This window comes from Phyllostomus hastatus, unplaced genomic scaffold (genome assembly GCF_019186645.2).
Source record: "Phyllostomus hastatus isolate PE091 unplaced genomic scaffold, TTU_PhHast_1.1 phas_scaffold_345, whole genome shotgun sequence".
NCBI lineage: Eukaryota > Metazoa > Chordata > Mammalia > Chiroptera > Phyllostomidae > Phyllostomus > Phyllostomus hastatus.
In genome coordinates, this window is record NW_025334024.1 from 4,105,452 (window position 1) to 4,240,866 (window position 135,415).

Below are 135,415 nucleotides of genomic sequence, written 5' to 3' on the forward strand. Positions count from 1 at the left end.
CACACACACGGTGATCAAAACTGAGCCGGGTTTCTGAAGCCCCGCCCCCCAGCTCTTCGGGCTGGTGACATTTCACAGCACACGCTCAGACTGCGCCACGTCTCACAGCACCTCTCTGACGATCATCCAGACGTGCGTTCAGTGGCTCAACCAACAGCTGCTCTTCTCTGGAACATTCCAGGGAGGCAACCCACTAGGGAACCCCTTTGAGCACTGGCTGGGTAAGTGCCTGCCAGGCACGTACTTGCTGTGCCCGGGGAGACGGCAATGGAATGTGATTTCGAGTCGGAGGAGGCAGTAGGGAACACAGGACGGGAGGACAGAGAGAGAGCCTATGAGCCCATTTCAAGGTCAGTGCCCCAGAGCGACGGCCGGGAGGCAGAGGGAGCCAGGCTGGAATATTTACATGCGGGAGCCAGCATGCTGAATGCTTGCAGGTCAGACGTTAGCCTCCTTGGGCTGGTCTGCTGTGCCTGACTCAAACTCAGGGAGAAGAGCCGTGCTTCCCAGGCACCGGACTGAGATCGGGGGGGGATCGGCAGAGTCTGCAGGAAAGAGCTCCAAAGGGCTTGGGCTGCAGAGGACAAAGGCGCCCCCCAGTGGCTGCTGGGGGTGGAGGGCCCCACGTCCCGAAGCCGCTCCACTACAGGGCCGCGCACAGCTGCAGCCAGGAGCAGCCTGTGCCCCTCTGTCGGGAAAACTAGCTCGGATTTTCCTGTCCTTTCTGAAATAAAGAGCGGCACTGTTTGCTTTTAGAAAGGGCAGTTGTCTCACAGCTACTGAAGAAACCTCTTTTCCGAGCTGTTTCCTGGGGCAGACAGCCTGACGCTGCTCCCAGGGAGCGAGGGGCAGGACTTCCTCTGCGGCGGAAAGAGGCGGTGGTGGACCAGGATCTTCTCAGCGGGTGTGACAGGGACAGCTCAGGGCTCTCCCACAGGGTGCGCACAGCACTGCCTGTGGCCAGGCCCTCTCCCGCCCTGAATCAGGAGGCGTCTCCCTCCTCCCCAGGGTTCTCGTGACCCTGGATCCTGTCACATGGGGTGGGCAGCCAGGGAAAAGCCAGCCCTAGCGAGGATGCACACCGAGAGGGCTGCTGACGCTCCGCCCTGCAGGAGCCCGGACTGCGGGAGTCCGCCCCGTCCCAGGCCTGAAGCGGTGGGTCCCAGATCATCATCCGTGATGTCCCGTGTCACGGGCGTGTGGTGGCTCACGGCTGCCCTTATCTGCGCTCCCACGTGCACCTCGCCCTCGAGCTCCTGCAGGGGGCTATGGGCAGACACTGCCCCGCGCCCGCCCTGGCCTCCTTCCTCTTCCTTCAGGTCCTGATGCTCAGGAGTATGGACGGCCGCCTTGTTCTAGCCACCTCATCTCATCCCGGCGACACTTTGGCATGTGAAAGGGGGAGCAGACATAGGCGGAGGGAAGGTGGGGAGGACGGGCAACCGGAGTCTTCTAACCACTAGTTCTGGGGCAGCGCAGGGCGGCTCTGGGTGCTGCCGATGTCATGCAGGGTCATCGGGTGGGGTGGCAGCCAGTCGCTGGCCCAGGAGAGCGGTGTGGACCCTCAGTCCTCCTGCGGAATGCCTTGGGAGACCTCCCGTGGCCTACTCGGTGGCCATCTGCTCGATGTGGTCACTCAGCAGCTTGTATTGCTCTGGAAGAGAGACGGATGTCACTTTGGAGGAGAAAGACGGTGGTGCGGACGGGCAGGTCCTGCTCTTTGCACTGGGCAGGGACAAGCCAGGACCGCATCAGGGCAGTTGGCGAGGGGCTTGGGAGGTGCACGGAGACCCAGAGCCCCCGGCCCTGCATGCTGCACGTCAGGCATGAGCGTGAGCCTGGAAGTGGGCTCTGTGGGAAGGGGGAGCCCCTGCCTATGGAAACGGTAACACAGAGCGCGGCCCCGCAGGCCCTCCCAGAAGCGGGCGGAAGGCCCTGTGCGGGCAGATCAGCTGTGTCCCAGGAGCCGGACCTGGGTCCTGGAGATGGCATGGGGGCTGCGTGGTGGGGGAGGGGACAGTGTCTTGAAGTTTGCTGGTGTGGTGGGCGCTCCACCACTCTCCCGCCTCCTGAGGCCACTCTTTTGTAGCTCCTTCGCTTCAATGCCAGATGAAGTTTTTTTTTTTTTTTTTTTTTAAATATTGGTCAACCCAAATATACACTTAAGTGAAAGTCAGGGGACCTTGAAGAGATGCTGTTCGTAGAAGGTGGGGCGATGCACGAAGGTGGACCCCTTGTAGGTTAGGGGGCTCACATCAGCAACATGTCCCCTTTTGTTAGAGAAGCCAGAAACTCTGTAAACCTCAAAACCCCCTTTCCGCCCGCCCCACCCCCCACCCTGTCACAGTGGTGCGGTTGAAGAAACAAAGGGGGAACGTGGTGGCCATTTGGAAGGAGGGGCAACTCCTGGGGAGTTTGACCATTTTCAAGTTCAGCGTCAGAGCTCCAAGTTCCATCTTTACTTTTGTCCCTGACTATCGACCCTGAGCTGGCAAACTCCCCCGACCCCTGGCAAGTCCTTCCTGGCAGAAATGGATTTCCAAACAGTGGGAGAAGCATCTTGTGCCTTTAAGTAGACAGAATCAGAGGAGGAGTGACTTAACCCAATGGCTTCGTGTCCTATTTCTCACTAGAACAGGGCCGGCCCTTGGAGCAGAGGGGAGGCTCTGGCCCGCAGGGCGTTGATCCCTATCCCGCCAGCCCGGCCCGCCCCTGGCCTCAGCTCACCTTCGTCCAGGTTGCCGATCACAGCCTGCTTCTTCAGGAAGTCATTGCACAGCTTCCTGCTCAGCCCGAAGGCCAGCATGTTGTGCGTGAACGTGCTGGGGGGAAAAACACCCATGAGCCAGCGCCCCTCCTGCCTCCCCGGGGAGAGGGGAACTGGGCCTCGGGCCCTTCTGTCCTGGAGGCGCGATGTGCAGCCTGCCTGGGATGCACGTCAGACGGGAGCTGAAAATAGACTGTCGCTTGGTCAGGCAGCCCACACTGCTCACTGTGAACCTGCCCGCTGCCAGGTGTGGGCACAGGAGGCGCGAGAATTAGGAACTGGAATCCAGGCCAAATGCAGTGACTCATATGCTTGAGCTGTTTCAGACTTTACAGTTGTAGCGACACCGTGTCACGGATGTGTGACATCGTGAGGTAGGAGTGTCCTCACCGGGTCTGGGTGTCGGTGTCAGCGCCTCTGCCCTGCTTTCTCTTTCTGGGGGTGACTTGGTAGCAGGACGACATGGGTTCGGCCCCCCACCTCGTCCTCTGGGTCATGAGGGGTGGGGCTTCGGCCCCCAGTGCTCTCACCCCAGCTGCCCGAACGTGATGTTCTCGTTGAAGCGGAGGCTGTCGTCACGCTCCTCCTGGGTCATGTGGCACCACTTCTCCCTGCAAGCACAGGTGACAGGACAGGGCGTTCAGAGTGCCGCTGCGTCCCCAGCCACGCGCCCCACCCTGCTCTGACCTACAGGTGTCAGCGGCCCCCGAGCACGGCCTTCCTCCCGCAGGAGCGTTTGCTGGCTCTTACACGAAGCCCGCCAGAGCTCCGACACTCTGCCCGGGGGGCCCCCACACACCCTTGTTTTCGAGCCCTCCCTAGGGTAAGGAGATCCGGGAGCTCACACGCTTTCTACCACTGGAGAGGACGTGTGCTTAGTGGTTGCTAGGGCATTCTCTAGGAGATGAGGATCCCATGCCCTTCTCTACAGCTCGAGGTCACGGCCCCATGTTATGGGCAGAGAGGCGTGCGAAGAAAAGGACTCTGTGTGCCGCCCATGGGGGTGGACGTCCAGATCACCACGGGGAGGCTCTCGGGCACGGGCTGTGTCCCCAAGCCCCTCTGGTTTGGGCAGTCCTGGCTTGCTGGAGGGGGAATGGCCCACTGCAGACGACAGCCACGGGGAGCACTCAAGGGGGAAGGGCCCTTTGCCCACGCCGTCCGGCCAGGCAGCCTGGGCCATCACTTTCTCCCCCTGGCTTTCCCACCGCCAACGCTGACTCTCCACACCCCTCCCAGGGCGCGGGGACCAAAGTCACGTTCTCCCGCAGGCCCCGGTGAACCGTGACCTGTGCCCACCAAGAAGATGGCACAAAGCCTCCTGCACAGGTGTGAAGGCCCCACGAGAAAGGGACACAGTCAATGTGGCCTTGTGGGCGGGACCGAGAACAGAGCCGCCTGCCTGCTTTCCGTGGGCAAACACTATCGAGCAAGCGCAGGACCTGGGGAGGGGAGGGTGTTCTCCGGGGTGACATCAACTCTGTGTTCCTGCATGGAGGCTGGCCCCGTCGGCTCACTGCGGCGGGCTGTCTCCCCTCTCCTTGTCCCCGGCGGGCGGGGTACCGTCCCAGCCTGCACTCCTTCGTCCCCCATGCCCCTTGTGCCTTTCCGAGACGTGTGCTACTTGCAGGGGATGCAGATGGCGAGGAAAAGTCATTTTAGCCTCTCTCTCTTACAAACAAAGTGCTGCCTGATGAACCCGACTAACACAAGGTCAGGAGAAAGATCGGAGAAGAGGGAGAGAGGAGGCAGGATGAGGGACGAGGGGTTGGGATAATGGAGAAGCCAGAGGAAGAGAAACAGAACCGAGAACACCAGCACCTCCCCTGCCCTCCCTCCTGGCCCAGGGACCCCCGGCTGCGGCTGCAGCTTAGTGGGAGGGCGCAGGACGTCAGGGGCACGACAGAGGAGAGGAGAAGGGCAGCTTCTCGTCTGCTCCTGCTGACGACAGGACACCCATGGAGATACCCAGAAATGCCCCCAGCTCCTACACTAATCCCACCTTTCCCCAGTGGCCACTCTTAGGGTTGCCCTGGCACAGAGGCCCCCACACTACACCCAGGCCCACTGGGCCTGGGTGTACATGCTGCACCCAGCACAGCCCAGACCCCTTGGAGCCACGCGGCGCAGAGGCCCTGACTGCACCGCTCCTGGCCCGGGTGAGAGGGCGGTGCTTCTCGCTGTGACCAGGGGTCAAACAGGGACCTTTAATCTAACCTCTGAAGAAAGAGGTGGAAGGTTATTAGCAGTCAGTCGATCAGGTGGTGCCCACAGTCAAATCAACCCCTTTACATGGAGTCCACCACCCAATACCAGTCAAGGTCAAAACCCACAGATGGTGGAACGTGTGTCTAGACTGCTGCAGTGGGTATCGGGATGTGACCTACAGCCCGAAGGGTGGGAAGCCTGTCCAGGCCGGGTGGCTCAGCTGGTTGGAGCGTTGTCCCGTGCACCGAAAGGGTGTGGGTTCAATCCCTGGTCAGGGCCTGTGCAAGAGGCAACCAGTCAACGTGTCTCCCTCCCCGCCACTGCCCCCTCCCTAAAGTCAATAAAACACACCCTCGGGTGAGGATAAAGAGGAACAGGCAGGCTTCTGGAATGGAGATGTCTCCACCCCCGAGTGCACAGAGGACACAGATGGCACCGCCAGCGGGTTACCGCTGGGGAAAAATGACACTGGCAGCGTGAAGCTGCCGCGCAGTCACAGCCGACCCCCTGCCCCCAGTCGTGGAGCAGCACCTGCCGCTCTTCCGGGTGGGACCCGGGGCAGGTCCGAGATGTGCTCGGTCAGACCACATCTGCTCCGGGGAGAAGACCCGTGAGGCCCAGAGGCTGGACTCCACTCTCGGGCTCAGCCCTGACCAGCGGGAGGCCACAGAGCTGGGGCACTGGCGGTGACGCTAAGAAGACTCACTCCAGGAAGGCTGGTTAATCAATCACCTTCCCCTGAGAGACTGTAGGAACTCAGGGGGCTTCTACGGAAGGAGGTATTGCTTATGCCTAAATGCTCCTTTTAGAGCCATAGTAAGACCGCATAAGAAATCAGGTTTCTGCCCTAGCTGGTGTGGCTCAGTGTACTGAGCGCTGGCCTGCAAACCAAAAGGTCGCTGGTTCAATTCCAAGTCAGGGCACATGCCTGGGTTGCATGCCAGGTCCCCAGTAGGAGGCACACACGAGGCAAGCACACACTGATGTTTCTTTCCCTCTCTTTCTCTCTCCCTTCCAGTCTCTCTAAAAATAAATAAATAAAATCTTAAAAAATAACCCCAAGATTTCCCATAAAACAATAAGCACTAAAAAGACATCACTGATTAATGGAAGCATGTCTTAGGAAATTTTCACGGGGTGGGGGGAAATCATTGTATCAGAAACGATATTTTGAATAGGCAGGATTTTAACTCTAAAAACATATTACAAAAGCTGTCAAACAAATACAAAATTCAAACAGTGAGGGTCAGACCCCACTGCCAGGAAATAGCCTGGGTCTAGGCCTTTCTTTTCGGGGACCCCCTCACTCACACAGGCTCCCCATTAGGCTGGGAGAGAGCAGCGGCCCGCTCTCTGTGCCCCCCAAACCTGCCGCGGTGGGCAAGGGCCTGGTGGACCCCCGCACACCTCTGGGCGTGCGGCTGCAGAGAGGCGGGTCATCTGAGCCAGGCCTCCAGGGTGACAAGCGAAGCGGCGGGCGGTTTCAACGTCCGCCTGGAAGGGGCCCGAGGGGCCCGGGAGAGCTTGATTTGCTCAAAATCAAAACTGACTTTCTGGACTTCTCTGCTTTCTCCTCTCTGAACTCCCACTGGGCCCTCTGGGAGATCTGGGTGCCTTATTTGTTCCCTGTTTTGGGGTGCTCTGTCCTTAGAGAGGTCTCACCCATCACCAGCCTGTCCCAGCACTGAGCTTGCTTCCCAGGGACACCCTCACCGCTGGCCGCCAGCACGGAGTGGCACCTGGGTCTCTGGGTCTCTGGCCCCCCGCCCGCCCTGAGGTGGCCCTGGAGGGGACCCCCAGCACTGTAACATGAACAAAGTCACGTGGACACACACCTCTTCTTCTCCTCCTCTCCAGCATCCCCTCTGGAGCGGCAGCAGAAACAGGTCAACAGAGGAACATGTCAAAGTCATGCAAGATATGTGGATGGAAAAAGAGAACAAGCGAAAGAAGGAGGGTTATTACAGGCAGAAACGGAGGAGGACAGAGCGAGGCAGGGTACCGAGGCAGATCTGCTTCCTAGGAGCTGGAGAGCTGAGCCACAAGAGGAACCCCATTCGCCCACGGGCACCTGAGCGCGTCCTTCTGTGTCCTTTCCCGGCAGAGCCTGGCGTTCTCTCTAGAGTCCGTGGGGAGGGGTCAGCGCTCCCTCCCTGCACGTGCTCCCTCTGCCTGGCTGGAACCCCGTCACAGCCGACGGCTGGGGCTACAGGCAGGCCACCTCACTTGGCTCCCCTTGGGGGTGGTTGCCACCCAGGCAGGAGGATTTCATCTGAGGCTCCCCTCGTGCTAGTGGACCGCAGACTTAAACAGCAGGATCTGCTCTCTCTCTTGCCAGGGACGGAGGCTAAGAGGTCTCCCAGTGCTAGGGACCAGGGACGAGGGAGTTCATTTTGTCACTGAGGACAGGTTCAGAGGTTTCAAAGTCCCAGAACTGGGGGGCCCCTAAGGGTGCCCCGGGTCGGGAGGGCTGCTCCCCTCCTGCCCAGTGCTGCGCGCAGTGGGTGGCAACCTCAGCCCACTGGGACCAGGGAGAGCTGAGCAGCGGCCCCACGGCATCGGCACCAGCCCCTCACTGCCGCCATGTGCTTTGTGCAACGGGTCATCTGAGGGGTCTTCTGAAGTGGCAAGACCACGCACAGGGAGGCTGGGAAGGGCTGCAAACCAGAGGAGTTGAAAGCGGCAACTGCATTTCTCCAGATGTTAAAGCGAAGTCTGGGGATGGCGGCCAGCCCACACCCCCGGATCCTGCAGCAGTGGTTCGTGAGCAGGATTCAGACTTCTCACAGAGAAGGAATAGGCAGAGTGGCCCTGGGGGTCCTGATGGTCTCATTCAGCGGGAGTCTGCATTTCTCAGGAGGGTCAGGCCAGGTCATGCCAGAGCCCCAGCACAGGAAGCGCTCATGCAAGCCCAGTACCCCGCCGCCCATACAGCTCTGCACCCCGGACACTGCAGGCAGCTTGCAGGGCCCAAGGCCAGACGGGGTTGAAGGAGAAACACAGACGCATGGACTCAGCCGTTTCTTCGCTCTCCTCTTCAGAACAGGAAAAGAAAGCTCTCCCAGGTCCTCTTCCCTGAGGAAAGCCGGCCCAGACTTTGCTCCTACCTGGTCGTGGGGGACCGCTTTCTCCTCTCACAGTGGACAGCGTCGAAAAAGGCCGCGTTCCAGAACCTCAGCGTGTGCCTGTGAGACAGAGATGCATGTCACTTCTCCCCAAGCAAGGAGGGAAGGGCAGCTCTCGGCCCACTTGAGGGATGAGGGGGTGGGGTTTCCCACCACATCTGCGTGATCTGAAGGTTGCAGGGAGATGGGGCTGAGAAAATGAGCGTGGGCCTCTGCTCTACATCAGGTGCCTCCCTGGGGCTCCGGGCCGAGCACCGTGAGAGCGCCTGCACGTCTCTCCCAGGTGACACCACAGTGTGGGGGCAGGTGGGGTGGAGCTGGGGAGCCCCGGGTTCTTCAGGCCAAAGCTGAAGTTGCCACAGACAGGGTACAGACGGGGCCCCTTCCTGCTTCTCCCGTCTTCCGTCGAGGCTCCCAGGACAATGCAGGGGGTTCGGAGAGACCAGCTTTTCCAGAACAGGCAGCAGTAATGTGAACAGGAACCTGGCAGAGACGTGCTGAGAGCAAACGCGTTTACAGGGACACAGAGTGAGAAGCATTCCTCTTAGGGAAGGCCAGGGGTCGGCAAACCACCGATGGGGTAGGTGGGCCAAATCCGGCTGCTGCCTGCTTGTGTCAATCAGTGTTCACAGGAACTCACTTACAGATGGTCTAACAGCACAGTTGAGTGGTTGCCCGCAAAGCCCAAAATATTCATCACCTGGCCCTTCAGGGCTGTTGTCCTGTTGCAGCTAATAAGACAGCTCCTAAGTCAAGGCCCAGAGGTGCTGAGCTAAAATCGCTGGACAGGTGTGATGGGGCTGGCCAGTTCCCACTTCTCCCTGCTTCTTCTTGAGCCCTGCCCAGCTCAGGGGGCGCCTCCCCGTGGAGGCTTCTGGCCGGCTCCAGCCCAGCCCTCTGGCCAGCTTCCTCACTGGTCCTCGTCCCGCAGCGAGACTGTGATCTTTGAGGAAGGTGCACGTCTGATACCCTCTGGGGTCCAGGTGCCCACACACTGCCAACGGTGTGTAACCAGAATGTGGCAGTGGAGAGGCTGCAGAGGGGTCAGAGCCGCACAGGCGATCGTCCACAGAGCAAGACAGAGGGCGAGACCTGCCCCACCAGTCTCTCACTTCAACCTCAACCTTTTATATATAAAATATCTTCACTGGGATACCACTCACACACCAGAAAACTCACTCTTTGGAAGCATGCAGCCCGGTAGTTTCCAGTACATTCACAGAGCTGCGCAGCCGTCACCACTCTCTACTCCCAAAACGCAAGTGCTCTTGTCAGCCCGTAAAGAGACCCCAGACCCATTCGTAGTCGCTCCTCACTCCCCACTCCCCTCAGCCCCTGGTGGCCCCCAATCTACTTTGTCTCCAGGGATCTGGCCGTGTGGAACATTTTATATAAATGAAATCGCACTACGTAGTCTTTTGGTCTGGCTTCTTTCTCGTAGCAAAGCGTGTTCCCAGTCCCTCCATGCTGTGGCGGTGCCAGCGCCTCATTCTCTCACACGGCTGGAGGACACTCCGTGGCAGGGAAGTGTCACGTTTTGTGTGTCCGCACATCAAATGCCCGTGAAGATGAACATCAGAGTGTTCCCACCGTTTGGCTACTATGCATAGTGCTACTATGAACATGCATGCACTAGCTTTTGTTTGAGTACGTGTTTTAAAATTCCTCTGAGCACATCCTTAGGAGTGCCGTCCCTGGGTCACAGGGGAGCTCTATGTGTAACCTTCTGAGGACCTGCCAGACTATCTTCCACAGTGACTGACCCATGTGACGATCCCACCAGCAGCGCACGAGGGTCTCAATTTCTCTACATTCTCATCAGCCCTCGCTACTGCCCATCCCCGCTACTTGGCTGTCCTCACGGGCGTGTGTGACCCTCACTTCTGACGAAGACAAAGGCTCAGCGGCTGCTGCCCCGCAGGTAAGGGGGTGGGGGGCATACCAGATGGGCTGCTGCTTCAGGTGCGTGTACAGGTAGATCTTCTCCCCCTTCCTCTCCTCCTCTGGGCTGCTTACGGTCACTGCGGGAGGGGGAGAGAGACTGAGTGTGGCTCTGGCTGCACCCCCATGTTGGCAACCCCATGGCAATGCTGTGGAGGCCCCTGCTCCTCCCCAAGGGCCACAGAAACGCACGGTTAAAATTGCACGACAGCTTTTCTGCTGCCTGTGGGCAGTAATGACACTCCTCATCCCTGGCAAGGACCCTTTCTAAGGCAGGGGTCCCTGGAAGGCTCCTGCGGCCCCAGTCATACTTCCCTCAGCTTCCCTGGGATAAAGAGTTTAGTTCCCACTTCCCCTCCCCAGAGAAGTGGCTTTTCTCAAAAGTCCAGTGAGCAAACGGACAGCAGCTGAGGGTGACTGGGGAGTCCCCTCCGGCAGCACCTTGTGTGTGAGGTAGCAGAGCCCCGGGACGGTCAGGAACCTGCTGGTTGGTGCTGCCAGGGAGGGCGGGGTGGGTAGAGACTTCCTCGGGGACGGGGTCACGGGGACGGTAGCTGGGAGGCACTCACCAGTTTTCTGAGGCTTGTCCTTGGGCTTGCTCTCGTCCTCGCTGGGGGAGAGAAACCACAGACAGCAGTGACCCTATGACCCCCACACTCTCTCAGAGAAACATTTTACGTCGCTGAAACGGGATTTGGTGTCATAACCAATGTGCACATTTAATGTTTTTTTCTCTCAAAAAACTTCTATTCAATCAATGCTACATTGATCAATTGCCAGTCTTAGAATTTAGGCTTCTTTGTGCTGTTTTCTCAAATTTAAAGCATGTGGACCAGAAAAGGAATAAAGCCATGTCGCCTCATTGTAACCAAGCCGCTGGAGGTGACGGCAGGGACCCCAGGGTGCCCAGCACTGGCCCCGGGTCCAGAGCTCTCTTGCTGACGTGCTCCTTTCTGCAGAAGCTTTAGTGTCTACACTCCTGTTACCAGCATCCTGAGTTCCTGAGGGAGGGCTGCTGTCCTGGGGATGGTGGTGTCTCCTGAGCCTGCCTCCTTCCTTGTCACAAGCTCTCGCCACAGTTAGAGGGGGCGGCGGGGGCGGGAGGCTGTACCTTCCCTCCTACCAATTCCCATATGCTTCCCATCCGTCCTAGAAAACACCGACCCACAGGGGACATCCCTGCATGTCAACAAACAGAAGAGCGTTTGGAAACGCTACAAAAATCGGATGGGGTAGGGGCAGGGAGTCAAGCTGGGCTGGCAGCTGTGCCTCTCGGGAGCGGCTCTAGGCCCTGAAGATTCTTCCGCCAAAGGCGAACGGATTCTTCCGCTACTAGGCCAGGGCCTTCTCGGCCCCTCGAGCTTAATTTGACCTCTGCTGTTTGTCTCACCTGCATGCCCGCCCCTCCCCGCCGTCAGACAGGGACGCACACCAGGCCACACTTACTCATTTTTCCTGACCAGGGGTCCCTTCAGCTTGGTCTCCAGCCCCCCGAAGAAGCCCTTGACATTCTCCGTCTTGGCCGACGTGTTCTTCAGCAGCCTCTCGGCAATGTCCTTCTTCTCCGCTAACCAGCTGTTGGCCGACTTCAAGTAGGAGTCGATGCTCCCTGCGGGCTTCTCCTTGGACTCGGAGGGAAGCAGGTGCGGTTTGCCTGGAGACAGAGGGGGAGTAAGAATCACACTGTGCAGCAGCTACGTCAGACGGTGGAAGGGAACTCCTGTTAGCTGCTAGAGCTGCTCTGGTGTGGCCCGGAGACCTGCTTCCACAATGGCGGGGGCATGGCAGCAGGGGGAAGAGGCTCAGAGGCGCCCCGGAGAAGGCGTGAGCCTGGGCACCTCCTCTCTCAGGTCGGTCACTAAGCACTGACCGTACAAGGGACCAGCCCAGGGCCGCAGGGGCTGCAGGAGAAACAGGCAAGCATCCAGCCCTGAAGCAGCACGCAGACCGGAAAGGAGGTGAGCACTGCGCACACACAGTGAGAGCCCAAGGAAAAAAGCAGTGACGTGGCAGTGAGGCCCGGGGCTGGAGGACGTGTGGGGAAGAGTGTTTCCTCGTGGTGGGAGGAGGAGTGCCGTTATTCCAGACAGGCTTGAGGGCACCCGGGTGGGGCCTGAAGCCGCTGAGGGAGACGGCAGGAGGAGGGTATTCTGGGAGAAGGAACAGGGTGAGTGGAGGCAGCACGAGAAAGGGCCCTTTCTAAGGGCAGTATGTGGACCTTCAGGTCAAGACGCTCCTTGGACAGGCCAAGGCACTCCCCACAGGTCAAAGGGCCTCCTACAAACCAAAGTGCCCCCTTCAGACCAAGGCGTTCCTATAGGACAAGGCGCCCTTTACAGGTCAAAGGGCCCTCTACAGGTCAAGGCACTGAGTACCTCCTACTAACTGAAGCTGCTCTGTGTACAGGTCTGACTCAGAGCAGCAGCATCTAGCTGTTCTGCGAGAAGGAGGAGCCACAGGCTGGATGAGAGGTGCCCATCTGATCCAGAGACAGCCGATGAGGGGCCCAGAACCAAAAGCCTGCCCAGTGGTGGTCTGGCTGAGCTCAGGCCTTCGGAGCAGCTGCGAGGGGGATGGAGGGGGTGGCTGCTGGGCGCGAGGAGGGGAGGAAGCCAAGCTGTAGCGGACAGGGATGCACCACAAGGGCGAACCTGTGGGTCATGAAGGCAGGGTGCCCTGAACTGGCTCTAGTCCCCATGCAGGTGCCCAGCAACCTCCTCCTTCCGGTGGCCTGAATGAGACTCTGTTGTGGCAGCTTAAGACAGAAAGCCCTCTGTCTCCAATGTACCAGAAAGTTCCAATGGAATGAGCTAGAAGAGCTGTCAGAGCCTCAGCATCAAGTGCACACTCCTTATGAAGGCATCTCTAGCCCACATCTGGGACCCTCGGATCCCAGGCTGCCCCTCCACCTTCCTTCAGCAGCCAGCCCCGTGTTGTGTTTGCTAAAACCTAAAACTGACATCCTCACATGCAACAGTGTCTGCCATGAAGTGTCCTGCTGAACATGTTCATTCCCTCATCCCTACCAGAGGGTGGTTTCCTTCGTCCTGTGGGTGGTCCATCACCCGGCCCCCAACACAGACCACATCTCCGGCTTTGGGAATCTCACTCCTGGCTCATTCCCTCCCTAACATCAGCTTTTGCCATTTTCTGGAAGCCTGACAGCTTCGCCTTTAATTAGGAAGAAACCCTCATTTGGTGCCATGTTGGAAGTCGACAAGTCCCGGGTTTCCAGGTGTGCCCTCCATGGGAGCCACGCCCCCACAGCTCACCGATGTGGTAGTAGGTGAAGCACATGGTCATGAGGTTCTTGGCGGGCCCGAAGTCATCCATCTGATGGCACCTGAAAGGAGAAGCAAGGCTGACTGGCCACATAGTCATTCCTCTCAATTTTCTTACTGGAAATTCATGAAACAAGACCAAAATAGTTTGCAAACATGCTAAATGAATAGCTCACTCCCCAAATGCTACTTAGAGAAGCAACAGAAAAATCCCTCTTGGCCCGATTAGGTGAGTTACCCGCAGGCACAGAGCGGGAACTGGCTCTGACTCTGGGCCTGACCTCTGCATTGTCAAGCTGGAACAGCCAAGGCCCAGAAGCTCGACCCTACGTACAGGAGCACGCCAGCGCTGGAAACCAGGCCTCAGGTCTCAGGTCAAAGCGGGCCCTCCAGCTCCTGCTTCGTGGGAACTGGCAGTGACTTAGAGGACACACTCTAGTCAACGGTTCTCAGACGGACACAGCATAAGAATCACCTTGAAGGCACGGGAAGCTGTGGGTTGCTGAGCCTCCAAAAAGTGTGTGGTTTACAGGTCTGGGGTAGGTCCCGAGAAAGCGGATTTCTCACAAACTGTCTTGTGCAGCTGATGTTCCGAGGCTCCTGGCGCAGGGATGGCGCGTGAGGACCACCGGGAATACACAGGCTTCCCTATTCTACGTCACTTACTGATAGTCAAATTATCATGTGCCAGAACCTTTTATGTACTAAAGAATGTTCTACAAATATGAAGAATTATACTGACTATATTATATTATGCTTACTATATTAAACTTTATAGGATACACAGAGATCTACTCAACTTAGCAAACAATAAAGGGAGAAACTTCATGAAGAGGGCCTGTCTGCCACTAGGACTTTGCACTGTGACAGGTGCTGACGCTGCAGTGATGTCCCCTGAGGCAGTGGGAGTTAGAGAAGAAATGAAGAGGGATAAGCTCAATGCCGTTGACAGTGCTTGTGTTGAATAAGTTACGCTGCAGTGACATATTACAATACTCCATAGCCACTGCAGGTGCAAAACTGTAGGTAAATGCAATGCCTTTTTGAAAAAAAAATTGCTGCTATGTGCATCATTATGAGAGGTTTTTGTTGGGAGGTGGATCTAAAGTGAGAGAAAAGGGAGTGAAAGAGGATTTCCTTTTCTTTTTAATAAAGATTCTATTTATTTAATTTTAGACAGAGGGGAAGGTAGGAAAAAGGAGAGGGAGGGAAACATCAGTGTGTGATTGCCTCTTGCACGCCCCCTGCTAGGGACCTGGCCCACAACCCAGGCATGTGCCCTGACTGGGAATTGAACCTGCAACCCTTTGTTTTTCAGGCCGGTGCTCAATCCACTGAGCCACACCAGCAAGGGCGAGGCTTTCTTTCTCATCCCAGGCTTCTGTGTACCTTTGCATACTATTTCCCTTTGCATTTTTGTTTCCTGTTTAGTTTTTAACCTTGGACAAGCAATACTTCAAAACAAAAAGTCAACCAGAATGATCCAGACAGTGGGTTTGGGCCATTTTTGTCAATCTTTTAATATAAAAATAACTTAATAAATTTAGAGAACTGAACTACTAGTAAAACCATAAGAGGTTAAATAAAAGTATAAAAACTAAAGATACTAATAAATTTAACATTATATAAGTCATATTTTAAAAAATAATAAACATTTCAAAATATGAAGTTTTATATTATTTTGTTTGCAACCATACAAAGAATAAAATATATATGCTCACAAAGTAATGAAAAGATGTTGTGTTTTGGCAGGGTTGAAACTTGAATTGAATTTTTTCCCCCAAAGAAAACTACAAAGGACGTTGAGAATCAAATAGGTACGTGACCAGGTGAGTGAGGCAAATGTACACAAACTATGGGTCCATGACAATCCCTACGGATGCCCATGCCTGGAAGTTGAAATGTCTTCAGCACCTGAGCACATGCTGCACACAAGGCAACCTCGGGGCTGCTTTGCGTGAGCTCCCCGTGCGCCCCCAGCCGAGGCGGGCACACCCGGGCTCCCCCCACCAGGACTGCATCCTGCACGTGGGACACTCTGAGCAAGTGCAGGAAACACACTGATCCTCGGCTTTCTTGGTCACTTTCCTGCAGGCCACGCATGCCCCAGGTTCATGGCAGGACAGGTGAGGTGACACCAAGACACAGGGACATTAAGATCAAAGAGAAGAGCTACATTTCTGTTGTGAGAAGGAAGGGAAGGACAAAATGAACACGGGGACACAGGGAGGTGGCCATGGTATAAGCCATGGGACAAGGACCTGCTTTGAGGCCATGCTGAGGTGACGGGGGCGAAGGGGAACACAAGTGATTGTCAGAGCAGCCCCTTCCTCTCCCACCCACAACCTGTCCTGTCTACTGGATCATTAAAACCACTGCTTGGCTTCCCCAGGCTTAAATGGGTCCCTTAGATTCATCATGTGGAGGACACGTCACCCACTCTGACGCAGTCCTAGAGCCATGGGGCCTCAGGAGGAGAGCCCCCTGAGTCCCGGGCGTGCCCCCCACAGCTCACAGAGGCGGAGGGGCCCTGCCCACCACCCCACACTGGCTGAACGCCTTTGTGAGGAAAGGTTCCAGCAGTGCCAAATTCCTGCTCGGAGCAGGCTAGGGCATCCAATCATACCATTAAGTGGGTGGTTACCGAGTGTGAAGTACTTCACAACAGGAAATCAAGAAAATTCCAGATCTCTGACGGAGGAGGGTAAGGCCAACCATGTGTAATCACAGCCTGTCCTGAGGACCTGAGTGGAGGAATTTACTCACACCCAGCTGTGGCCCTCTAATCTCTGCTGTCAGGTAAGGGTTCTTACTAGCTCCCTCCCACGAGATGCCGGTCACGACTTCCCCTTGTAGCTGATGCTGGGTGTATCCCAGCAACTTCGAGCTGGTGGCTTGTGTGGCTGTTACTCACAGCTGGGTCATTATCATTACAGAGCAGGGCAGGGAGGGAGGTACAATAGCGTTACTTACTCGAACAGGACCACTGCAAAAGACTGCACCAGGCGGTAGAAGGTTGCCTCTGAGACACACTTGGAATTGCAGCGCTGTCAGGAAGAGGGCAGACACGTCACCGGGGCAGCCAGGTGGCAGATGTGCACAGCAGCTCAGAGAGGCTACAAGCTTACCATGCTGAGCACCCCGCAAGGCAGCTGGAATGAGAGCCCGGGACCATAGCAGCCACCCCTGATCTGCGCAAACCAGGACCCCAGCACATGACCGTAGCTCACTGGGGCTCGGGCAGATGTCTTCCTGTGCTTCCTCCTCATGGGATTCTAAAAACTAGGAACTTCACACACTCACCAACACACGAAAAAGTATGGAGGGACGAGACCCTTGGTGACAACACTGGCTACTTCTGGACTGTAGACTTATGAGTAGGTTTTCTAATGTTGCTTACAAGCATTTCTAATTCTTTGAAGAATAAATTATTTGTGATAAAAATACTTCAAAAACTAAAAACTTAGGCCACTTTACAGAAAAAGAACCTATTGGATATTTACAAAACAATTCTTTTTGGACTTACAGGCTGTCAGTGTCTTGAATATATCTCTAGAAAAACTGATTTTTTTGTGGGTTATTTAATACAAATACCTATGGATGTAACCCACATGCGTGCCGTTGAAAGCCTGACTGCTCTGGAATGTCATGTGGCGGACAGGCCGGTTTGCTCGCCCACCCCTTCCAGGGAGACACACGAGTGCGCTGCCTCCCTCTTCCCACCGTTCTGGACAGGCCTTTTCAGAACACCGTGAGGTAAGAGTCCCCATTTTTCCCTGCTGGGTCATTTCCCTTGCCTGTTTTCTCCTGAGTGGAGGAATTAAAAAGAGAGAGAGGATGCTACACACCACCAGCCCCCTCCCCAGCACCTCCCCTTTACCTAGGCACTCCCCCCGGCACCTGCCCTTACCTGGGCGCTTACGAATCGAGCAAACCACTCCCGGCCTTTTCCATTTTCACTGCTGCAGTACTCCCCAAACTTGGCTTTCTCCTCCTGGTCCAAGTCCTCCCTGGAAAAAAAGAGCAGAGGGAGAAAAAACAACTTTAAATCCTCTGAAATTAAAAAAAAAGGTAGCAATAGGGGGAAGAGGAAAGAAAGGAACAAACAGGTGTCCCACCCAGCTGAGTCCGGCTGCCTGACCCACACCCGTTCATCTCGCCCTCTGGGTCACCCCTTGAGGGAACGGTGCCATTTCTGCTGCGCAGGTGAGGAGACTGGCCTGGAGGGTCCGACACAGCTGTGACTCCGTCCAGACTTCCTGGCTCCGAAGCCCCTGTTCGTCCTCCCTTGTCCTCCTGCCTCCAGTTAGGTGGTCTGGGCACCAACAAGGGTGACATCCCCCTCCTCTGAGGACTTGGTTCTGTCGTGTGGCTCACTAGTCTTCGGTGCTGAAGCCAGCCAGCATGGATCCGCCCACTGAACTGCAGAATGCCGCAGTCTCAGTAGGACACCTGTCTCCAGTGCCACCTCCCACCAATCAGAGGGAGGGCGTGGTGGCTGATTCCTTGAAGCTTTTGACTAGTCAGTCTGCTGACCTCTATCCAGTCTGTGCATGAGGGGTAGAGACTGGGGGACCACAGGGAGTCCCTACCTCCAGAGTGGACAAAGTGCTCACTGGTCCCAAACCACTTCTGATCCCTCTTCATAGGGGGCCAACACTTCACCCAAGTTTAAGGACTACAGATAGGAAGTAGGGGCTGAAGATCAACTGGCTCATGCAATATTTCATTTATTGAAGGTTCTGTAGAAAACATCTTGGTCTCATTTATCCCCAAACACCAGATGAAATACAAGAATTTGCCAGCCATTTGCAGGGCTCTTTGGAAAGCTCTTGAAAATGCATCCGCTCCAGTTGTCCAGGTTCCATGCTGCCGACAGGCTGCCGCAAATACAGACCAGCCTTCCTGGGAAACTGACAAGCTTCTGGGCTTCCTTCCCTTTTCATTAACTGGGTGTGCTCAGAGAAATAGCAGCGCTACTCAAACTAAGTAAGTAGGAGGCCACATCTACTGCTGTCCCAGAATGCATTAAAAATCAAACAGAACACATCTTTGGATAGTCCAAGAATTGGATTATCATTTGAAATTCTCCCTTTTTTAACTGCAAGGGAAATGGAGGCCTACCTGAAAAAGGCAGACACCAGCTTTGCCAGGTATAAACAAGGGACCTAAATCATGATAGAAAAGAATATGTTCTTTGCAGAGAGTCAACAGGCAGAAATTCTTACTGCTTTAATGGAAATGGACAATCTGCCCCTCTTCCAGGGCTCCCCAGATGGTCACGTGTGAGTAGTCTAGCGGCCTCGTTAAAAGGCGGATTAGGACTCAGTGGCGCTAGGTGAAGCCCAAGGCTCTGCTTTTCTAACAAGCTCCCAGTGACGCTGGTGCTTCGGCTCTGCAGGAGGCGGTCTGAGTAGTAAGAACTTCAGCCCTGAACACGCTGCCCTGAATGATGCAGGACTGCTGCTGAGCCCCGGCCACCCACAAATTTGGGCTTGTTTGCCTCCTCTCACCGCTGGCTGAGCTATTAATACACGAGGGCAGGAGAGCTACAGGTCTGTCCACAGACTCCTTGTTCCTCGGTCTGCGTTCCACCTCCCACTCCTGCTTCCTGCTGCTCCAATGGGCAACGCTGCTGACCTGCCCCTTCTGGAACCTCGAAAGAACGGCCAGGAAGAGGTGTGAGGAAGAGTCACCATCCCAGCAGCTGCTTAAGGCTCAGCTGCCCAGGAGCATCACAAGGAGCACGGGGTACTGAAACCTCTTGCCTTCTATTGCCCCTAAATTGAATGTCAGCTAATAACTGCAGCCCCCTAGTCAAGCATGACTCGGACATGGAATGCCAGCAAGAAGTGAACCTGAAAGTGCTCAGATCCTAGGGAAGCAGAGCTAGTGTCCTCTTGGATTCAGCAATGATGAGGAGAGCGACAGTGGAGTGGCCACAGCACTGGGGGGAGGGAAGAAGGGGTGAAACTCCCACAGCTGGTTCTGTCTGCAAGCTGGGGTGGGGTTTTGAAGCACCAGGGAGGCCCATCACCGGCCGGTGAGGGGCTGGCAGCCCTGGCCCTAAGTGATGCTCTTCTCTGGGACAAAGGCAAGAGCAGAAGCCCTGGGGGCTTACCCTCCAGAGAAGATCTTCTCCACATAGCTGCGCATGAACTCCCTGAGCTCCAGGGCCTCCTCATCCTTGGCTGACTCTGTGCTCTGGTTGGAAGAGAAGGACTCGTTGGAGGAGGAGCGGTGGTACTGGTCCCAGGATGGGTGTGAGGGCGACTCGCCCATGTCGTTCTCGCTGTCTGCCGACTCGGTGGTCTCACTCTCTGACCCGCCGTCACCCTGGGAGCTGTCCCCATCCTGCAGCTTTGGTGGCAGTGCCTCCATGGGTGAGGAGGTAGATGGCTCGGTCTCGAAGTCAATCAGTGAGCCCACAGGGACCTCCGGGGCCTCCATGGCTCAAGTGGGCTGCCGAGGAGGGCACCAGGTGGGTAGGCCAGAGGACTGGATTCCCGGAGCGTCAGTGGGAGCTGGAGACCACGTGGGAGCCTGCTGAGCACATGTGAGTTGCTTGGAGACTTCTGGCCACCAGGGATGAGTCCTTCGGGGCAGCTCACGTGGCCCTAAGGCATCTAGAGCGGAAGCACATAAACACAATCAGTGGGAGAGCAGCTCCTGGAGGGAGGGAAATTCAGCACTGGTGTGAGGGGGATCCAGGCTTCAGTGAGTGACTTAGGTCCAATTCCCCATACAGAGAAGAGGCTCCAAACTCCCAGCATCTGGGTCGTCTCTACACTACAGTCATTTTCCCCCTGTCCACTTTGCTGTTAAACACCTGGTGCGTACACTGTAGGCACCGAGTAAGTACTCGTTGAATAAATGAACAAGTAAACACCAACGATCGGGATTTCTCCAAGCCGAGCAGACAGACCACAGGAGGGCTGCATCTGCCGGCCCTCTCCCCACTGCAGTCTTCCACACGGAGGCCCATAAATAAAGGCCTGACCCAAGCTGGAATCAGAGTCACCAGAGACACGCCTGTCATCCACTGGCACTGGGACCAACAGCCATGGAAGACGGGTGGCATCGGCCGGATCAGGAAAAGAGACTTCAGCTAAGCACAGGGGCCCCTCGCCTCCTAGGCCCACGTCTCTTCCTTCCTGGCTCCTTTCCTAACATTCTTTCCTTCGAGACCCGGAACCTTCCCAGGCTTCACATATGTCGCTTCTCATCGTCCCTCTCAAAACCCCCGATGACTTCTAATCGTCTGGATCCAGCCTCTCCTTTCCACGACTTCTCCCTGCACTGCAGCCACCCTGGACGGTGACATGCGCGGTCTGGTGTCTGTCCTTCTGCACCTTGGGCTGGGCGGTCCTCTGCCTTCTCTTCTATCTTCCCCACCCAGAATCCTATCCACCCCTCAAGGCTTGGCATAGTAGCGGCTCTTCTGAGAAGCTTTCCTCAAACCCTATTCAAAATAATTTGCTTACTGAGTCCTCTGTGGGCCCTGGCATTTTATTTACACTCATTTGTAATTCTGCTTGTTTGACAGGTAAGTATTAGTATTTCCGTGAATCCCACTAAAGGATAACCCCTGGAGGGTGGGCTAGGCCTTAGCCACCTGTGTAGTAACCCGAGTGCGCTGCACAGAGTCTTGACTAAATAAGTGTTTCCTGTGTTTGTTGAGTGATGGACAGACCTGACCACGAACATGCTGTAGGATCTGGGGAGTCGACAACACAGGCTGCATGGCGGCAGAGCTGGGGATAGGATCTCTGCTTCTAAACCAGGTCTCCTGACAGCCAGTTCAGGAGTCACCTGCCAGTTCCGGGGCCCACCCTCCCCAGTGGTGAGCGGCAGACAGTGAAGTAGGAAGCACAAGCCCTCTGGCTGCCACAGCTCCTCCAGGCGATAGCACAGCTGAACCGGGGCCACATCCCTCTTCTCCCTTTTTTACAGACCCAAGGATGTAGGACAACATCTGGCAGGCAGGTGGCTGCTGATATTGATGAACTAATGCATCTGAGGGTAATTTAATATCAAAACTGCATCTAATGCCTGTTAAGAGCTTAATATTCATAAATTGATTACGGGTTCCTCTGAATTCCCCAGCCCAGGATATTTTTAAATGCCCTGAGTCAGAAAGATGGACTGGCTGGCTCCTTGTCACGGGAGTGGCAGCCACCACCCTCAGCAGAGTCCTACAAAACTTGCCTTCGTCCAAAAAAGAGATGCGAGGAAGAACTTTCTGGGCCAGGAGAGCCACAGGGGCTCTCAGGAGCTCAGACAGCAGCAGCCCACTACCACACAGAGGGCTGGAGATGAAGGGGTGGCAGGCGGGGCTCCAGCAGCCCTGGCTCCCCGCCCACTGGCGATGTCGGTGCGCCAGGCCTCTGCTCTCTGGGCTGCGTCTGCCCCTGCCCCTCTGAGATGGCAGGGCCTGCTCCGATCTCTGAGGTCCTTCCGGCGGCTGCATTTCCGGGCTCTCCAAAGAGCAGAAGAAGGTCACACACACAGTAACACACCTGATATTAAAGTGGACACTCACACACTAGGAAAATGTTTGCAGCCACTATGATAGGAAAATTGATCCAATCAATTAATGTGATAAATTCACCCAAATCCAACTAAAAAATCTATATTCTAATAAATAAACAAGCTACTCAGACAGGAAAGGCACACAAGAGGAAACACCATTATTAAATGCTTCAACAATTCTTTGACCCAGACTAGTAACCACATACGTAGATAGGTAAATTCAAACAATTAGGTACCATCTTATACTACTAAATTAGCAAAAATTGAAAAATTATAATCCAAATGCTGATGAGGTTATGATAGAATTAATATTCTCAAACAATCCTGATAATAGGGATATATATTTTAGAAAGCAATTTATACAATTCTTATTTTTCTCTCTCTGATCCAGAAATTTAAATGCTTGGAGCTTATCATAAGAAAATAATTCAAAATACTGAAAAACAGTTATTTGAAGAAAAATGCTCACTGCAACAGTATTTCTAATCCTGATAAATTGGTGGTAAAATCTAAATATAGTAAAATGGCAAATAAGTTCTAACAATTTGATGCAACAGTAACCAGTGTTCATGCAATAAGAACACAGTTAGAACATCATTGAATGTTCACTTCATAGTTAAGTAAACAAAATATTTTACAGTCAACAAATAATTACTTAGCCCTACGGCATGCCACCCTCTGTTCCGGGCTCCAAGGCTACTGAGTGAGCGAGCTGTAACTTCACTGTAACCATGATCATGCGCACACATGGACAGTGGCCGGGAAAGGACGGAGTGTGTTACAGGGCGGGCACAGAGGCAATCTCCCCTTTTTAGCGTGTTCTTTACCACAACAATGCAGTCTGCAATAAATAAACATTCAGAGGAAAAAGGGAACAAGTATCTTGCAATAGTTCAAGTGGTCGGAAGGGCTGTGTCTATTTACCAAAGCAGAACCCCCACACGGCACAGGACGTGCCAGATCAGCCCCGATTGTCTCGGCTATTTCTGGGTGAGCCTGAGGCTAGTGAGCAGCTCTCCCAGTGCCTTCCTAGCTAGAAAATTCTGGGAGTGCATGAGTCATTCTTTCCCAGAAGCCTCCTCTGTGGGCTCAGGAAGGAGGGGACAAAGTGAGAAGACAGGCACCAAGAGAGGGCCCAGTCCTGAGCACCATGAGGGCACTGTGGCTGCAGCCTGCGGGCCCTGGGGTCCCATGCACTGTCATCTCACGCCACCGCCCCTGGGCCCCCAGCCCAGGCGTCTGGTGTCTCTTGGGAGACAAGGCAGGGATGCCAAGCCTGTTCATGGAACTAACAGCAGGGTACAGGGGCCCCTTGTGCTAAGGGCCTTGAAGCCATCCCACCCTTTCCTCCAGGAAGGAAATGTGTGTAATCACGGGCCTCTGTGCAGGACAGGGTGACGGTCACTCCGAGCATGCCAGGATCGCACACTTCAAGTGACTACCTGTGCTGGGCCAGCCGGAGGGCACAGAGGAAGAGAGCCCAGCAGGGACTGACCCCATTGGCTATGCTCAGGACCAGCCAGGTGCTGCCATGCAGGGCCGCAGGCCCAGTGGTATCAGACCTAAAGAGTTTTCCAGAGAATGCTGAAACCTACTATGTGAAATCCTCTAGTTCTTCAACCTTGGCCCCTAATTTAAACTTACTTCACAACACATTGTGGGCCAAAGAAACCACATCTGGGGATTGCCTGCCCCCACCCCCCCCCCATCCATTTGCTTGTTTTGCACACAAGGAGGCCCCCAGACCTACTTTGGATCCACATTCTGAGACTCAAGGTTTTAAACTATGGTGGAATCTCAGCAGTTCCAGAGTGTGGATATCAAAAACTCTTTTCTACGGACTGGAAGCAGAACAAACCTTTCCACAACTTGCACTACTACAATTTATTTCCGAAACCTTATGGCACGAGTTCCTACCAACCAAATCAGGCTAAAATTCCAAGTCAACCTGTAACTTCCATTGGCTTTAACCATCTATTCAGTCAACAAATATTTATTGAGCAGCTGTGTGCATCAACCACTGTGCAAGGAGCTGGGAACACAGCCATGAACAAAGCTGTGTGGAGCATCTGCTTGTGTGCGTCTGTGTGCCGGAGGGCGGGGGAGGGAAAAAGACAGTTAATGAAATAAAAACCCAGAGACAGTCTCAAGGTGATGCCCTGAGAGAGCTGGGAGGGGAGGCGTCTTTGGACTGGGGGTCAGGGAGGCAGATGCCTGAGCTAAGATGGAAGATCAGCCGGAAAGACTCGAGGGTCTGCTGAGCAGAGGAGAGTGCTCTGGGCAGAGGGAACGGCCTGCACAGGGGCCCCAGGCAGTGACGACTTTGGAAAGCTCGGGAACTGGTAAGGCTGATGGGGTGGAGAGCAGCTGCTCTCAGAGAAGAGGTTTGCCAGGTGGGCTGAGCCAGAGGTGCAGGGAGGGGGTGCCCGGCACAGTGGGAGCCTGGAATGTGTTCTAAGGATGCAGGGCAGCCGTGAAGGGGACTGAGCACAGGCAATGGTGGAGAACAGGAGAGCAGAGGGGCCAGGATCACATTCTGGCGGAGGTTTCCTGACCTTCAGCCTTCACCTTCCGCCCAGCCGTTTCCCGCCACAGCGGGACCAGCTGCAGAAGGAACTTGGAAGAAGATTGCCTTCTTGTGGCTGCTTAGCCACATCCCCAAGGGGCTTTGCTCAAACTCTGATTTCCCCAACATCCCTGGGCAACCAGAGGTAGGACTTCCTTAACAAGTTGGCCTTGAGCAATCAGAGGAGGTTCCCTGGGGGAGAATCCAGAACTTTCTGTAACTCTGCTCCTGGCCAACAACCTCAGGCACCCCTCTCTCTCTTACTGTTCTGAAGAACTCAGACATGCTGCTTCTCCCACAAAAAGACTTCGAAACCTTTCCGCACCAGCACACGTGACACACACGGGCTCATGTTCACGTGCACCTGGCCTGCCTCTCCTCTCGCATCAGCAAACCAGGGCCTGGAGAGGTGAAGCAGGGGCCCATCTACACCCAGCTCGGACGGGATGGAGCACGGAACCCAAACACAGCAAAGCCCGTGCTCCTGCCCACCATGCTGCCCCTGCGGCTGCTTCCCTGATGCTTCCCCAAGCACACGTTTCTAGAAGTGGAGCTGGTGGCTCAGAGGTTTGTGCCCTGTGGAGGCTATGATGGCACCCCCAGATCACCTCCTGCAAAGTCCGTGCTGTGGGGTAGATACTCGGTGGGTTTCACATGTGCGCCTTCATTTCAACTGTAAGGTCAAAACACCGCCATACCCTGAACTCAGAACCCTGACCGGTTTGTTCCACTCTCAGGTTAAGTGCAGGGCACTGCTCAGGGAAGGGCAGGTTCACTTTGAAGACGACAGAACTGGGACTGGCGAGCCAGAGCACGCCCCCACCCCCAGCGGCTGACTAAGGCATCTGGTTTGATTGCTTTACCTCCTGATTGGCCCACACAAAGGAAAACCAACCTCTTCCCCGAGTTTCAGCTCCACTCTGTCAGGCTGGAAAAATCATTTAAGTCTATTGGTTTCCTATTTTTGGAAAACGTGAATTTGAATTTGCTTGCCCTAATCATTTGGATTATTACCAAGACGGATGAGCTGACACATGGAAGGTCTTAGAAGCAGCACGTGGGGAGCCAGGCCAGCCCCTCCCGGCTCGTGGGGGCGGGCTGCACAAGACCCCCGTGACAATGTGAGATGGCTGAATACAGAAGCTGAGGTTGCTATTATCAGAGCGGTGGATGATATCAGACCATTTGATGCTTTCCAAGGCACAAAGATATGTAAAATTGGTTCATTCTTGACCACTCCATCAAGCTGCTAGGGCAATATTTCATTTTCACTCCCACCTTAGACAGGAGAAGTCGGGCTGGATGGGGGAGGTATGTGGCCATGTGGGGTCTCCTGGCAGGTGGGTGGAGAGCAGAGCCACGTACTGTTCAGGACTAGAGGTCACAGGTCCCTTGCAGATGCTGCCTGAGCTTCTGCTACATTTTGACCTCTCTTCAACCACAACTTGCATGTCATCTTCTGGAGCTAACCTCCCCATAGAAAATCTGTCTTGCTTTACCTAAGTGTGTCAAGGCCCGGAGAACATCATGCAGAACTGCACACCCCGACCGAATGTGGATTACTACACTAAAAGACCCTCTACCCTGAGGCCCCAGTTCACGAGACTTGCGGCCCCACCTGCACCCACGCCAAGGTTCTGTCCAGAGAGAAGGGGAGGGTCTTGGAAAGGCAGCACCCACAGTCACCAGACTCATGATGCTAACACTGGGATTTAACCCTTGAAGGACAGTTACCTCCCTTGATGTGGGCACCCTACTTCATTCAGGCAGCCTTCTTTGACTAATGCAGTGACTGGTCAACTGAATGTCCCCTATGGCTTTTCAGTAAATGTCTTTCAGGAAACATGCCCAGAGAACGCAAGAGAAGTAAGTCTGTTCTCCTTCCGTGGCTGCGATCACAGAGTGCCCTGAGGAGCCTGACTCCGCATGACCTGTGATGGAAGGGAAGGGTCAGTGTGAGCGGCTACGGAGGCCAATGAGCCTTAGCCCATCCAGGAAGGGGGCTGGGGCTCGGCCAGGAGCAGACTTTGGGTCTAATGGCCTCTTCTCAGCTGGACGTGTTAGCTGGACAGTACCCAGGGCTAGAGGAGACAGCCTGGCCAAGGGGGATGCTGTCTCCTTGGCCTCACCACGTGAGGCCCAGCCCAAGGAGCTGAGCGGGGATGCTTTACACCTCGACTGAGGTTCTCAAGCTGGGCCAAGGCACCCGACATACCTGAGCAAAGCCACAGGGGTGCTGTGGGCTGTTTCAATTTTTTGAGGGAAACACGATCATAACTTGACACTTGCTGAACTCAAAGCAAAGTACTAGCTCGAATAGTTTCACCATTAGATCACACTATGTTCCTTTAGATGGTGCCGTATCTGGGTGAGGCTGGGTTTTCGGCAGTGCACCGTGATAAAAAGCAAGTATTGCACAAAAATCAATGTGGGACAGGAGAGCAGCCATGTGCAATCTGATTCCAGGGTTTAGAAGCTGAGCCCAGCAGGTGTACATGTCCCGTTAGTATGTAATTACAGGAGCTTAAGGATGAAAGAAATATTTGTTAAATGGTGTGGTAGGCGGAGGAGTGGCTCTGACAAAAGGATTTTGCAGATATGATTAAGGTCAGGGCCTGGGGATGGAGAGATGACCCCAGATTATCCGGGTGGGCCCGACATAACCTCAAAGGTCCTTATATGAGGGAGGCATGGGGTCAGGGTCAGAGAAAGAGATAGGTGATGCTCTGATGCTGGTTTTGAAGGCGGAGGAAGGCGCACACGCCAAGGAGTGCAGGTGGCCTCTAGGGGCTGACAAAGGCCAAGGAATGAGATCTTCCTCTGGGGCCTCCAGAAGGGACCAGCCCTGCCTGCACCTTGATGCCAGCCCAGTGAGGCTGATTTTGAACTTCTGCCCTTCGGAACTGTAAAATAGCAAATGTGTTGTTGCAAGCCACTAAGTTTATTTTTTAAAGCACTCACAGGAAACAAACACAAACAGCTGGTATGTTGTTAGGACATAAATACTTATTAAGCTGCGTGAACTATTAGGTATTTGTTTCAGCCTAGGGTGCCAGGAGGAAAATGACTGAGACACTAATGTTCTGTGAAAGTTTGGGAACCTCTGGCCCAGGAGGGGGGCCCAGGCCCGTACTTGCAAAGCCCTTCCCTGCCACTGGAGCTTCCAACCCGACTGCAGGCCCACACATAGGTCCCTGTTAAATGGGTCCTTCCCAGCACTCAGTCAAGCTCATGGGGGCCATTTAGTTCTTATTTCCCTGCATTGGAAACAGGCTGTCAGAGGAAGCTTTAGAAATAGGAAAGAGGAAGAGAAGCCTCTTGATCTCACTCTCCCATCTCCATTTCTGTGTATTCCTTTCCAGTCTTTGTCAATAGGAAAACCTTTCTTTCTTTCTTTTTTTTTTCTTTTAACCATTTCAAGGCCGAGAGAAGTCTGAATTTTTGCTCTGCAGCTAGCTGGTGGCAATCCTTCTTGTGACATCTACAAACACGCAGGCACCCACTGAATGCAGTTCTCCGGTCCCTGTAGAATGTTCTATTTCAAGCTGACTCAACAGAGGTCAACAGTCAGTCTGGGTTTGGCTGTAGGACCTCTGGCCTAGATTTCTGGTCTCTGGGGCTGTCTTGAGATAACTGAACTTGATCAATTATTAGATTACTGTCATCTGCTGTTGTTCCGCTATTAAGTGACGTAATAATGAATGATCTCCAAGAAGATCGTGCCTCACCGAAAAAGCTGGAGGAGAGGAGGAGGCGGAGAAGGAAGGGAAACCTTTCCACAAGCTGCTAAATGCAATCACCCCATAAGGGAAGTGCTGTGAATACGATGGATGAAAATGTGAATTGCTTGAGGATCCAGAGAACACTCCTCTGCTCCCCTGCGCACCAGTCTCTGCCCTGGCGGTTTCGGGAATCACGGGGTATGGGAACAACTTCTATATCCCCCTCCCCTTCCCCCCTCCCCAGCCTGCCACAAATAATGAGCCTCAGCTGCAGTGGCAGATGCTCCTCCTGCAGCCCCATGTGCACTTGTTCAACACACTCAACGCTGCCCCGGGTGCCCCAACCCCCCTGCAGTCACTAGTCTGGGAGGGTCCCCAGCTGGCTGCCTGGGCAGGCTGTGGTGAGGACTCCCAGGAGCCCCACAGCCCAGCCAGGCGGCAGCAGCAGCAATGGCAGCGCAAGCCCAGGCTCTTAAAAAAAAAATCGCTTCCTGTTGCTCAAAACCTCTCGAACTCTGAGACCACAACAAAGACTTACGTCTGCCTCTGCCAGCGTCTGAACAGCTCAGCCCTGGTAAAGCTCCTGACAAACAAATCGGCTCATCATTTTCTGGCTGGCTCATAACTGTCTTTGCCTTGGAAACAGAAAGAGACTTTTGGGCATTTGGGGCTATGAAGCAATAGTTGTTCCAATGAATGAATATGTGTCAAATAAGAAGAACTGTCACTGATGTCCTTTTAGATGTCCGTGTGTTCGAGCAGCTGTCAGACACACATTACATCCAGTCACTGTGGATTTAGGGCCACTTACAGGCCAGTGGGATCGAAGCATCCCATTACTGCGGCTGGGCAGAGAGTGTAGTGGCGTTTCCTCCCAGCCAAAGCAAAAATGGGAACCATACTGGGCATGAAATTCTTTTCATTTTGACAAATTCATCTGCAAAGGAACTTTTTCCAGACATGAATTTAAAAATGAGTTTGTCGAGGAAGGTCCTCATATGAAAAGATGCTATTATAATGGAAGTCTCCAACAAGGTCTGTAAAAGATATGGAGATGTTGACATACATTTTTAAATAACACTCCAAAAATCTGAAGGCATCCATTAAATCAATTTGGCACGGGCATTTGTCTGGCCGGAGCATGCTACTAGGCGAAGATAGGATCACCCTGGTGACTCAGTGATGCAGCATCACGCACCTGGAGACGTCACAGTTAATATGCCCAGGAGGGTCCACCTCCCAAGCAAAGTAGAAACGGATTCATAGATACAGAGCAGGCTGACAGCTGTGTGTGTGGGGGGGCGGGCAGAGTGGGGTTAGGGGGCTGGGTAGGGAGGGGTGGATGGATTGAGCAAAACAGGAAAAAAAGAGAGAAAACACTCATGGCCACAGACAACAGTGTGGTGATTGCCAGGGGTGGGGGGGCAGAGGAGAGGGTGTGTGGGGGAGTAAATGGTGATGAGGGGAGACCTGGCTTGTGGTGGTAAACACACAAAGCCGTGTACAGATGGTGTGTTTTGGAATTGTGCACCTGAAACCTGGGTAATTTTGTTAACCAGTGTCACCCCAATAAATTCAATAAAAAGGAAAAAATAGCAGATGTCCCCAAGGGCTTTTGGCAAGCTCCAATCACAGACTGTTCCTGGCCGATTTCTCTGAGAGCACCTGTGGTGCCAACACTCTGATCTGATCATCAAAACAGGATCCATGTGCTGAAGTTCCCAGCAGGAGGGGACTGCCCTTCTGCTATGCACCTGGGAGAGGCTGCTTGTTCCCCGGGATACAACAGCAGCAGCATCTTAGGCAGCTGCAGGGGCTCCTCCTGTGGGGAGCATTGCCCAGTGAGGACAAGGACATGGGCCGCGTGTGGGCACACCTGGCTCCCACACAGGATGGCCTTCCTACCGGCAGCTGGTTTGGAACAGGTAACCCTCTACAAGGGAGCGCAGTGCATCTGCATGGGCATCTGATGGGAGAATTCTTCTCCTAAGTGTTAAGGTCAGTCTCTCACTGGCTGCACTCTTCGTGGTCCAGGATTAATGATCTTAGGACCATGCTCCCCCAGCGAAGTTCCCTGCCAGTCAGCAGCCTCTTCTGTCTTCTTCACAATGGGATTCTGAGGGCCACAACCATACCAGGCACACAAATTGCTCAGTGCATATCTGTTGTTGAAAACTTTCATGTCAGGGTTCAACGGTGACCTGCCACAGGCTGCTTCCTCCACCCCTGCATTCAGTCAGCTGGCCCTGGCCCAGCCAGGCCCTGCCTGGTCTAATCATCACCACGCACTTCCTCCCACTGCCCTTGGTGCTCAGAGAAGGAAGAAAGCAACTTAATTAAGAGAGACAGTTCCACTGAAACACAAATCTGTTTTCTATATAGGTGCTGTGGGCAAAGCACTGTGCGAAGAACAGTAATTTAGACACTCAGCCTTGAAAAACTACATACCTAGTAAGGAGAATAAGACAAGTGTGTAAGTAATTGTGTGACTGGGCATGGGCACCAGCAAAAGAGGCCCAAGGGCTGGAGGACAGGCCCTTGCTCAGAACATGCAAGGCCACAGCCAAAGTCAAGGATACTGTCAGGGAGGACTGCCTGAGCTGCATCTCTCTGAAGTCTGAGTCAATTCCCGCTAAGTAGCGATTCCCGCCAGCAAAGCCCTGACGTTCCCATGGAGTGGGTTCCCACAGCGTGTAGCTCCCTTTGGTTTGTGGAATGTAACGAGCTGCCCCTGCAGTGTGGCCTTGGGAGTAACTTAACTACCTTCTTGTCTTCAACCTGAAGCAGGGACTTCCAAAGCATTCACAAGGTTTCTGATGGCAAAGTGTCAATAAGTGGCTTCCCAGCAATGCTCCTGACCAGAAGGAGCACTGGGTGGGGGGTTTGGGATGGGGTGGCTCGACACTCATGTTCAGGACCCTCATGGCACCCATTGAAATACAACCCCCAGCTCCCTGGGTTCAAGGTGCCCGCTGGGACATTCCTACATGTGGACAGGAGGAACTGGCTGTAGCTCCCCAGACAGCCCAGGCCAGATACGGATTTGGGGACTGTGAACCAGAGCACATGCAAAGCCCAGAACCACTCAGGGGGCAGAGGAGGGTTGAGCTTTGCTGCTGACAATGACAAGCGGTATCAGGAGGTGCGGGAGAGCCACAGAGCTGCTCTCTGGAGAGTAAGCACAGGCTGCCCCAAAGTTTTGCGCACAGCACCAGGCTGGGGGTTTGAGCTGGGGCTGAGTCCACGCTGGCCAAGGAACTGAGCACGTGGGTGGCGAATTATGACTCGTAGCCTTTTCCCAGTAAGTCTCTGAATCACTCTCTCTCATCTCTGAGGAAGCGGAGGTAACAGGTGAGAAGAGGTGAGAGAGGGCAGATGCAAACCTCCTTTCAAAGGGGGAGACGCTGTGAACTAGATGTGGGGAGACAGCCATGGCAGGGGACACCTAGAAAGAGTTTACTTACTAACAGGATGGCTCTGTGGGCACCGTGGAAAGGAAGCGGTGAGGACTGAGGTCAGAACCTCATGTCAAACCAAACTCTGGCACTGCAGTGTGTATGCTCACAGGCCCGTGGACGAGGGGTCCCGTGGAAGGAGTGCCCTGGGTGTGGGCATGGTGCTTGCTTGACAAATACATGACAGCTTTGAGGGCGAGACAGACACTGCGGCCTGCGTATTGTGTAACGGGGTGGGTTTATAAATACTGGATTTCATCATCCTGAGTACACTTTTGGTTTTTGTTTCGTTTTTTGTGTGTTTTAAGATCTCTGAAATCAGGTGTGCCTTATCATTGCTCTTTGCCAGGCCCACAAAATACAGTTGTCATCTGGAGACAAGGAGAGACCCTCTTTTTTTTTAAAGCAATTAAAAAGTAAACCCAAAGAGTACATAAGTCACAACCATGTCACTAAATTCCCTGAAAATGAATATTCCATGTAACCACCACCTGCCTCAGGGAGCAGAACATGCCCCTCCCCCTGAGGCCCCGCCCCCGGGGCTTGGCTCTGCCCCAGACGGAAGTGCAGGGAGCATGCTGATGGCAGAGACAATGGTATTTTACAGAAACCCATGGGCTTCCACGGCTTCAGAATAAGGGGCTTCTCTGAATGTGAAGAAGCTTTAGCAATGCTCTAACCAACTTATTTTGCTAATATTTTCCTCTTTATTACGGACAAGACTAATACTTGATAATAATTTATGACTGTAAGTAATTCTAAGGGAGTTTTTTTCAATACTGAATAAAAATTCTAAGTGAAAAAGAAAGCATTGTAGGATAGTTCAAATGGAAAAGTTTGATCTTTCTTCATCGTGTATAAAATAAAATGGTGACTCTCACAACTGATGATGTCTTAAATTCGACGCAGTGTGGAGGACACGCCGCCTCACCCGCAGTCCACTTGGAAGGACATCCGACGGCTAGTTGCCCGCTGCTAACAGGGAAAGGGCTCCAGCCCAGGCTCCAGCCCACACCCTCACTGATTACTCAGAGCCTGGGGGATAGGAAGCCAAAGGGATAGTTAACTCAGAGAATGACACAATCGGGATGCAAAAAGATTCTGGCAGACTCCACTGGGGGCTGCGTCTCAAAGACGCCTCTTCAAAACCACAGTGAGATATCACCTCGAATCTGCGAGAACGACTGTTATCACGAAGACAAGAGTGAACAAATGCTGGCGAAGATGCTGGTGGGCATGTAACTTGGCGCAGCCACAGTGGAGAAGGGTATGAAGATTCCTCAAAAAGGTAAAAATAGAATCACCGTATGATCCAGCAATTCTACTTCTGGATACTTCTCCAGAGGAAAGGAAATCACTGTTTCGAAGAGCTGTGGGCGCCCCTGCCTTCACTGCGGCACGGTTCACAGCAGCCAAGACATGGAAACGAACCGCGTGTCCGCCGACGGATAAGTGGATGAAGCAAATGCAGTCTACATGTGCAGGGGAATACTATTTGGCTATAAAAAAATAACAAAATCCTGCCACTGGTGACATGGATAAAACTTAAGGTCATTAGGCTAAGTTAAATAAGTTAGACAGAGAAATACAAATACTGTATGATCTCAGTTATATGTAGAATTGAAAAAAAAAAAACCCTCACAGAAACAGCAATTGCATTTGTGGTTGCCAAAGGAAGGGGGTGGGGAACTGGGTGAAGTGGCGACAAGGTACAAACCTCCAGCTATGAGATAAGTAAGTTCTGGGGGCGCAATGCACAGCTGGTGATCACTATGGTTAATGCTACTGTTTCAAATGCAGCAATTCTACATTTGAAAATTGCTGAGACAGTAGATCTTCAAAGTTCTCACCACAAGAAAAAAATTGCCACTGTTAGCTAATGGCTGTTGACTTAATCTGGTACTCGTTTTATAGCATACATACATCAAATCATTATGTGGTACACCTTAAATGTACACAGTGTTATATGTCAATATCTCATATAAGGCTGAAAAAATAAATAAACGACGCCTTTTGATAGCACATGTGTTAATTCCTGGGTGTTTGCTGAGGGCCTTCCATGTGCCAGGCTTAATGTGGGCGCAAAGAGGCGATGACACCATGGTTTCTGCCCTTGAATAGCACATAAATTACCATGTGAGGGTGTCCGACGTTTTGAGCCAAAGTCACGCAAGTCCACTATTGAGAGGCTGCTCCTTAGTTGACCGTACATGTGCTGAGTCTACGCGTTGACGTGAACAACAAAAAACTCTCGTCTGACCTCCAGCTGCACGACAAAAGTATCTGATCCACAGCAGGAGTGACGGCTTCACTCAGGTCTGCCAGGCTGCTCCTGGAACATTCTGTCTAATCCACACCTTGAAAGGAACAATCAAAACAGGAGTGGTGGCTTCGCTCAACTCTGCCTCCACCCGCCAGGGCTGCTCCTGGAACATTACGTCCAGTCTGCACCTTGAAAGGACTGACCAATCTCTCTCACGCAGGACACACCACCAAGAACCCACGGGCATTGTTCTCCTCACGTGTTTGGTCCAAAGCAACCCATTAGGATTCACTGTTTTGAAAAAAGGAAATAAACTTGCAAGAGCATTTTAATTTAATTTTGAGGGTAAAACAAAGATTTTTTTTGATATCGAAGAATTCAGAAAGTCTGTGTCCTTCATACCATCTTTGAAAGACTTCCTGGAGGATACAGTCCAGCGATCCAGGTGAACGAGCACAAACACACACAGGCCTGTCTTCCTCCCACACCAGAATCAACGAGGAGGACGAGAAAATGCCCCGTGTTTCTCCGAGAAGATGGACAGCGAACAGTATGCTTGGGGATGAAGGGAAAGGGAGATTACAGATGTTTCTCTAGATGTTGGTGAAGCTGAAGAGTGTATTAAAAATGTTTAATGCTAACCCTAACTCGTGAGGGAGGGAATCCATCAATGTAACCATAGGCAGGAAAGTCTCAGGGTGGGGGGGTGGGGGGTGGACAGAGGATGAGAAAAGCCTAGGAAAAAACTTAAGGGCATTAGGCTAAGTTAAATAAGTTAGACAGAGAAATACAAATACTGTATGATCTCAGTTATATGTAGAATTGAAAAAAAAACCCTCAAAAGCAATTTAATTTGGTAAGTGCTTTGTAAGACCATTCTTTAAAAAAAAAAATAAAGGAAAAAGGAGAGAGCTATTGAAGTTCTGGAAAGCACACAAAATGAAGGAAGGAAGGAATACAAAAGCCTGCCTGAAAATGGTGTCACATGAGCAATGGTGAGAAAGGCAAGGGCATTTACCGAGGGGTAAGTAACCTGGGAGACAAGGTGGTGGTCTGCACGTGTCTGAAGAGTGACGGAGGGATTGGATTATTTTAGTGGCCCCAGGGGGAAGGGTGAGCCTGACAGTGGAGCCCCCACACGGCAGTGGTCTCCACTCATGAGAACGGCGGCCCCAGAGTCCCCTTCTCAGGGAAGCCAGAAGCGGAAGCAGGAATCTCTGTTAGCAGGTTCGTAGCGGGAGAGGCTGTGGAAGCCCCAGGGCTCCCTGCCATGTCCACTGAGATAACATCTTAGGATGCTCAGTGCCAGCTTCCCTCCAGTGCAGCTGTCACAATGGTTACATCGGACGACGACTCCCATTCTATGACCTCTAGGAAGGAGCAAGCATCTAAAATGTCCACAGTGCACAGGAAAGAGATAATGGACCATCTGCTGGTTCCTCAACACAGTGAGAGAAGAAGACAGCATGATTGTCCACAAAGACCTCCTAAGAAAACCGTGACTCCACTGGGTCAGTGAGTGCTGGGACAGACCGTGGAAGAGACACACTCCCTGCCTCATGGAACATGTACTCTGGTGACCCTGCCTCCCTCGGTTCTGCACCAGTGCGGTAGGCTCTAGTACAAACCACAACTCACCGCGGCGCCAGGCCCAGAAGGGTCCAGGAGTTCAGTTAGTCCCCAGTGGATTAGAGAGGAAGGGAAAGGGATATCTGATTACATACCAATGGCTCCTCCAAAACCTAAGCCTTTGAGATTTCTTAGTTCTTCAAAAGTCATTCTAAGTCTCACTCAAAAGTCACACCTCATACAGTCATTTGGGTATCCATTTTGCACTTTACTAATATTTAGTTCATCCTAGGAAATTCCTCAGCGAATTGGTGAGCCCTCTAGTTTAAAGCAACGAGGAGGGATTTGGTGACAGCTGTTTTCCATTAATTTTTGCTATTAACTTACCGAGTTGGTTCCACTACAACCAAATGTTAGAATTTACTGCAAGGCACAACCCCCCTTAGTGAGCAGCTGTACCTCTTTAATAAAAGAAGGACACAGCTGACAATTTAGGGACAGCTGGATGCAATTTGGATATAGACCCACTTGGCCTTCCATCCTTTTGGGTAATTTGGCACAATGAGTCCACATTGCCCCAACCCCTGGTATGGAAATAGCTGCATTCAATGACTGGGTTGGGACAGGCTCCCGGAAAGATCTGGGACTTGGTCCTTCCCGAAGAACCCAAGGGAGGTCAGGGATGGGATTGAACAAACGTCCATTCTCTTCCCCAGTGGTGCTTTGCTGCCGTTGGCCCAATGAAGGGCCGAAGCAAAGGGCTGCGTGCCTGGGACACCTGTGTCTCTGCGGGAAGGAGGCTCTGGGCAAACCATGCTGGACACAGGGGTCACCTGGCAGGCCGCCGTCAGCCCTCTGCTTAAAAACCACTGGTGTTTGTCACCGCTTAGTAGTCATAACCCCCGTCATGCAGCCCAGTGCTCAAGGCGCTCTGCAATCCGGGGCCAGACAAAGCTGCCCACGCAGCCCTCCGATGGCCATGCCGGAGGGGATGCTGCCACTATGCTAAAGCCACCTTGCATAAGCATCTGGCTGTTGAGTTTTTCGAGACCAAACTTCAGCTTTAATCAGGCTAGTTTCACCTCCCTCCCTCCCTCTTTGCTAATGTTTTCTTCATTTCCCTGCATACGTTACCCACATCCTCCTGGCTAAACCTCTTGGCACATCCAAAACCTGCTCGTCAACATGGAGAAATCTTAAAATTATTATTGTGTTACACTGGTGTTTTCTAAAGGTCACTTTGTACTCTTTTGAAATTTTCCCTAGTGTTGAAATATGTTTAACAATATTTCAAAGGATATTTATTTAATCTACTGTAAGGAAATAACCAAAAATATGACCAAAAAACTATATGCAGCATTATTTATAACATCAAAAACTGAAAATAATCTAAATGCTGAACATTATTTTAATTCTGTTACATGAATTATGGCACATCACTGAAATATTATAGAGAACAATAATGAAAACATGGCACCATGAAAATGCCTATGTTAACTGGGAATGAAATAAAATATGAAAAAACGAACATGTAAAATCATGCTCTCCCAGTTCACAACAATGTAAGAGTAGCACAGGACAATGCCTCGGCCGTCCTGAGCACCCTGCACTGTCATTACAGGGATCAGGTGAGCTAGCAGGCCCCCCCCCCCCCAAAAAAGGCAAATGGCTGAAGAACTACACAGATTCTAAGTGGTATTAACATTAGGCATGTCAGGAACGTTCAGTCCGTGAACCAACAGAGCGATCGAAACTTTAAAGATCACGTCTGCAGCAGGAGCCCTGAAGGAAGTGGCCATTTCAAAAGTCCTGCTTTACAATTTTCACATGGTCTTGTATTCACCTGTGTCAGCGTGTGTAGATGGAGATTCGTGATGGAGAGTGAGCCGTACCAACAGTCATCTTGTTCAGAGAGTCCTTTAACAAAGCAAGAGCTACCCTTGCTTAAATAAAGGCTTCGTTTCATTTGAGTGAATGAGTGACTGAGTGAGAAAAAAAGAGGGAGAGCGAGCCCTGGCTGGTGTGGCCAAGGTCGCCAGTTCAATTCCCAGTCAGGGTACATGCCTGGGTTACAGGCTGATTGATGTGTCTCTCACACATCAATGTTTCTCTCCCTTCCTTTCTCTCTCCCTTGCCCCCTCTCTAAAAATAAATAAATAAAAATCTTTGAGAGAGAGAGAGAGAGAGAGAGAGAGAGAGAGAGAGAGAAATCTACTTTAGGAGATTAACTTGTCTGTCCGGAGACTAGCAACCTTCCCCACGAACGAGGAGCTATGCTGACTGCAGTGGGGCTGCTCCACGTGGCACTGCAGACCCTGGGCCAGACGGTTCTCTGTAGTGAGGCTGTCAGCTGCGGAGAATGTTTAGCAGCCTCCCTGGCCTCTACCACTAGGTGACAGAAGCACCTCCTCCTGGCTGTGACAACCAAAAATGTCTCTAGCTTTTTGCCCCAGTGGAAATCCGTCATCTAGATGAACTCAGACCAGCAATGCTGAAGAATCTCAATCATATTAACCCTTCATTAGTGTCACAGCTGCCTCCAAAATAAACCCAATAAAGGTCATCACGATGGCCCTTTGACAGTACAAGTCCCCACCTTAAATAGCTAACATTTGCAGTCAGAGGGAACCTTGTTCACTGAATTCCTCTAAAACGGCTCCAAACGGCAGTGACCGCTCAGTTGCCTCTGGAGCCGTGGGAAGGTGGTGGTGTGTCCCATGTGTCTGGTCACATGCGTTCAACCACTCAGCAACTGGTCTCGAGCATCTACAGTGTGCCCGGTGTTGGTCCAGGGGAACAAGGCGAGCCAAAGCCCAGCCCTCGGGGAGTTTGTGCTCTAGTCAGAGAACAAGGAGGTACACACACAGTCTCTCAAGGCCTTCAAAAGTGCTGTGAATAAAATAATAGGACGGATAGGTTCGAGTTGCACAGCCCAGTATGGCAGCCGCTTGCCACACGTGACTTTTGAGCCATGAGATGTGGTGCATTCAAACTGAGACGTGCCGACCACACTAGATTTTAGACTCAGCGCAAAAAAGAGAATATAAATCTCGTTAATAATTCTATATTGATTAGATGTAGGTATAATAATAGTTTGGATGTACTGGGTTAAATAAGATCCACTATCAAAATGATCTTGCCTGTTCCCTGTACTTGTTTAGTGAGGCTGCTAGAAACTGAAGGTGCCGCAGGAGGCTCACCCTGTGTTCTGCTGGGCCGTGCTGGGCCTGAGAGACCAGACAGAGGCGGGAGCTCCTTCAGCCTGGGACACTAGGGAGTGTCATTCCACCCTCTGGAACTGGAAGACCAGCATCCCAGCTAGAGGGAAGGCAGAACCACAGGGGCTCTGCGGCAGGACGAACCTGGCCCCTTGGAGCCCCAGCCAGCTGGTGTCGAGTGTGCAGTGGAGAGTGCACAGTGGCGAGTACACAGTGGCGAGTGCAGAGGGAGGGTGGAGAGAGCTGAGGCTGTCTGGGCTGCGGGCCAGACACTAGGCAAGGGCCTGGAGGCCAAGTTTAGGAGTTGGGACTCCATCCTGTGAGCCATGGAAGAGCACTGGATGGTTTGTGTCACGGGAACACCATGACCTGGTCTAGGCTTTGCAAAGATGCTGCACTGGGGTGGCCATGTGGGTAGACGACTAACATGCAAGCCGGAGCAGAAGCAGGGTCACCAGGCAGGTGTGAATCTCCAGGGACCCCTCAGCTTTTGGCTACTCCAGGTGACCTTAGAAGAGGACAGGAAACAAAGCCAGAGATGCTGCTATTAGTCTCCTACAGAATAGCTAGTCTTGTTAATTCTACTTACAGTCAAATTTTGATGATGCAGGATACCTCTTTCCTCACAAGAGTAGAGGGGGGAAGAGCGTATTCCCCCAGTCCAGGTGGGGTTCGGAGGGAGGTCCTGCTGCTCCGGGAAGCTCTGCATGACCTGCCCCCTCAGAGCAGACAGGTCATTGGAGCTGCTGCCCTTTGTTAGCCGTGCTCCCGCTTCCTGCGCTCCACCGCCAGCCCCCAATGAACTTAGAGATTGGGGGAAGGGGGGGCTTAGGTTTGTCGTTTTTAAATTTTTATTTATTAACTTGAGAGAGAGGGAGAGAAAGAGGAAGGGAGGAGAGAGGGAGAAAGGGAGCGGGGTGGGGGGTGGGAGAGAGAGGGAAAGACTGATTTGTTGCCCCACCCACTTATGCGTCCTTCCGGGGACTCTTCCTCGTGCCCTGTCCACAGTCAGATCTGGGACGACCCTCTAGCCCACTGACGACCCTCTAGCCCACTGACGGCTGGGCCAGGGCAGGTTTGTCGGTGTTTCGATCTCATCTAATTCTTTTACTTCATTCTTGCCATTTACAATGAACTCAAAATTTGGTTTTCTTCTCTCATGAGGCTTCCACCTCTTCTTACTGGGCCCCATTTTTGTGTTTTAGCTTCCTGGGTTCACCCCCAAGCTCCCCAACTCAAGGATGCCAGCTGCACAGCAGCCTTCTAGGCTCATTTACTCTGGCATTTTCCATTTGCTCTGCTGTCTCTAGATTCTCATTTCCCCCCAGCACGTTGGTCATTTTTGCCACTGGTGAGTCATTTGCTCTGAGTCATGCTCGGCTGTGAAGCCAAGGCCAGGGAGATGCCTCGGAACACACCTGGTTAGCAACAGGCTGTCCTGGAGGGACAGGGTCCACACGCAAGCACGAGTTTTCCTGGCACATTTGGTAAGTAGGAGAAAAAAATGGCCCTTTTCCTCTTTTTTCCTCCAGAGTTACCATTTCTCTCAGCATCTATGGAAAGAGCCTTAGTCAACTGGTTTCAGAGGCAGGAGGGCATTTCCAGAATGAACCTGGACACCCCAAGGAGGAAGGCAGGTCTTCTTACTAAGGTTCTTTCCTGTCATGCCGGGTGGACCTTCACAGAGAGGCCACTCCGGGACCACACCCACCCCAGCGCAATGAAGGCCCCCAGGCTGTGCACACAACTGAGAAGACGAGACCGGGAGACGACCCTAAATGTGCCCTGGCACCCGGCCCGGATCCTGGAGCAGAAAGCGGCCTGGGTCTGTGTGCCACTCCTGCCCTGCCCAGCTGTGTGCTGGAGGCAAATCACACCGCCTCTCCATGATGCCTCAGCCTCGTCTTCTGTGACACGGGGACAGTAACGGTGGCCGCACCACAGTGTTCTCATGAGGGTTAAAGTGACAACCCTCACGCAGAGTGCCAAGCACATTGCTGGGGGCAGCACAGTCACCCCAGTAAGATGAGCTACAGCCAGCACCACCTCACCCCTCAGGTGTGCAAACTGCCCCTCCCCCCTCTCCCCGTCCCCCTCCCCCCACCAAGAGCTCTGCACTGGTTCATCTCCTTGTCAGGGCTAACCCTGAAGTTTAAGGAACTTGACTCTGAAAATAAAAGATCTTCCCCTGCACTCTTCCCTCAAAGCCTCAGATGTTACCATTACAGACTCATTTCTTCTAAGCACTGTCCTTCCAAGAATAAAACTCTTGGCAGAGGTGTCACCAGCAGTGAGCACGTGGGAACAAACAGCTGACCAGGTCTGCACAGACCAGGTTGGAAAAGGCAGGAGGAAGAATGAAAGCACAGCCCACAGGGAGGGCTGGGGGTGGGCCTTGGGGACATAAAGGACACCAGATCTGTGGAAGGAGACACAAAAGAACGGCAGGATGATGCCACTGGGGACAAGGCTGGGAACCTGGAGGAGTAGGGAAGGCAGAGCCAGAAATGACTTTTCGCTAGACTTTTTTTTTTTTTAGGATTTTATTTATTTAATTTTAGAGAGAGGGGAAGGGAGGGAGAGAATCATCAATGTGCCTGAGACACATTGATCTGTTGTCTCTTGCACACCCCCAACCAGGGACCTGGCCTGCAACCCAGGCCTGTACCCTGACTGGGAATTGAACCCATGACCTTTCCATCTGCAGCACGACGCCCATCCCGCTGAGCCAGTCAGGGCTTTACTGGACTGTTTGTGTCATTTGAACATTGTAGCATCTATATGTATTACCTAATAGAAACTAATTCAATTAAATGAGTTAAATGAGGGAGGAGAGTATTTAGTATTGGGTAACACAGAGCCAGAAATACAAAGGTCTCTGAAGACGAAGGTGTAAGTCATTTTGGAATTTGGCTGGCAGCCTGCCCTGCTCTCGCCCACTCCCCTACCCCCTCACCATCACGTCCAAATGAGAAAAGTTGCGTTATGAAGTCCTGAATGGCCAATTTTTAGAATATCAGCAATACCCTTTCAGGGTCAAAATCTGAGACACTGAAACTCAGAACTCTCAAAACCTTATGAAAAAGCCTTTCAGACTCTCGGTAAACGCTCCACAAGGGAAAGCACAACCACTGATGATGTCACCGCATCAGGGCCACTGTGTAAGGTGCACCACTGGCGCGTCATGTTCAGCTGCATCACTTACTTCACCGTTGGGCATCAATGAGCTATTCCTCTAGCACAGGACCGGACAAAGCAAAAGAAGGAAGTATTAAAGGAAATGATCCCTGAAGGGCCCCTGCAGAGCCATGGAAGAAGCCCCATATCCTACCCTATTGCACCCCAATTAAGATGCACCCACCAGCCGGTGGTGAGGAGGAGGGAGGCCTCGGACTTTGTAATCAAAGTTGGGAGGTTCATCTGGTCCTGTATGACCTTGGGCAAGTCACTCCATTTCCCCAACCTTCACCCTCCTCACCTATGACATACTGAGATCACTGCTTACCTTGCAAGTTGTAAGGAGCATGGAAGCTTTAGCACAAATATCCAAACATTATCATTATCCCTAAAAATAACCCAGCACCTCCTGCCAGTTTTTCCCTTTAAAAATGTCACTGGATCTCGAAGGTGGGAGGTGTTATGCATTGAGTTACATCCCCTAAAAAGATATGTGGAGGTCCTGACCCCCAGAAGCTGTGAACGTGGCCCTATTTGGAAATAGGTCCTTTGCAGATGTAATTAGTTAAATCAAGGTAAAGGCATCATGGAATAGGGTGGGTACCAAATCTAGTCTGACTGGCCTCCTTACAGAAGCAGAAGCAGATGCACACACAGGGAGAAGAAGGCCACATGCCACAGGGGCAGTGATAGGGGGGCGGATGCGGCTGCAGGCACAGGACACCAGGGATCGCTGGGCACCACCAGCGGCTGGGAGAGGCACAAGCAGATTCTCCCTCTGAGTGCCCCAGGTCGCCTGCCAACACCTTGATATTGGATTTCTGGCCCCTGCAACAGTGACAGAATAAATTTCTGTTGTTTTAAGCCACCCACTTTGTGGCACTTAGTTACAGCAGCCCTAGGAGACTAATACAGGAAGTTATCTGGTTTTACTGTCTATTAAATGTGTGAGTTCTTTTCCCCAAGGGCCAGCTACTCAGCTTATGTATGACTGCCTCTAGAAAAAAACAAACAAAACGCCCCCCACCCCCAGCAGTATCTACCAAGGAAGCAATCCCTCCCATCTATGAAAAGGTCTGACTGTCATAAATACCATTCATTCAACCAATGTTTATTGAGCACCTACTAAATGCCAGGTACTGTTTGGAGCACCACTGATACCGTGGTAAATGGGGAGCAGACAGTAAAAGAAAGCATTCTCAAATAAGGTCATTTTTTATATTGTTATGAAAAAAATAAAACAGTATAATTGCATAGACTGAGTGGGTTAGGATCCAAAAGGAATTATCTTGACTGTTAGGGAATGTCCCATTAAAGATGTGATATTGGAGCAGTGACTTCATTCCCAGGGAGCCAGCCATGAGAAAATCTGGCAGAAGGAACCCCCAGTGCAAGGGCCCTGAGGCAGAGCAAGCCAGGCATGCTCGGAGCACAGACAAAGGCGGGACTTCTGTGAGTGAGAGTGTGCTCACTGATGAAGCCGGAGAAACAAGCAAGGTCGGTCAGCAGACTGAGTTTCAGTTTGACCCCGTGAGTACTGGGAAGCTGCGGGGGTGAGGCATGATTTGACTCACAGTGTTTAAAAGGTCACTCCAACACAATCGAGTTCTCGCAGCTGAAGTCTTTCTCACTATAACTTTTGTCCTTTGGTTTTGGGGATCTTGGGCCTGCCCAGAACAAGTCTGATAAATGACAGTCCTGAATCTTCTTTATGCTGGGCCCCAGGATCCTCCTGGCCTACCAGCTCTAAATCACTCCCCACTGCATCAGTTTCCAATGAATATGCTTGATTTCCCCCCTATAGCCATCATTAAGTGTGGTGTCTAGAAAAGAACACAATATTCTAAGGACGGAGCAGACTGGGACTATCACCTTTCTTATTCCAGGTCTATATTTGTATGGATGTGCCCCAATTTTGCCTTGCTTTCAAGTTTGTTTTGTACCACTGACCTGCTGAAACGTTATCTGCACAACCTCCCACTGAAGTCCCTTTTTTGATGCCCAGATCTAGAAAAAGGGGTTAAACCTTGTTCCTCCCTAATGAGAACAGCTGTGCAGTGTGTCTACTTTCTTTTAAGTGTCACCATTACCCAAACAATGCCATATATAAAAACACTGGATAAAATAAACAAAACTACTGGGTCAGTTTCTGAAGTTTCCCAACACGGCAGTTTTCCTCCGGATGGAGGACAAGGAAAACAATTATGGCAAGTTTCCCTACAATTGCTTTGGTCTCTTGCATCACACAGCTGAAGACACGTAGACTATTAGGAAACACTGAGCACTTGAGCAAAAGACACTCCCTGCAATCGTACTTCCTACTAGATTTCTCAAAGACTCATAAACAAATCTGAGCAGATGCAGACTATCTCAAGCATGGGGTGGGGAAAAGTGATGAAGGTGCATGTGTACCAGCAAGCTGAGCTGACATAGTAAGCAGGGCAAACGGTGGGAGAGAAGGACGCTCTGTCAGCAGACGCTGGGAAAGCCCTGCAGCCCTGAGGATGTGCGGACATTCTGACGGGATCCTTCCCACATCCCTTTCCACATCTGGTGTCACGTGGCTGGGCTTAACACGTTGCTTTGCCGCCTGGGACCTAAATGACCTTGAGCAAGTCACTTAGCCTCAGTGTCTTCATCTGTGACACTGGAATGAGGACACCACCTGTCACTCCGAGTTGACTGTGAAGATCAGCTGTGGGTCTGTGTGGGAAAGCCCTTTGTAAAGTACTGCCATGTAAAATCGAGGGGGTTATTATCGGCAAGAGGATTTTTACTCCTCCCTTTGCAGCTCTTTCCTGCAGCCAGTTGCCTTTTCATGACTCTTTTTTATCTTCCAAGGCTGCTTTTGATGTTTCTTTTAACCTGATTATTTTCTTTTTTGAAAGGGGAGGGAGGGAGGCATGGAGCATAACTCATCCCGCTCTAACCCTTTCGTAAAGACTGTCCTAGAGGAAGTCCCTACAGAGCCATTTGGAGTCACCATAAAGCAATTAACCTCTGAAGAACCAAAGTTATTGCCATGAAAAGGGAACCACATCTGGTCTCTGTGAATATTCTCCACTTTCTGGAATTCTGTAGTAAGTTGGTAATTTACTAGTGTCACGGAGTAGCTTTTCATTGTGTTTACTTGTTACATTCCCCAAAAATACAAACTATCTTCGCATTAACTGATGCACGCCATACTAGGGACAAATACTGCAAACAAACAAACAAACAAACAAACAAAAACATGGGAATGAATTCCAGAACCAAACGAGAGGCTTAAGATAATCTACTGATTACTGAGAGTGCCCACGTGTGTACCTTTAGCTATCTTCATTTCTTTAATGGAAAAAGAAAATCTCATGAGTCAACATTTTCATTGTGAGCTGAGCTCAGCAGCCTATGGCCCCACACGTCATACATGTAAGCAGTCCTATACATCTGAACAGAGTGGGAATGAAAATGAGTGACAGCCAAAGGGAAAGACTCTGAACAACGGGGGTATACACTTCCAAACAGAAATAGGAGAAGATGGGAAGGAGCACTCACATGCAATACAATCTAAGTCTCCTTTTTTTCTTTGCTTAATTCAGTGTTTAGCATTTTGGCTGCCCTGGTTTAGGCTTAAGGAGGAAGTGGGTCTAATAAAATGTATCTGAAACATTAGCATCAGGTGACAATGGCTTGGGTGGCAGGCTGGTCAAAGCAGCCTGGTCCTTGACAGATGTCAGCTTGCCTTGAGCACTGACTCACCACAGCTACAACCTCCACGTCAGGGCTCCTCACCTGTGCCAGCTCAGAGGCAAGTTCCTGCTCATGCTGCAGGTCAGCACACTTGCCTAGCACTTAATTAGACTGTCGGAGGAGCTGGCCAGTGCCCAGTGCCAAGTTTTTATCCTCTTCCCGGTTTCCTTCTCCCAAATCCAATCCACATACAACCTACGGAAGCACAAACCCAGTACAAGGGGAGAATGTTCACGGCTCTAGGAAGCCCAGTCCTTCCAAAGACCCTGGGCACTGGTTCAGCCCATCCTGAACCAGCGGTCCGACACTGACTTGTAACACCGCATTTGTACTGCTGTGCCCTCTGCAGACCTCCTCTTTGCTTAATGGCTTGTCGGGAAGAAGGGGAGCCCTGGCAAGGCACAGGCAGAGTTCACAGGGCAGGCACCCAGCGCAGAGCCCTTTCTCCCTTGCCTTCACTCTTCACCCATCTGCCACCTTGGGGCGGAGAGGCAGCAAACTTAAAACTGAACACACACGCACGACTTGGCAAATGCCTTTCCCATCTTGGTCCCAGGCAACCCCTCCCCAGCAAGCCTTTCCGGGAGTCTGGGGGTTCTTCCCCCACCCGACAAGACTAGGGAACCGGCTCCATCCCAAAGCCGCTTGACGACACCATCTGCCACCGGGAGTGGGGACACCTTGTACAGTCCCCGATACCGTGGGCTCTCCTTCCCATTTCTTCACCGCCGCCCCCAGCACGCGCGGACCCTGTAGGAATCCCTTCGGCCCAAGGCCCTCGACCCTGCATCATCCCATGACCCTCACCCCTCCCACCGGACCCCGAAGTAGCCCGAGCTATAGCCCCGGCGCTCCAGCTGTCGCCCTTCCGAGAGATCCCGCGCCGCCCGGGGACCCCGGGACCCGCCTTCCCTCCCACGGACATCGACGGGGCCCCTCTCACCACGACCCGCAAAGACAGGCGAGCGGACAGAGTGAGCCGGCACCAGATGGCTCCGCGGTGCAGCCACTGCACTGGCCCGAGAGCCGGGTCCTTCCGAGGCGCCCGCCCGCTCCAGCTGTCAGTCAGGCGGCCACGTCCGCCCCAGGCTGGGTCTGCGCAGGCGTGTGGGCGGCCGGGGAGCGACGTCACGTGACGGGACGGTGCCGCTGCCCCGTCCCGGCGCTCGTGAAAGTGCGGGGTCTGTCAGGGTCCCTGCTGGCCGGGGCCGCGCCTGGCCGTGGGGTCTGGTCCCCAGCTTGCGGGACCGCGCTCGATGTCCCGCGGGTCGCTGTTACGGAAGGTCCCGGGAACCTCGTTCCCTGGATCTGCGTAGAACTAGGATGTTCTCCTGGGCCACAGCTCCGTGAGCAGGTGGGTGGGCGATTCGGTGATGCCTGGTTCTGGTTGCTTCCCTGACCTGAGTGTCCTCACCCCTAAAATACGATTTGCCGTTTCCTGCCCGCCGCCTGTTCCAGAGTTAGGGTAGAGTGAATGAACGTACTTTAAATAAAAGACAGGGATGCACAGTATAGAAGGGCAGTTTGAGGCCAGTTTGTTCTTTTGAAAGAGGGCAACTTAAAGGCTCTTGGGTTCCATCTTATCCTGCTCCAGAAGTTCTGTCAGGCTGCATCTATTTCAGCAAACACGAACAATAAACACAACTTCCATGGAAGCCTTTTATAGTTCGAGAGGGAGGTAGTGTAGAAGCAGAAACTGACATCTCCCCGGTAAGTTTGGGGTTATGTCAAACTTGGTTCCCACACGTAGCAAAATTAAGTATCTGATTCTGGAGTACGGGCTCCACACCTCAGGCTCCAAAGACATTTCCACGGCCACACTGCAGAGCTATAGTGCCCTTTCTGGAGGCTGCTTATATGAAATAATAAAACCCTGTCTTTAAACAAAGGCAGTGGTATCCGAAATGGGGCTGAACGTTAATTTTAGCAAACCGGGTTCTCTGAAATTTTAGGAGTTGTGCAGGAGGAACTGGTGTCCTGCCACTTATGAGAAAAGATGACACAGATGGACCGTCAGGTAGCTTTCCTGTGCCCCAGGCGTGGAGCTGCTGGTCCCTGGGAAGAGGACCTATTGAACTCAGACTTGCTGGGGAAAGTTTAAGGGAACTATGTGAAGAAAGAAAAGCTGGGAGCTGCGGTTCCACAGGGATTCATGGGGCCTTAAGCGCCATAGTGCTTCTGGTCCTTCCCAGATGTGCTGGAGCAGCTCGGTATGGCCATCATGTATGAGAACCTGGCTCTCTGAGAGTTTCAAGTTTGGTGTGAACTCAGGCAGGGAAGAAGTATAGCCTTCACTTCCTCATGTGGACACCACAGCGAGGTGGACATGCTGTTGGTTCCTGCAAGTTCTGACCTGTGTCCAGCAGAAGAGGAGCCTGTCTTGCATACTTTATGGGAACAGAGGAGGATTACACCTGTGGCTGGAGGAAGTCCTCCTTTGGTTCAGTGAGCGGACCTAGCACAAGACACCACATCGTGCAGCCCTGACCTGGCTGGCGATACCAACTATTCAGGGAAATGGAAAAGAGTGAGCTCATTCAGGGTCAAATTCCATCTGGGGGAAATATCACTTCTCTTTAACAGAGTCATATGGATCTTCTCTCTTCCTATTTCATTAAAGGTCTTCTGACCTTGCCAGAAGGTTGGAGAGAGGCAGATGACCCAGCCATTTTTAAAAAGGAGAAGAAAAGTAAGTTCTGCAAACCACAGACCAGTGAACTTGACATTGGGCCTGGAAAATATTCAGAGCAGATTACTCACAAAAAATATTTGTGTCCCTCAGAAGAGGAAGCACCAATGAAAAGACTGAGTCATGCTAGGTTAACCTTATTTCTGTTGTGAAATGTACAGACTGGTAAATCAAGGAAATATAGTAGAAGTAGTATATCTGGACCTGGGAAGTATGTTTACCAGGATTCTTTCAGTTATAAGTGACAGAATTCAATTCATACTGGTTTTTTGAAGTGAGGGACTGTACTGGCTCCCATAACTGAAAAGTTCTGGGGTTGGTCCAGAAAGACCTAGGGGCTCAAATGATGTTATCAGTCGGAACTTAGGCTCTTTCCCCTCCCCGGCTGGGGCATCCCTCTGGGCTGGCTTCATTCTCAGATTAGTTTCTTTTTATAGAGTGGTCTCTAGTAGCTCAGGCTTATATTCTCTCAACTTAGTAGCCTCAGTAGAAAAAAGGATTCTCTTCAATACTTCCAGCAGAAGTCCCAGGATTTGGAATTAGTGTACCAACATCACTCATGCACTCATCCCTTCAAACTAACCTCTGAGGCTGGGTTGTTGGGATAAGCGGATTGGCCACATCTGGACAGGAGTGAGGATCAGCTACTTGGGTAGAGAACAAGGGAAGGGTGGGTTCCCACAGGAAAATGAGATGCTCTTGTGAGAATGGGGGACAGATTCTGGGCAAGCAAGGGAAAACAGACATTCAGGACAGGGAATTTGCTAAAATACCTCACAATGCTGTATGAAAGACAGGAAGAAAAGGAAAGAGAAATAGTAAATTTGTGGGAGGACTGAATTAATATTAAAAAATACTTTGACCAGAGAATGAGTCCAAAAAACAATTCTACAAGATAAAACTGGTGGTGACTTAGCTTCAGTTCTGTGTTTCCGGCTGCCCACCATGCCGATTTTTCCCTTCCAATATGTAACGTATTGCCACAAACTCAGTGGCTACAATGACACAAATTTATTATCTTACAATTCGGGGGGTCATGTCCTAAAACAGGTATCAGCAGGGATGATTCTTCTTGGAAGCTCTGGGGAGAATCGTTTCCTTGCCTTTTCGTTTCTAGAAGCCTTCTGCTTTCCTTGGCTCAAGGCCCCTTCCTCCATCTTTGAAAGCAAACTCCTTTAATCCAGAACAGTTATCAGCGTTTTCCCCTTCAAGGCACTAACTCGTACTAGGAGTACAGGCCAGTTGTTCTGTGGAATGTCTCTGTTGAGGTTTTTCTGACTGTTCCCTTACAGAGTCAGGGGTGCCGTGTCATGTTGGTGGCAGCGCTGTATAACTGACGTGTGTCCCTCGCAGTGTGTTGTATCGGGAGGCACAAACATCAAGGCGCCTCGTTATTGCTGACCCTATGTTTGACCAATGGTTGAGATGGTGACATATTTATTAATTATAGAGGGGCCTTTTTTCCCTCTGTGATAACTAATAATCTGTGGGGAAGATGCTTTGAGATTTAAATATCCTATTTTCCAGCAGTTTAGCATCCATTAACAATAATATTGGGTTGGCCAAAAAATCTGTTTAGTTTTTTTCTGTAAAATAAAAGATGTATTTTTCATTTTCACCAATAACTTTATGGATTTGGATGTTTTGAGTATGTCGGCTCTCTCCTGTTATTGGCTTCTAGTGGGTAGAGGCCAGGGGTGCTGCTAACATCTTTCAATGCATAAGGCAGCCCCACAGCAAAGAATTGTTTGGCCAAAAATGTCAATAGTGCCCCAAACTTCACAAACCACTTTTGACATGTTTGATCAGTCACAGAGCCTTCTCCATACACTGCACAAATCTTTCTTTGCATTTCAGTTGTGTTTTTCCCTTTCTTAAAATAATAAAGCATAATACACTGAAAATGTTTCCTATCTTCTACCATCTTCAATATTAAAATGGCTGCACAAAAATTCACCAATTTTGGTAAGTTTCTTAAAAATGCACACTGACATGACAGCTGTTACAATACAGTCTAACACAATTGTTTCAAATGAAGTTAAAGACAACTAAGTACTACTAGAGCCATTGTATGAAAAAAAACAAACGAACTTTTCGGCCAACCCAGTACTATGGTGGTTGCAAAACGTCGAGTGTTCTGATTCAACTGCTCCATCAATATTTATTAGCTGACATTTCCCTGCATATATTCTTGCCCTTCTCCAATATGTTCTGTACAAAGCAGCTAGAATGACCTTTAAAAACCACAAATGTGATCAAATCTTCCAGTGGCTTCCCATTGTCCTTCAGATGCGGCTGGAATCCCTTGTCTGGTTGTTAGGGCCTGGCGTGACTTGGCCCTTTCTAAGCTCTCCAGCCTGGACTCTGCCACTCCTTCCTCGCCCTACACACAGGACACAGGGGCCCCTTATAGAATTTCAGACTATGCTGCTTTCCACCGAAAGGCCTCCCCACCAACCCTTTGCTTGGAAGCTTGTTCCTCCACCCCCTGCACCCTTTGCTTGGCAAATACTCAGGTGTCCTTCACATATCACAGCCTAAAGAAAGCCTGCCTCCCATGTGACCCCAGACCAGGCTAGATTCCAAGGTATAGCCTCTTACCACACAATGTTCTTTTACTTTGTAAGAACATAATAGTTTGTACACTTATTTATGTGTTCAATTAGTCTCTGAGTTAATAAACATTACAGGTAGGACATGTATCTGGTTTGGCTCACTTTTGTCTGCAGTACCTAGCATGGTGCCAAGCACAGAGTAAATCATTCAATACTTCCTGAAGGGACCATTATGAGTCTAAGACAAAGATGTGATGAGGGCCGAGGAGGACAAGAAGAGGACTGAGTTATTGAAACCAGAACACAAATGGGCAGGGACTTGCTTCTAGAGGACTTGGTGGACCGAGTCCTGGCAGCAGGAGCAGGGGGTCATGTCACAGGCCAGCCGGCCAGCCCCTGGAGCTCGGGAGAGAGCTGCCCTGGCATAGAGCACGGCCTCGGTTCCTCAGGGAGTGTGAGCCCATCAGTACGAAGAGCAGGACCGTCACAGCCAGGCAGGAAGCCTGCAAGCTACTGTTCTTCCTTTGGGCAATCACGTAGCTTAGTTCCTCAGCTGGACAAAGGGATCCTACAACTTCACAGGGATGCGAGGATGAAATGAGTCTGTGAGGCAATATGACAGCAGCAAAGCACATCTGGGTCTGAATCCTGGCTCTCCATCCTTAGCTGTGTGACCTTGACTGAGCATACTGCCTAACCTCGTGGGCCTGTTTCTTTATCTATGAAAGGGGCCAACCATAGTGTGTTCATTCATTCCATCCATTATTACTGAGTACCTACTTTCTGACAGGCACTGGGGATATAAGAGTGGATGAGACCAACAAAACTCCTTGCCTTTCATGAGGTTGGCATTGCAATGAGGGGTAAACAACAGGATAATTTAGTGAAAGACATTGCAAATTAGCTGAGATGTGACAAGGAGCAAAGCTGGGAGGGGGAAGTGAAATGCTACAGAAATGGAAGGGAGGGAGAAATTTTAGATGGGGATCCAGGGAGAAGATGCCTTCCAAATCAAGTCCCAAAGGGCATAAGAGAGCGAGCTTGGGCTATCCAGGGGACACAGAGTGTCCCAGAGCCTGCACTCAGTAATTGCTTCATACCTGTCCACTAGCCATATACCCCCCTGCCAGCACAGGCTGGAGCCCCTGCAGGCCCTACCCACAGCTCGAGACCCAGTGGCCCAATGAAAAGGAATTTAGGAGCACATCATACCACTTTCTGGGCCTTGTCTAACACCACAGGTTGTGGAGTTCCAGCCTTCTGGCTTCCCTAGCCCGGCTGTTGCATCCAACGCTACAAACAGTGGAAAAAATAAGAACCAACCCAAAGCGTCCTTCTGGAACAACCTTCTGTACTTTTGTCTATCTGTCTTCTGTCTCCCTCCCACTGTGTACTTGAAGTAGAGCAAACAAATGGTAAGTGTACATGGCTGGGTGAAATTTTACCAAATGAGCACCCATACAACCAGCAGCCATATCAAGAAATAGAATATTACTAGCACCCTACCATCCCCCCTTGATGGTAAACACTGCCCTGCCCTGTCTTCTAAGCCTAATATCAGTTTTGCCTGGCTTTGCACTTTTTAATGAGATCAGATAATATGCACTCTTTGCTCAATATATTAGTGAGATCGCTCTGTACTGGTGTGTGTAATATATACTTTTATTCTGTATGGCATTTTACTGTATACTGTATACACCACAATGTATTTATTCATTCTGTTGCTCATTGACTTCAGGCTGTTTCCAGTTTAGGGCTATTGTGGGTATTCCGTGTGAACATTCTGGTGCATGTCTCTTGGTGAACGTAGGTACCGTATGCTCAGCCTCAGCAATACTCCTAACAGTTGCCCAAGACAGCCCGAGTGTCATGCCCACCAGCAGTGTATGAACTTCTAGCCACTCCAGTGCTTGCCAACACTTGGGGGCTTTCATGTTTGATGTATAAACATTATTCCATTGTGGTTTAAGTTTGTATTTCCCTGATAACTAATGAAAATGAACAGTTTTGGAAAGTCTCTTTTGTGAAGTACTGGTCCCAGTGTTCTGCCAATTGTTTTATTGGGTTGTCTCATTTAATTTTAATTACATTTTTGTGTATTTAAAATGAATAAATGGCTAAAAATAAGTTACACACCTGCCTCTTGTATATTTTTCCAGAAATAGTCTATGTACATCAAAATATATATCCTCTGCTCTTTTTTTTACGCAAATGCAGTTTCATACAATAGACTTAATGCACCTGGAAGACCATCCATATTAACACATAAAAATATGCCTCATTCTCTCTCTCTCTTTTTTAATCCTCAGCTGAGGACATGCTCATTGATTTTAGAGAGAGGGAGAGAAACATTGATCGGTTGCCTCCCATATGCAGCACCATCCAGGGACTGAACCTGCAACCTAGGCATGTGCCCTGATGGGAATTAAACCCTCAGCCCTTGTTTACATGACGACACTCCAACCAACTAAGCCATACCGGCTAGGGCTCGTTCCCTTTTTATAATTGCACAGCACAGCATTCCCTTTATGCACAACATAGTTTATTTAAGGTATTGATGGCATATAGGCTGATGCGTTTTTTGCTTCTAAAAAAATGGTACTATAAATACTCAAGTGCAAACATCTTTGTGCACATGGGTGAGTATATCTGCAAGATAAATTCCAAAGAGAGGAATTTCTGGGTCAAAGGGTATATACACTTAAGTGTTTGTGATTCATTTTGCTATCTTGCTCTGTAAAGAGCTGAACGAATTTCCAATTGCACCAATTTGGTCTGCCTTACCAACACAGAGTATACCAAACTTTTATTTCGCTAATCTACCAAATTATAAACAGGATCTCTTTTTACTTTGAATTAGAGTTGAACATCTTTTCACATATTTGAATAGAGCCTCCACTTTATTTTTTTAACAGATCATTTATTTAATTAGGTTTCTTGAAAGAAATTTAGAACTTCACTTTGTGAGGATAAAGTCCATTTGTGAGAGCAAACAGGGAGGAGGTAGTCCTGGAGCTCAGGAACAGCTTTGATTTTTGGCAGAATTTGCGAATCCATGGCTTTCTGATTGACCTTGCGTTGCTCTGTGATCTCATTTCTCCTTCTTGGTGTCAAAGATCTCCCCCTCCTGGTGTCTGGGCTTGTGCAGCTGCTGCTTCTTGAAGTAAGCATCGGTGAGATCTTTGGGGATTTTCACACCACTGATACCAATTTTGGTGGAGGCAGCAATGGCAAATTTCTGGTGTGTTCTGCGAAGAGGAACTCGATGAAGGGCCAGAGGTCCAGTTGCAAGCAGCAAGCCACTGCTCAGCTGCTTCAGGAGGACCACCCTCTTGCCTCTCTGGTGCCCAGTGAGGATGATCAGAATGGTCCCGGGAGTGATGCTGGACCGCAGTTTCTCACGGGCTGACTGAAGGGCTTCCTGCCATGGCCCAACAGCTTTTGAGGCACGTCTTCAGTAGGACAGTATCTAGGCATTTTGGGAAGTTGAACCACTCGGGTACCACCATTTGTGTTGCCACCAACTAGTTTTGTGGCAGTGGCCATAACTTTTTCCTTTTTCTTTTCAATCCTGGATTTAGCTGTTGAATACTTCCTTTTGTACATGCCTTTTGGGAATACACAGCTGACCGGGAATACCTGCCAATTCCTCTGACGAGGACAGGGTTTTGACTGCAGTGGCGCCTACCCTTCTTAGGAGTCTTGGCCTTGAGGTTACCCTTCTTAACCTGGCCATCAGCATCAGCTTCATGGCTTCAGATTTCTTCTCCTTAGCATCTGGCTTCTCAGTTTTTACACCACCATCTTGCAAGATGGAAAAAGAACTGAAGGTTATGGCCTCCAGTCTTATAAGCCGAGCCTCCACTTTAAAAAGGGCTTTTTCCTGGGATGACTGGTTAGCTGGAAACTAGCTCCTGAGGGGAAAATAGAACCAAACTGGAGAATGGGATGTTCCCTTCCCTGCAAAGATCTCCAATTTTAGGAGCTTTTCTTCTTCCAGGACCTCAGTAAAATCAAAGAGAGGCACAACACTCTGTGTTGAAACACCATCTTAAAACAGGAAGAAACTTAGAAATCAAGTCTAATCTCATATTTTAGAGATTTTAAAAAAAGAAAAGAAAAAGCTGAGGCTTGGAGAGGGGAAATGACTTGCAGAAAGACCACTGCTGAGAAAGAGATAAAAACCTTTGATAAGAGTTCAATTGTTTTTTGACAACTGTTGCCATCCTTGTTAAATATTTTAATGAGTGATTTTTATTGTGTTGTTATTTTCTTTAGCAAGGGTGCAATTTTCAAGTTACAGTAAACAAGGTGTACTAGTGATTAAAAACACAAGCAACATAACAAGTGCGGGGACTCAGGAGAATTATGGGGTATGGACCCCCCTTCTTTATTTTTTGGGGACTTCTGAAAGACTTTGAAATGAGTCAAAAAGATTATTGGGTGTCTTCAGGTATTATCTGGAAGAGCCTTCTGGGGTATCTGTCTCCATGAGGTTTTTCCTTTCTATCTATAACTGTATAGGGTGTCGAGAACCGACAGCAATGCAAGTGATTCTCGCCCACAGATAACAGACATACAAGGGCAGACGTTCAACTGACCTCCCGCCCCCACTGTAGAAGGAGCCAGTTTTGCACCCAGTAAGCAAATTCATCTCAGCGTTCCCAACGGCCCACGAATGTGTCTGCCTTTTGGATTCATCTCTCAACCATTTGTATCATCTTGCATACTTCTTCATTAGTTAGTGAGTTAAATTAAACCTTTTACATGTGTTTATACTTGTATGAAAGTCATGATTTAAACTTAAAAAAATGTATTCTTTTAACATTGCTTGCCGCAGGTATATCTCTAGTAAGGTCTGAGTGTTACCAATGATAACCGCCCTTCCAGCCTGTGTGAAAACAATTGACCGCTGATGGAGGCCAACTTCACTTTCCTTCCTGGTGGAAACAAACGTGCCAGGCAACAGGAGGCTCAGTGAGGGGTGGCTGGATGCCTAGCGCCACTCTGAATACAGAGATGCAAGACCTAGTAACACAGTTTTAAACTTTTAAAGCTGGAATTTTGGTGATTGATTTAATGCACCCCTTACTTCCAAAAGTTTGTCTGGAATAAGAGTTTCTGGGGACAAGATCGGTGAGGAGTGAGAAAGCGGCTTGCAGACAGTGGGATTCTGATTCCTCAGCTGTAATCGCTGCTTTTCTCAACCTTACAATTTAGTGAGGACTCACCAGTTTGCAACAAACACTGAGCACTACTTCCCAGCCCTGCGGCAATTGTCCCAAATATTATAGGAAACCCAAATAAGAAACGTGTCTACCTTAAAAAAATTTAGGACTCATCATCTGGGAGGAATCGTTGGGATGCTCTGGTGTCCAGGTCCCTCGCAGAGGGAGACGGGAGCCTCAGCAGACCCCAGGAATCAGGCCTCCGACCCCCAGGCCAGTGCGCTTCCCCTTTTCCCCACGTGCTTCTGCCTCCGTTTTTTCACTCTCGTTTCCATTTCCCCGTTTCTGAGTTCTCATTCTCGCATGCCACACAGGCCACACCTAAAGCTGACCATTCTTTGAGAGGTCGCCACGGGCTCGAATCACCTCAGCAAGAACTCCGGACCTAGTGTGACAGCCTCACGCGTGGCTTGGACCTTGCGCCAGCCCGTAACCCCAATCCTTTCCCTTCCGGATCTCATTTTGAAGGGATCCTTTACTTTAGAGAGGGGAGCTTGTGACTAGAAGCTACCTTCCTCTAGGAACTGACTATCCTTAAAAGCCTCTGTTCCAGAAGGACCCTGGCCACCAAGTCCCGGAAAGTGCCTCACGCACCCCTCTCTGCGATCAGGAGCGGGGACAGCCGGAACTGCGCAAGCGCGACACCGCTGACCCCCTCGGGGTTCACTTCCGGGGGCCGCACAGCCCGGCTCTCCGGGCAGGGTTCTGAGCTCCGGTGTGTGCTCGGCGGCCACCTCCCTCCGATTAGCCCGGTGGGAGCGACCCGAGCCGAGGCACGCGGCCTGCTCCGGCCCGGCCATGAGCGCGGCCGCATGATGCGTCCCTGCTTCGGCCCTTGCAGTCGCCGCCGCCGCCGCCGCCGCAGGCCAGGAGGAGCCGCAGCGCTGGGCGACCCCGCCCGGGCCTCGGGTGAGTGCAGCGGGCTAGGCCGGGCCGGGCCGGTTCGGTTGTTCCCGCCCAGGTCTCCCGGCCACTCTCTACCCCCTGCTCCCTGTCCTCCACCCCGCTGTGATCTGCAGCATTCCTGAATTCCTCAGGGCACTTCTGTGCTTGCACTTGGCTTCTCCAGGCATCTCCGTCTCACTCCTTAGTTGATCTTTCGGGATAGGGCCCTAAATGCAGCCCCAGCTTTTTGCCTGACCTTGGGCGTGACAGTCAGCTCTCGAGCCACAGTTTTCTCCTCTAATAACCGGTTGTTGTTAGGGCTAGAGGAGAGAATGGCTGTAAACCCTTCTGTAAGCTGTAAAGAGTTGTTTATAGGCGTATATTACAATGGGCTTTCTCCCACATCGTGCTTGACTTCTTGAATGCCCTTGTTCTTCCCTCCCTTTTCAGTTTGTAACTTCTCTCTCTCATTCTTTGCACATCTTTCTTATTATCTTTTCTTCCACTGTCAATGATCTTTGGGGGAGAGGGGTTGGTTCCTGACAGGGAATCGGGGACGATCAGGTCAGCCTTAGGGCAATTCCTGCATCTTTTCTTAGTGCAGCCAAGACTCATCTCTCTTGAGGAGTTATTACTGCTGGAACTGAGTCTCTTTTTGCTCTTGGCTGGATACACTTACTGGTTTAAGGGCAACCAGTTTATTATGGTAGTTAAATTGGAGTGTGAGAAGAACTGCTGATACAGCTGCCTTGCAGCTTCTTTTGCTGTCTAGGTTGCCCACAGTGCTTTCCAAACCGATGCTACACTGTTATATTTGCATTCTGCTTAGTGCTTGTGCTTCATGCACATGTATTTGTCTGTTTCACTCTCACTGTCTCAGGTGGTCTAGAAATCTAGTTCAACTTACTTTTCTTCCTAAACTCTTTGCCTCACAAATGAGGAATTTAATTTTTTCATATTGTCTTACAACTTTTCTAAAGTCATCTTTTAAATATTTATTTACTTATTTATTTATTGTGTTTTAGAGAGAGGGGGAAGGGAGGGAGAAAGGGAGAGAAACATCGAAGTGGGAGAGAGACATCAGTTGGTTTTCTCTTGTACATGCCCCAGCCAAGGACTGAACCAGCAACCCAGGCATGTGCCCTAACTGGAAATTGAACTGGCGACCTTTCGTTTTGTGGGACAACACCCAACCAACTGAGCCCTATTGGTCAGGGCTAAAGTCATCTTTTAAAAAGTACCTTGTTAAGTTTGTTTATTAGGAAGTTACAACTTGGTCAAAGTGAACAGCTATTGGGATGTTTGAAAAAGGGAATGGAATACAAATGATAAATTGCATTTCTTGAATGTTATGGAAAATAGAAGGGTTAGATTTATTGAAGTTATTTGGATTGCAAACTTTTTGGAGGTAGGCTAGTAGGTTCACGTAGACTTTTTTAAAAATCCTCATCCAAGGACATTTTTTTTTCATTGCTTTTAGAGATGGAGGAAGGGGGAAGATAGAGAGAGAGAAGGGAAGAAAGAAACATTGATTGGTTGCCTTCTCATACACACCGTGGCCCCAACCTGCGATCTAACCCACAACCTGGGCATGTGCCCTGACCAGGAATTGAACCCTTAAACTTTCGGTCTATGGGACGATGATCTGAGCAACTGAGGCACACTGGCTAGGGTTCACATTGACTTTTGAGTTGAGAGAGGGAGGAGAATAAGACCATCTGAAAAGGTAATTTCCTAAAGAATTCATAAAACAACAATTAGAACTCGATGCAGATGCCTCCCATGAAGGCGAAGTGGGTAAAATGTATACAGAAGTATTCTGTTACCAAAGACTCAGGGCCTGGAACTTGGCAGCCGCAGCCATGCTCATCCGTGCACTGTAAAAGCAGAAATCCCCATCTAGAAATCCTCTTCTCATGGTGCAGATAGGTACCACTTAATAACAGGGATATACTCTGAGCTAGGCAGCATTAGGCGATTATGCTGGGTGTGAACACTGTAGAGTGCACTTACACAAACCTAGACGGCATGTTGTACTGCACACCCAGACCACATGGCAGAGACGGTGCTCCTGGGCTGCAGACCTGACAGGAGCGAGCACAAGAGAAAACGAGGCAGCCAAGAGACGGCAAACAAGATGTGTGAGGCTGCCGCCGCTGTGATGTGGCATACTGTTTTATAAGTGGAAGCTGTACTCTAATGATTAAAAGTATATATAGTAAATTTATTTATTGTCAAATATCAAGTATTACGTACTGTGCATGTTTGTATGTGCAGTACTTTAATATGACCGGCATCGCCACAAATGTGATAAACGTCGCGCTATGACGTGACTAGGCAGTTGTACTTCTGCAGCTCAACTCTGGTCTGAGACGACGGTCCTGCCTGCAGCTTGTTGTTAACGGAAATGTCATTCTGTGGCACGTGATGGTATCAGCGTGAATAGAATGGCTGGAGCTTTATATAAAAACAGTCTTGACTTAGTCAAAAGTATGGACATACTTTTACATTCTTACTAAACTGTTAACTGCAGGCTTGGACTCTTTGGTGATATAAATATAATCTTTGTTAATTTGTGGAAATGGGACTAGGAGTAAGTTCACATACAAAAGTAATGTGTGGGATAAGTTGAGAAGTAGTTTTCCTAATGATTCCAGAACTTCCCTGCTCTGATCCATGCCGAACAGCTCTACCGGGTAATTTTCTTGAAGCAACGTTTTGGGTTTATGTGACTATTAGCTGGAAGGACTCACAGAGTTCACTGAAAGCTGTCATCACAGGGAAAGAATACAGACTAAACTCAGCCAAGGTAAGGCTTACAGGGCAGAGTCCAGGAAAGTATCAGAGGTGGGACTTCTGTTGTCCTTTCTCCATGGGGTCAGAATACGTTACTTTCCTGGCATTGATATGAGGCAGTTTGCAGAGGGTATCGCAAACCAGGGAAGTCCCTGTGGACCTTGGTATTCAGAGTCTTAATTGGGGTTTCATCTGTGATTGATTGATTGCTGACATGGTTGATCTCAGTTTCCAGGTCAGCTGATACTGCAGGACCCCAGGCCCCACCCCACGTTGAATTGTTAGTCTTTCTTGCGTGGCCAGCCACCACTGAAAATCTCATTGTCAGCTGAGGACAACAGACAGACCTCCTTTTGGGCAAGGTTAAATTTTTTACTGCACAGGTGACTCTCCCTTCTAGATCATGGAGAAGACGAAGGCCTCTGGGGGAGTTCTCTCCACCTTGATTCCTTTCTAGGTAAAGTATCTCTGAATAGCCATCACTCTTTGTCTTCCCTTGCCTCTGAGGAAGAGCCAATCCTGCTTTTCCACAGTTGCCCTGTATCTGTCCTGTCGTCTGCCTGTTATGGAACAAGCATTTAGTCATTTACTCTCACTTGCCTTGTTGCTTTTCCTTTTTCACTGGCTTCTTTGCCTCTTTCTACAAACATGTTCTTGTCTCGCTAATCATAGCCTTGCTTATACTTCATTCCGTTCTTGAAAAACCTTCAGTAGAATCCTGTTAATTGTCTTGTAAAATCCAGACTCCTTATGGGGCCAAGATAATTCCTTATATTAGTACAGCACCTTATAGTTTTGAAAACACTTGTGTTATCTTTCAGTGCCTTGCACTGTGGTAGGGTGCTTGGTAAATGTTAGATTAATGACTAATCTGGCCTGGTAGCGAGTGAGAGTCTTCTAGTAGGAGGAAACAGCAGGAGCAGCAGCCGAGCAGTGAAAGGGCACGCGGCTCGGGCAGCCAGCCTGAGCCCTGTGTGGAAGACAGTGGTGGGGACTGAGTCTGGAAAGGCAGGGGGAGCAGGTTCAGTGGAGCCCTGAATGTCGTGGTCCCAAGGTTTGGGACCAGATGGGTTTTGTAACCCGCGCTCTTCGATTTTGGTGGTAACTCCTGCAGCCACAGAGAGGGTGGTTGGAACCTGGAAACCCTCTGAGGTTAGGATTCTGCAGATGTACAGGCCAGAGGGGAGGGTGCCTGAACTTGGGGTGTGGAAAAGGTGGGCAGGGAAGGACTAGAGCTATCAGTGGGAAGTGTCAGCCACATGTAGGATTGAGCAGGGAGGAGGGAAATCTGTGCCCGGAGGTTAAAGGGCCTGATAAACACTGGTCACGTGAGGAGTGTTGCCCATGAATGGAAGGAGGGGCCCGCTGTGGGTTAAGCTGGTGGTTCGGTTCTCTCTGGGAAAGGGTGCAGTCATTTGCAACACCCCGTAAGTAGGGGGCACTCAGAATAGAGAGGCTTCTAGTGTCCTTTGAGATAGGCTTTTACAGCATCATTTCTTTGTTGAAATGTTTTGAATTCTTAGAGTTCCATACTTCCCAGATTCAATTTGTTCATTATAGAATGCATTTTCTAAAACCAAGTGCTTGAGATGGGAACATTGCATTTTAATGGAAGGACATGGGCTTTGGAGTCAAAACAGCCCTGACTTCGCCCTTCTTACACTGGCTGTGAACTTAGCCAAGTTACTTCAGCTCTAAGGCTCAATTGCCTCGTTCCTAAAATGCTAATAATAGCACCCAGCGTTTAGGGTAGTGGGAGGAGGAAATGCAATCATGTATATGAAGCTGACACACAGGTAGGTGCTCACTAACTGGCCTTTCCTTTCACCTTCTAATATTTTACATTGTCATGAACCTGCAACTGAGCTAAATCTACTACTAGTGTGTCAGATGTTCATAGCGTTTTGGATTTGGGTGAGTCTGATGTTATAAAAGTTCACTTTGTATTAAACAAGGAAGCCCTGTTTAGGAAAATGCGGAAGGAGGTGGGGTTCAGCAGCATCAGTCAGGTTCAGGTATTCCCTGGGGCAGGACATTTAAAGAGGTTTGGAATTCTGGGGCTCTTTTTACTTCTGGCTTTAGGATTCTTCATGGTTTACTTACTGTGCTGGGGTTTTTTAAACCACTGCTCCACCTGACATTCAGAGTCAGGCTGTGGCTCTAGTGCAGGGACAAAAGTGAAGCCTTTGGTGTACGCGTGTGAACATGGTTTTGACGCTGCCTCGTCCAGCCTGCGTGCTCCAAACGACACGCCTCCGATCGACACTTCCCCAGAAAACCCCCTTTTGGGGTGGGATTTTCTCTCCTCCCCTTCTCGCTCTGTCCCCTTAACCCTTCCACATTTCTCTCCTACTCCTTCTCTCCAAGGCTCCTGACCTTCTGCGCACCTCCCCGCCCCCTCTCCCCCCGCCCCCACCAGATCTCCCTCTTGGATCCTCTTCCCCTGACATTTCTGTCAGGTTCCCATGGCTTCACTTCAGCTTTTTCGTGTCTTCTCAAGCACGCGCCCTGATGCTCTCGCTCATTCACTCAACGGGTATTTGCAGCATGTGCAGTGTGCCAGGGCCGTGCTGGGGTATTAGGAGGAATGTTCTGCTGAGGGGTCTGACAAAGGAAGCGGCAGCCAACAAGGTGGGTGGGTGAGAGGCGACGTCAGCCGGCCGCTGAATGGGCAGGATTTGATAGGCCACAGGGAGACCTCTGGCTCATATTCTAACCGCAGAGGCAGTCACGGGGTGGTTTTAAGTGAGGGACTACCTCCATCTGATTTCTGTCTGTAAAAATGTCCTCTAGGCGCTGAATGGGAAACAGTGGTTGGCTGAGTAGAGGCAGTGACTGTAGAAACAGCACTGATTAGGAGCCCAGGTGATGGCTCATGTGCCTTGATCTGGCTGGGTGGGGAGGTGGGAGAGAGGGTCAGATTTGGGTGGGTTTTGGAGGGAGAGCCCACAGGACTTGCTGATGGGTAAGATGTGGAGGTCGGGGGAAGAGTTACATGAAAGGTGAGTCCTGTGTTTTGACCTTGGCAAATAGATGGTGGTGCCCTTTATTAAGATGGAAGAGCCCTAGACGTGTAGCTCAGTTGGTTGGAGTGGCCTGATGGGCCATGGTTTCGGGTTCCATCCCTGGTCAGGATGCGTGCAGGAATCGACCAATGAATGCAGGAGTGGGTGGAGCAACAGACCTCTCTCTCTATCAAATCAATAAGTAAAAATTTTAAAAAGATGGGAAGAGTGGGCCATGACAGTTTGTTTTGGGGGGACATGTTTCTGCTGTGACCTGCCTGCAGTGGAGTTGTCGAGGAGCCAGCGGGTACGCTCGGCGATGCGGTGTTAGTTGGGGAGTTTCCCAGATACGTATCTGTAAGTGCACGGGGCTGAGAGCCAGCGAGACCGTTCACTCAGAGAGCATGTACAGGGGAAAACCCAGGGCCGAGCGTGAGCACTCCCCACACTGGGGTGTCTGTGCAGGAGAAGGACCCGGTAAGAGCTTGAGGTGTGGCCCGAGAGAAAGGAGAACAACTCGGTGTTGTCTCCGCCCCTGTCCCCACCCCGCCCCCATTCTCGAGACTGACTTTCCTCTCCTAGTCCCCTGGCTTTCAGTTGGAGTGTTTCCCAGTTTGCCATTCTTTTGATCTGCAGTATCCGTGAGCTATTTTGGAGTGATTAAGTACTTTAGTGTAAAAGACCTTTCTGGAAAGGTTAAATACATTTACTGTTCACAGTGAGATAATGAGACTCGGCTTTAGTGAGCTTACTATTCTGTTGGGTTTTTTCTTCAAAGGTTAATAATCGGTTCTTTAGATTCAGTAATTTGAGGGGGCAAAACAGTGGTTTCATATGGCATACATTACTGGTAGGGTTTGAAAGCACAAACTAAATCTTTCATGATTGTAAGTTGGTGGAAAGAACATTGAAGAACGTAAATGCGGTAAATACACTGGGAGAGTATCTGAGTGCTCCATTCTTGTTCCAAATTCGCTGCGGACTCTGGCTGTCTGTTTAGTGTGACCCACTTAACTCAGGCCCCTCCTGCTTCCCAGTCATTCGGGCAGGCGGCCTGCCTGGGACAGCGTCTGACACTCTCCTCTCACTCCCCATCTCTGCGCCCACCCATTTGCGGGCCACGATTGAGACATTGCCACCCTCCTGAATGGTGTCTCCTGGGAACTCTTTTACGTCCCCCTGCTGACCCAGCCCAGTTCTCCCGGCTCCCCTGTCACTTTCTCCAAACCCAGTTCCCAGTCTCACGAGGACTTCCAGCCCCTTGAGGTTTTCTGTCACCTGGTTTATCAGGCGTCACCCTTCACCCTGCAGTCTGGTTAATCGTTCCGGCCCAAGTCTTGTCTTCGATACCCTGGTTTTCTGTCACCATCTTTGTTAATCTCCAACCTCACGTGAGCCTTTGTAGCGCTGGCCCAGGCCTTTGGGTAAAAGAGCTGGCCATTCCCATCACTGTGTGATACCTGGCCGGTGTCGGCGCTGTATGCACCCGGTGCTGTGGTTCAGCCTTTTCTGGTTCCCCCCGCCCCACTTCTCAGTCTCAGTCCCTCTTCCTAAGCTTTCCCCTGCTTTGGATGCTCACAGCCCACTCCCTTACTCCTGGCTCAGAAAGAGTGTTACAGGGTGTGACCCTCTTCAGGTTCAGTCATCCTGCCCGTAGGCCCCTCCCCTCCTCCAGTCTAGGGAAGAAGGGCCATTCTGTTCTGTCAGCTGTCACCACCCTGAGCCTGCACACCGGGACCCTCATTCTTTAAAGAAAAAAAGTGAGCCTATTTTGCTTTTGTAGTTGCAGGAAAAGTTCAAATAACAAAATGAGAAATAAAAAAGAAACGGGAACAAGCGTGGCTGGACCTCTTAGCTTGTATTCTTAGTCTGTCTAATGGCTTACCTGGGTGTATATACTCTTCATTTTCTTTACATTCGGTAGCTTCTGGGACTGTCCTAGGCTTTTTAAAAGGGTGATGCGGTCAGACCAAGATGCAGCATGGTGGGACTCCCGTGGAGTCTCAGGAACTAACGGTGACTTTGGGTGGGTACTTACATCCCATGGGTCCACGGTGGCTCCTCTGTAAAATGGAGAGGCCAAGTATTTCTTTAAGTTTATTGTGGCTTTAAGTGAGATTATACACAAGAGAAGAAATAATTTTTTTTTCCTCCACTTTTCCTTCTAGCTATCTATGTCCTTCACTTAACCACATTTGTAAAAAATTTTTTCCTTACCTCACCACCCCATCTCCAAGGCTTTGGAGCCTCCTTTGGTGTGTGGACTGCTCCCCGCTTCCTCCCTGGCCTCCATTCCTGGCCCTTCCTACCTCTTCCTCCCCTTTCAGGCCTGCATTCCTCAGGGTTCCGGCCTCACACTTCTGGGGCCTCTTGGGTGAGTGCACCTGTTCCCATCTCACATTCCTCTGTGCTGGCGTCTGTCCTTACCTGTCTCTAGTTTGGGGCTGGAGGAGATCAGATCTTAATTGATTGCTGGTCAGCTCTGCTAGTTATGCTGCAGACACCTCCAATCCATGGAGCCCCAATCTCGGCACTCGGTCCCTAAGTCTGCAGCTCCCATTCCCATGAGAATCTCAGCCAGGGCAGTAATGCCTCTGAGTCCTTTTTATTTTCCTGTACTGTGTCCTGCCCATCCCCTGTGGGTCACCAGGCTTTTTCTTGCTGCGATTGCCTCTCAGACAGCCCTCTTCGGGCCCTCCCTGCTCCCCTCTTGGCCCCGGCCCATCTCTGCGCTGGGTCACAGCAGCAGCCTCTGGGCGCCTGGTCTTTCCCCTTCCACCCTAGTCCCACTTTTGTTGCCAGGTATCTTTTTAAAGCTTCTGTCTGTTTACCTAAATTCCCATGCCTCCTATTCCAGCGGAATGAAGTGCACAGCCAGACTCTTTAGCTTGGCATTTAGAGTGCTTTGTGTTGGACCTCAGTCTGTCCTTGGGTCACACTTCCCTTCCCTCTCCCCCGAGGTCCTTTCCCCTCTGCGTACTCTTCTCTCTTCCTGCGTGGATCTTGCTTGTCCATCAGTGCCCACCGTGCTGTCTTTGCTGACACTTTCTCCGGTCCCTCCAGACAGAATTAGCCTTCGTCCTCTCTCTCCCTCATCACACTTTGCTCCCAATTTGGGGATGACACTTAGCACATTATTTACGCAGCTGACTCCCACCTCTGCTGCCTGTAGATGTGCAGGGGCTGGGCTTGCATAGAGTGTGTGCTTGGAGATGTGCGGGGGGCCCCTGCCCCCCATGCCCAAATTAAATGGATCTCTCACAGCTGGCTTTGCTTCTCATGCTGCTTCTGTATGTGAAGCAGAGATTTGCTTATTTCTGTGTTTTATATAGGTCATCAGTGGGTGTATGAATAGTAAAACAATGGTGAAGTTAAACGGCATTTTAAAGAAACATGAATACCAGACTCACGGGTAGACTTTCTTTTCATTGCCTTAATGAAGTATTTGTAACTTAATTCTTTTTTGTAATAACTGATCACCAAAGCATACTAATGTCTTTTTTTTTACTTATTTTCATCTTGTTTATGAGAAATATACATTTTGTTTATAGCCAAGGAAAAAAGTGAGGGGAAGAGATTAAGAAACTTAACCGAAGATACAGTTAAAAGTAAATCTAAGACAGATCTTGAGTCCTGAATATATTTAAGGTCGTTGGCCATTGCCTCGATATTTTAATACATTTACTATATATAAATACCATATTTTAAAAGTCACTGCCATAAATTTAAGTAGCTTGGCATTTATGGCCACATTTTAAAAATATATTTTATTGATTATGCTATTACAGTTGTCCCATTTTTCCCCCTTTATTCGACTCTACCCTGCACACCCCCTCCCACCCACATTCTCCCCCCGCCCTTTAGTTCATGTCCATGGGTCAAACATATAAGTTCTTTGGCTTCTACATTTCCCATACTTTCTTGCCCTCCCCCTGTCTATTTTCTACCTACCATCTATGCTACTTATTCTCTGTACCTTTTCTCCCTCTCTCCTCCCACTCCCCTGTTGCTAACCCTCCATGTGATCTCCATTTCTGTGGTTCTGTTCCTGTTCTAGTTGTTTGCTTAGTTTGCTTTTTGTTTTTGTTTTAGGTGTGGTTGTTAATAATTGTGAGTTTGCTGTCATTTTACTGTTCATATTTTTTACCTTCTTTTTCTTAGGTAAATCTCTTTAACATTTCATGTAATAAGGGCTTGGTGATGATGAACTCCTTCAACTTGACCTTATCTGAGAAGCACTTTATCTGCCCTTCCATTCTGAATGAAAGCTTTGCTGGATAGAGTAATCTGGGATGTAGGTCCTTGCCTTTCATGATTTGGAATGCTTCCTTCCAGCCCCTTCTTGCCTGCAAGGTTTCTTTTAGAAATCAGCTGACAGTCTGATGAGAACTCCTTTGTAGGTAACTGTCTCCTTTTCTCTGCTGCTTCTAAGATTCTCTCCTTATTTTTAATCTTGGGTAATGTAATTATGATGTGTGCCTTGGTTTGTTTCTCCTTGGGTCCAACTTCTCTGGGACTCTCTGAGCTTCCTGGACTTCCTGGAAGTCTATTTCCTTTGCCAGACTGGGGAAGTTCTCCTTTATTATTTGTTCAAATGTTTTCAATTTTTTGCTCTTCCTGTTCTCCTTTTGGTACCCCTATAATTCGGATGTTGGAATGTTTAAAGATGTCCTGGAGGTTCCTAAGCCTCTCCTCATTTTTTTGAATTCTTGTTTCTTCATTCTTTTCTGGCTGAATGTTTTTTCTTCCTTCTGGTCCACACTGTTGATGTTTGAGTCCCAGTTTCCTTCCCATCCCAGTTTCCATCCCATCACTATTGGTTCCCTGTGCATTTTCTTTTATTTCACTTAGCATAGCCTTCATTTTTTCATCTAATTTGCGACCAAATTCAACCAATTCTGTGAGCATCCTGATTACCAGTGTTTTGAACTGTGCATCTGATAGCTATGTTGGCTATGTCTTTGTTGCTTAGTTGTATTTTTTCTGGAGCTTTGATCTGTTCTTTCATTTGGGCTATTTTTTTTTTGGTCTTAGCGTGCCTGCTATGTAGTGAGGGGCGGAGCCTTAGGTGTTCACTAGAGTGGGACAACCCAGGTCACTGCATTGTGACGCTGTATGTGGGGAAGGAGCCTGGGAGGGAACAATGGCACTTGCTCTGCTCTCTGCTGGATTTCAGTCACTCCCCCACTACCCACAAGCAAATTGGGCCCTTCTGGTGCTGATTCCCGGGCGGGTGGGCTTGTGTACATTATAGGACCCTGTGGGTCTCTCCAACAAACTCTCCTGTGAGGCTGGGAGTTTCTCCCGCTGCTGCCTCAACCACCACTGGTGTTTTCAATCAGTGGTTTCAGGCTTTGTTTCCCCAAGCTGGAACCCCAGATTTCGAGGTCTGTCTCGCTCCCCAGTTGTTTCTCCGGGTTTATCCGAATGTGAATGTGGGACTGCAGGCTCCACCAGCTGCTACCTTGCCAGGTCTGCCTGCTGCTGCCTTGACGGCCACCTGCAGCCTTGCCCGCCCCGGCCCTCCACCGCCACTTTGCCGCCAGTCTTCTCCTCCTGGCCGCCCGACTCCGCCCCTCCCACTGGTCTGGATGAATGTGTCGTCTTTAACTCCTTGGTTGTCGGACTTCCATCCAGTTCAATTTTCTGTCAGTTCTGGTTGTTTTTTATTTTTAAATTGTTGTTGTCCGTCTTTTGGTTGTGCAAGGAGGCACAGTGTGTCTACCTACACCTCCATCTTGGCCAGAAGTTATGGCCACATTTGTTATTGACAAGTTCAGAAGGGCTCAGAGTTGGAACTGTGGTGGGGTGGTGTCGAGGGCGGGGAAGGAGGTTGTCCAGGTAGGTGCCGGGGTGCGGGGGGTGGTGACCTGAGTCCGGAGGAGACTTGCAGTGGGTGGGGAGGGCAGGGGAGGCTGGCGGCGGAGCCTAGCCCACGAGGAGGTGCAGGTGCGGCAGACCTGAGACAGGAAGCGCTGGGCAGCCCCTGGGTTACCAGGCGGAACCCTGGAATCCGTCTGGTAGCAGAGACTGGGGAAACACACCCTCCACGCCTCTTAATCTCTCCCGACTCCTGTCCCTGCACCTTCTTCCATATCAGCCTCCTTGTGTCCAAGTCTGACACCGTGGTTTCAGAAACAGACGCCGTATTTTAATTGGATTATTTCCAGTTAGAAAATGGACAGAGGACCGGAACAGACACTTTTCCCAAGAAGACATAGAGATGGCCAACATGAAAAGATGCTCATCTTCACCAGCTCTAAGGGAAATGCAAATCAAAACCACTGTGAGATGCCACCTCACACCTATTAGAACAGCTGTTGTCAGTAAGACAAGTCATCACAGGTGTCGGAGAGGATGTGGAGAAAGGGGAGCCCTCGCACCCTGCTGGTGGGAGCACAGCCCCTGTGGGAAACTGTGTGAAGGGTTCTCAAGAAATTGAGTAGAACTACCAGATGACCCAGCAGTCCTTCTAGGTATCTAGCCAGACAGTTTGAAAACACTGACTTGTAAAGATACACGTATCCCTGTTATTATTCACAGTAGCCGAGGCATAGAAACAAGCCAGGTGCCCTTTGGGAGATGATTGGATAAAGAAGATGTAGTCCATGTACATAAAGGAATAATCCTCAACTGTAAGAACAAGAGACACTGCCATTTGTGGCAGCATGGATGGACTGTGAAAATATCACTCTAAATGAAATAAGTCAGACAGAAAAGGACTAGAACCATATGATTTCACTCATGTGGGATATAAAATAGAAAGCAGCAAACGAACAAACCAACCAGCCTAGACACAGACAGCAGTGTGGTGGTTCCCAGAGGGGAAGGGGGCAGGGGAAGATGAAGAGAGTAAAGGAGGTCCCGTATGTGGAGACAGCAGGAGACGAGACTCTGGGCGGTGAGCACACAATGCAGTGTGCGTGCAGGCGACGCACTGTAGAACTGCACACCTGAAACTTAAATAATTATTAACCAGTAATACCCCAATAAATTTAATTTTAAAAAGAAAACATCAAAAAAAAAGGTAAAGAAGAAAAGAAAACGGATACCAACTGACGTTTGCTTGAGCAGAAAAATAGTATGTTGGAAGGGTACTGGATAAAACAGAGTGGACAGGCTGCGGGTGCGTGGGCCAGGCAGCCGGTGGAAGCCAGCTGTGCTGCAGAAAGACGCGTGTTCGGCGGCCACCTCTGCCAGCCCTGCTGCAGTTTGGGAGGTGGACCCCTTGGGCTGGTCCTCTGCTCTGACTTTTTTTCCCCAAGGTCTTTCTCTTTGTCCTTTAGTTCTCCTTTCTGGGAGATTTCCCCTTTCTCTCAACCAATCCTGTTTATAAGATTTCAAAATTCTACCATCATATTTTTATTGTTCAATAACTAGGAAGTCCTTACAATGTTCCTCTTTTTGTTTTAAAGATACAATTTCTTACTAAGTTTTTTTCTCTGTGCATCACGTATGCTCTGAATTTTCCCCCCTCCCCCATTTCTTTTTGGGGCTCACTCCTTCATGAGAACTGTTTTGGGCTTTCTTCACAACACCCGACTGTTGGCTGTTTGTTTATATTAAGAAAGAAGTGGGCCAGGCACTTGGCGCCGTGGTAGGATGTCCTCTGACGGTCCTCGTCTGGGGGAATGTGGCAGTGAGTCTGACTTCCTTGTTGGGGTTCCCCCCACCCCATCCTAGTATCTTTAGGCCTTTTCTCTCAGGCTGGATGAGTGCTTCAGGGAGACCGTGTCTACCACCCACTGCCAATGAGCCACGTGGGAGGTGGGGACTGGGGGTCTCTTTATTCAGCAGGTGGCCCTCCCTCCCGTGCACCATGTCCCTTCACATGGCATGCTCCTTCCCTCCAGCACTTCTTACCTCTGGGTCTCGTTCTGCCCCCCTTTTCTGGAACCCCTTGGCTGTGGCTAGTAAAACGAATGCTGACTGTTGAGAGGCAGGTTAGTCGGATTTGGTGTGGGTTATCCTTAGAGTCTTTCTCAGCTTCAGGCTTCGTGCCCAGCACTGTGGCACAACAGCAGGAGAGTAGAAGGGACAGACTTGCAGTACTTAATCTTCAAGGCTGTCAGTCCGTTTTCTCGGTAACGAAGACTTAGGGGAGTCGTGATTCACAGTCAGGGATAGTTCTCAGTAACAGGACTTTATATGTGTAAAATGTTACGTTGGTTATATACACTCCAAGAATTAGTCATACCCTAAGAAGTAGTATACACTCTTCTGTCATAACATAAGTAACTTTTCTAATCAAATGTTATTATCTTTCAGATCCTATCACATAGGACAGTATGTACCTTCAGATCCTGAAGAAAAGGCGCAAAATGTTCAAGTAATGTTTCAGAATAATTTGTGAGGTAAGAATGCGGTTCTTTATTTAGGTGTATAGTCACTGTTTCCTTGCCGATGGCTGGCACTGGTGGCACACTACTGAGAGGCAGTGTGGGTCGTACAAAGGTGAATGGCAATAAGGAAATACTTCTCTCCGCCTGTTGCCATGGTTTGCTTATTGCCACGTGTCCCAGAAGGAGACTGTATCTTAGGGGTGGGGGTGGGGGGCGTCCAGGAAGTGAACCGATAAGTTAGTAGCAATTATTACAAGACGAGGTGAGCATAAATGTACTGGAAAGCTTTTGCTTGTGTGGTTGTCCCTTTAAAGGGTGGAGATCTGCAGCCTGGGAAAGTGGGCTTTGTTTAGCCGAGGACAAGCAGCTCAGGTTCAGGAGCGGACAAAACCCAGTTAAGTCGGCCATAAAAGGAGGAAAGCGATGATGCAACATCTGTTTGACCCTCGGCCAATGCTTAGTGCTTTCAGGTTTCTCCCCAAAACGATCTTTGAGAGTGTTAAATCAGTAGCGATCTGGCATTTAGTGTAGCATAAGAGTGCAGCCTTGTGTAACGAGTGTACATTTTTGTTCTGCATCTCAAATCGCTGTACCACTGCTCTCATGATCCCAGTACTTTAGATTAGTTCAGTGTTAAGGAATTGTTTCTTCATTTCCTCCCCTCCCTTCCTGTTTCACTCATGAAGTGTAAATACAGTGACTCAGCGGAGTGCTCGTGCTGTTTATGACAGACAACTGAGTGCATCCAGCCCCCCCCCCCGCCCCCCGCCCAGTCCATCGATGACTTTCTTGAAAATAAAGTCACTTCTGGGTGTCAGACTGTTTTTCCCTTTGCCTTCTAGTGGGTTTAACGAACCTGGCTCTGAAGCACATAAGCGTTATGCAGCAGCTCTCTAGTACACACTTCTAGGAATGCCCTACCGTGCCAGCGTTCGGTGACTTCGAGGTACCCTTCCTGCCGCCTGCACCCCCGGCCAGGCGGAACGCCACAGGCCTGCGCCCTGTGAGTCTGGCACTTCTCACCAGTGCCTCAACCAGAAGGCGGGGCTGAGCTGGCGCAGCTGTTCAGCATGTGTGCCTTTAGAAGCCACTCAGGCTGCACGGATGACGACAAGAGGCCCGTCAGCCAGCCTCTGGGCGTGTGGCCACGCAGCGAATTGTCTTACTGCGCGGCAAGCCAGCTACCTTTCTCATGGAAAGCCTTCTAGTTGAGGTGTCACCATAAATCAAAGGGATTCTGGTCGGGGGAATTTTTCAGCTTAAAGTCTTGAGGTACAGCTTTGATTCCCTGAGAAACTTTTATGGAAATCACTAGGAGACGATTCGTCTGAGAGAGGTCCCACCTCCCAGTTGTTGCATCTGCCCGTAAGCGGACATGCATGTGCTGACAGCCCGCAGGCTCCGAAAGGCGGCGCAGGGCGAGGGGCCCGGGCCCTCCGTGTGGGGGCTGGCAGTCTGGGGGAGACACAGAGGCCCCCGAGGTAGAAAGTGGTGAATACGCTGCAGGTGGAACTGACAATCCGGCCCTGAGCGTTCAAGGGAGGTATAGAAGCTTCCGGATACTGTGTTGGCCCTCTGACAAAATCAGGCCTTACAGTGGTACAGGCGTGTCCGATATTCAGGGGCCCTTTCCAGAGTGCTCCTCAGAGGAAGGGGAACCACCTCTGGGATCAGGTGCTTGGAGGAGAGAAACGCTGGGCCCTCCTGGGGGAGGGGGATGGACTCAGTAGAAGCGCCTGCAGGGGAGGCGGGTTGGGGTGACGCAGGGTTTGGGAAGCGCCAGCTGAGAGAGTGACTGGCTAAGGTCTGCCCAACTCGTATCTTTAGTTTTTTTCTCTTTCACTTAAAACCTTTTAAGCTGTTTCTGTCTGATTTAAGAGCAGGGTTATTTTGCTAACCCTGGGAACAATTTTATCTTTCTCTTGTACCTCTCAATATTTTTATATTGAGTGAGGATTTTGCAAAATATTTGCAGAATGATTCTCATCTGCAAGTTTATTCATTCACTAAATGTTTTCATAGTTACTGTGCCCCAGTCGCATTTAAGGTAGAAAACAAACAAAGCAACCAGAACGCCCATGTTGGACAAGCTGCTAGTTATCACTTGTAGCAGACCTGACCCTGCGAGCACTCATTCCCGGCGCTCCTGCTCCTTCCGCTGGGCAGGGCCGAGTGCGCCTGCACCGAGGAAGCACTTGGGGCATTTGATAAAAGGGTGCCAGTGTTTTTTTTTTTCTGTCCCTTGTGTGAACACTGAGGCCAGCTGAAGTCTGCCTCTATATTTCCTTTGTCTTTACTTATCCAAGTATCACTTCTATCTAGTGCTGATAAGAGAAGGTCACACATTTAAAGAAGCAGCAAAGCAAGGTTTTAGGAAATGTGCCCTTTCCTCTTCTGTTTCGTTGGACCCTGTGTGTTCTCAGGTGTCAGGTATCAGGGACTGTAGGAAATACAGGAAAGGTGTCAAAGGATAGGTTAAGTGAAGGAAACTTTAAAAGATTAAAATAGAGAGTAAGGGCATTCTAGAAACAGTATACAGTTGAAGGAGACAGAAATAAAAATGGGAGCCTACCTTCAAAACATGATTGAGTGCTGTTAGAGTTAAAACATGGGAGAGATGAAAGTAAACTGAGAATCACATGGAGGAAGCCCAGGCAGGCCCTGAAAGCTCAGCGCTGAGTGGGCCAGTGGAGACTGTCCTTTATTCGTCACCATCCTGTCCCACGGGCGGCCCTGTCTGCGGGAGCATACGTCTGGTTGTGCGCCGCAGCACACACAGGTCAGGCTGCGCAGGGCTGTGGGTGTGGGCGGTGGGTGGCAGCCCCGGCTTGGGAACTTGGGTGCTGTCGTCGTGCACCTGGCTTGTTCTTTCCCTGTCTCTGTCACTGTGGCTGCAGCTGGCCCTGCGTGGGTTCCCCGGAGCCTCATCAGCCGTGCCCAACCCCCTCTAGGGTGCATCGGGAAACCATGCCGTCATCAGGACACCGGCTCCGTGATATTGAGCACCATCCTCTCCTGACTGAGAACGACAGTTACGACTCCTCGTCCTCCTCTTCCTCCGAGGCTGACGTGGCAGACAGGGTCTGGTTCATCCACGACGGCTGCGGCATGATCTGCGCAGTGCTGACGTGGCTCCTGGTCGTCTACGCAGACTTCGTGGTGACGTTTGTCATGCTGCTGCCTTCCAAAGACTTCTGGTACTCCGTGGTCAACGGGGTCATCTTTAACTGCCTGGCGGTGCTGGCCCTGTCATCGCACCTGCGGACCATGCTCACCGACCCCGTGAGTCCTCCCTGTCGAGTGGGACTTCCCTCTGGGTCTGGCCTCGTGTGACACCACCGCCCACGTGGCAGAGGGCCTCTTGCTCCCGTCACCTCAGGTGGTTACGGGCTTCTTGGATACAGGCTTGTAGCCTTTCTCACTGGAGAATAGGCATCACTTAAGTAGAAATGATATCACCGAATGTTAATGAACAGTAGTCCCATTGGGCTGTTCATTCAAATGAAGAGATTGTACTGAATGATTTCTAAAATCCCTCCTAGTTTAAATATTTTCTTTCTCTGAGGAATGGACTGGAAGCTGGGAGATCGGAGATCTGGATTTTACCACCGCACTAATTTTTTTTTCCCAGTCCTTACCAGAGGCTGTGTTTATTGATTTTAGAAGGAGAACGAGAGAGAGAGAGACACCGATCTGTGGCCTCTCGTACGCGCCCCGCCTGGGCATCGAACCCGCAACTTTTTGGGTGTATGGGACGATGCTCCAACACCCAGGCCACCCAGCAGGCCTGACCTTTACAATAGCTTCTTGTCCATAGGCAGCTCATGTAACTTCTTAGGGCTAAAGGTCAGTTTTTATCTCCAAGTTCTTTCTAGCTTTGTAATTCCCTTGTTTTTAAGTCTCAGTTAATATCTGAAGCAAACATCTTGTTCTGCCTGGTCAGAAAAAGGTCAGGGTTCGGCCCGTGTGTGAAGCGGAGAGGAAGAGCTCACTAGTTACTGATGCTATCAGGGGTGGGTTGTGAGGAAGGGATTGCTAAATAGAGATCAGGTTCAACACACAGGGAGAGAGCTGGCGCAGGGGTGTGAGAGCAAGGGCGGCGGGTTGGCCTTGTCTTTGGAGCAGTGGCCCTGAGAATAAAGGTGGGCCGGGTCTCACACAGTGGATGGTCCCTCCTGGGGCCTTGGAGGGCCCTGGCGTCAGATCTCCGTGCTGGGTGTAAGGCTGCTTCTCTGAGATTTTGAGACGTCCTCTGTTCAGGCAGAGCGGGACAGGTCCTCGCAGCTCAGCCAGAAGTCACCTCCAGATAGTAGATTCCAGGCTCACCCCTGAGCCCCAAGGAGGTGCTTCATGGGAGGGCAGCCCGCAGGCCCAGTGCGAGAGGTTCCCCCTCAGCGGAGCTCACCTGCAGGTACTAGCAGCCAGTGGGAGGTTTAGTTTGAAACAGGCTCTTCCCCAGCACTGAGAGTGGTTTTAAACCACTGGTACAGGGACTGCCAATTTGTACATCAAAGTCCAGGCTCATGTCTGTTGGTTAGCTTTCTCTAAAAAGGTACCAAAACGTTAATGTTTTGTTATAAAACTTTTTTATGAATAAGATTAGGCCTTTGAGAATAAACTGATACTGATCAGTCCACAGAACGTGATTGACATGTTGACTTATGTGACTGTCACTGTATCTAAGTTCACATCACTGGGTGTTACCCCGCATTACTTACCCTGTTGCCTGTTTGCCTGGTGGAGGCCTTAGGCCTAGGACAGTACTACAGACCCTGCCAGTGGCAGCTGGGAGCAGCACTTGGGGGACAAGTCTGCCCGTGTTTTGTAGCCTCACCGGATAGTGGGAGTTTTGACCATAACCGAATCGGATGTCCCTCAGAGGCTTTTCAAGGACCCTCTTCTCCTTTCCTGTGGATAGCAGAGCCCCCCCTGGGAACCAGACCCACTCGTGACCCTGTGCACCCCCGCCCCCTCCTCACTGCAGCACAGGCACCGCCCATCAGCTCCTGCCCTTCCATCTCCTCGGGCTTCTGTGTCACCGCTCCGCTGGCCTGCTGGTCCCGGGGCTCAGTGGGCTCATTCTCCAGAGTGTGCATTTCTGCAGGAAGCACAGGCTCCCAGGGCGAACAAAGGGGATACAGACCTTGTTCCCTAGCTTGAGACATTTAGAACGCCCTCCCTACCCCGCATCCACTCTAGTTGGGTCACTTATCTTAGTCCAGCCTGCCACGGTGCCCAGAATCATCTTCCAATGCGTTCTCCAGGGCATCTCTCTACCGCCCAAAGATAAGGCCCTCCGCCCTGCGGCCTGCTCAGGCCTCGCTGCCCCTGTCTGGCCTCCCACCTGCAAGGTCCTGTGACGATGGCTCCTGGCCCTTGTGCCAGGCGGCCTCTTGCCATCAGTTCCCACTTCCCTGACGCTCTTCCCGTTGCTCCCCCGTGGCTCCTCTTTCTCCAGCCCCTGGCACTTGGGGCAGGAGCAGCGTGCTGTTACCACCCCTGACCCCAGAGCCAGAGGCTGAGTTGGGTCGGTCACTCGGGGCCACACTTCCCAGGTTTGAGTGTGAGTGCTCTTGGTCAGGTTGGCAGACACAGGTGCGTTACACAGAGAAGATGAGATGGAGTCCTCTGTGAGACTGTTTTGTTCAGGGCTCCCCCGTGGCCACTGGTAGGGAACTGTGTGGGCAGCGCTGTTGGGCCGACCCTGCCCACTGGAACGGGGGGTGGATAGGGAAGTGGTGGCAGTCAGCTGCCCTTGAGTCGGGGCGGCTGCACAAACAGACCTTGCCGCTGGTGTGACTTACACTAGCTAGGAAAACTCACATGACTTACCACTTTGTGAAGGACAATTAGGCCTTTATTCTGAGTTCATTTTAATGCATGTTATTTTTCATGCAGAATAGAACTTCTAGTCCTGCCTGAGTAATAGTTGTTTTTCATAATATGCTTCCAGTGGCAACTACGGCATTACTGATTATGTTATGATATATAAAATCTAAGACTAATTCCTACATTGTTTAGTAACCTTTCCTTCTGCCTAACTAAACATTGTTATTAAACTGTAGGGAGCAGTACCGAAAGGAAATGCCACTAAAGAATACATGGAGAGTTTGCAGCTGAAGCCAGGAGAAGTGATCTACAAGTGCCCGAAGTGCTGCTGTATCAAGCCTGAGCGTGCCCACCACTGCAGGTACCGCAGCCCCTTCCCCAGGGCGACCTGGGTGCCCACCGCTGCAGACACCTCGGAGCTGGAGGTCCCCCTCAGTGGCTTCTGACCAGCATTACAACTTTGTGTATTGGGCACGTGGCCTGGGGTTGTGTTCCCTCTGAGCAGGGAATACTAACAGTCAAACCTCTCCTTTGTAGTATTTGCAAACGATGTATTCGGAAAATGGATCACCACTGCCCGTGGGTGAACAATTGTGTGGGAGAAAAGAACCAGAGATTCTTTGTGCTTTTCACTGTGAGTAGAAATATTTAGGTAGTGACTTATATTGAGTTTTAAATTCTTTAATGAGAATCTTGCCTGGAGATAGTAAATTTATTCTAACATCAGACCAGTTTCTCTCCAACCTTTGCTCTAGATTCCAGTTGTAATACTGCGCTGCGATTGGTAGGGAGTAGGCCAAAAGATCAATGTTTGCTGCCTGCATTGTTGTCGTATTTTGCTGTCGTGCATTCTCTCAGACATGCAGTTCTTAGTAGGGTCTTGCTGAAGTTAAAACGTAACTCCCTACTGTGTGTTTTTCTATAAACTCATTTTCCTTAGTCCAGCATGATCTCAGGCAGGCACATGTGAATCACTGCAGTTGATTCCCTCCCTCGTTAATTTTACCGACAAATGAAATGGAGGGGTCAGCATGCGATGAGGCGCCCTTCGCTCCTGGAAATACCTGATCGCTCCCCAGCAGTAACCAGTTTCTCCCCTTTGCAGATGTACATAGCTCTGTCTTCAGTCCACGCTCTGATTCTCTGTGGACTGCAGTTCGTCTCCTGCGTCCGAGGGCAGTGGACAGGTAAGCTCGGGGGTGCTGTTCCTGGAAGCCAAGTGGCTGGGTGAGGAGGGGAAAGCTTTCAAGGAAAATTGATTGTCCAGTTTTGAAAGAAATCCTTGCAGTTATTTTAGGAGTTGATTTTTTTCTAAGAACATGGGTAAGTTTTAAAGAACAGGCAGCATAAGCATGGTACAGTGGGCAAGAATATGGGTAGGTTTAACACTGCCTTTTTTCCTAGTATAGTGAAGCTCTATATATACATATGTGTGTGTGTATAACTGTTCTTCCATAGTCAGTGAATAGTAATAATTTCCACTAGATAGTCTCATTTGTATTTTGCAGATCTGAGACTTAGAGGGAGGTCAGTATTGTCCCTGGTGTTTTTTTCTGGTTAGCTGGCTAGGCGTTGTTCAGAGCACTCTGCACATGCCTGAGTGTGAGTGTAGTGAAGGTGGGCGTCGGGGGTCCAGCCTGGAAGCGCAGGCAGGCCAGCATCGTCCTGCCCCGGGGTGGGTGAGGAACGGCCCTGTGTTCCCCCGTGTGTGGGTACACGTGCCCCTCCTCTCCAGCTTTGGTTCCATTTTAATAAGCACTTTAATACACAGAGACAGTCTAAACAGAAACCTCGGGTAACGTGGAACCCTTGGAAACTGCTGGCTGGGAAACGGTGGTGTGAATTTGTGCTCGGAAGGGCCGACCTCCTCCGCCCACCCTTGGTGAACAATGAATGTGCCTCTTTACAAAACGAGCATGTTCTCCCTGGAAGCCCGCCCGGGGCGGCCACTGTGAGGGCCTGTGAGCTGAGCGCGGCACCCGCAGTGCGGGTGCTGGTTGCGCTGTGACACCCAGTCACAACCCACTTTCTCTTTCTTGTTCACAGAGTGCAGCGATTTTTCGCCTCCAATCACTGTAATCCTGTTGATCTTCCTGTGCCTTGAGGGTCTCCTGTTTTTCACTTTCACTGCAGTTATGTTTGGCACCCAGATCCACTCAATATGCAATGATGAAACGGTATGCTTCGTTCTCGGCTGTGTTTGCCTTGTGTTTGGTGGAAGCTTGAGTAAGTGGGAAAGCCTAGTGTCAACAGCAGGTGTGTGCGTATTAACTCGGGAAATTAGCTGGGCGGCGTGATAAGCTCTGACAGGCTCGTTGTATTTGCTCTTCCTGTCAGCTCGCTGTATTTGCTCTTCCTGTCAGTGCGAACAGTGCGTGTTTCAGGGTCAGTGTGGTTTGGGAGTCAGCAGAGCCAGGCAGATTTCCAGTTTCTAGGAGACCCAGCCCCTATATCAGCGGAGCGAGTTCCAGGAATTGATTGCCTTCACGCCTTTGAACTGTAGGCCTAGTGCAGACACTTGATAAATATTTGTGGTAAATGAATTAAAGGCCGCCCCTGGCCTGGAGCTCCGGCTTTCTCTGCCTCTCTGTGGCCGCCTGGGCTCTCCTAGCTGATGGCCAGGGCCCAGCCGTTTGATGTCAGTCTGGCCAGGTGGCTGCTGCCTGGCTGTGCTCAGGGCGGCCGTGGGGGCTGGTGCCCGGAAGGAGAGCCCACGCTGCGCCTGAACGCCCTGTCCTCAAACACAGCGGGACAGTGGGGTTGGGTGGCCCTTCCCCCGTGTTCACCATTCATCCTCACGTGGCCTTGTCAGGGGGTTTCCTGGTGCTGCCACCCACTCGCCCTTCCTTCTGCTTCCAGGAGATCGAGAGACTGAAGAGTGAGAAGCCGACCTGGGAGCGGAGGCTACGGTGGGAAGGGATGAAGTCGGTCTTTGGGGGGCCCCCCTCCCTCCTCTGGATGAATCCCTTCGTTGGTTTCCGGTTTAGGCGACTACAGACGAGACCCAGAAAAGGAGGCCCAGAGTTCTCCGTTTGAGGCCCCTCCCGGCGTGCTGGAACTTGTCAGTGGACTTGAAATTATTTATTCGGGGTCTGAAAGGAATTGACAGCTCATCTGTGACCGATGACCGGCAGGGCAAATGGAACCTACACAGACCAGCTGCTTGCAGCAAGCAGAGTCTTACGTGCCGTGTTCACAGTCACGATGGCAGGTTCTCCACTCCGGTACCTGGGTGACACTCTCATCAGTTTTCACCTGGACAGCTAACGAAACGGATGTGGCCACATGAAGAAGCCAAATGTCATTATCTGCCTGCACAGGTAGGGTTTTTGTTAAGCAAACTTTGCATTTTCTAAGAAGTTCTGTGATGTTACATAGGTTAATAAGATCCTGTGTACTGAGCTGCTTTTTTCAATCATGAAGAGAAGAAGTCAATCCAGTGAACAAGAACCCCCCGACGGGCGGTTTCAGGGAGCTCCTGTGGACCCTGTGATCAGTAGTGCGCTCCCTGGATTGAGAAGGGGCGCTTACGTGAAGTACGTCTTGGTCTCCTTTAGTTCTGACACTTTGCACTGAATTTGCAAAAGATCTGTGCACCGAGCAGGAGGGCGGCTCCAGACCCACCCACACTGCCTGGGAAGAGGCGTTCTGTGACCCTGCAGCGAGGCTGCGCGTGTGTCTTTGTCTGTGTGTGAGTGTGTGTGCGTGCATGCACGTGTGTTTGAAGTTGACAGTGTCGTTTGGACCACGTAACCTGTTAACAGCTGTGCGGCGAACGAGCTGTTTTTTAGAAACCGACGTTTCAGGGAAGCGGGGAGAGCTGCCCGGGACCCTCCTCCCGTGGGGTTCGCTTTGAATGTATTGCAAACTGGAGAAAATCTTGATCCAAAGAACCATCATTCCTGTGTGGTCCTTCGTTGCCCTCCTGTTTTCATTTTACTTTAAAAATCTTGAGTGCGTGAGGGCCTTGGAACTGACTTTTTTCGTCCAGCCAAATTAGCAGTGTGTCAGCAGCACCAAGAGCTAAGTCCCTGGCGGCCTTCACGTGGTGCCGCTCAGCGGTGCCAGGAGGAGGGGCAGGCACGGCCCAGTGAGACACAGGAGAGGCCGGTGTCGGTCTCTGGGCATCGCCGAGGAGGGGAGAGGACCGCGAGGCTACGTGCCCTGGACTCTGCCTCCCTTGCAAAGAATATTCAGGATGGCAACGGCTTGTTTTTCTTTTCTTTTCTTTTTTTTTTATCATTTTTGTCTCATTTCTCTACCCATGTCACCAGTGATCAAATAGGACCCTTGGTGCAGAGCTTAAAATTATTCCAGAAAGCAAACAGCTCCCCTCCTTGGGGACTCGCCTTAAACTCGCCTGGTCGGTACGTGTTGGCGGGACTCCCGAGGAAGCCACCTGTGACGGTCCCAGGGTCTCCTCTACGCCTGCCCCCACCCACGTGGAGAAGAGTTGGTGTTTCCCTCCCGCTCTTCACACTTCTCTGTTCATCTGTGAGCCATTTTTGTTTCCGTTTTTAGTTAGCCCGTACCCTCTCCTAATCAGGGTTTCTACCACTGCTGATGCAAAGCCACGAAGGGACCTACTCGAGACACACTCACAGCCAAGTGAACAAAGCTGTAGGACACTTTAGAAGTGGACCAAGTCACTGCAGAGACGTGTGAGCTGTCAGGGGCGGGCTGTACCCCGGCCAGAGGGCGACGCAGACACACACCGCGGTGACGCAGGAGGCGAGTCTGCGGAGGTGGGTCTGCGTGTTCATTTGCACATCTGTTGTCTGGTCGGACATGTGGACTGGGCTTCAGTGTGAGCCTCTTAATAGGTATATCCTGTTCATCAGTTAGAAAAATTATCCAAGTGGTTGAATCCTGTGAGACTTGGCAAGTATGTGCAAATCAAGTATACTTGACTTTTCAGCCTCCTCTTTCAATGTAACTTTTATATAAAATAAAGTCACCCATTGATGGTTCTCAGTTCTTGGTGGGTTGTCCATGGGTTTCAGCCGCTGGCCTCTCCGTGGTGGACTGGCACCAATGCCGCACGTGACTGTCACACGCTGGTGTGTGACTGCCCACAGCCGGTGCCTGTGGCAAGTGACAGGCATTCCGACACTGCTCACGCGGACTCTGCCCCATCCAAATTTAATATTTCCTCTTAAATCGACACACATCATTTTACCTAGCTTTATCCTAAACGTTCCTGTATTTTTTTAGTGCTCTTTGAAATAAAAATAATTTTTAAAAAATATCTCCAATGTAGAATCTCAGCTTCCTACAATTTTATTCAACAAATTGATCTAATATTTGTGCTTGAGGGACCCAAAGGTGAGTGCCGAGGGTGACCCTCCCTGCCGTGCAGGGAGGATGGGCGGCTCCATGGACACCCAGCTGTGTGTGCCCACAGGGATGCCTCACACTTACTTCCCCGGGCCACTTGCTAGCCTGTCCCACATGCAGAAGCACGGAGGCATGTCCCCGAGCCCGGCCACCGGGCCAGCTGCAACTCCCAAGCCTGTTTGTGGCTCCGCAGAATTTTGCTGTGATGTTATTTGTATTCCTCCTATTAGGATGTTACTTAGGCTCATTATCAAGTGTGACATTTGCATTAAAATGGAAAATTAAAATATTACCCCAAACAGGAAGTTGGCCAGATCTTATCTTCTATTATGTATGACTTAGTTTGGCTGCCTAAGCAGAGAGAAAGGCTGTCCTTGAGGATAGCCTGGGAAAGGTGTAGGAACAGAGGTGCCCGCAGAATCCACACGGGTTCCAAAGTAGCATGTGGGTGCCTCAGCAAAAGGGTAAGCCACCTGCAGTATTGACTGAGGATCAGATGTAAAACCACACTGCTCCTTATCCATCGAACTGCTAATTTGAGCAAAGGCAGCCCAGAGACCCAAAGGGAACATGAACTGACGACAGAGATTTGTGGCTGGTTCGGTTGATAGAAAGCTGAGCCAGTGCATTTGATCTGTAAAGGGAAGGAATGGCTCAATCGTGTGGCCTGATGGAAGACTCCAGAACATTACGGAGGAAGATTCTGTGCACAACACATTTTCAATCCAGAGAATTGTGGATTCCTGAGTTCCCGATACCCCCGGATTCACCACCTGGCTCTCCCCCCACTCCCCACTCACCCACTGTTTTTACATTCACGTTTTGTTCATTATAGTTCATGCTGCGGTGACTGACTACTGTGTGTGTGCTAAGCCAAGCAGGATCCTGTGATGGACCGTTTTTCACTTTCCCCGGAGATAACAGGGCGGTTGCCGCCTGGCCTCCCCAGCCCTCCGCTCCTGCTCCCAGCTGCCCTGGCTTCTCCGGGTGCCCTGCACGGCTGCTGTCCGAGACTCCCGTGTTCGATCCCTGCCTCCCCGGGTTCTGCAGCTCCCAGATTCTTCAACTGGTGCAGTAAGAGTCCGGTAGTTCCTTGACAAGGGGGAATGTTACTCAGGTTTTTCAAGATTTTAGTCTGTCCAAAAATGCCTCATTCTACCCCCAGCTTTGGTTGATGGTTTAGCCAGACCGTGCATTCTCGGGTCAATTCTCACTCGAGCGTTGGAGGCGCTACTGCATCATTTTCCCCGCCCTCTGCGGCCATCGTGAGGGTCCAAGTCCCTCTGGTTCCTGTTTTATGTGACCTGACTTTTAAAAAAAACACCTCAGGAAGCCTTTCACATCATCTTTTTAGTCCTAATTCCTCACACTTAGCAGCGATCTGCCTTGGTGCCCTGTGTAGTGGGTGGCGGCCCCTCTCCATCTGAGACACGTGCTTTTCTCTGTGGCAGATGCACTGTGTGTCACCTTTGGGGACTTCCCCCTCCCGGTCTCACTCTTCGCTCCTACAGATCAAAGCTGCAGTGCGTAGACTGACCCTCCGTTGCCTCTCTTGCTGTCCGCGTTTCCTGGGACAGAGCCTTAACTGGGTCTTCCCACTCTTCTACTGGGCATTTTATTCAGGTGCACGACTTTAATTCCAAGAGCTTTGTATTGTTCCTTTGTCCTTTTCTAAAAATACTTCATTGTTTTCAGAGCGGTTTTAGGTTCATGGCAACATTAGGTGAAGGTACAGAGATCCCCCACACACCTGTTGTCCCCACACACGCATGGCCTCCCCCACTATTAAATCCTCACCAGAGGGGTGTGTTGGTTACAGCTGCTGCCCCTGCACTGACACGCTGTCCCCGGAAGTCCCCAGTTTACATTAGGGCTCATTCGTGCTGTCGTACGTTCTGTGGGTTTAGACACATGTTTAATGACATGTCCATCACTATGGTTCAAACACCGTATTCTCACTGCCCTAGAATCCCCCTGAGTTCTGCCTATTCATTCCTCCACCATCGGCCTCCACCAGCAGCCCCTGCTCTCTGCTGTCCGTACAGCTTTGTTTTCCAGAGTGGCACTGAGCTGGAATCAGAGTGCGCAGCCTGCAGAAACTGGCTTCTTGCACTTAGTGATCGGCCCGTAAGCTCCCTCCTTGTCTTTTCATGGCTTCCTAGCGCACCTGTTCTCAGCACTGAAACTGTGCCAGTGTCTGGATGTGCCACAGTGTACTTACCTGTTCCCCTACCGAGGGCATCTTGGTTGCTTCCAAGTTTTGGCAATTAGGAATAAACTTTGTGCAAGCAGATTTTTTGTGTGGACCTAAGTTTTTAACCCCCGTGTGTTCTGCTAGGAGTTTTCCAGCCTCTGATGTCTAAGTCTAATCCATTTTGAGTTGATCTTTTTTATGTGGTGTAAGATAAGGGTCCAGTTTCATGCCTTTCCTGTGGATCTCTAGTTTTCCCAGCACCCTTTATTAAAGAGACTGTCCTTTCCCACTGTGTATTTTTGGCACGCTTGTTGAAGATCAGTTGACTGTATGTGCATGGGTTTATTTCTGGGCTTCCTGTTCTGTTCCATTGGCCTGTATGTTGTCTTTATGCCAATACCATGCTATTTTGATTACTGTAGCTTTGTAACATATTTTGAAATCAGAAGGGTGATGCCTCCAACTTAGTTCTTAATTCTCAAGACTGATTTGGCTGTTTGTGGTCTTTGTGGCTCCATATGAATTTTAGCATTGTTATTTTCTATTTTTGTTAAGAATGCCATTGGGATTTTGTTGGGGATTATATTGATTTGGGTAGTATGGGCATTTTAACAATATTAAATATTGTTAAGATCCATGAACAGGTGATTTCTTTACATTTGTTTGTGTGTTCTTTAATTTCTTTAATCATTTGTAGTTGATTCCTAAGCAGTTTGTTCTTTTGGGTGCTATTGTAAATGGGATTGTTCTCCTTTTCAGACAGTTTGTTGTTAGTGCATAGAAATGCACCCGATTTATTTTTTTGCATGTTCAGTGGGTATTCTGCAACTGTACAGAATTTTAACAGGGTTTTTTTGGCAGAGTCTCTAGAGTTTTCAATATATAAAGCTATGTTGTGGGCAAACAAGGACACTTTTCTTTCTAGCTTTCTAGTTTGTGTGCCTTTTACTACTTTTTCTGCCGAGTTGCTCTGCTCAGGACGTCCAGTCCCGCGTGAGTAGAAGTGGCCAGAGTGTGCGTCCCGACCATGTTTCTGATGCGAGAGGGAAAGCTTCCAGTTTTTCACCGTTGAGCGCCATGTTAGCTGTGGGCTTTTCACACGTGGCCCTTGTTATGTTGAGGTCCTTCTTTCTGTTGTATTTCTCTTTTGTTTTTCAGTTGCAGTTAACATTCACTCTTTTCAGATGGACAGTTTAGTGGTCAGACGCCCACACGACTTACGGAGAGGCCCCCGTGGTATGTCCTGTGCCCCCTGACACCACGGGGGTCATCACAGTGTAATCGACCGTGTTCCCTGTGCCGCACTCCGTGTCCTTGTGACTGCTTTGTGACTGCCCATTTGTACTTACTAGTTCCTTCACCTTTTCCACCCAGGCCCCTGCACCCTCCCACCTGGCAGAAGTACTTCCCTTCTATTTCTGGTTTGTTGAGAGTTTTCATCATTAAAGGCTGTTGAATTTTGTCAAGCACTTTTTCTGCATCTATTGAGATAATCATATGATTTTATCTTTATAATGTGGTACATCACATCAATTCAGTTTCACCTGTTGAACCTCCTTGCATTCCAAGGATAAGTACCACTTCATCATGGCGTATGATTCTTTTAACTCACTGTTGAATTCAGTTGGCTATTGGTTGATAATTTTTGCATCTATGTTCATCAGGGATGTTGGCCTGCAGTTTTCTTTTCTTGTGGTGTTTCCGTCTGGCTTTGGTATCGGTGTAATGCTGGCCTCATCACATTTGGGTGGGTCCCCTCCTCTCCAGTTACTTGGACGAGTTTGAGAAGGATAAGGATTGCCACTAATTCCTCCTTGAATGGTGGGTAGGATTTGTGAGTGAAGCCATTGCCCCAGTGGCGAGTCCTCCCACACAGGCGTGTCCACAGGCCTGCTGCAGGACAGTGAGCCTCTCAGAGCTTCACAGACGAGGGCCACCAAACAGTTGCATGCTCCAGGTCTGAAGGAAACTTGGTCCCTGTACAGTTTCCAAATAACGCAAACATAGCGACTCCAGGTGAGACAACACAATTACAAAAGCCAGCAGTGACATCCATTTCATTCCTTCTGAGGAGTGAAGATCGCTTGTTGCATGCTGTCTCCCTTCTTGTGTCCGTCAGCCCATCGTTCCTAAAATATGGGACCCATTCTGTGGCCGACTCCCTCCTGACCGAGTCGGGCAATCGATGCTTTGCTGGATAGACGTGACTTTCTCTTCAGTGCTGGAGCATCCTGAAGAAACGGGACCGAAGGCCGACTGGAGATGAGGTGGGAATGCGCTCTCACGCTCACTTGGGACCCTGAGGCCCCTCAGATCTCTCCGCACGGCACTCCCACACAAGAAAACCCCAGCAGTGAAGGGCCGTGAGGCCCTGTTCCCAGGAGGGTGCCACACGTCCAAAGGTGTCCTGTCCGTGCACGTCCAACGTGTTGCGAACGCTGAACTAGGGCTCTCGAGCATGAGGCACGCACGTTCCCTGGCGTACCGGTAGAACTTAGGTTCTGGTCTGGCAGGCCTGGGGTATGGCCTGAGATCCTGCATCACCAGCCAACTCCTGATGATGCCGATGCTGCTGGCCCGCAGACCACACTTGGAGAGGCAAAGTCCAGGGAAGAGCTAACCAGCCTGTGGTGGCTACTCAGTGTGGGCATGAAGCTGCCCGCTGGCAACACTGAGATACACTTGTAAGTGAATAGGACAATCCTCACTAGACACCTATGGTGAGATTATACGCATGTACACACACGTGTCTGTATAAGATCAGAACAGGATGGAAAAGCAGGAAAATGAAAGCATTTGCAAGTGTTGAGGTGACTGGCGTTTTGGAGAATTTCAACTTCAGAATCATTGTTTGTGGAATAAGAAAAAGTAAGCTGTTGAACTGTTTACAGTCTAAAAGGATCTTTTATCTATTTTTAAGATTTTATTTATTTTTAGAGAGAGGGGAAGGGAGGGAGAGAAACATCAGTGTGTGGCTGCCTCTCATGCTCCTCCTACTGAGGACCTGGTCTGCAACCCAGGCATGTGCCCTGACTGGGAATTGAACTGGCGACCCTTTGGTTTGCAGGCCGGAGCTCAATCCACTGAGCTACACCAGCAGGGCTAAAAGGACATTTTAGAACGGACTCATTTTGAGAATGGTTTATGGCTTCATGGGAAAAGCCTGGGAGTTGATACGATTCAGATAGGAAGTGGGGCTGTGGGAAGAAGCAGCTCTTAGAACTATTTAATCAGGAATCGGTTCCGTCAGTGGAAGGTGGTCCCCTTCAGTGGGACCACCTTAATTGTTTACAGGGTGGGAATGTTTTTCCTGAAGAGCCAGTCACTGGACTGCCCTCAGACTTGGTGGCATTGCTGCAGCACAGTGCTGGCCCCCCTGGCGCTCCATCTTGGGATGACTCACGGCCGTTACCCCAATCCCAGCCATCCTGCAGATGGAAGGTGCCTAGCTCTGATGGCAAGTCCCTTAAGTTGCAGGACGGTTTCAAGCACCAGAGGCATCATCGAATCAGCAAGGGGGTTCCCTGGGGCCACTGTGCGGGGGCACAGTCACTAGGGTAGAGACAGACCAGCTGGTTCACCACCCGCTGGCCAGGATCTGTGTGAGTGCCAAGGAAAGCTCCAAGTGCGAGGTTAAATGCTGATGATTGTCAGGACACCACTTTGACGTTTTCCGTTTCCAGAGAGCCTTCCTATACCTGATGCCTGATCTGATCATTTTTTTTAAAAAAGATTTTATTTATTTTTAGAGAGAGAAAGGAAAGGAGAAAGAGAGGGAGAGAAACATCAATATGTGGTTGCCTCTTGCATGCCCCCTATGGGGACCTGGCCTGCAACTCAAGTATGTGCCCTGACTGGGAATCAAACCAGTGGCCCTTTGGTTCACAGGCGAGTCCTCATTCAACATCATTAGTATGTTCTTAGAAACTGCCACTTTAAGTGAAAAGACATGTAACAAGACCAATTTTACCACCAGCCAGCCATTTTCAACTGGTATGCTGCAAGAATTTTTAAAACATGCAATACCTATTTAGTCAGGGGCACTGACTTCTTTTCCCTTAGACTGGCAAATAAAAAAAATGAAAACAGCCAACACAACAATAGCCATTCAGTGTGAATGAATCAAAATTATACCTACTTTTTGGTAGATGGGTAAAAAATAATACATTTTTTGACACGCAGTAGAATTCTAGGGATTGGTCTGTGTGCTGTGAGGCGGAAAAGGTTGAAAATCGCTGCCGCAGGCTGACGGATACAAACAAGAGTTAAGCGCCTATGGCAAATTTCTGGTCACAGAAACATCACCGAACTTCTGAATAAGGGCCCCACACCTGAGTGTGAAACACTGAAACGCCATGAGCTGGTACACAGGTAAGAAAGATGGATGAAAACGGCCCGCTTGCTCCAGCTCAGGGTTTCGTGCCCCCGGAGCCTCAGCTGACCGCTCAGGGCGCGGGGTGGGCCCCACCCTGGACAGGACGCCCTCCCATCACAGGGCGCACGCACCCCCACTCACTGAGACGGGGACCGCGTAGACACTCCAATTTACCTCACGTGCACATCTCTGGGACGGGGGAGGGACGGGAGTTCCTAGAGAAGACCCACTCAGACATGGGGAGAGCATGCAGACTCCACACGACTGTGGCCTGGGCTGGGGACTGATTTTTTCCCCTCGCCAGTGTTACAATGAAATAACAGCGAACGAAATGACATTACTTGGAGACCTGCTGTATGCATGTTGGAGACCAAAGTCTGAAGCTCACCGAGATTAATGGAGTGCCCAGCTTCCCACAGGTAAAGAGGAGGGACCCCACAGAGGCGTCTGGCTAGACTAAAAATACTTTTCCTAATCTAGCTCCTTTTGTTTCTATTTTTAATTACTGAGGTTTAAAACAGGAAAAGCAATAATAAAAACTCTTCTTGAATAAAGAAAGAAGTCAAAAACAATAAAACAAATTAAAATCTTCACTGTGGCTACTTCAATGCTCTTTTCAATTCCGGGGTTCGAATTGCAGAGTGTATTGTACATCCACCCCATCTTTGCTCCCAGGCTGACGCGTCCCCCCCGGGACCCCAGCACTGCCTGTCAGTCTGCTGCCGGCCCCCATCCCCAGGAGCTTTTATGTTGAATCTAGCACCATGTGCAGGGGCCAGGTCCAACTGGGGATTCCCGGGCTCCACCCTGATGCTCAGATTCTGAGTGGTGAGGGTCTGGGGTGTGCACAGCCACAGCCCACCACTCCTTGGCTCAGGACATAGATCCACTTGATCTTGTTCCACGAGCTTTCACGCAAACCCCAAGGTGGGTTAAGCACAGGGATGTGCCCACCACAGTCTCCATCCAAGCCTGGAAGAGCGAGCTGCTTAGGGCACCAGGGGGGTAGGGAAGGGACTCAGGCCCTGAGGCACCCAGGCGGTGACTGGCAGGGGTTGCGCAGGGACGGACAAGGGGCACACAGCGGTCATTTCGTGTTTGGCGCGATCAACACTAGCTATTCAATAACACAGGCGTGCCGCATCACGGCAATAACAGCTGTGCACTGCATCACGTCAGTAATATAGTCGTGTGAGTCATGCACCGCACTGTGTCAGTAGCACAGTCGTGCGCCACATCATATCAGTAACCCAGTCGTGGGCCGCATCACGGTCGTGCGCCGCATCACATTAGTAACATGGCTGTACGCCGCAGTTGTGCTGCACCATGTCAGTAACACAGCTGTGTGCCGCATCGTGTCAGTAACACAGTCGTGTCCCGGCATCACAGCGTTGCGGCCAGCAACAGACTGCGTGTATGACGGCGGTCCCATGGACTGTAATAGAGCTGAAAAACTCCGGTTGCCTGGTGACGTCATAGCCGTTACGTCACGGCACGCTGCACGGCCCTGTGCCTGTGGTGATGCCTGTATAAAGAGACCTACTGCACTGCCAGGCGTACATAAGTGGAGCATGCGCACTTGCATCTGTAGGCGCTGCCGTCCAGGTTTGTGTACATGCACTGTGACGCTCACAACAGCAAAATCGCCTGATGACATGTCTCTCAGAGCGGTGCGGGCCATCAAACCATTACAGGGCTACATCACCCATTTCATGACTAATGACAGTGTTATCAATAATAATGACATTAATAATAATAATGTGAGGACTGGCTGACTTCCAACTCACCTGGCCATCCAGAAGCAGCTCACAGAACTCCAGGAGGACCAGTTTCTGCCACTGCATGGACTTGCACATGTCACTGATGGTGGCCACAGCTTCCTGGCAGCTGCTACCCCAGGCAGCAGGGAGCTAGGGGAGAACCCTGCAGGGAGAAGGGAAAAGGGATGGCCCTCAACCTGGCATCCACATAATGTCCACCAGAGGGCGTCACGAGACAGCAAATGCCCACACTTGTTCAGCCACAAAAACAAATTCCTCTACTGTTGACTCATCCAACAAATGGGTCCGCAAATATTTACTGAATACCTACTGTGTGCAGGTGAGGCCTCTGCCCTCAGTAGACATGAATACAATAAATTAAATTACAATTATGTACTGTGATACATGCTATAAGAAAACAGAGCAGCAGGGAGAGAGAACGACAGGGTGGACGTCATAAATGAATTATCCTGGAAGGGGTGGGGGAGGGCAGATAGAGGGGAGAGTTGTGCAAAGGCCCTGGGGCAGGGAAGGGCTGGGAGATCTGCAGTATACCTACTGTGGGTGGTGAGGTTTAGTCTTTACCATCAGTTTGGAATTGGAGCTAGTTTAAACCAGAAAATGCTGGGGTGAGTTCAAGGCCCGGTCTAGTTTAAACCAGAGAATGCTGGGGTTAGTTCAAGGGCCGGTCTGCCAGGCTCGGCGAAGGTGCCGAGGGGTTAACGTGCACACACGCACCGAGGGTCACCAACTGGGTGGGACAGAGGCTCATCTGAAGCAGGATTCTTTTTTTTTTAATGATATATTTTATTGGTAATGCTATTACAGTTGTCCCATTTCCCCCCCTTTATTCCTCTCTGCCTTGCATAGCCCCTCCCACCCACATTTCCCCACCCCCATTTTAGTTCATGTCCATGGGTCATACATATAAGTTCCTTGGTGAAGCAGGTTTCTTAAAGAAGGGTCTCATCATCTCCCCCAAAGGCCAGGAAAAAGCAGACAGATTTCTGAAGATCAGAGACTTCAAAGGCTTTTCCTTCTTGGATGGGTTGTTAGGGGTCCTTGGTGGAAACACAGAGGCCGTGGAAGAAGGGGGGACACCTGCTGTGGAAGGCCACCCCAATGAGTGTAGGGGCAGCAGTACAAGTGGCCAGAAGGGGTCCGTGCACGGCCTTTCTCTGGCCTTGGCCTGAGTGAGACCAGCCATCTGGGCTCTGGGGGAGAGTTGCTTGCTGGGTGGCAAGGGGATCTGCTCAGAAAGCTTGGGGACCAGGTGGCCTTCGTTCGGGCTGCTCTGCAGGCAGGTTTGGCTTTCAGTCTGAGTGGCCATGAGATATGGTTGAAACAGCCAGACAGACGTGGCTCCACTTCCCCTCCCTGCCACCTCCCAGCTGTGTGACCTGGGCAGGCGTCTTCACCTCCCTGTGCCTGTTTCCTCATCTGTGAAATGACACAATAACAGCCCCTGCCTCGTGCAGCCATTGGGAGGATTGGAAGGAACAAACCATAAAGGACTGGCCGGGGTGCCTGGCACATATTAGGCACTCAAGAAACAGTAGTGACTGTTATGGGCTGGGCTGGAGAGGGGCTTTGCAGCCCAGGCAAGCCCTCAGGCCCTCCGGACGTGCACCGGGCAGCTGGGTTCCTCATCTGTCTTGTTTGCTTTTCTCAGTTTCTCTGGATTAACACGGTGTTCTCAGTTAAGAAGTCTTGCAGGGCTTTTTTTGAAAACCAAATAAAACTTTACCAACTAAACAAAACTGAGTCCATTTATAACAAAGTCCCACCAGGGCAAACATTTGCAGTCCCCCACCCCCAAGCGCACTCAGCCATGGAGGGAGGCCCGTGGGGCTTGAAAAGCCTGCAGCTCGTGTCTTTGGAAACCGCCAGTGTCCTCACATTTGCCCGGGCCTTTCTCTCCACTGGGAGGTACTTTTCCATCTGTCCTCCTTCTCCCAGCAAAGCCCAAGGAGGTGAGGCAGTTGTGCAGGCACTTGGACCAAGGATGGACACTGTGTTCCTCGTCACCTCGGGCAGAGGCTGCAAGCTGGCGGCGGCGCCCTGGCCCCCACCCCCACACTGGTGAAACACCTGCCATCAGTCCCTCACGTCCACACCTCTGGAGGTCTCACCTAGGGACGCATTCATGGCCTCCCTGGGGCCCAAATCCCAGAAAACCCCCAGAGCTGGAGCTGGGGGTGGCCCTCCCCTCGATGCACTCACCCAGGATGGTGTCGGAGTTGTTTTTTTTTTTAAACAGTAACTATTTGAGGCAAAATTCACATAACATAAAACTAACCATTTCCCCAATTCAGTGACACTTGGTGCATCCTCAGCGCTGGGCAGTGGCCACCTGGGCCCGCTTCCAGAGAGTCTCCGCCACCCCAAGAACCCCAGCCCCTCAGCCGTGCTCCCCGTTCCCTCCCCCCGCCCCCCACCAGCAGCGGCTCCTCTACTCTCTGTCTCTGGATTTGCCTCCTCGGGGCACTCCGTACAGATGGAGTCACACAGCATGGGACCGGCTCCCTTCACTTAGCATGTGTCTGAGGCGCGCCCGTGCAGTAGCACGCCTCAGAACGCCGTTCCTTTTCTTGGCTGGGTGGCGTCCCACCGCATGTTCGTATGTACATCACATGGGTCCACCACAGGATCGCATAGCAGCCCCACGGCAGGGAGGGCCTCCGGTGCCCCTCTGGGCCTCGGCCCCTCCCCCACAGGCCTCCCTAGCTGGCTCTCTGCCTCCCCGGGGGCTGCTCAGGTTAGCAGCAAACGGCCTTCCCAGGAGCACAGTCTCAGGTGGGCAGCTGCCAAGTGATTTACTGGCCAGGCCCTGCCCTGGGCTCACCCCCCCATGTTCACACACATGTATGTATGCTTGCACATGTGTCTGTGGCACAACAGCAGCACAACACTTTCTGGCACTTTGTCATTTCACTTACTGGTTTATCTTGGTGATCGTTCTGCATTGGCACAGAGACAGTTCCATCTTTCCCTGTCCCCATTGGGTGCTATTCCACCACCTGGCTGTGCCTCACCTAACGGGGGAGGCCCCCAGGCCCCTCAGGCGGGGGCCAGCCCTGCCAGCACCCCCACACCTGGCCTGGCTGAGCCCCAGCCCTGTGCTGGCCTGGAAAACGAGGTTAAAGACGTCTTCTCTGTCTTCCTGGCTTCGAATCTCCCAGGGCCACTGCCCTGTGTGCCTGTGTCTTTTAAACATCTGACACAGCATTCGTACATTGTAGACATGGTGTAGATGCTTGCTAATCAGATCAATGAAAAAATGAAAGGCTGCTTTTTACTCATCGTTAAAGGCCTGGCTCGACACACCGCCTCCAGGGAGCCTTCCCTGATCACCCCAGGTAGGGGTAGGCCCCTTCTCTGAGCCCATAGGTCCTGTGCTCTCATCACAGCACTTAAGCCCACTGGGTGGGATTGGCAGGCACTGTGTCAGCAGCCACCACACCAGCCTCCGATCCCTGTGGTATCTGCAGGAGCTGGTGATGCACCAGCACAGAGTGGTGAGTGGATGGACAGCCAGGGAGTGCCTGGCCCACGGCAAAGGAGAAAACAGATGACCAGCGTCATTGCCATTGTCACCAACACCACAGCTAAAGCATGTCTGGCAGTTTCAGGTTCCGCTGGGCCCTGCAAGCTGGGGAGGCAGAGGTAATCACGGCCATTTTATAGGTGAGGAAGCTGAGGCTATGAGAGACTCAGTGCCTTAACCGAGACCACACAGCTTCTAAGAGGAGATGTGACTGCTCCCGGGCTGACGCCACCTCTCCAGCTCCTTCCAGCTGATCCCGAATCTGCTCCCTCATCCCGTCAGGGCTGGGGATGGATGTGCTCAGATCTCAGGGGTAGGATGAGGTTCAGGGGAAGGCTGGGGTGAGGAGAAAGAGGTACCCCCCCCCCCCCCGCAGAGTTCCGTTTGAACCCACACCGTGCAGGCACCATGGCTGGGTACCACCCAAGGCCCTTGGACACTGGGAGGGAGGAGGCAGGAGGGAGAGCCATCCACTGAAGAAGGCCCCCACCCGACCCTCCCAAAACCCCCCACCTCCCGCTCCTGCTCCTCCCAAGGCTGGGGGCCACTGCACTGGTCTGGCCACCAAATCTGGGTTATAATTTACCCTCTCGCCCCTCTCTCTGGGGAGGAGAAGAACATGTTCACTAAGGAGAAAGCTCTAAAGAGGTGAGAAGGGCCTCAGTGAAGAGGGGAAGCCAATGGCAGGTGAGGGGAGGTGGTAGCTGTTCAGACAGTGACCCACACAGGCAAATACGTTTAGGTAACATGCCTCCCCGCAATGAAAGCATATTTTGTCTGCCCAATTTCCCCCTCCCTGCCTTCCAGAGTTCTGTTTTCTCCAGAAGGTCTCCTCGTCTTGGGCAGAGTTGGGGAACAGGCCGGTGGCCACGGCAGCTACAGGCAGCGGAGCACGAGGGAGGGCGCTGCCCCCACTGTGAGAATCCGGATTCTGGCCGAGGCCGAGGCCAGAGACAAGCAAAGCTGGAGAGAGGACACTCATTTTCACGACAAAAGCAAAGTTGAGGCGAGAGGCAAAAACAAAATGAAAACTGGCTTTTGCGGCTTTTGCAAGGAGGTGTGGGGTAAGGGGTCAGGAGTCAGAGCAGGGACTAAGAGAAGCCGTGAGGACAGGAAGCAGGATTCTGAGAAACTAAGTGTGGGTTAAGGGGCGGATCCCTTCCAGTGTTTTGGAGAAACGTAAGTAAAAGCCCAAATCGCTTGCTCTCCCTTCCTGGGGGCCGGGCTGCCCACTCCTCCTCGCGGGGCTCTCGGACCCCTGGCTTGCATCAGGGCTCCTGCACGAAGCCTGTCTCATCGCAACTCGGATCTGCTGGGCTGTCGTTCACGCGCGTCCGTGATGAGGGACTGAGGCACGAGAGGTCGTGTGAGTCGCCGAGGTCCCGGAGCCAGGAAGGGGCCAAGCCAGGACACACCCGTGTTTTCCTGCCCGCAGACCCCAACCTCTTCTCTCCATCCAGCCCTGCCCCCGGGGAGGATCCTGTGACACTGAATCGTCTCTTTTGCAGAGTTTAACGTTTTGGGCCAAATCTGAGTGAGGTTTGCTGTTTCCTCGGTGTGTCCTGACCTCAGGGCACCGCTGCGTGGTCGCTGGCCAGAGTCCTCTGCTGGCTCTGGACGGCCCGGGACCAGGCTGCTCTGGGCATGATTCGGTGGAAACTCAGGTAACTCAGTGAAAACCTCTCATTTACCCTTGCAGTCACAGCACACAGGACAATGACAGATGTCGTGCATGACGAAGCCTGCTGTTGGCATTGATGGGGGATGGGCACCACCAGCCTGCTGCTGGAAGTTTAAATCTGCACAGCTTTCTGGAGAGCAGTGCGGCACTATGAGTCACGTGTCTTAAAAACACAGTCTTTGACTCAGCAACCCCCGCTCTAGGAACAGGGCCCGAGGAGACAGCCCTGCACGTATGGCTGTTCTCATCGGTGGCTGGCCTTACGTACATCGGGGCTGCCGTGTGGCCGGTGCAGCTCATGTCTGATTGGTTAACTAGAGTGGTGGTTCTTCCCTGATCTGATTTTGCTTCCCCCCAAATGAAAGAGCATTTTGGCTATTTAAAAAAAATAACATCTGCCCTGACTGGCGTAGCTCAGTGGATTGAGTGCAGGCTGTGAACCAAAGCATTGCAGGTTTGATTCCCAGTAAGGGCACATGCCTGGGTTGCAGGCCACAGCCCCCAGCAACCGCACATTGATGTTTCTCTCTCTCTCTCTCCCTTCCCTCTCTAAAAATAAATAAATAAAATCTTAAAAAAAGATTTAAAAAATAACATCTAATGATGCATACAAATTTGTTTATTTCACAGCATGGCTTCCAACTCCAAAGCCGTAGGATTTTCCACCTGGAGGGGCCTTAGGCCTTTCCATCCAACATTTCCCTAATTGTGTCCCGTAAGCGGTTAAAGGGCAGGTGGGACCGGTGCTTTCGTGATTGAATAAACTTGGGAACAGAACACCTCTGCCCCACAGGACTGCTCAGGGCCTTTGCTGTGTGGTGGGTTTGGCCAGGGTCCACCGGCAGATGGAGGATGCGGTGTCCCTGCACTGTGTCCCTCTCCCAGGGCTGCTGTCACAAACTACCTTGACCTGGGGGGCATGAGATGGGAGACACGTATTTTCTCACAGGCCTGGAGGCCAGAAGTCCAAAATCAAGGTGTCAGCAGGGCCAGGCTCCACCTGAAGGCTCCAGGGGGTTCCGCCTCTGCCAGCTCCTGGGGGCCCCGGGTGTCCCTTGGCTGTAGCTGCGCCGCCCCAGCCTTGGGCCCTGCCGGCACACATCCATCATCCCTTTGTGTCCGTGCGCTTCACTGTGTCCCAATTTCCCTTTTCTCACCAGTCTTTGGATTAGGGCCCAGCCTACTCTCCTATGACCTCATTATGTTACCTTTGCAAAGACCTCTTTCCAAATAAGGTCACACTGCCAAGTTCCGTCGATGTGAATTGGTGGGGTGGTTGGCGGGGGGGGGGGTGGGGGGCGATGACACACCATTCACCCAGGATAAATGGGAAGACCTCAGAGGCTCCTGAGCAGGGAGATCTGGGGCCGAAGGATGTCATTGCCCAAGGGCTCCTCCGCTTGCTGCACCGGGACGACTATAGGGGCGGGAGTGGGCTTGCGGGGCAGCAGCGGGGAGGCCACCGTACCGCAGCAGTAGCTCGGACCAGGTGGAGCCTGTGGGGGCAGGACACATGCTGGACTTTGAAGGGGGAGTGACAGACAATGCAGCATTTGGACACAAGACGCAAGAAAACAAGGCTTCCAGAGGCCTGGTGCTCGGCCTGAGAAACGGACCCGTGGAGGTGTCATTCATTAGTGGGGAGAGCCCGCCGGTTCCCAGACACACTTTAGGGAAGTGAGCCTGCTGTGGACTAGAGGAGAGTCCTGGACACCCTCTGCATGCTTGGCCCCAGCCCCCAGGGGTCCCATACTCCATTCATAACCCAGCTTCCGGGGCACCCACCGCCTGCCCTGCGCAGGACACTCCTGCCTGCCCGTCCGCATGGGAAGCTGTCAGCACCGGGACTTCCGAGAGTCACTCTTCCCCTCAGGGCTTCAGGGTCCCCTTCTGAAATGTGAGGCTCCAGACTCCACGGTGGCACTGTCAGCAGCTGCCCACTGGGTCTGCAGAGGTGACCCTGCCCCACGGGGCCTTCCCGGAAGCTGGCACGTGTCTAGGGAGGTCTGGGGAGGGACCAGATGGACGTGCTGGCCTGACCCCTGCCTGGGAGGGGGCACCGCCGTGGGCACTGCCAGCAGACAACAGGGTCTGCACAGTGCGGGCGAGGCCACTGGGTGAGGAGTCAGTGCTGTGGCCACAGCCGCAAGCCTGGCACCCGCTGGCTTCGACAGGGCTGAGGGCAGTTTATGGTCATGAGGCCGAGCCGTGTGGCCAGGCTGGAGTGGCTCGCCAGCCCGAGGCACAGCGGTCACTTCTCAAGCCAGCAGCCACAAAGCAGGTCACTGAGCCACAGTCGACTGCACTAATCCGAGCTTTGAAATTTCTCGTGGACCTCCTCCTTTTGCTGGGAAGTCAGGGGACTTGGCCAACATCTGGGCAAAAGAAGGCTGCTCTGCTGCCATGGAGCTGGCCAGGCTGGCGGCAGAGGCGGCCGAGCTGCTGAGAATCGCTTGGGCGAGCAGTACAGCTCGGGGTCTTGGTCTTCCCATCCATAAAATGGGACATCACTGACCACCATGCCTTTTTAAAAGAACAGTTTGTCCCCAGAGACAAAGGATGGACACACACTATGAATAAGGGCAGTTCTTGAACCTGGATATGTTTAGCTTGGAGGCATATCTGATGGTTTCTCCTGTTTGCTCAAAGCGCTGACTGCCGGGAAACGGGGTCGGCAGCCCGAGGGTGACTGAGTGAGTGTCTGGGGTTTGCCACAACCAGGGGCCACAAGCTGGGGCTAAAACAGTGGGAACTTAGAGTCCTGGAGGCTGGAAGTCCAAGGGCAAGGTGTGGGCAGGGCCATGCGTGCTCTGAGGGCATGGAGGGAGGGCCCTGTCTTGCCATCCTGGCTCCCGTGGTGGCCAGCAGCCTTCAGGGCTCCTTGGCCTGTGGGCACAGTGCTCCAGCCCCCGTCTCCATCATCGGGTGGGCCCCCACGTGTAAACTCACCTCTTCTCGTCAGGACACGAGTCACTTCATTCAGGGCCACCCTAATCCCACATGCCCCCGTGTAAATTACTTTCATCTGCAAAGACCCTAGTTCAAACAAGGCCACTTTCATAGGTTTTGGGGTTAGGCCTTAAATATCTTTCTCTTTTTTTGATTTATTGATTTGAGAGAAAGAAAGGAAGGGAAAGAGGGATGGGGAGAGAGAGGCAGGCAGGCAGGCAGACAGACAGACATCAACTTGTTGTTCCCTTATTTCTGCATTCATTTGCTGCTTCTTGCATGTGCCCTGATGGGACACTGATCCTGCAACCTTGGTGTATCAGGACCACGCTCTAACCACTGAGCTGCTGGCCAGGGCCTCTTCCTTCTGGCACTTTTTTTTTTTTTTGTGGGAGGAAGGACGGCCAGGGACAGCTGGGACCCACCTTCCCTCACAGCTTCCTTTCCAAGGAGTGGCCGGCCTGAGGTCAGCCAGCTGCCCTCTGGCACAGCCAGGCCGGAACATGGGCCTCCAGGCTGGGGCTGAGCCATGACCTGAGGTCCCTTCCGGGGAGGGAGCTCAGAGTCTCAACCCAGCCCAGGAACCAGGTCCAGCCAAAGAGGAGAAGGAGTGAGAGCGGAATTCACGACAGAGAGGAACTCGCGCCTCAGCTGTTAGGTGGCAGGAGAGCCTGACGTTGGTGTGAAGGCTGCTTTGTGACCTCTCAGGCCGTGCGCGCAGACACCACAGCCAGCAGCCCAGGCAGTCCTCCGGGTGGGGACCCGTGTCAGCTCACAGGGTCCCTGGAGGCTGGCGCTGCAGGGGGACTTGAGAACACTGCCAACGGAAACAACACACTTCTTCACCGAGAGGTGCGGTGGCCAGCCTGCGCTCTCACGGCCATCGGTCAGGGCCCTGCATCCCAGCTCTGCCCACGAGAGCCTCGTGGCCTTTTCCCACCAAGATGGCACCCATCTGGGGAGGTGTCAGCCTTCGGGGACCCAGAGCTGATTCTGTAACGGTTTTAGAATGGCAGCTGGGAAGAAAACACCACCCGCCCAGCAGCCAGGGGCACCTGGTGCTGGGGAACTGGGGTGAGAGGAGCGATGCTGACTAAATGCCTGCCACACACTGCAGGCCCACTCTCACCCACCCGCCTCACCCGGGGCAGTGACACGCCATCTCACCTGCGAGCCGCCAGCTCCGGGCAGCCTGGAGTCGGCCGGGTTCCCGCCCCGATGCAGGGCCTCTCAGATGCCGGTGCCGCTCGCTGCGCCTGCTTCCTTGTCTGTAAAATGGAACCACAAGCTCCAAGTCACAGCGGTCATGAGAACTAGGGGTTCCGTCCCAGGAATGGGCATACCGCAGGTGCTGGAGAAAGGTGATGTGCTGAGTTTTTATTGCTGCTGAAATAAACGTCCATCAATTCAGCAGACGACAGGCATTTACTGTCTGATGGTCTGGAGGCCCCGAGTCCAACACGGGTCTCAGCGGGCTGAGCCACGGGGCGGGCAGGGCGGCCTGCCTGCTGGAGGCTCCAGGGGACAGTCCATTCCTTGCCCTTCCCAGCTTCTAGTGGCAGCTGAGATTCTTTGGCTCGTGGCCCCTTCCTCCACTTGCAGAGCAAGTGACACCGCATCTCTCCAGTCCTTCCCATTATCATGTCTTTCTCTGACCACGGCTGGGAAAGGGTCTCCGATCTGAAGGGCCCCTGAGATGATATGGCCCTCCCCCCCACCTCCCGCAATGACCCAGGATCATCTCCACGTCACAAGGTCCTTAATTCAGCCCCATCTGCAGAGTGCCCTTTGCCATGTCAGGTCATGTGCACCCCAGTCCTGGGTGCTGGGGCAAGGACACCTCCAGGAGGCGTTTTTCTGCCGACCACGGGTGAGCTGGGCTGGGACAGGATTCCACTGAAACCAGCTCACTCGAGGGCCATTTCCCATCCTTCTGCTGTTTTTGACTCTTCTCAAAGAGGCACTGTCTAGCCAAGGAGACGGGGCCAGGGCTGCCAAACCTTTGCTTCAAAATAAATCCTACTAGGAAATTTCCATGGGACCGGGCCCTTTCCTCCCCCCACAAGCCTGCCTGAAACCCCAAACCAAGCGGGCTTCGTGTAGCTAGACCGTCAGACTTCACGCTCTCCCGAGAATGGGGTCTTTGTTGTTTGGTGCTCATTGTCTTCTGCGTGTTTGTTTCTCCCTGTCAGATGAAAGAGCAGCAGGACACTGTGACAAAGGCAGAGCGAACCTGGCTTGGGACATTGTCTTCATCTTGGGCACGGGTCTTACAGCTCCCAACCACAGAAGGGCCTGATCCGTCACGCCACCCTGGGGTTCCCCCTCGGTGCCCTCAAAGAGAGCCCGACTCTGTCACAAGCCCGGCGTGGGGACAGGGCTCTCACGCTGAGGCAGGCATGGACCGCACTTGCCTAACGCCCTGCGTCTTTTGACATCATTTGATTGGCCCGTAGAGTCACTGGTCACAAAGGCGCTCTGAGTGGGGTGATTTTGCACGTGAGAAATGCGTCTGTTTCGGATTTTAGTCAGGTTCACAAGGACAGATGGGATCCCACGGATTCTCCCAATAACTCTGGCACCCCACTTTCCTGAGGAGGAAACGGGGGCCGGGGGAGCCGGTCTCAGTCAGCCTGCTGACAAGTTGCCGGGCTGGGGTATGAAGGCGGGCCGTCTGACTTCCAGTCTTTCCACTCCTCGGTGGCGATGCCCGCCCCCACTGCAGTGCTGTGACAGAGCGAGGAGTTCATCTGGCCTCTGGCCCCGTTCCTGGCACAGGAGCTCCTAAAACCCGTAATCTCCTGGTAGGGGGAGAGGGCCATGCACTTTTGGTTATTCCTAGCATGTCTCTTCAACCACGCTTGAGTTTATGCTAATGAGGTGACTCGGGTGGCCCCTACATAGCTTTGGAGAGGGGCTGGAGATTGGGCTCATCACCAGTGGCCGGTGACTTCATCAATTGGCCTATGTCATGGAACCTTCGTAAAAAACCTTAAATGAAGGTGTCCGGAGTTTCTGGATTGGTGACCATGTCATGTGGCGGGAGGCTGGCGCACCCCACACTCCGTGGGGACAGTGACTTCCACTCTCAGCATCTTCCAGACCTCCCCCCATGTACCTCTTCATCTGTCTGCTCATCTGCATCTTTTATAACAAACCAGTGAATGTAAGGAAAGCTGTTAGAGCAAGCTGTTTGAACCTGAGGAGGGTGTCATGGGAGCCCGGGGTTTACGGCCTCATTAGAAGTGTGGGTGACCTGGGGAACCACTACTTGTGACTGGTGCCCGAAGTGCGGGGTCTGTGCTCACTCAGAATGAACTAAAGTACAGGGCACCCAGCTGCGTCCACAGGGAATTAGAGTATTGTGTGGTGTGCAAACCTCACACAGTGGATGTCAGAAAACCAGATCTTAATAGTATCTATTTTTATTCACGCATTAATTCATTTGATAAGTTCATTAAGTCAATGATGAAGTGATGGACAGGAAAGGCCCGCTCCCTGCCCTTCCTGAAAACGTGGGAAGGGAAGCACAGCCCCCATATCCCCATTCTCAGCCCTGCCCCACCTCACAACCAGGGTCACTGTGGAATCAAACCAAAGGAGCAGAGACTATCTCCCCCGCTTGGTGTGGAGGGGGCCCATCGCACTGATATTTTAGAAATTTCCTTTTAATTTAGGTATGTTGTCGGCTGAATAATGGCCCCCAAAGATATCAGGTCCTAATCCCTGGAACCTATAAATATTATCTTGTGCAGCAAAGACTTTGCAGATGGGACTGAGGACCTGGAGACAGGAAGGCCATCCCACATTGTCTGCTGGGCCCGAAATGCAGGCGCGTGTGTCCTGCTAAGGGGGGCGAGGCAGTTCTGACACTCGGAGGGAAGGCCGTGCGGCCTCAGAGGCAGAGAGAGGGGTGACGTGGCCTTAAGTCAAGGGGCACTGGGGGCCCCAGAAGCTGGACGAGGAGGAAGGTTCTGCTCTAGAGCCTTCAGAGAGAGCAGGAACTTGCCCTCACACTTGTGGCCTTTACACCTGTGAGAGCATACATTCTGTTCTTTTAAACCATTGCATCTATGGCAATTTATTACAGCAGTCACGGGAAGCTAAGGCAAGGAATAACTCATGTACAGTTATGCGTGTAAATGCTAAGTGCACTGCTTGGTGAATTGTTCTGTTTGTGCCCCTGTGCCACCCCTATAGGTCAAAACGCAAACTCCCAGCACCCCAGGTTTCTAGTCAGTACCCTGCCCCAGAGAGAACCTCTCCACCAGCCTCTACTATGACAGACTACTCTGGCCAGTCCCAGAACTCCACAGACATGCAGTCATACCGCATGCACGCTTGTGTGAGGCTTAGAGCTAAAGTTACTATCAGTGAGATTCAGGTATGCTGCTGTTTTCTCCTTTCTTTGGTGACGAGTATCATTCCACTATATGATATATTATCGTTTGCTCATTTATTCTCCCACTGATGGACCTCTGGGCTGTTCCTAGTTATTAGCTATTACTAATAAAGCTGATAGGAACAGGGTTCTGTAGTATTCTGTGAACGTGTGTGCTCATTTATTTCAGGCGCATATCTAGGAGTGGACTGGCTGGGTTCAGATTGGTCAGTTTCTGTAGCTTCCCAGGTGATTCAAATGTGTAATCAGGTGTGAGAAACACTGATCTGGGCCAATGGTTCTCACCTGGGGACAGACGATTTGGCCCCCCAGCAGATATTTGGCAAAGCCTGGAGACAGTTTTGGTTGTCCCTGTTCATGGTGGGGGTAACGGACAGTACCTGACGCACAGAGGTCAGGATGCTGCAAAACATCCCACAGTGCAGAGGGCAGCCCCCGCCCCTGCCCCCGCACCACGAAGGGTCATCCGGTCCTGACGGTCAAAAGGACTGAGGTTGAGAAGCCCTGCCGCACGCCAACAACTCACAACCACACGCATGAATAACATGATTAACCCACCTGCACACAGGTCACAGCTCACAGAGCCCGGCCCCTGCTGTGAGAGGTGGGATGTGCTGGCGGGGGTGAGGGCCAGCGGTCTGGCCACTCTTGGCGAGCCCCGGAGAGAGAGGGCAGGCTGCCCGGTTAAGAATGCGGAGAGGCTTTTCTCGAGTCCTCCTCCTCTGTGGGCCTTCAGCTGAAGCTCCGAGGCAACCACGCGTGCGCGGTGTGGGCATCGGACGCTGTCCCCACTCGGCAGTTGTCTTCCTGGGCCTGTTGGCTCCAGGAGCACAGAAGCCCCCAGAAGATGGGAACCGTGTCGTATCCATCCCTACAGATGTTTGCGGAGTGAATGGATAAATGTGCTTCAAAGCCAGGCCGCTTGCTCCAGGTACAGGGAATGAGGAGGTCAGATTGTCGCTGAGACCTTCAGGGCAAGAGAACGATGTTCCAAGTGCTATCAACAAACTCTGCCTGCTGGGGGGTATTTAATGGCCTCGCAAGAGCCCGCTCAAGGGATCTTTGTGTGGGGAGATTGGCTGGCTGTTCACCACGCCCACTGCTTCTTCCTCCTAGGCACACAACTGGACTACATTTCCCAGCATTCCTTGCAGTCAGGTGTGTGCACGTGACCAAATTCTGGCCAATGGAATGTGCTTCTCTTAAAAGCCTCCCACCTCTGCTCCCTCCTACTCTGAATCAAACTAGAATCAAAGAGCTCTTGGGGGTCAGCAGAGCCACAGACAGCAAAAACCTGGTCACTAAATTGCCCAGTAAACAAACCACACACTTAACATTTGCTTTGCACTATTGAGTGGAAAACAAACTTTGATTAAGTCACTGAAAAGTAGAGATTTGTTTGTTACAGCAGCTAGTATGTCCTTAACTAGTACACCCTGTTTCTGCAAACTGGGAGATGGGATTTTAACTCCACTCCCAATAAGAAGTGAGTCCTCCCCTCAAAAAGAACTTAAAATGCAGAATGAGGAAGAGGATGCTGAGTTTGCAGGGGGTGGGGGGACACAGGTGCCAAAGAGACCACTGAATAGCGTGTGACCGTGGCCTTGGCATTTCTCACCCAGTGCGCTGGGGTTGTCGCCATTCACAGATGACTGGGATGTGCAAAAATGAGTGAATAATTCTTTACATTCATTTTTTAAATTATAATATTTAATTTATTAATTTACACAGCCATATTTAAAATCATATTAGATATTTCTTTAGAAATACGACTAATTTCTACTGTCACATTTCACAGAATCATTCTATTCAAACCGTTCTCTGGCTTCCTCACCGGGGCTTTGCCACCCTGAGAGCCGCACTGCGTTCTGTCGATTGCGTTCTGTTACTTGAGCTGTGGAGCTTTTTGAATGTAGCTGCTATTTTGATCGCTCCCAGCTTGGCTTTTCTGTGACCCTCCATCAGGGTCACCTTACTCTTTATGGTGGTGGCCTCCTCCCCACTCTGCACGAGACTGGCCATCTGTCCCCACAGCCATATCCCACATTCCCCAGTGGGGCACCAAGCCATGGGCAGCAGGGGTGTTCTCCCATCTGCCAGGCAGTGGGGTCCTGGGCCCCTTTGCTTCCAGATCCCCTCTTGGCTCTTCCCTTTCTCTGCATATCATTGGGCCAGCCCCCAAAAGCTGCATTTCCCAGGTGCTTGGGTCAACTGGATGAGGCCAACAGGAGACACGGGAGAATCTGGGTTCTCCCTCCCCACTCTGGCTACATCTCAGGTCGCCTCTTGTCCTCCATGGCTCCCCCTTTTCCGGCCAGGCCTCTATGTTCGAGCTTCTTCCCCTAGCCTGGCCCCTGCAATGCCCCCTTCCGTTCCTTTAGCTCCAGAATGGGAGGCAGCTTCCTGCAGTAGCTGAACTCAAGAGGTGACTTCCAGTTCCGTGTGGTTCTGTCATCTGCATAACTCACGCCCCGTGTTCAATTTCCTCTGTAGAAACGCTCAGAGGGGTGTCTGTTTCCTGTGGCCTGCAGTGAGGTTCTCTGCCCTGGGCCATTTTCCCAGGCCCACTTGGGGCAGTGGGGGCAGGCCTCCCGCAGCTCCACCTCTCCACGGGAGGCCTGCAGCCAGGCCCTCAGCTCTTCCCCTTGCCCCTCTCTCCAGCTCTTCCTCTCTGCGTGTCTTCCTCCCTCAGCTGCTCTCGTATCTCTCCCTTCTCTAATTCATGCTGGACCAGCCTCCACGTGTGGCTCTTTGTGAGAGAACGCAGGTTCCGGGAGCTGTTACTCACACTTGTGAGGCTGGATTTCAAGATCCCTGTCTCACCAAAGACTTAGAAAAGTCTTCAAAAAAGTTATTTTGATGCTTGAAACTGAGTGTTTACCCCTTTGCATCTGGCCTCATCCTCTCTCAGTGCTAAGCCACATTTCATGGCCTGATATAATAGCTGAAGGGGTGCTGGTGGGAGCCCCCTGGCGAAAATGACTGAGCTGTTTCATAGTATTCTTTCCCTCTAGAAGTAAAGCCAGTAGCCAGCAAGAAATGGTGTATTCATAGGAGCAAAACTTTGTAGGAGCAGAAGATGCTGGTGATTGGGAAGCGGAATGGGGGTCCAGGGGTGAGAAGAAGATCCGAGACCCTGACCCCCCATGGCACTGCTGTACTGGCACATGTCCCACTTTCTGAAAATGAGAGAGGAGAAACATCTCTCACTCCTAAAGGCTCAGCCCATTCTATCTGAAATGAGGAAGAAAATGAGGAAAACCAGCTGGTGGAAGTCTCCTGTTGGAGGCTGCACTTTGAGGAAGTCCCCAGGCCGTGACTAATAACTTGGTGTGATTTGTGATAAGCAACTGCACTTTCAAGCAGAAATCGGCCACAGGCATGTGAGGGAGGGTCCAGGCAGCCGCCACCAGATCCCCTCCTTCTGGCGGGTTGGGGTTTATCTGCTGTCAGCAATGTGGAGGATTTGGGTTGCAGCCATTCTGTCTCCTCTCACTGTCTGTCTGAACAGTAAACTGCACACACTCATCTGGGGTCTGAGGTTAAAGGCCCCTCCAGGAGGGTTAAGGGGAGACTATCAGGATCGGTTCCCTCCCTGTGCTCAGTGTCTGAAGTCAGACCCAAACCAGGGACCCCTTAGAGAAAGCCCAGGCCGCATCAGCCCTTTTGCTATTTGGATCAGTTCCACGCAGTGCTGGCCGTCCTTTGCTGTCTCCTGGAGAGCGTGGCTTGGGGGCGTGCTATCTGGGAGGCTGATCCCTAGGAGCTGTGTCCTCCAGCACCAGTGGGGCAAGCAGTCTCAGAAGGACTGTATCTACCTATAGACACTGCAAGGAACACTTAGAGCCAAGCCCAGGACAGATCCTGGTTGCAGCTCCTATAGCCTGGGAACTGAAGGTGCTATTCTTTACATAGCCACCAGAGGGCACTGTCCAACACCACATCAGCACTCCCTGTGTGAAAAAACCTTCCGTGGCTCCCACTGGCTCTTAGGATAAGGCCAGATCCATAAACCTGGATTACAAGGCCATGAATGATCTGACCTCTCCAGCTTCATCTCATTCTCCATGCTCTCTGCTCCAGCAACGACGGCTTTCTCACAGTTTCTAGAAAACTCAGCACGTCCAGGGGCCACAGGGTTTTTGCAACCACCCCTCTCACTTATAAAAAGCTAGTCTACTCATCCCTCACTCACCTAGAGAACTCCTGGTCATCCTTTAGGTTTTACCTTAAACATCAGCCCAGCCCCAGAGGGAGGCCTCCTCCACACACCGGACGAGTTTACGTCTCCCGTGTGGCACCCCGCATGTCTCCTTCGCTGCACTTGCCGCAGATACAACTGAATAACCACCTCTGGTGGCTATGTAAAGAATAGCACCTTCAGTTCCCAGGCTATAGGACCTGTGTCACGGTGTGTCCGCTGTCTCCCCAGCCAGACCCTCAGCACTGCCTGGCCCAGCCTATACACCGCTGACCCCCCAGGCCCATACAATGCCTGCAGTGTGTCCACCACTACTACCAGGCTACCTGTGGTAGATGTTAGTGCCGGTCATCAAATGCTTCTGGATGTCACTGTCTGGGCAGTCGGTAGGATTGCACGTTCTGCCCCTTGTGGTGGGGACACAGCACTCCTCCCACACACTGCGAGCCACAGAGAGGTGCCACTGCCCAGGCCAGGGCTTCTCGTTGCCGTGGACACCTGCCGCCAAGGTGCCTGGCAACAGCCTAGGTGGCAGCTGCTCCTTTAGCCAGGGTTCCTGAGTGTCTGCGAGTTGGCTCACAAGTTTTGCGTCAACATCCCACATTTACGTGGGACGGGCGCAGCGCCAGCATCAGAACTCAGAGCACGGGAGCAAATAGCTGAGAACAGAATCAGAGGGTCGTGCAGAGGGGTCGGAGGGGGTGACGGACCAGAGGTGGGAGTCAGAAGTAGCCTAGGGCACTTTCTCTCCTTTTTCATCGAGACTGAGGAGCTCCAGCACCCCAGACCCCTCCCCGTTCCCCGAGGGCAGGCAGGGTGCAGCTCACCTCCAGTGACCTCTCGTACTCAATGAAATACGTTAATTGTGAAGTCCAGAAGTGACTCGGAAGAGCTAGTCTCTGCACGTGACATCTGCCATGTCTTGTAACCCATTTTTTCACTCATATATTCTTTTTTATGCATGTTCAAGAGTGTTATACAATAATAATCTATGTTGAAATGACTAAAAAAGAGCTCTTTTGGTAAGTATCAAATAAAAACTAAAGGAAAGGCAAGTACCAAGTCCTGGGGGCAATGGATCTGTGCTTCCTCCCAGTGGTGCTGGCCGGCCGAGCACCCGGCTGTGGGCGCATCCTACACTCAAGGAGACTCCCCTGGACCAGGGCGCTGTCTAAATGCCCAAAGAGCAACATCCTCATTTCTAAGATGAGGAAATGGAGGTTTTGGGAGATTGGTGAATGTGCCCCAAGCCACTGTGCTAGTGAAAAGCAGAGCAGAGTTGAAATGGCCCCCTTGTCCCCCAATCCCTGCCCTTAACCCCTACCCACCCCTCTTCGGTCTCATGGATTCCCCACTCCCCCCAGGCTCTTCCCAAGTGGGGCTGCTCCTGGCAGCTACTCCTCGTGCAAAGAGTGTTGCTCAGAGGGCACTTTAGTAACAACTCACCAGCTTGCCCCCGACACTCGATGCCCACGTACAGGGTTGAGGCTGCTGTGAGAAGGGCATGACCTGAAACTGTTTGTTCTGGGGGACAACCTGGGGACATGGTCCACCCAGGCCACAGCTCAACATCTGGGCTTAGAACCTAGTCCTGACACTCACAACCTATGGCACCCACCACCTTCCCAGCCAGCACATGCACACGCACATGCACACACACAGACACACCTGCATGGACATTCCTAGCACCTGGAACAGTGCCTGGCTCACAGTCAGGACCCAGTAAATGTCTATTCAGTGAATAAATGAATTACTGAACCAATCATGTGCTCACTATGCTAAGTGCTGCAGCCAAACCCCAAAACAGTGTCTTAGGTCAGAACCCCCCAAAGCAGCCCCAGGCGAGGACTCACGGGCACTGATGTGGAAATGTCCCTGGGGGTGCGGGCCTGGAGCAGGAGAGCAGGGCAGGACAGGGGAAGCCGGCAACTTGTGGTCTCAGGCTGCACCCCGGCCTCAGCCGGAACCTGCGCTATCTGCAGCAGGCATGACGCACGCAATACACACTCAGGGCTTTGGGAGGGAAAACTGTCGTAACATGTTTGTTCAGAGTATTGAGGGCGAGGGGAGAGGGAACTACTTGGCTGCCTCTCTTAGCATAGGGCGAGAGCCCGGGAGCCTCAGTTTCCCCCTTTATCAATGAGTGATGACCCAGGGGCCTGCCTGCTAGGCCTGCCATGAGCTTCAAGTGGCCAAGAGGCAAATCGTTGGCTGTTCTTGTCAGTCCACACCTGGCACACAAGGATGCCGTGGCAGGGGTTTCTTTCTGGTTGGTTTGGGGGCCTGTCCACAGTGTTGAACTAACTACATTCTTTTCTGACCAAGATGAGATGGAACTAAAGATGATCAAGACACAGTGCCAGCCTCTGGCCGAGTCCATCTGCTGCCCAGCCCAGTAGCTGGGCCTCCCCACGCCACTCCTCATGAATGAGAGGTGAGTGGCAGCTGCTGGCAGGAAATGCCTTACAGGTGGCAGGTGGGCTGAAAGCAGCTAAAATGGGCTGGAGCAGGGGGCATTTAAACACTCACATAGGATGAAAAGCCAGAGCTGGCTCAGGCCAGGCCACAGCTGAGCAAGCACCAGTCCGGAAGTGAGCTCTGGACTTTTAGGGCTGGGCAATGTCTTTTTAAGTGGAAATGTCTGTCAACTTGGAGATGGAGACTCGGTCCTTGGAGAGAAGTCAAGCCTTTTCTAGGACAACGGCCGAGGGCTGTGCACAAACTGACCCACGTTGGAGGCCGGCCCCTGCATGGCGGCAGGGAGCCGGGGTGGGGGCTCCCCGCTTCTTCATTCCTTCCTCCCTCTCTCCCTCTTCTTCTTTCCCTCCCTCCCTCCCTCCTTCTCTCCTTCCCTCTCTGCCTGTTCTTTCTTTTACTACATATTTATTAAATGCCTACTATTTCCCAGATACTCTGCTAGGCACTGGAGATACAGCAGTGGAAAAAAAAAGAACGAAAAAAAAGAAGAACGAAAAAAAAATCCTGCCTTTGTGGACCTTACTTTTTCATGGAGGGAGATAGACAAAAAAATAAATAAGTAAAACTAAGTTTTAGAACATGAAGAAGAAAACAGATAAGTAAGGAAGGGGGAGGGGCTGCAGAACGCACAGCTCAGCCTGCCCGGGAAGAAAGGTCTCACTGGGAAGGTGGTAAGGAAGGAAGGGCACTGGGGAAGGGCAGTCCAGGTGCAGAGGGCGCAGCAGGTGCAAAGGACCTGGGGCAGCGCTGTGCCTGGTGTGTTTGAGGAACATCGAGAAGGCTCACAGTTACCCAGTTCTGTTCTCTGGATTGTTGCAGGAGCCTCCTCTTTGTCCCACTTGCTTCCAGGTTTTATTTCTCTAAACCATGGATGGGTTACAGTATTTATGTGGCACCAGATGGATGCCGTGCCCCCTGCTGGGGGCAGGGGGGCACTCAGGCGGGAAAGCTGAGGCAGGGTCTGCCCTCAGGGAGGTTACAGTCTGGTCCAGATACTGAACATCGGCAGCTCATGCAGTCACCTTGACCAAAAGGCTTGTTTGATTAGCAAAAAGTGTTTTTTTTTAATTTGTTACCTTTAATTTTGATACAATTTCACACTCACAGAGAAATTGCAAGACTAGTACACAAAACTCCCATATATTCTTTATGCAGCCTGACCAGTTGTTTCAATTTTGCCCCATTTCCAGCACTTCATCGCCTGCGCATTCTCTCTCCATGTAGACTTTGTGTTGGTGTCTTCTCTGCGCCGTCTGAGGGAGTCACAGCCATCAGACCCTGCCACCCTCTGTGTGGGGAGGAGCTTAAATGTCCCTGGAGGGTGAGTAGATAAAGAAAATGTGGCCTACCCCCACAATGGACTATTATTCAGCCTTCAGTAGTAAGAAAGAAGGAGGCCCTACCACTGCAACAGCAAGGACGGACCCGGAGAACACTGTGCTAAGTTAAGTAAGCCAGACCTAGAAGGGCACGTGCTCCATCAGACCTCTTACGGGATGAATCCCCAACAGCCACACTCAGAAGCAGGGAGTCGTCAGAGGCAGAGAGTTACTGCACCGGATGTCAAAACTAACGCCCACAACTTCCCAGCCGTCCTCTCCAGCCTCAGCCGCCGTTACCAATGATGTAGTGTGTCTTCACAACCTTCTAAGAGGACAGATCTTACGTTAGGTGCTCTCATCACACACACACACATAAATAAAGAGAGCGGGAGAAAACTTTGGGAAGTGATGGATGCAGGTACTGTGGTGATGGGTGTCCGGGTGTGTGCCTGTCTCCCAGCTCCTCAGGCGGTACACACTGAACGTGGACAGCTTCGGGGTATCCGTCACACCTCAGTCAAGTGGTTGAAAGATGCCCGGGCGTGCAGTTCCTGAGAACAAGGCACGTTCTCTCGCATCACCACAGCGGAAAGATCAAACTCGGGGAACACTGATACAATTCTAGGATCTAACGCATTCTACTTCTAGTCAGTAACTTAATCTAGTTCATATTCCAAGTTCATCAACTACCCCAATGATGTCTTTGATGGCTGTGTTTGTTTCCTCCTCAAAATTCTGGTTCAGGATCATGCAGTGCATCAGTCGTGTCTGTTTAGTCTTCTTTAGTTGGAAGAGCTCCTTGGCCTTTTCCTTCTTCGTTTCGTCTTGCATGATGTTGACACTTTTTTAGGAGTGTGGGCAAGTTATCTAGTAGAATGTCCTTCCTTTGTGTCTGTCTCACAGTGAGATGACATTTTTGCATTCTGGACGGAAACAGCACAGAAGCAATGCTATGTCCTCCTTGCGTGCATCTTATCAGAGACACAGGTGTTGGTTTGCTTCAATGTGCATGATGTTAATTTTTTTAATTTAAAAGTTTATTAGCCCTAAAAAAAACTGATTCCTCCAAATCAACTCTTTTTTTAACCCCCATCCAAATCAACTCTTGTTAAGTTTCCCATAAAACAGTGAGTATACAGAAAGTTTCTCTTATGGACAGAAAATCACTATGATTTTTAAGTGTCTAACCACAAAAAAATAAAGAGAGAAAATCACCAGGGTTTTAGTCCAAGATGTGTTGGTGTTTTTCCCTCTTCTACAGATGACAGACAGACGGTGTAGCTGCATCCATGAATGAGCGTCATCACCCCAAACATGCAACATAAATGCAGACGTGATGAGCAGAGGACTCACACCAGCACGGGGACAGGCCCACCTGGAGCCCAGGGGGACCTTCTGTGCAGGGTCCCCACATCGCCCCAGTGCCTGCTGAAGTTGTCTGACAGCCTGCACTCCTTGCTCCAGGCAGGAAACTGTCCTTGTCCCCGGAGAGCAGCCCCAGCTCTGCTGGGACCGCACCCTGAGGAGCTGGAGCCGGTGCCGCTGGGGGTGGGGCCGCTCGCGTGCCCCGAGGTGGCCGGGGGCTGAAGAGGGCCGCTGGGATGTTGTGGGTGTTAGTCCTGATCACTCGATATGCTTGTGTCTGCCTGTTTTCTCCACCGAAAAGTTACTAATTTTCCCCTTGTCACTAATAAATAATTTGTGGAGAAATACTTTGAGGCCATAAATATCGTGTTCCTCCAAAAAAATCATCACTCACTGGTTTTCAGCATCCATTGGTGATCTAACTCCATCATTCTGGACATATTTGTCAGTTGGCAAACAGATTAGTTGGCGGATACATAGCTGGCAAAGAGAAGCTTTGCTTCAAAGACAGCTTTCTCTTCTCTCTCATTTATTTATTTATTTGTTCATTTATTTCTGTCAATGTGACGAGTGTTTCATACATGAAAGGATCATTCGCCCTGGCCCGGTGGCTCAGTTAGTTGGAGCATCATCCCATACACCAAGAAGTTGTGTTTGTTGCCAGTCAGGGCATGCACAGGAGGCAGGCAACCCATCGATGTTTCTCTCTCTTCTTCTCTCCCCCTACCCTGTTCTTCTCTGTCTAAAATCAGTAAACATTGAAAAAAAGAGAAAGGATCATTCTAGCTGCTGTGAAAAGAATGTAGTTGGTAGTTGGTGTATTAGTCAGCTATGGCTGTGTAACAAACCACCCCAACCCTTATTTGTATAGATTTATTGTCTCTTATGGTCTCTGTGGGCCAGGTACTTGGGAACAGCCGAGAGAGGTAGTTCTGGTTTGGGGTTTCTGGGGGTCAAAATGCAGGTCTGGAGGCTTCATTGCAGATAGATGGTCCACTCCCACAGTTGCCATGTCGGTACTGGTTGTTGGTGGGAGGCCCCAGTCCCTCTTCACAGGCTTCTTGAGGGTCCTCGCAGCATGGTGGCCGGCTTCCCCCAGGGCAACTGGCCCAAGAGGGGGAGAGCCGGGCAGAGGCTGTCCTTCCCAGCACATGCTATGGGTTAGAAGTGAAGTTCCATGGGTCTGGCCCGGGCTGAAGGGGTAGGGAATTAGCTGCACCTTTTAAAACAAAGAGGTCAAAGAATGTACAAGCATTTGTGGATTCTTCAGAGAGTTGAACACAGAATCATCTGATGCCCCAGGTGCCCCCTGCAGGCACAAACCCAGGGGATTGAAGCAGGGACTCACACATGTGCTGGGACACACGTGTTCATGGCAGTGCCATTAACAGCAGTGAAAACACGGGAATGACCCAAGTGCCCATGCACTGATGAGTGGGTAGCCCACGTGTTTTCTGTTTACGCAGTGGAATATTATGGGTCATGAAAGGTACACAGCACCAGCACCCGCCAGAGCATGGATTGACCTTGACAATCCTGTGCTGTGTGCAAGAAGCCAGACAGGAAAGGTCACATGTTGTGCGACCCCACTTACCTGACCTGTCCAGCACAGAAAAATCTGTGGAGGCAGAGAGTAGATGGGTGGCTATCAGGGGCTACGGGAAGATGGGCGTAGGGAGCTTCGCGGGTGTAGGGTGCGGCTTCAGGTGTGGGGACGTTTCAGGACCAGGCAGAGGTGGTGTTTGCACAACATGGTGAACATGCCATGTGCCACTAGGCTGATCACTTCAGAATGGTTATTTCCGTCATGTGAGTTCACCTCAACAAATTATTTTAAATAAGCAAAAGCAGAAAACACCACGGTGGGCTAGACTGGACTCCGAGAGACCAGCTGGAGCCGCCTCCGTGGGAGGGAGAAGGGATGAGGGCAGAGGGCGGGGCCAGAGAGGACCCGGAGGTCTGCAGAGGGAGTTCCCACGGCTGGCGCCCCTTGAACGGTGGGGTCAGCGGGAGGGCAAAGGACGGAGATGCCCCGGCTTCTGGAGGATGGGTGTGCGGTGAGACTCCTCGGGGTCTGGAACAACAAGGCCCCAGAAGCTTGTGGAAGGAGAGCAAGAAGCTGTTTGTGTGTTGGGTTTGTGGTGCTGGGGAGCCTCCTGGGGCTGCTCACGAGAGCATCTTCCACGGATGAGTCAGCAGGAGGGCACGCCAACAGCATGTGTCTGGAAAAGCAGGCGATGCGTCGGTCATCTGGCACCGCCCCTGCCCACCGCATCCCAGGAGCCGAGCCCCGGTGTCAGATGGCTGGTGCTCAGCCGGCCTGGCGTCGACTGGTGAACACATCTGTGCAGGGGGCTCTCAGGGGACTCAGGAGCAGTGCTTCTGTGGCAGGCGTGCCCTGTAGTCCTTGAGCTTGCTCAGCCTGACGGGCACCCTCCCTCGAGTTTGTGGGATCTGCCTCCGTCCTTTCTCTGTCGGAGCTGGAATCTGGCCACTTGTGTGTCAGGCAGGGCCCAGTCCTGTTCTGGAAACACCCGGAAGTTAGAGAGACCAGTGGGGGTCAGAGTTTAGCCTGGGCGATAGTTATTACTATGCGAACCCCTATTTAAGAAGGTGGGGGTGTGGACAGCAGTAACTGCTGGGGTGCATTTCAAGGGACATTGCAGGGTTATGGACTTGGGCTCAGGGTCAGATGGACTTGGCTACCCGTGCCACTCACTAGCACCAGACCTCCCCGGGCCTCTCCTTCCCCTTCTGCAGATCAGGGCGAGTGGTGCCTGCCCGAGGCACGCTGGGCTCCGTGCCCTGGGCGGCAGCCACTACTGGTGACCATCTCCCAGAGACTGGCATGGGCTGGGTGTTGCCTGAGCTCTGCCTCACCTCCCCCCAACCACCGCCTGGGGTGTCGACGATTCTCTGCATTTTATTAGGGGAAGGAAGAGAGGTCAAGTTCAAGGGTATTTACAGGATCGGTCACCCCTGCCTGATTTCAAAACTCACGTGCTTTTCTTTACTTCATGAGTCCATCGCGCCCCACACGCATGCTGCTCTGGGATCCACTTCAGCAGGCTCCTTCCTTGAACGACCCCAGGGTTTGGGGGCCCCAGGCGCTAAGCCTCAGCTGTGAGCACGGCTCCCGCAGGAGCTCCCAGCGGAACTGGGTGGCCATGGAATCAGACTTCCCTGTTCGCTTCAGAACCTTCAAGGTCACGGGAAAGCCCAGTATCGGGGAAGGGGCCGGGGCAGAGCAGGCCCACAGGCTAACTGCATCTGGATAAGTGAGGTGTGGGCAGGGAAGGTGGGCAGGCTGCTCCAGGGGCGGTTAAGGGCAGCGGGCACCAGGGCCTCAGGGTGGATCTGAATGTGGGTGGCAGCCATCAGACAAGCCTCCAAGGCCGGCGTTCTCGGGCTGGGAAGGGCCCACGTCAGGAGCCCTGGGGGCTGCCATGTGGACAGCAGGCGAGCTGAGTGGGCATCCCTGGCCTTCTCATGCACACACACACACACACACACACACACACACACGACCTCATGAGGGGGAGGCGGGGAAACTTATCCTGCTGTTTGTAAATCTCTGAGAGCCAAACAAACAGTCCCTCCGAGGAGCCAGGCCCGGCTTTGCCATGGACATCTGGAAAACGTTCCCCTCTTTCCCAATCCCTGCCGACTGCCCTCGGGGCTGGGGAACACTGCCAGGGGCGGATGCGTGTGTGGAGGAGAGGCCTTCCCTACAGGCTGAGCTGACAGAGGCCAGAGCACCTTAGGAATGCCACTTTCGACTGCCGGGGGGATGGCTGAGAGGAAGAGCTCACCTGGGTCTTATCCGATGTGAGGCCAGACAGGGAGAGGATGAGCAAGGTTCCGGAACCTTCAGTGTGGTGCCAAAGGCCTTCTCCTAGGCTTGCTCGCTGGACCCCGGGCTGGCTTCATTTCCTAACACACACCAGGCCCCTTCCCACTGCGGGGCCCTCCCCACGCTGCTGCCTTTGTCTGGAAAGCTCCGCCTAGCCCCCTTCCACCCCACTGCCCCCTCCCCTCCCCCCTCGCATTTCACCGACACATTCCCCACCATCCTAAACTGGATCAGAGCCTAGAGTGGGCTCCTGGAGCCCCCAATTAAATAATAAATCACATGGTTTGTCTCCCCAGCTGTCAAGCCCAGGGCAGGCGGGAGGTGGGGGGGGCGGGCAGCAGGGGACGGGGGTCTGTCTGGCTCATGTCTGTGTCTGTGCCTCATGTGTGGTAGAAGTGCAGCAAAGAATTCACTGAATAAATGGATGGGCCATTGAAAACCCCTGATAAAGGGTTTTCCTCAACTCCAACTGTTTTCTCCTGTTGCTAATGTATTTGAAGCACATGGATCACAGAATTCCTAACTTTTCTAAGATGTGTTAAAGCAAAAGGAAGGAGAAGCAGGCAAAAGCTAGCGGTCAACGTTGAAGCGACTGAGAAAGTTGCAGTGGGATGCTCTGTGGCTCTGCCCCTGCTCTCAGAACTTCAGAGGCTCGCACCCTGCGGCAGGACTAGGGCCCACCGGGCCGGGCTGGCCTGGGGGCTGCTAGAATCCTGCATCATTCTGGAGGACTCTTTACCTGGGTGAATAAACTCAGGCTGAAGCCTACTTGTGCTCCAGGAGCTGTAGTAGAGCATGCTGCCTGGCTAGGCTTTCTTCAAGAGCAGGGGGTTGAAAACACAAGCACGCCTCAAAAGATGGATTCCTGGGCACTGCTGACTCAGGAGGTTTGGGGTGGGACCCTGACTCAGGAGGGAGGGGCTTGGAGGAGCTCGGGCTGCTGGATTGGAGCGGCCTGCGTCCTCATGACAGGGCCTCAAGTCTGGAGCCCTGAAGCAGGGGACCCCGAAGAAGAACCGTGACACAGTTAGACATTCCCCACTTTGGCAACTTGGCGCACATGCAGATAACTGGGGAACAGGGTGCCCCTATTAGCATTTAAATAAACAGAACAGTTTGACTCATCAACAGCCTCGCAGAAAGCCAGGTCTGGAAATTTGAGCAAAAACATAAAAGTTGAAACAAACAAATACGAAAAGAGAAAAAAAATGTTTTTAAAAGGCTGGATCCAATTTGGGGGTTAAACCCAGCTGCCCACACAGATTCATTTCAGCTTTTCAAGCGTTATTCTATATGATTTATTTCCTGCTGAAGCATTTGACAACTATTGTGTAAATGGTTTCCATTTATTCTGGAAAAGCATCTTCTGCTCTGGGGAGGTCTGACCAGGACCCAGCTAAATCCAAAACAACAACAACTCGGTTTGCTTTGGAACAACAAGACCCACGAGGAGACTGGAGAGTAAAATAAATGCTGATACCAGAAGAATCTTCAGGCACCGTGGAATGAGTCACCAGGGCACCTCCGGCGGCTCTCCGAGAGCCCCAGGCTTGGGTTTTGCTGTGGGCCTGGGGCAAATTGCTTAGCCTTTCCGAGCCTCTGTTTCCTGATCGATAAAACGGGGATGGCAGTTGGACCACCTCACGGGAAGGTGGTGAGCATCAGCTGAGATTGTTGGGCGTGGCGCATCACAGACTTCAAATGAGAGCAGTTAGTATCCTAACAAAACAGAAACATTCCGAAGCATGAAGGACCCCCATCGGTTCCCACCGCAAGGATGCCAGAGGGATCTGGTAACAGCTAGATTCACGTGGGAGACGCGGGACTCATCAGGCAGGACACAAGTTAGGTCGAAGAAAGGACGGGGGTTCATTCGCTCAAGGGCTCACAGTCTGCGGCAGCTGTCTTTTGAATCTAAAAAAAAATCTTTTCATCTGAAAGAAGAGGGACCTTCCTTAGGAAAAAAGTGGTTTTCCACCCTCACAATCGTGTCATTCTTTCATAGCCTTGACAAAAAAAAAAGAAATTAAAAAAAAGTTAGCCCAATCTGTGAAGTTAGTTGGAGGAAAAAAGAACAAAACAAAAACTGTTCATTAGCTGACACTGAGTCAGGATGAAATTCAGGGGCTGGGCAGGGGGTTCTGGAAGGCTCGGCCGAGTTGGAGAGGAGCAGGTTTTCTGGCAGTGCATGCTGGGGTCCCAGCAGCTGGACGAAGGTTTGGATTTTGCCATGAGTGTGCAGGGGGTCCGCGGGAGGGCAGGGCCACCTGCACAGCTCAAGACGGCTCGTTGACGCTCAGCACAGTGGGTTTGGGCTCCATCGGCCACCATTTCTGTGGGATATGATGTCAGCAGAGCCCCCCGGCCTTAGCCCAGAGCAGCCGGGGCCACCAGGTGGGCCCAAGGAGTCTACACTGGCCCAGGACTGCCAGCTGGGGGCAGGCTCCTACAGGTCAGAACACAGGGGAGGGCAGCTGCTGCCCTGGTAAGTTCATCAGCACATCTGGGCACCCGGAGGCAATAGGGTGAGAGAGGCCAGGGGCCAGAGGCCAAGAAAATGATTTGAGGTCAGCAGCGGCAGAGCCAAGTGAAGGAGAGAGGGAGCAAGTGCAGGCCGGGCCAGCAGGCAGTGTCAGCCCCTGGGCCCCAGACCAAGCCATGGCCAAGCAGGAGGCCAGAGTCAGCACAGGGATGCTGACTGGGCCTCGGAGAGCCCGGCAGTGGGCAGGGAGTTGTCTCCCAGCCCAGTGGTTCCCGGCAGTGACCCAGGCTGCTGCCTGAGGACACAGACCGCTCACCCTTGGCTATGACCTTGGCTGATGAAGGGATAGTGGAGGAGGCAGCCATAGCAGAGCAGCTGGGATGATCTAAGTGTCTGGGGAGGCACCCATGGCTCCCGCTCCTCAGCTCCAGGCCAGGCCCGGAGGCAGTGCAAGGGTGGGGGTGGGGTGGCAGCTCAGGCGGGGACACCCCCCAAGTTCTGAGAATCTTCCCAGTAAGTCAGGGGCAGCTCAGAGGGGTGGCTTAGCCCACCCCCCATAATATTGATAAGCTCCTCTGCCTTGTGCTTTAGGTTGGGTCTTCCAGACACAGAACCTGAGACAGGGATTTGGTTCCAACAGTTTACGGGGGACGTGCTCCCGAGAAGCACAAGTGTGGGAGTGTGGAAGGGAGCTGGGCAGGGAGAGGTGATAGACAGCAACCTGAGTGGGGCCTGTGGGGGCGCCAGGGGAGGACTTGGGGCGTTCGTTCCTCAGAGTTGTCCCACGTGAGGGGCAGGGCCCACACTTATCCATGCTTGTCCTTCCTTGCTTGAAGGCTGCTTCTGGGACATTACTCCTCCTTAAGGTGACCAACCATCCCACTGTGGCCGGGACTGAGGGCCTTACTGGACAGTGAGCCTTCCAGGGCGAAAGTCAGGAATGTCCCAAGCAAACTGGCACAAGCTGGTCACTGTGCTCTCTGGTCCTGCTGGGGGCCCCTACCGCATGCTGAGTCTGCCGCTGTGGCCAGAGGACGCCCTCAAAAAGGGCGCTGGGAGTCTGTTGACCTGAACCACAATGGCAAGTTCAGAGGAGACACGGGCAAGGGACATCCAGCAGCATCTGCGACACCGGACCAGCCACCTTGGTTAACCTGAGACCATCTCACCTTCTGCACCCTGCCTGCTGCCTCTTATTTACCAACCACAGCACTCCACAAACACTCCCGCCAGCACCTCCCACCTCAGGGCCTTTGCACTGGCTTTTCCCATTGCCTGGACACAGCCATAGTGTTCCTGGCACATAGCAAACATCCAAATAAATCCATATAAATGCTCTAAAAACCACACACAAGTAGAAATAATGGTCTCCAGTGTACCTGGAGATGGGACTCCAGGCCCTTCCATCCACAGCAGTTGCTTCCTCCAAAGGAAATTGGGAGAAAGCTGTGCTTTTGGGCTCCCGTCTCTGGCGGCCGCCTCTGCTGCCCCCACCTGTCAGCCTCCGTCAGGGGAGGCACGGCCCAGGACCAGTACTCTCAGGCCTCTCCACTTTACAAATGAATCTAGGTAGAATCCCAGCAAATAAAACGAAAATGTGGGTTTGCCTCCATTAAACAGGCAAAATAAGCCCGTTCCTTGTTGCCCTCATGGAGGGCCCAAAGGACAACCTAGGAATTTGGGGGCAGCTTAGCATCTGGATAAATGCAAAGCTCCGAGGAGCTGAAACCAGAACTTCTCAAACGGTGACATGCGTGACGATCAGCTGCAGGTCTTGTTAAATGCAGTTTGGTGCAAAAGGTTTGGACTGGAGCCAGAGCCTGTACATTTCTTTATTTTATGAAAGAAATGGGTTTTTAATCCTCACCTGAGGACATTTTTTTCATTGCTTTTTAAAGAGAGAGGAAGGGAGAGAGAGAGAAGCATCAATGAAAGAGAGAGAAGCATCAGCTGGTTGCCTCCTATATGTGCCCAAACCAGGGATCATATGTGCCTGTGCCTGGACTGGGGATCACAGGCTCCTAGACCAGGGATCAAACCCACATCCTGGGCATGTGCCTTAGCCAGGAATTGAACCCATAATGTTTTGGTTACAGGATGATGCCCATGCATTTCTAACAAGCTGCAGCTGATGCCAAATGGTCTGTGACTGAGGCTCTGAGCGTGTGCATTTGGGAAAGCCTCCCCTCTCTGTCAGGAAGAATTTGATGATCCTGCCTGCAGTTTCCATAGACTCAGCAGTGGTGAGGTGTAGGAGAGAGGCAGCAGAGGCCCTTGGAGTCACTGGCAGTGTGAGGAATGAGGCAGCCTCTCAAATATCACAGAGTCCATGTGTCTGAGTTAGGGTACTGTGTATGCTGCTATGACAAAGAGGCCACCTAATATACTGGGTTAAGCAAGATAGACATTTATTTCTCTAATAGTTCAGAAGGAGGTGACTACTGGTAGGACACCTCTGCTAGCTCTAACACCTGGTTTGTATCTCTAAATCCGAAGTGGTTGCTGCAGCTCCTGCCATCACGTTCTACATCCGACAGAGTGGGAAGGAAGGAAAGACAAAGAGAGCTCATGCCCATTCCTTTCTTTAAGGGCATAACCTAGCAGTGATTTCTATGTGTACTCTATTGACCAGACGCAGCCATGTGGTCATTCCTAGCTGCAAGGGAGGCTAGGAAATAGGTAGTGTTATGGTCAATGAAAGCTGAGGCATTCTATTAGTAAAGGAAGGGGGGTATGCATATTGGCTACACATCTAGAGGAAGAGAAGTTAGTACTATATTAAAACTCTAAAATTAAATTTGTTTAAATAATACTCCAACAACTTTATTAGACAGAGGCTGCCTGCTCTGTCTATGCAGCCATAGACCATGTGGTAGGTGGAATGATGGCCTCTGCAAATGTCCATGTTCCCACCCCCAGGTTTTGTGAATACTCTACCTTGCATGGCAAAAGGGACTTTGCAGATGTGCCTCAGTTAAGGACCTTGAGACGGGAGGTTATTCTGGATTATCAGGATGAGCCCAGCATAGCCACAAGAGTCCTTATAAGAAGCGGGCAGGGGGGTCAGAGTTGGAGAAGCAGATGCGATGACAGAGGCTGGGGCTGGAGTGAAGCACGCCGAAGAGAGAGGAAGGAGGGGCTACGAGCCAAGGGCAGCAGATGGCCCCTGGAAACTGGAAAAGGCAAGGAGACAGATTCTCCCCTGGAGCCTCTGGAGGAGCGTAGCCCTGCCAACCCATTGACTTTAGCCTGCAAGACTCATTTTGGACTTCTGGCCTCCGGAGGAGAATACGTTTATGTTGTTTTAAGCTGTTAAGTTTGTTACAGCAGCCCGGGAAAACTAACACAATGTGCTCAGGAATGAACACCCTGTTCAGCTCAGCGGGGCCTTCTCACTGGAACACAGTTCCCGATGCCCCGGGCTCCTCACTGGCCCCGCAGGTTCTGCTCTGGGTGTGGGGTCTGAGCCCTGACTTGTGCCAGGCCATTTGTGGTGTTAAAAGACCCCTTTTCGGCCTGACCCCTACTCCCCTTTGCCAGCATCCTTAAAAATTATAAAGGGCAGATGAAAAATCATGTCTTATCTATCAAAATAAGTAATTTTGTTCATGTGCATGATGTCTGTGTGTGTTATCTGTGTTTGTCTATGTTTCGTATGGTGTAGTGTTTTCTACCTCCAGATGGTACTGCTGGTTTGTAACATTTGATTGGCTTAAAGGAATTAAATTATTATATAAATTAGGAAATATAATAGAAATTAATGCAAATGCTTTTTGGGACCAGATGATCTAGGAAAATATTTGATATTAAAGCTATTTTAAGTTTGGGTTGATTAAATAGATGTGTCTTCTGAGTTACTAACATTAAGGATGGTGTATTTGTTTTGTCTGGGTTTACAGAGTAAGTTCATGTTCTCTCTGTTACAACTTTGTCAAGGAAATAGCTTGAGTAATAACTGACTATGAAATCTCATAAAGTCATTAAGAACCAATAGTTTTGTCCTAAAGTTGGTCATTTCTGTGAGAGTAAGAGGCGAACCGAAAGGGACCAGGAAAGTTGTCAAAGGTTTGTGAAGAGAAATCTCAAAGAAATTTTACCTTTGGTTAAGTTGAATAAGGTTGGAATAAATAAAATGAATTAAATGGGTTTAAATATCAAAAGTAAGCTGATGCGAAACCAGAATTTAGTTCTTTTTCAGTCTGTGGGGAAAAAGTTTTTACTGTATCTGCCTAGAGAGTAAAGATTCTGTTTCATTAAAATAGTTCTGTGTGATATTGTCTAATCAGGTACTTGGTTACTTAAGAAAACAATCTTCTCACTCCGAAGAATTCATCTATATTTATGTTCCATACTTTTTATTGTCACTTTGGGTAAATGAATAATTTAATATTGTTTCATAATGATATATGATCTTTTTGTTCCAGTATGTTTGATAAACATCCCAGGGTTTAACTTTTAAAAGGAAACCTTTTTCTTACCCTGAAAATGGCTTTGAGTTATTCTAATGGGCCCCTGGAATACCTAAAAATTTTCTTTCTCTCTTTATAAAAGATAAATTTTAAACCAATTAGGCTAATTTGATATACTAAAATTGTATGGGAAGTTTTGTCAAACAAAGGAATGATTATACTTTATTTCTACATATCTTTTACCATTACTAAAGTAAACGTTCCAGAGATTTCATTAAAATCTCCAAGAGTCTAGAAAGTTCTGATACAGTTTCATTTTGTAATTCTGATCATTAGCTTAAAAGGCTACAGCAAAGCAAAGTTCTTCATCAACTGCATTACAATCAGATCCTTAACCATGTCATTTTAAGTTTCTTTTTTGTCATGTATAGATGTCATTGTTGAACTCTGATGCTTTTGCAAATCTGCTTCATCTTAGGAAAGATCCATGGATAGGACTCTGACTTGTTCTAAAACAGAGTTTCCTGAGAATATGCTTTCAGATGATACCTCTCAACTGGATGAAGGTTTATAGAACTCTGAGGAATAATCGGATTCCTGGAATCCTGGCAAATGGTCAGGATAAACAAGGATTAAATACATGGGGCTGAAGGAACTGAGGGTGATTATAATTTTTACAACTTCTTTGAGATATTGCATTTTTGTTTTTCCAGATATAAGGAAGCATCTCCAGCTACCAGAGAGGACCAGATGAGATAATGGAAGAGAAACCATATCGGAAGCTCACTCACTCCATTAAACGCTTGGGGAGAGAGCCTGCAACAGGCCCAGCTGCGGAGAGGGTGTGCAGAGGAGACCACAATGCAAGCCCAGCTGTCCAGGAGTGGGTGTGGCCAAGAAGCAAAGAGCCCACCGGACCATTACAGCCTAGGAGTACCAAAGCATTCTGGAAGGTTCTGCGGGGAGGCTAGGAGGGGAGCTACAGCTGGAAGGATGAAATGGACAGTCAGCAGGCTCACTCTGGAGAAGCAGCAATCTGAAGGTGGGAGCCAATCTGCACATTGGCTCCCCGGGAGTCTCGAGTCTGAGACTCCAGGCTGGGGTGCTTTGTCTAATGCATCTACACAAACAGCCCAGGGAGCTGCCGAACTACAAATGGGGACTCCAGGCCCTGGGGGGAGCAACACACCCAAGGGTGTGAAGCTGAAACCTGGTGGAACCTTTCAATGGCAGCCTGTGCAAAGGCCCAGGGGTGCAAGGGGGAGCTGGGAGAAGTAGCAGCACTATCAGTGAGTCTGCAGTCTATACAGGCAGCCAGGGGTTTGGTCATGGGACCAGAGGAGCCCTACCCCACCCTCACCCCCAAGCCTGAAGTCCATATAAAGGAAGCAGGATGGTGAGGGAAGGTCTGAGGATGCAGAATCCTTCAGTCCCTTGAGAAGCTTGTGTGCCAGAAGCCCCATCCATTCCCTGCATGACTCCCTTCCAAGGAGGGGAGAGTGACCTTCCGGCGGGCAGGGGGTGGGGTGGGGGAGCGGGTGTGGAGCTGCTTCGCCCACTGAAACTCTGCCTGAGCCCTGCTCTTCCGGACAAACAGCTGGAGCAGGGCAGGGACATTTCCTCCCAGAGATGAGACCTGGGCAGGCCTCCCTGGCGCTGCCTTCAAGGGTGGCTGTGGATTGGCAGCCTGGCTCTCTGCACAAGGAGATGCTGGAATTTTTCTGACTGTAAGTTATCCTCAAGCTCCTGAAGATCCTAAGGATCTTCAACACTCAGCGCACCTCAAAGTCTGTATGGTGCTTACAAACAGAATCCAGCTGGAAGTCTGCAGCCTTTACAAAAAAATACAACCCGCAATTTGATGGGCAGCTTTGTCTTGCTGTGTTGACAAGGCCTGGCCTTGAATGAGGGGCCCTAGGACAGAGCCTCTCACTTAGAGATGTAATTGAACTCCAGTATGTTTTCGAACATTTTTTGCTTAGGGGTCAGTCTTGGAACTTAAAATATTCATAGGTTATCCTTTTTCCTTCCCACCAACAACAAAAAGAATTTTAGGGCATCTCATGGGAAAACATGTCGTCGTCTTTTTTTAGCAGCTTTTCGAGATCTAATTCACATACCACACAACTCACTCGTTTAAAGTGCACAATTCAGTATGGAGGGTTTTTTTGTTTGTTTGTTTTTTTACGATATTCAGAGTCATGCAGCTATGAGCACAACCAATTTTAAAACATTTAATCACCCTCACAAAGAAGCCCTGTACCCATAGCCATCAGCTCAACCCCAGCCCAGCCTCAACAACCACCGATCTGCTTTCTGTCTCTGTCGATCTACGATTCTGAGTGTTTCACATACATGGAAGCCTGTGGCACGAGGTCTCTGTGGCTGGCCTGCTTCTCTCAGCATAACGTGCTCAAGGTTCATCAGGAAGTCTGAGGAACGGAGGCTGATCCATAGGACCCTTCCTTGAATAACGCGTAAAGTGTTTCAGTCTCTACTCAGACAACACTACGGGTAAGAAATGATTCCTGCTTCGCGAGGGGCCTTTCCAGACCTCTGCCTGAGGTCTACGGTCTATGTAGGACGCATGGCTGGAGCAGCCATTCCTTTGGAAGGAAGGAGAGGGGCTGCCTAGATGGGCTGGGGAAGGAGTTCTATAGCTTACCAAGGTATAAACTCAGACCCCTCATTTACACATCTATCCCTGGTGCACTGCTGCCCCCTAGTGGTGGGCAATTCTGCACCACCTCCTTGGGGAGGCTCCCCTTGATTGCTGCCTGAAGCTGGGGTTACTACACTGGGGACTCCAAGGCCAGGATCTGCATACTCACTCTAGCTTGGGAACTGGTCTGCTGTCAGTCATTTGCATCTTAGCAAGAGTAATTTCAAGACCTTGATTCTCCTCTCCAGGAGAGATTCCATTTAAATCCAAAAACTCATCACTCAAGGGCAGGAAAGTGTTGCTTGAGAGAAGAAAGAAGTGGTGGCGGTGTCCTTCCAAGAACCTTGGAGAATATCTGTCTGCCCTGATGTGGAAAATGGGAGAACCCAGCTGAGGCCCCACTTCTAGTCCTGGGTGCCCTCCCTGGGGGGACGGGGTATGAAGTTGGCATTCACCTTGTAAGACGTTAACCTCAGACTCTGGGCACTCACCCTGTGCTGAGCATTAGTGCTGGAGCTCCCAGCACGCTTATGGCAGCCCTCCAACGTCAGTTCCGTTACCCTTATTTACGGAGAAGGCTATGGGCTCAGACAGGCTAAGGGCTTGCTCCCTTCACAACTGGTATGCTGAAGTGACTGGGAGACGTTGAGTGGAGAGGCTGGTGGCCAGCTGGCCCCATGGACCTGGACTTCAGAAGAGGCAAGAGATGAAGTTTGCTGTGGGGTCACTGCACATGGGCACCCCTAAAACCAGGGATGGGGTCACCTCTCCTAGGGAGGGCGGGTGCAGTGAGCTGGGAAGAGGCCCAGGGTCAGCTGTCAGAGGGGACAGGAGAGGCTGGAAGGGAGGGAGACTGAGGGCTGTGGGTTGTAGGTGCCGACAGGTAGGCAGCAGATGGAAGCGTGTGGTCCCTACGAAAAGTTCATTTGATCAGTTGCTTTGCTGGCTGTAGTGCAAAGCCCGCCCGCTTTAGAGAGGGGTCCAGGGACACAGCCCGAGGCTCTGTCCCTGGGCTGGAGTTGAACTCAGCTTCCTTCTCCGTCCCTTTGCCTGAAGGCCAATTTGCAAGAGAAGAAAAATGTAGTGGGGTGAAGGGTGACCTGGGAAAAGATATGTCCCCATCCTAACCTCCTGAACCTATGAATGCAGCCTGATTTGGACATAGAGTCTTTGCAGATGCAATTAAGGCTCTCAAGATGAGCTCAGCCTGAATCATCCAGGTGGCCCTAAATCTAAGGACATGTGTGCCCTCACGAGACAGGCAAGGAGAAGACACAGGCACAGGGGAAATGCTGCATGACCCTGGGGGCTGCAATTGGTGTGAGGTCGCCACAAGTCACAGACCACCCAGGGCCATCAGGAACTGGGAGAGGCAGGGAGGATTTCCTTCTAGAACCTTCAGACTATGGGAGAATAGACTTCTATTGTTTTAAGCCCCCCAGTGTGTGGCAATTTGATATAGCAGCCCTGGGAAACTCATATAGTATGTATCAATATATTTATATCTAAATCATCTCTATCTATGTCTATCTATATAAAGATCTATCTCTATATACATAGATGTAAGATATTCTCCTTATGTATATACCATATATCATATAAGTGAGAATATACCATCTGTCTTAGTGTTTCTCAAAGTGTGGCCCTGAATTACAATGTTTGGGGACCCCATAAAAAATAAAGATCCCTGGACCCACTCCCAGACCTATGGATTTCAACTTTCTGGGTGGTGCCCCCAAATTGGGAATTTTAAAGTGGATTTCCAGATGACTCTGAGGGACCTAGAGGTCTGGGACCCGGGGGTCCCTGGGTTCAGCTGTGAGGATGGATGACTTGTGAGCAGGTGGGAGGAGCCACATCTGGCGGAGGGGAGGTCACTCCTGTGCTGGAGGCTGGTGTGTGCAGTGAGCCAGAGGCCGGGGGTCAGGGAGCCCCCGCCCTGCCCGGAGCCAGCTGCTCTGTGCAGGAGCCAGGAGCACACGAAGCCTGTTGCGGCTGACGCTTGCCCTGGCACGCTGGGCTCTCCGGCAGTTTCAGCAGCTGCTCTGTGTTGGGCTGCCCCGGGAATTCCGGGGCCGGAGAAGTGGCAGGGGCTCTCGTCCCAGGAGTGGGATGGGGCGGGCCACAGGCCCATCTAGAAGTTTCCGGGCCTCAAGGAACACTTATGTAACTGTTTCAGGGGCAAGTGCAGAGGCCAGATTAGCTCGGGCCAAGGACAAACTGAGAGTTCCCCACGCCGGGTGTGGGGAGGGGGGCGGGCCTGGGGTGACACCTCCAGGCTGGTCCTGGCAGCCACGGCCTTTTCTTATTTCTCGAGCCCCCAGAGTGCTCCATGTCATCCAGGTTGAAGGGCACAGGAGGGGGGACATTATCTGCACCAGGGCAGCGCCATTTGTTTGCTTTACCCCCCATGGTGCTCACTGCAGGGCATGGCACTTAGTAGGTGCTCAGTAGATGTTTGCTGAATGGACATGTGCTTGAATGGGGTTTCTGCTGGAAGAAGGGTCTGTACCTAGCAGGGGGTTCTGCGTGGGCTCCCTGGACCGGCAGCGTTAGCATCGCTGCGGACTCGGGGGAAGTGCAGCTTCGTGGGTCCAGCTCAGTCCTGGGTGGGTGGAGAGCTGAGCCAGCCCTTCGGGGCTCTGATGCCCCTCAAGCGTGGGGACCGCTGTGTAGTGTGGGATCTCCAGCCTGGCTGTGTATTAGAATCACGCACGGAGCCCCGAGTATACAACCAAAGTAAACCAAACCACGCCCACTTCAGATGGGCTGGATCCGAGTCCCTGGAGATGGGCTGGCCTTTAGACGTTCCTGCTGATTCCCCAGGGTGGCTGGGTAGAGACTGCTGGTTTGGGTGAAGGGGCACATGGGGTGTGTGAAGCAACCGGGGTTTGGGTTCAGACCTTGGCCCTGCCTCTTAATAACTGGGCAACTCGCTTAAAGCCCTGTGCCTCAGTTTCTTCATCTGCAAACCAAGAACAGTGTTGTAAGAACAGTACCTGCCCCTTAGGTATTGTGGGAATTCATGTGCTCATTTCTATAAAGCGCTTATGATAATGTTTGGGACACAGTGAATAAGAAATGGAAGCTGCTATTATTGGTAGAGGAAATAGTGATATTACTATTACTATCATTACTGTGATTACCATTACTACTATGATTACTATTACCACCACCGTTGTCGCTGGTGCTACTATCATTGCTAGTGCTATGATAGTTGCTACTATTATTACTACTACTATTAATACTACTAATCATTGTTACTGTGATCGCTGCTGCCACTACTACTATTACTACTACTATTTACCACCATTATCATTACCATGATTAGCATTGCTATTAGTATTATTACTACTATTGTTATTACTAGTACTGTCACTGCTAGAACCATTATTGCTACTATTACTGTTACCACAATTTCCATCAGTATTACTATTGTTGTTAGTGTTACTACTATCATTATTATCACTACTGTTACTATTTTTGTCAGGGCAGAAGAACTTTGTCCTCCAGGTTTCTTCAGGGAGGGACAGCCACCTCTGGTGCCTGCTGACTGACTTCTGGGCTAGCGAGCGGGGCCTCCACGAAAAGTCCCACACTTTGCAGAACCACAACCAGGCAGGGGTTGGAGCTCTCCCTGGCCGCAGCACCAAGGAACCTGCTCAGAGGCAGAGGGAGGCCCCTAGCAATCACTGGCTGGAGATGGCGGAGGCCCAGCGCCCCTCCCCTCCGGTGGGGCATCTCCTCTGAATGCAGCTGCCTTCCTCCCCCAGCGTTCCTGAATGTCAGGGGACCCCATGCCTTGCCCAGGCTCTCAGGCTCAGATTTTAAAAGGATCTCAGCCAATCTTTTGTCGTTCTGAAGAAAACAGGCAGGATTTACGGTGGAGGTTTCTTCAAAGTAGTTCTTCCCTACCCAAGCCCAGCCTTCCTGGGGCCAGAAATGAAGCAAAAACAGAGCGTCTCTCCGGCATTCGGGGCCAGGCAGGGCAACGCCTCCGTTTCTGAGAGGCCGGAGTGCTGCAGGCAAGGCCAGCCCCAGCAGGCTGTGGAGAGCTTTGCCCATTTCTTTAGGAGAAAGGAAGAAAATATAACATGGAACTTCACAAAAGAAGCTTATAATGAACTTTTAGAGTTCAGAACATAACTTTGCACACCCCAATTTAGTAAATGGAGCAAAAATGGCCTTCAGGGATGCGTCTGATAGTGAGGGCTGCGCCGGGCTGGCAAACCCTGGTGGAAATGGGTGGAGTGACACCAGGGGCCACGGAGGCCCAGGGCCTGGAGCTCCCTCTCCCTGGTCGGCCCAGCCAGAGTTACTCTCTGGAACAAAAAACAAAACAAAACAAATTGAAAAACTGTTTCCACAAGAGGCATGGAATTGATCAAACATGCATTTTTTTTAAAAGTGTGGTTTTTCCCTAACCATAGTACTCATACATGATCATTAATGAACATTTAGGAAATGGAGAAAAGTAAAGAGGAAAATCCCGTGTTCAGAGGGCCTCTGTTAGCCTTTAGTGGATTTCCTTTCAGTCTTCTCTCTGAATATTTGAAAACACAGATAGCACTACACTGTAGATCACACTTTGAATTTTTTAACTTACTATGACAAAGGTGTTTCTTCCTCCCTCTCTCCCTGACCTAGAGTTTCCTGGACTGACAGATACTGAAACCAGAAAAGTCAGTCTTCGTGCTGCCCGTCACTCCCAGAACCAACAAGTAGAGACAAAGATTGGATCTTTTGGGGCGCTTTATTCAGATACTGGCGATCTGAGACGATGATGGGTTATATACCCTCAAAAGCCGTCTTCACATCTCATCTCAAGCCGGCCTTTACAGCCTTTTCATAAGAAGGAAAGAGTAGGTAAGGGGCTTGGGAAAAAGGTTGATCAGATGAGAGTTCCAGTCCAGCTGTGATTTTCCTAGTATTTCTTCATCTGCTGATCCAGCCGTTCCTTATCTGCATCGAGCAGGTTCCCTCCCTGGAACACAGCGGCTCAGATACCATCTCGATTGCATGCAGACCTCCAGGGCACAGAGGTTGAACTGCTTGTGACCTCCTGCAGTCACGTAGGCCCTGGGTTCCGGTGCCTGGAACGACCGCTTTCCACACGCATGAATCACTTAAGCCTATCGGCTGTAAGAACACACAGTCTAACTCCTGAGCTCCCCTATCAACACTACTACCTGGTCCAGCTTCACTGACCCAACACTGGGAGGCAACTCTGACCCTGCCGTCTCCCTCTCCCCAAAGACTGTGTACCCCCAAGTCCTGTTAGAGATGCTGCCTCCAAATTCTCAACCTACCCTCTTCCCCCCCATGCCCATGGCTGCCACCCCAAGCTGCCACCAGGTCTGGTGCAGAGGGAAGCACTTAATATGAGCACTTAATATCTTTTTTATCCTCACCCGAGCACATTTTTTCATTGCTTTTAGAGAGAGAGGAAGGGTGAGAAACATCGATGTGAGAAAAACACCGATTGGTTGCCTTCCATGCGTGCCCACACCAGGGATTGAACCGCAACCCTTCGGTTACAGGATAACACTCCAACCCATCGAGCCACACCGGCCAGGGCAGACCGAAGCACTTGAGAAATGATTGGCTGAAGGCATCTCACAGGGTTGGGCTGCGATGCCCTGGTTTCCACCTTCTACTCTGGACCCCTTCATTCCGTGTTCACAGTCACTAGAACAAGCTCTCAAAATGCAAATCCGATCACACCACACCTTCTTAGAACCTCAAGGGCCGTGGCCCAGGGCCCCTAGGATCAAGAGCAGCTCCTCCTCCAGGAAGCCTCCCTGACTGCCCACACGAACAGCCTACTTCATGGCACCACATGCCCCCGCCCCCCTGCTTGCAGGTGTTTGTGGTTCCACCGTCTGCCCTGCCCTGCCCTGCCCTGAATCCTGGCACCTCTGGGAGCCACTCTGCCTGGTGCACGGCTGAGAGATGTGCTCTGAAACCACGCTGTGGATGGAACAAATGGGGACGCCGCCGCCGCAGGTCCACAAACCCAGCACTGCAGCTGCGCTGCAGGGCCATCACAGTTCTCCTGAGCCTGCCTTTTCGCTGGAACTTGGGCTGTACAATCAGCCAGCACAATGCCCACTTACACATCCCCAGCATTTTGGCATCCATCATCCTAATGCTGGGATGGTGTGGTCACTCTGATTGTCATCAGGGAAACTGATCTAGTTGTAGGTTTAGAGAATTTCTGGGGAAACAGCTTGGCACAAAGTGGAGACTGGAGACGGCGGTCCTCTGAAAATCCTGCTGGTTATCTGCACTCCGGGCCTCCTGGGAGTGTCCTCCCCTCGCTCCCTGGAGTGTGGGATGCGGCTGTCACACGACTGCCCTGCCTCCCGAGGCCATTTGCAAAGACAGCTGCGTGGGCTCTTCCAGGTAGCAGCAGCCTGAGAGCTCCGCCTCCTGGGCTATCCTCTGGGTCAGCACCCCCCAACCCCTGCTCCCCCGGAGCCCCTGGAGCCGAAGTGGAAATGACACAGGAAGAGCTCCTTGTGGGATGAAACGTGGAGAGTCCGAGGTCACCCCAAGCTGGGGGCCATCGCTGGGGTTTTCCTGCTGCAATCAGTGTCTTCTTAGTTAAAATAATAATTCTCTTACTAAAGTGGGAGGCGGTGGGGTTTGCTCCCCAGGCTTTTGGCAAGCAACAAGAGGAGAAACAAGCCCACACAGTCTGGAAGGAAAGGAGTTGGCCAAACAGTAAGATTTGGACCCCGTTCCTTAGCAGCTGGGCCATGAATGGAGAGAACACCGAAGTATTTTAGCCCCCAAATGATCGTCGTTCCGACCTGCATCATTTTGTCCAGCACCGAGCCAAAGTCTCGAGCGTTGTTAATGTCTGTATTTAAAAGGCAAGAACATGGAGGCTGGGACTCAAGATCGCCAGGCTCATCAGCGGCAGAGCTGGGCCTCACTCACGCCGATCCCTTACCTGCTCGCCGACACCCACAGGTGCTCCCCGGCTCCCCGAACAGCACGGCAGCTCCAGCAGGTGGAAGGCTGAGAAGTTAGTTGATCACACACGCAGAGCCTCAGCTTTTCCACCTGCAAAATGGGCTGATACGACCTAACTCACAGATCTGTTGGAAACCATGTTGCCTCCTTCACGTCTTCCCCTCGCTTTTCTCCATTGCCTTCAGGTGTGGCACAAACTGTTTCCACCTGGATGCCTTCCCAACCCCCATCTGCAGACTCAGAGGGTTCCCATAGCACCCGTGCCTCTCCCTCAGCTGCCCCTGTCCCCTCTCACCTTCATGATCCCTGTCCTGTGTCAGTGGGATCCCTGAGGGCAGGGGCAGGCCTGTGTCTCATTGATCATTGAGCCGCCACGGTCAACTCCAGTGCCTGGCTTTTGTCATCACAGGTGTTTTGTTATCGCCAAAGCTGGGAGGGGCCAGTGAGGACAGTGAGGGCACCTGCGGCCTCCGGGACGGTCTGAGCAGTGAGTGCCCCCTGTCTGCGGTCAACTCTGGCAGCCCCAGGTGGAGGGGGTGGCAGGGTGCGGAGGAAGGCCACACGGGGAGCACCCCTGGTTCTGCAGTGCTACTTACTCTTTGTTTGTTTATTGTTATTTTTTGGTAGCTTTTTACTTTGGCGTAATTTCAAAATTACAAAAAATTGCAAGAAGAATATAAAGAATCTCTCCCACCCAGACTCCTCAGTCATTTCCATTTTGGCCCATTTGCTCTACCGTCCTTTCCCTATGCAGGTGATATATTGTATATAAATACATGGATGCAAACTACAGATGTCAGTCCCTTTCCCCCTCCATGCATCAGCATTTAGTTCCTAAGAACAGAAGGTTCTTTTACCTAACAACAGCAAAGCGATCCAAACCAGGAAATTTACCTTTTACCTAGGTAACTACTATTACTGTATTACAGGATTTAGTACAGTATAATACACTGCAGCACTACTATCTACCTCAAGTCCATTTCCAAGCTTTCTCTCCTGCCCCAGAGAAGCACTGCTGGGCTGTCCGTTTCCCTGGTCCAGTGTCCAGCTGATGTAGTTATCATGCCCCTTTGGTCTCTAATTCAAAACAGTGTCTCAGCCTTTGTGTTTCTCGACCTGTTTTTGAAGAGCGTGCTTCTTGTTTTGACCCAGGCGCTGGGGACGATGAAAGCCATTCTGAGCCACCTTTGGAGAATTACGTGTATTACGCAACAGACGCCCCCACATGTGATCACATCCTGTCTCTTGGCCCCAAAGTGTGACTGTGACCTACGCTTTTTTTCTAAGTCAGGGACTCCCTCTGAGGGTGACGTGGCCTGTCAGTTAGCAGTGTGACCCAGCTGCTCAGGCTCAAATCCTGGCCCCGTTCTGTCCAGCCTGTGTGACCTTGGGTAAATCACTTACCCTCTCTGTGCCTCAGATTCATCATCTGTGAGATGGGGATGATAGCAGTACCCACCTGATGGGGGTTGTTATGAGAATTAACAAGTTAATGATTTATAAAGAGATGAAAATAGTGCCTGGCACCATAAAACAAAAATTTTTGGAATATGGTGGCTGTCTGGTTTCAATCACACAATCTTAAAGATGAGGCTTATGCCCTGGCTGGTGTGGCGCGGTTAGAGTGTCATCCTGCAGCTGAAGGGTTTCGGGCTCAATTCCCAGTCAGGACACATACCTAGGGTGCGGGTTCGATCCCCCACTGGATGTGTATGGCCCCTGGTCCAGGCACACACCGGAGGCAACCACTCAGTGCTTCTCTCTTGTATCGATGCTTCTCTCTCCCCCTTCCTCTCTTTCTGAAAGAAAGGCAGAAAGTCCTTGAGTGAGAATAAAAGCAAGTGTTAAAGAAAAGGTGAAGCTTGCACCACACTCATTCTGGGCACAGTGGCTCAGTCACATGACACACATGTGTGCTTCTCTCCCCGCAATAGCCCTTCCTTTCCTTTCCCTTGGGCTCTCCCTTCACACAGCACACATGTGCATGTGCTTGTATACACATGTGCACATGCATGTGCACATACATGGGAGGAAACATGAGAGCACCTTTCCTCTGCTGGCTTCCTAAGCCCAGGACACCAGGTATGAGATCCCAATTCTTCTGAGACCCCGGCCCGAAAGGGCTTGGTCACCGTGTGCCTGACAGCTCAGCAGGAGAAATGGCCCCCCCGACTTCCTTCCCTATTTTAGCCCCCATCACTGAAGAGGGGAGGCCAGGGTGAAACTTGGGAAGTGGGGAGTCCCAGAAATAAACCCTCTTCTTGCAGGGCTGAGAAAGTGGGGTAGGAAGCTGCCTGCCGTCCCGGCTTGCGGGTTTCCTGCCTGGGAAATCACACTTCTCTCCCTTCTATCGTGTGGGCCTGGGTTTGCAGCCACGCACGCCCCAACCTGCAGCCCGGAGCTCCTGACGCCGGGGTGCAGGACCAGGCTTCCACATGCATGTCCCCAGGGTTAGTGTGGTCAGTCTTGTGCTCATTTACTCCCTCGGTCCTTTTGCATGGTGTACGAGCACTCTTTGTTGCTCAGCTATTCTTA

At 51.4% G+C, this 135,415-nt stretch overlaps 2 protein-coding genes and 1 pseudogene across 4 annotated transcripts; 1 reads left to right on the plus strand and 2 right to left on the minus strand.

Moving 5' to 3' along the window:
• Positions 1 to 532: 532 nt before the first annotated feature.
• Positions 533 to 56,242, minus strand: KIAA0513 (KIAA0513 ortholog). 3 transcript variants are annotated; one of them, XM_045818528.1, is made up of 13 exons: positions 56,118 to 56,242; positions 19,444 to 19,948; positions 17,233 to 17,332; positions 16,296 to 16,369; positions 13,314 to 13,384; positions 11,488 to 11,695; positions 10,611 to 10,651; positions 10,043 to 10,121; positions 8,083 to 8,160; positions 6,811 to 6,840; positions 3,298 to 3,378; positions 2,728 to 2,822; positions 533 to 1,654 (listed from the first exon to the last, which is right to left on the minus strand). In XM_045818528.1, the coding sequence occupies exons 2-13, from the start codon at positions 19,770 to 19,772 to the stop codon at positions 1,605 to 1,607; spliced, it is 1,236 nt and encodes a 411-aa protein (XP_045674484.1). In that variant the 5' UTR covers positions 19,773 to 19,948; positions 56,118 to 56,242; the 3' UTR covers positions 533 to 1,604. The 3 variants fall into 3 exon arrangements, with proteins under 3 accessions (XP_045674484.1, XP_045674483.1, XP_045674485.1); XM_045818527.1 differs by lacking the exon at positions 56,118 to 56,242 and adding an exon at positions 46,497 to 46,630; XM_045818529.1 differs by lacking the exons at positions 6,811 to 6,840; positions 56,118 to 56,242 and adding an exon at positions 46,497 to 46,630.
• LOC123805790 lies at positions 53,714 to 56,249 on the minus strand (annotated as a pseudogene).
• Positions 56,250 to 56,701: 452 nt separating this feature from the next.
• Positions 56,702 to 81,856, plus strand: ZDHHC7 (zinc finger DHHC-type palmitoyltransferase 7). Its single transcript, XM_045818530.1, has 8 exons — positions 56,702 to 56,934; positions 70,980 to 71,065; positions 74,005 to 74,335; positions 77,119 to 77,243; positions 77,420 to 77,516; positions 77,988 to 78,069; positions 78,929 to 79,059; positions 79,742 to 81,856. The coding sequence occupies exons 3-8, from the start codon at positions 74,021 to 74,023 to the stop codon at positions 79,916 to 79,918; spliced, it is 927 nt and encodes a 308-aa protein (XP_045674486.1). The 5' UTR covers positions 56,702 to 56,934; positions 70,980 to 71,065; positions 74,005 to 74,020; the 3' UTR covers positions 79,919 to 81,856.
• The last annotated feature ends 53,559 nt before the right edge of the window (positions 81,857 to 135,415 follow it).

Excerpts from the sequence above, each read along its gene's own strand:
- KIAA0513 (XM_045818528.1), bottom strand. The coding sequence starts at position 19,772 with ATGGAGGCCCCGGAGGTCCCTGTGGGCTCACTGATTGACTTCGAGACC. Across the intron at positions 2,823-3,297 it reads ATCACGTTCGGGCAGCTGGG|CACGTTCACGCACAACATGC; the intron begins GTGAGAGCACTG and ends TTTTCCCCCCAG. Across the intron at positions 1,655-2,727 it reads GATCGGCAACCTGGACGAAG|AGCAATACAAGCTGCTGAGT; the intron begins GTGAGCTGAGGC and ends TCTCTCTTCCAG.
- ZDHHC7 (XM_045818530.1), top strand. The coding sequence starts at position 74,021 with ATGCCGTCATCAGGACACCGGCTCCGTGATATTGAGCACCATCCTCTC. Across the intron at positions 77,244-77,419 it reads GAGCGTGCCCACCACTGCAG|TATTTGCAAACGATGTATTC; the intron begins GTACCGCAGCCC and ends TCTCCTTTGTAG. Across the intron at positions 78,070-78,928 it reads CGTCCGAGGGCAGTGGACAG|AGTGCAGCGATTTTTCGCCT; the intron begins GTAAGCTCGGGG and ends TCTTGTTCACAG.